Raw genomic sequence first — 104,090 nt, 5'->3', positions numbered from 1 at the left:
TTTTAAGAAGTAGTGGGAGACTGTGTGTAGGGGGGAGAATGATGAACATGTAGGTCGAGAGAGCTGGGTGAACGTAGGTCGTAGACGTAGAACAGGGCTTACACAGTTCACAGAGGTGGCATCACCTGAAGTGACGATGTCTAACCACTTTCAGGTGCTTCCAGCTTTAGAGCCGGAAGAGACTAGGGAGGCAAGTGGGTCCTTGGGCACCAAGGAGCCGCTTACTCCCAGGAGGAGGGAGGTTGAGGTAGTAGGGGATTTAATTATTAGAAGTGTAGATAGTGTGGAGAGTGATATCTGCAGGGGACCAAGGACATATAGGGAGGCTCTGTGCGTACCAAACCACTAGGCAAAGGATAACATACAGAACAACATGGTGTACCAGATAAGGTGAAATTGCCAGAAAGTGGAAAAGTACGGACAGGGGCGGGGGCTGCTTGTAGAAGGGGTATAAGACAAACATGAACAGCAAGGAATTTGAACTCTGGAGGTTACGGTGTGTCGCAGAGTTCCCAGATCGGTCTGTTGAAATAAATGGAATAAAAGGTTATTGGACAACTCATCCACGCCTCCGGGTGATCTCTTCTCATCTATGGACCCGGTGGAGTCGGCATACTCCAATAATTTGGGGGCTCGTCCGGGATGAGATAGAGGTCGGCATTCAGCAAATAGCAGACGAGACCTGAGTGGGCATGGAAGGCTGCAGGCGCCGCTAACAAAAGGTAAGCAGAGCCTGTTATATCAAAATCTGCATATTGGCTATACTAAATAAAGTAGTCCGAAGTGTCCATCAGGGCCATCAGTAAATTTAGGCAGTGGATGAGGTTAGGTAAAGGAACATTAAGGCTGGGTTGAAGTCCCAGGACGGTGGGTTAGAGTCCCACTGTGGTGTCCTTGGTGTGGCAGCCCCACTATTCGCTGACGAGCAAATAGAGACACTGGGTTAGGGTCGCAGTGAGCTGGGTTAGAGTCCGGGGTAATTCAGGACCCCCGAATGTTAGTTTGGCTAAAGGAATAAGGTTCTGCCTCTCTAAAACGGGTCCGAAGGTATAGAGCCCTCAAAGCACTGGGTTGGAGTCCATCCATCCATCGATCCATTATCTTCCGCTGAATCCGAGGTCTGATCATGGGGGCAGCAGTCTCAGCAGGGAAACGCAGACTTCCCTCTCCCCAGCCACTTAATCTAGCTCCTCCGGGGAAATTCTGAGGCGTTCCCAGGCCAGCCGAGAGACATAATCCCTCCAGCGTGTCCTGGGTCTTCCCCGGGGCCTTCTCCTAGTGGGACATGCCCGGAACACCTCACCAGGGAGGCGTCCAGGAGGCATCCTAATCAGATGCCCGAGCCACCTCATCTGGCTCCTCTCAATGTGGCGGAGCAGCGGCTCTACTCAGTCCCTCCCGAATGATGAGCTCCTCACTCTATCTCTAAAGGAGAGCCCAGCCACCCTGCGGAGAAAACTCATTTTAGCCGCTTGCAATCGCGATCTCGTTCTTTTGGTCACTACCCATAGTTCATGACCATAGGTGAGGGTAGGAATGCAGATCGACTGGTAAATCAAGAGCTTTGCCTTTTGGCTCAGCTCCTTCTTCACTATGACAGACCGATGCACTGCTCGCATCACTGCTGATGCTGCATCGAACCGCCTGTCGATCTCCCACTCCATCCTTCCCTCACTCGTGAACAAGACCTGGAAATACTTAAACTCCTCCACTTGGGGAAGGATCCCCTCCCCGACCCGGAGAGAGCACTCCATCCTTTTCTGGCTGAAGACCAGATTTCGACCTCAGATTTGGAGGTGCTGATTTTCATCCCAGCTGCTTCACACTCGGCTTTGAACTGCTCCAAGGAGAGCCAAAGGTCATAGTCCGATGAGGCTAACGGAACCACATCATCTGCAAAAAGCAGAGACCTAATCATAAGTTGGGCTAACTCCCATGCACCCTCCAGGACCCTGCCGAAAGTATAGAGCTGGTCCACTGTTCCACGGCCAGGGTGAAAACGACACTGCTCCTCCTGAATCCGAAGTTCGAGTATCCGACGGACCCTCCTTTCCAGCACCCCCAAATACACCTTACCAGGGAGGCTGAGTAGTGTGATCCCCCTATAGTTGGAATACACCCTCCGGTCCCCCTTCTTGAAGAGGGGGACCACCACCCCGGTCTGCCAATCCAGAGGCACCGCCCCCGATATCCATGCAATGCCGCAGATGTGTGTCAACCAAGACAGTCCGCAACATCCAGAGCCTTAAGGAACTCCGGGCGGATCTCATCCACCCCCGGGGCCCAGCCACCGAGGAGCTTTTTAACCAGATAGGTGAGTCCGCCCCCAAGTCCCAAACTTTGCTTCCTCATTGGAAGGCATGTCGGTGGGATTGAGGAGGTCTTCAAAGTATTCCTTCCACCGACCAACCCACAATGTCCCAAGCTGAGGTCAGCAGCGCACCCTCCCCACTATAAACAGTGTTGATGCTGCACCGCTTTCCCGCCCTGAGACGCCGGATGTTGGACCAGAATCTCCTTGAAGCCACCCGGAAGTCGTTCTCAATGGCCTCACCAATCTCCTCCCATAACCGAGTTTTTGCCGCAGTGACCGCCGAAGCCGCGTTCCGCTTAGCCTGCCGGTACCTATCAGCTGCCTCCGGAGTCCCACAGGCCAAAAAGGCCCGATAGGACTCCTTCTTCAGCTTGACAGCATCCCTCACCGTCGGTGTCCACCAGCGGGTTTGGGGATTGCCGCCGTGACAGGCACCGGCCACAGCTCCGGTGAGACGCCTCAACAATGGAGGAACGGAACATGGCCTATTCGGACTCAATGTCCCCCGCCTCCCCCGGGAAATGGGCGAAGTTCTGCCGGAGGTTGGCGTTGAAGCTTCTCCTGACAGGGGATTCCGCCAGGCTTTCCCAGCAGACCCTCACTATACGCTTGAGTCTACCAGGTCTGACCAGCTTCCCCCCCCACCAGCGGAGCCAACCCACCAACAGGTGGTGATCAGTTGACAGCTCCGGCCCTCTCCTTACCCGAGTGTCCAATACATGCGGCCACAAGTCCAATGACACGACCACAAAGTTGATCATCGAACTGTGGCCTAGGGTGTCCTGGTGCCAAGTGCACATATGGACACCCTTATGCTTGAGCATGGTGTTCATTATGGATAATCCGTGACGAGCACAGAAGTCCAATAACAAAACACCACTCGGGTTCAGATCGGGGGGGTCGTTCCTTCCAATCATGCCCCTCCAGTTCTCACTGTCATTGCCCATGTGAGCACTGAAGTCCCCCAGTAGACAACAAGAGAGTCCCCGGGAGGAGTGCTCTCCAATACCCCTTTCAAGGATTCCAAAAAGGGTGGGTATTCTGAAGTGCTATTTGGTGCATAGGCGCAAACAACAGTCAGGACCCGTCCCCCTACCCAAAGGCGAAGGGAGGCTACCCTGTCGTCCACCATGGTAAACCCCAATGTACAGGCCCCGAGCCAAGGGGCAATCATTATGGCCACACCTGTTCGGCACCTCTCCTCGTGAGCAACTCCAGAGTGGAAGAGGGTCCAACCCCCTTCGAGGAGACTGGTTCCAGAGCCCAAGCCGTGTGTCGAGGTGAGCCCAACTACATCTAGTCGGAACCTCACAGCCTCGCACACCAGCACAGGCTCCTTCCCCACCAGAAAGGTCACATTCCATGTCCCTAGAGCTAGCTTCTGCAGCCGAGGATCCGAACGCCAAGGTCCCCGCCTTCGGCTACTGCCTAACTCGCACTGCACCCGACCCCTTTGGCCCCTCCTACAGGTGGTGAGCCCATTGGAGGGGGGACCCACATGCCTTCTTCGAGCTGTGCCCGACCAGGCCCCATGGGTGTAGGTTTGGCCACCAGGCGCTCGCCATCAAGCCCCACCCCTAGGCAACTTAGCTCCTGGGATCATTGGAATACACAAACCCCTCCATCACGATAAGGTCTCGGCTCCAGGAGGGGCGGGTTGGAGTCCCGAGGTTAAAATCCTCAAAGCACCGGGTTGGAGTTCCGAGACCAAGGGTCTCAAAGCACCAAAAAGTGTAATATTGTTATTTTGTGTTATGTTGTGTTGCGTGTCAATCTATGTATTGGTGATGTGTGTTTTTCCAAAAAGTGTGAAAGTGTGTAGAAAGTGTGGTTGGATTAACCCTAGCCCCGAGTGTACGGTTTTGGAAAGAGAGAGCCAGAATGGATGGGGAATTCGATAGGGAAGTGGACGACGGGGGCCAGGCGCCCCCAGTCGAAAAAGGGGCATGGAAGCCCCTGTCAAGACAAATGCAAATCGTAGGAGTAGCGGTGTCAAATGCAGCAAAGGAGAAGGAGAGAGATAGGGTGGTAGCCACAGCAAAAGAGGATGTGTACTGTGGTTCGGGGCGCGGGATATCAGCTAGAAGATAGACAGTCCTTGGGCGAGTTACTGTGTTGGAAAGAAAGGGAGCACGCTAGTCACAGGGACGAGGCGGCTAAACAGAGGCGTCAGGCCGGGATAATGGGGAAAAGGAAGTGGAAAGGAGAGGAGAAGAGACAGGAACAGGAGAGAATGGCATGGTGTAAATTGGCCCTGTTTTAGCAGGGAACAGATCATTTACATCATGAGGGTCAGAGCAGAGGAGAGGGCCAGCCGGAACCCGAGAAGGGGGAACCGAGAGAGGGAGACAGGCCCCCTGCCTATACGTGTAAAAAGGTTGTCCCTTCTGCCCCGCCTGCCTATATGTGCCCTATGATCACAGTTACATCCGGGGAGATACACTTACAAGGGGGGCATCTGGCTGGGGGGGAGACCTCGACCCCCTCAGACGCCAGATTAGGTGTGAGATCGGAGACGGACTCGGACTTAGATACTGAGTGCAGGGAACCCAAGTGGAGACAGGCAAGCAGGGAGGAGATAAGGCAAAAGCAAAAAGTGGTGGGGGCGGAAGACGGGTCAGCGGGCAGGGACCAACACAGAGAAACTAGAGGACGGTCAAAAGGTGGAAATGTGGGGTCATGTTAAGGGGGTATGGAAGGACGACCCAGAGCACAGGGCCCTCGCAGACCAGGTAGAGGAGCGGTTTTCCAGAATGGAGGTGGCACTACAACGGGAAACCTCACGCTTAGAGGAAAGGGTGAGGGCTCAGGGCTTTGCCCTCGATGAAGAGGGAGAGAGCGAGGGGGCGTGTCATTACAAGGTCTCAAGGCCCCCAAAGCATCAACTACCTCTGCTAAGAGAGACGGGCCAGATGAGGGCTAAATATTGACCCTTCCCGATAGGAGACGTGCAGGCACTGGCTGATAAAATGAAGGAGGAGGACAGTGGATGGATAAGCTAGACAAGCTCACTCAGGGGACCATGTTGGCACTGGGAGATTTCCGGGCAGTGGCAGCCAGATGTCTGACTAAACACTCATTGCTGGAGGTAGAAGAGAGGGCAGGGACACTGACGCATCCTGATGATGTTACCTTTACAGCCGTAGTACTACGCATTGGGAACACCATGAGAGAAATGTTTCATCCTCCAACTGGAGCAGGTGTCCCAAAGCTGGCATGGGATGAAACCATGTACCCTAAGGAATACCTGGATAAGTGTTAGGAGGATTGGACGCGGCGAACCGGGTGCCACCTCGGACAGGAGGGGGTGCAGCGAGAGTGGTTCTGGCGGGCTGTAATGGAGGGGGTTCCAGAGGGGGTGCGGGCTGCGATCCTGAACAACCCAGACTTACCGGACTCCCACGTATGGGATAGGCATGTGATACACCACCTACAGTGGGCCAAGGACGAGGCAGGGAATGAGGAGAGTGACATTAAAAAGCTCCAAACCCAATTGCTGAAGTTGCAGGTGGGGGATGCTAGGCACAAGGCCAACGAGAATAAAAAGAGTGGGGCTGCTAAGCAGATGGTGGCAGAGGCGACCACAGGGGGCCCACACCCACAACCCATGCCAGACCAGTGGGGAGGAACGTACCTCGCTCTGCCCTGCCAATACAGCGGGTGGGCACCCAATTGGGGAAGAGGGCGAGGTGGTCTGGGTCAGGGGTTGAGAGGCCGAGGTTGGAGAAGGGGCACTCCGCAGAGAGAACAACCATGGGGAGGCGCCTGCTACCGGTGTGGGAACTTCGGGCACTGGGCCAAACATTGCCCAGCCCCCAGCCCGATGAGGGGCAGAGGCCGTGGGGGCCCCCCGTGAGGACATATGGTGGCCCCAAAACCACAAGCCGCACCCCAGACAGGAGGCCAATACCCGGCTCTGGATGGCGGGGAGTGGGAATATTTCACCCTCACTCAATGACACATCCCAAGAAAAAATGGACCACCCCGACAGTAAAGTCCTGGTGGCCTCCCTCCCAGATTCCATGTGGACCCAGAGCCCCACAGATGTAGGCCACGTTCACTACTCCCCCGTTGCGTTCGAACTCCGCCCCGGGAAATGGCCCCTATGGATCGGACAGTACCCCCACAAACTGGCAACAGAGGAAGGAATAGCAGAGACCATTGAAGGGTTAATCTCGGTCGGGGTGTTGGAACCCTCCTTCTCTGCCTGGAATACTCCCATTCTCCCAGTAGAAAAGGCAGGTACAGGGAAATATTGAATGGCGCATGATCTGCGCTCCATTAACAACCTCCTGCTGACCCCCACCGTCCCAGTCCCGAACCCCTATGTGGCTCTCATCAATCTGGCCTCAGAACCAAAGTGGTTCACTGGTATTAGCTTAGCCAATACTTTCTTTTCCCTACCTCTACCTCTTATTTTTTTTTAAAGGCTTTGCCCTTTCCAGGCCACAGTTGTAAATAAGAAACATGTTCTTAATCTGTCTTGCCTGGTTAAATAAAGGTGAATAAAAAAATAAAAATAAAACTCTGGCTGATCACTGCCGGGACATCTTCTCATTCACCTACAGTGGAGGTACACTCGTCTCCCGCAGGGCTTTGCCCTGTGTCTGGGGATTTTCAACCAGGTTCTCAAACAGGCCCTGGAAGGGTGCCCCCGACCAGATTGGTCCAGTACGTAGACGACCTCCTCATTGCCGCACCCTCCCCTGAGTCGGCTCTGGAAGCCACGCGGGCAGTATTGTGCCATCTAGCAGAGAAGGGGTTCAAGGTCAGCAGGGAAAAACTACAAGTTGCCCGCACGGTTGTTTAATTTCTTGGGAGGGTGCTCTCTGGGACAGGGACAGGGCTTTCCCCTGCCCATCGATCTGCCATCTTGCATCACCCCAAACCAGTGACAGTCAAGGACATGCTGTCATTCCTGGGGCTCACAGGGTACAGCCGCACGTACATCCCTGGTTACACAGGTCTCACACAGCCAGTTCGGGCCCTAGTGAAGGAACCTGGGCTGAGACGCCTGATTGCCCCCCTTAACTGGGACACTGCAGCAGAAGAGGCATTCATCTCTCTAAAGCAGCGCCTGGCGCAGGCCGCTGACCTTGCTCTGCCAGACTACTCCCTCCCCTTCTATCTTGATGTTTCTGGAACAGAGAATTTGGTGAGCAGCGTGCTGTTTCAGAAAAAAGGGGGAGATAGGAAGGTACTGATGTATGTCAGTGTAGACGCAACAGAGAAACGTCACCCAGCATGCACAGAACACGCAGCGGGGGTGGCAAAAATCATTCAAAAGACAGCACACATAGTGCTAGGGCATGCACTCCACATCCTGACGTCACACAGTGTGGTGGCATATGTGAACTTGCAGATGTTCACCATGACATCCCTCCGGCAACAGAGACTAGGCAAAATATTGGAGGCACCTCATTTGACATTTGTACACGAGGGGATAAACATGGCAGATCGATGGGGAATGGGGGAGTCTCACGAATGTGAATATAAAGTACTCAGAGAAGAGAAGGAAGCAGAGAAAATAGAGGGAACGGAGGACTGGTTCACTGATGGATGCTGCTTCAGGCATGAGACAAGGGGTCTGCAGGCAGGATATGCGGTAGTGGCATGGCAGGGTGATTACTTTGAGACCCTGAAGGCTGAGCAACTAGAAGGACCACAATCTGCCAAACAGGCTGAGGTGGTAGCTGTAATTGAGGCCCTAAAATTAGGGAAAGGCAAGGATGTGACCATTTACTTGGATTCAGCCTATGCAGTAGGGGCAGTTCATGTGGAATTGAGCCAGTGGGTGAGAGCAGGATTCCTAACAGCAGGAAACAAGCCCATTAAGGATGAGGCCGAGATGAGGGAACTAGTGGAGGCACTACAGCTGCCTAGGACAGTGGCAGTGGTCAAATGCAAAGGTCATGAGGGATCAGGGATTGTGGTGGCAAAAGGAAATGAGGCTGCAGATGAGGAGGCCAAAAGGGTTGTAGGCTATCAAACGGTGAGGCAAATGGTTAGTGTTGAGGAGGAAATCAAGCCAGAGCAGGAGCTCACGAGAGAGAGCAGGAGAAAGCATCACCAGAGGAGAAGACGGTGTGAGTGCAGAATGGAGCGCAGGAGGAACAGGGGTTATGGCAGAGTGCGGACAGAAGACCGGCGCTTCCCCCAGGAATCAGGCAGGGTGTGCTGGAGGAGGCACATGGCATAGGACATGTAGGTACGAGACAGAGTTAAAAAATCTGGAGGGGTGGTGGCACCCCTTCCTGAAGGACATGGTTCAGGTCTATGTCTGCCAGTGTACCGTATGCGTATTAGCCCTAGACCAATGGTGAAACCAGACAAGGGAAAGTTTCCGGCCTGTTCTCGGCCAGGACAGGATAGATTACACAGACATGGTGACTCCGGCGCGGGGATATCAGTATGTACTAATGTGTGTAGATGATTTCTCGGGATGGCCAGAAGCGCGGCCCATGCGGAAGGAGGATGGCTAATCAGTCATCAAGTTCCTGATAAACCAGTACATCCCACAACATGGGTTTCCGGACAGGGTGCGATCGGACAATGGCCATCCCCACTTCAAAAATAAGGATTTGCGTACAGTAAAGACTGCGCTAGGACTCAGACATTCCTTTGGTACAGTGTACCATCCCCAATCCCAGGGTAAGGTGGAGCGAATGAACCAGACAGTCAAACAAAAATTGGCAAAAATCTGTGCTCAGACCAAAATGAATTGGGTTGACGCGTTACCCCTCGCCCTTATGTCCATCAGATGCTCCATAAATCGGGGAACGGGGTTCACCCCCTTTGAGCTCCAGACAGGGAGGCAATTCCCTGGTCCCCACAGGGAACTGAAGTGGGGGCCAGAACAAAAGGGGATATGGGAATGCCAAAGTATATTATGATAGATTGCAAGTTCTCGTTTCAGATTTCTCCCGCCAGGTCCAAGAGGAGCAGTCACCAGCAGGCACCGGCAAGCCTCACATGGCGGAGTGGGTCTTCCCGAGGGTCATCAAGAGGAAATGGTCAGAGCCCCGGTGGACCGGCCCCTTCCAAATCACCGAGAGGACTTCCCACGCAGTGCGGTTGAAAGGGAAAGGAGACACGTGGTTCCACTGGAGCCAGTGCGCCACGACGCAGGAGCCAGGCAGATCTGTAGCTGAGATCCAGGAGGAGCTTGCCGGGAGAGCACAGAGTTCTGGTTCGGAGCAACCAGAACGAACTCAGGTCTTCACAAAGGGGCAGAATAATCCCCTGATCTGAGAGGATCGGCAGGGAAGTCTACCCCCATCCGGCAGAAGAAGCAGAAGGCCCCATCCGACATCATGCCACCGAGACCAGGATGGAGACAACTAAGATAAAAAGGGGGACTGTGGGGGGAGTTATATTGCATGTGATGATTGCTTTGTTTATGATTCTAGGATTCTGCACTGGCCAAACATCGGGGTCGCCTAGCTCACTGGACTGTCTGAGCTATTATGGAGGCCTGGAGCTTAAATAAGAACATAAGAACATAAGAACTATACAAACGAGAGGAGGCCATTCGGCCCATCAAGCTCGCTTGGGGAGAACTAAACTAATAGCTAATAACTAATAAATCTTATCTAGCTCTGATTTAAAGGAACCCAAGGATTCAGCTTGCACTACATTATCAGGAAGGCTATTCCATACTCTGACTACACGCTGCGTAAAGAAGTGCTTCCTTAAATCCAGCTTGAAATGTTCTCCCGCTAATTTCCACCTATGGCCACGAGTTCGTGTATTTAAACTAATGCTGAAGTAACTATTTGGTTGAACAGCATCCAAACCTGTTAGAATCTTATATACCTGGATCATGTCCCCCCTCAATCTCCTTTGCTTGAGACTGAACAGATTTAGCTCAAGTAACCGTTCCTCGTATGACATTCCTCTAAGACCAGGAATCATTTTTGTGGCCCTACGCTGCACCTTTTCTAAGGCCACAATGTCCTTTTTAAGATATGGTGACCAAACCTGCACACAATATTCTAGGTGAGGTCTCACCAAGGAATTGTATAATCTTAGCATTACCTCCCTTGACTTAAACTCCACACACCTGGAGATATACCCCAACATCCTATTGGCCTTTTTTATTGCTTCCCCACACTGGCGAGAATGGGACATGGAAGCATCAACATACACACCAAGGTCTTTCTCATGATCAGCTACCTTTATTTCAGTGACACCCATGAAATACCTGTACTTTATATTTCTGCTCCCTAGATGGAGTACCTTACATTTATCGACGTTAAATTTCATCTGCCAGGTATAGGCCCAGTTACTAATTAAATCAAGATCCCGCTGTAGCTGCTGAGCCACTAATTCAGTATCTGCTACACCACCCACCTTGGTGTCATCTGCAAATTTCACCAGTTTACTGTATATATTGGTATCCATATCATTTATGTAAATTAGGAACAATAGTGGTCCTAAAATCGAACCCTGCGGTACCCCACTATGAACGCAAGCCCACTGTGACATTGTGCCTCTTATAACTACTCGCTGTTTCCTATCTGTTAACCAGTTATCAATCCAGGTCGCTACGGTACCTAAAATACCAGTCGCTTTGAGTTTAAGTAGGAGCCTCTTGTGGGGGACAACATCAAAAGCCTTTTGGAAATCTAAGTAGATGACATCATAGGCCTTCTTATCATCAACTTCCTGAGTAGCTTCCTCAAAAAACTCCAACAGATTTGTTAAACAGGATCTACCTCTCCTAAATCCATGCTGGCTATCCCGCAAAATGTTATTGGAGTCCAGGTAATCTATCATTTTCTCTTTGATTAAAGCCTCCATAACTTTACCAGTTATACAAGTTAGACTGATTGGCCTATAGTTAGACAAATTACTTCTATCCCCTTTTTTGAAAATAGGCGTTATGAAGGCGTGCTTCCAATCAGAAGGTACCACACCTTCAGATAAGGATTTTTGAAACAGTAAAGTTAAGGGTCGGCAAATAATATCCCTCATCTCTTTTAACACTATAGGTAAGATGCCATCAGGGCCCTGTGATTTATTTATTTTGAGCTTAGCTAGGCTTTGCAAAACATCTGCTTCAGTTATATATATATTAGTTATAGACAATGCTGGATAGGTAATAACTGGTAAATTACTAAGGTCCTCAACAGTGAATACCCGTGCAAAACTATCATTGAACTCATTTGCTATATCAATGTCGTTTACTATTATAAGACCCTTACTATCCTGCAGATTAGTAATTTCAGGTTTTAGAGCTCTTTTAGAGTTAAAATACTGGAAGAAACTTTTAACGTCATCCTTAGCTTCCAATGCAACCATCCTTTCGACATTTCTTTTAGCTCGTCTAATATCATTTTTTAACTCAGCCTGTAGACTTAGATATTCCTGCTTAATTCTGTCATCATCAGTTATTTTCCATTGCTGGAACAAAGCCCTTTTCCTCCTTACTTTATGCTTTATTTCCCTAGTAAACCACCTAGGTTGCAATTTCCTAGATTTATTCTTGCTGGAAACAGGTATGAAGTCCTCTTGCACTTGCAATAATGTGCTTTTAAAAAATTCCCAGGCCTCTTCAACAGTTTTGTTATTTAACTCCATCCAGTTCACAGTTTCTAGTTTTAGTCTCATACACTTAAAGTCAGCCTTCCTAACATTATATATTTTTGATTTGGACTTAGCTCTTCGAACACTAAACTTAACCTCAAATTTGACCATGTTATGATCGCTACTGTCAAGTGGTTCTAAAACGTCTAATTTACCAATCCTGTCCTGGTTATTAGAGAGAACAAGATCAAGAATGGCATCTCCCCTGGTAGGGGTGTTAACAAACTGAGTAAAAAAACAATCCTGTACTAATTCCACCATTTCCAGTTCATTTTCTGAAGAGCCAGTGACAATGTCCCACTGCATTCCTGGTAGATTAAAATCACCCATAACTACCACATCATTTTTATTGCTCATAGTCCTAATCTCACTGTATAACAATCTGCTTTCCTCAGCAGCTATATTAGGTGTTCTGTAACAAACACCGACAATTAGGCTATTTGAGTTTTTAGCATCTAATTTTACCCATATTGCTTCCGTAGTTTTATTTATATCAGTAAGTTCCCTTGCCTGCAAGTTTTCCTTTACATATACTGCAACACCACCTCCCTTTTTTCCTATACGATCCTTACGGAACAACGTGTAACCATCCATATTATATTCTTGTCCATCCTTTTCACTCAACCACGTTTCAGTTATTCCTATAATATCATAAGAGTCCGATGAGATAAAAGCCTCTAAATCATGAATTTTATTCCTAATACTTCTGGCGTTTAAATACAGACAACAAAGGGTAGGCCTATTACGGTGCCCACTTACAATATGATTATTTGGGGCTTTCCGTTTCCCCCCACTGACATAGTTAACTAACCTCCCTGTCCCCCCAGTCCCTAGTTTAAACATTCCTCAACGACTCTACACATACGCCTCCCCAATACACTGGTTCCCCTCTGGTTCAGGTGCAACCCATCCGGCTTGAACAGGTCCCACCTGTTCCAGAAGGTCCTCCAATGCCCCATAAACCTAAACCCCTCTTTCCTACACCATCCTTTTAGCCACGCATTTAATTTCCTTATCTCAGCTAACTTAGCCTGACTTGCACGTGGCACGGGGAGTATTTCAGAGAATACCACCGTGGACGTTCTGCTTCTAAGCTTATTGGCGACTTCTATAAATTTATCCTGCAGAACAGCCCTTCTACCCTTGCCTATGTCGTTGGTGCCAACATGCACCACGACAACTGGATCCACCCCAGCTGGGGCCAAAAGCTTATCCACACGATCTGGAAGGTCTCCTACCTGGGCACCAGGCAGGCAAGACACCGTACGGGACCCTCTATCACGCGTGCACACATAACTGTCTACTCCCCTAATAATGGAATCCCCCACTACCACAACCTCCCTCTTCCTGGGGGGAGGGGGCTCCTCAGTGCCCAAGGGCCCACCTGCCTCCCCAGTCCGTTCCGGCTCTAAAGCTGGAAGAACCTGAAACCTGTTCGACACAGTCACCTCAGGTGATGCCGCCTCTGCAACGTGTGTACGCCCTTTCCTGCGTCTACGACCTACGGTCACCCAGCTCTCTCGACCTCTCTGCTCTTCATTCTCCCCCCTCCCGGCTAGTGGCGTACACACCTTCTCCCTAAAAGGCGTATTAACTTGCTCCTCTAACTCACTGTTGCATTGGATGAGAGCCAGTTGCTCCTCAAGGTCGCGAACCTTGACCATGAGCGAGTCCACTAGCTTACATCGCTCGCAGATGAAGTCCGACTGGACACTAACGTCCAGAAGGGCAAACATGTTGCAAACGCCACACTGAGCCGGCCCCATAATTAACTAACTCACTATGACCCGTACTCCCAGCCCAGTAAATTTATATAGCGTATTTAACTTTAAAGATTAATTAGCGTACCATTAAATGCAATAAAGTGCCGAGTACACTAAAATAAGTTACTTGGGTTGAAACGGAACTTAATTATTATTTTTATTTAAAATTTTAAATCCGATAAATTTACTACTACTTACCAAAAGAACTTCTGCCTGAACCAAGTATGAACTAAAAACAAAACGAAATCGAAATTGCTCTTGGGAGGTCGAAAAACCACAAAACCCCCCTCACAGCAGGCTACTGCCGGAGCGGGGAAAAAAGTGGAAAATGTCCTCCCGGCCCCGACTGGCGACCGAGCAAAGCTCAGGAGCAACTGTCCTTTTCTGGCGCTGAGTAACGTTACCGACGTTAGATATTATTAGCTATTTCGCCCCGCCGGTGTTTTTTATGGAGTTAAACGCGAACAGAAAACGCAGCTCACTGCCCGTAACAATCGCGCTGTTAATAAACAGACAGGACAGACAAGCACTCACGCCGACCAAAATAAGAACAATAAATAGAAATAACACAGCCACCCACTAAACAATTAAAGCACACAAACACTCAGAAAATACGTTCCAAACACCCCAAAAACAATCACAAACAATCCCAAAACAATCGCCGCAGCTCAACACCACTCTCTCGCAGTATCCCAGCAATCTCTCGCAGCAATCCCAGGATATATCCCAGGAGCTCGTTCACCTTTGATTTATGTGACGTAATTGACTGCAGGGGCAAAAACAGTTCATGGAGAGGACATGACGTGTATGTGTGCTATGACAATCTGGCAAACTTTGAGTGCCTGACCAGAGGGTGGATTAGAGGAACCTGGTTTAGCGACTGGGGATGGGTGAAAGGGTATACGGGAACGTCATGGACTCCTCACAGGATGAGGAGCGGGGCTCAGCGAGTGTGGGATGCGTTTGCATTCCAGCATGATTTCAGTGGTGACCAGAATCCCCTGACGCTGTCCATAGGCAACTGGACCGAGAGTCCATACTTGTTACAAGGTGGCTCCTTGTTCTATCTTGTGTTAGGGGTCGAACAGACCGGCAGAGATACAATGGGACTGCTCAAGGTAACCATGACAAATCCCCCAGTTAAGGAGACGACGTCCACTTCCCAATCCACCTCTAAACCGCCCTCCTAGGAGCGGGCCCCGAGAGTCATCACCATAGATTATACCAGATTAAATCCCCTAGACATTATGGAGCTAGCTACAGGGTATGAGGATCGCAACCTCTGGCTGGATTGGATAACCCAGACGGCTAAGGAACAGCAAATGGAGGGCTGTGTGGCCTGCACATCCGGTAGGCCACAGCTATACATTGAGCCCGCCCCCTTATATCCCTCTGAAACATGGGGATATGCTTGTATGTTGGCACTCACCAGAGATGCCACCCCCAAGAACTGCATTACCTTAGCCTCTATTTTTCCAGCAATAGACAATGAGACCAAGTCAGGTCCATTCTCGCCTCGAAAGGGGGAGGGAGCGTATGTTTGTTTCAATTTTACGGGGTCAGGCCGCCCGTTGGGAGAGATTCCCCAGGACTGGTATAACGCTACAGTCCCAAATGGGATAAGCAATGTCACCATTGGTAGTTTGGCGCGGTCTGGCCAGTATTTCTACTGTGGCCTACGTCTCCTGACCAGGGTACCCCCAGGGGGGCAAGGGGTGTGTGCGATGGTCCGGTTGGAGACATCCCTAGTTCTCATTGGTGAGTGGTCCGTCCAACTCAACACAACTCGATACGTAGGTGCTGGCATATCCTCTTCCGCCGGAGCACTCACAATTTCGACCCGACTGCAAATTCATCTACATACATCGATGCCATAGGGATCCCTTGGGGAGTACCCGACGAATTTAAATTGGCAGACCTGGTGGCTGTGGGATTTGAAAACATCACCATTATGGCAGCTCTATTTTCTATAACTCCCAACAAAAATGTAGACAGGATCAATTACGTACATTACAACATACTCTGCCTGTCCAATCTTACCAGGGGCGCCGTAGAGGGATTAGCAGAGCAATTGGGGCCAATGTCCCTCATGGCGGTTCAGAACCGTATGGCCCTGGACATGCTGCTGGCTGAGAGAGGAGGCGTGTGTGTCAGGTTCGGGGAGGTGTGTTGCACCTTCATTCCTAACAATACGGCCCCAGACGGATCGGTCACAAAGGCCCTGGATGGACTAAAAATGCAGTCCAAAACCATGCATGAGCACTCGGGCATAGACAGCATCTGGGATAACTGGATGGTCTCGATGTTCGGTCAGTGCAAAGGGTTAATGAGTTCTCTCTTGCTATCGTTGGCTACATTTACTGCCATATTGGTCACGTGTGGGTGCTGCTGCATCCCCTGCTTGTGAGCCCTGTCCGTACGACGGATCACGTCCAACATAGAGAAATGTGATCCAAGTCTACCACACATGATGCCCCTCCTCGCCCTTCTGGACGGGGAGGAGGAGCTCAGGGAAGAAGACTTCCACCATAAGTAGTGATCTCCTAGTGGAGATCAAAAGGGGGACTCTCAATTTCCCCAATCGAACAGGTGATCTCTTTTCAGAGATCAAAAGGGGGAATTGTGGAGAGTGATATCTGCAGGGGACCAAGACATATATAGAGAAAAGTTCTCCTGTTCAAGACTCTCTATTCTGTCCCTCAATTCACTGATTGTACTCCTATGCTGAGTACACAAAGACTGCCAACTTGCCAGTCTGCACTTAATTTCTCGTTGTCCTTCCAGCAAGGCCTGTAACACGTTAGCATGCTTCCGCTTGTTCTTGGAACATTTCGTGTTCCTTTCCCTGCATGCCTCCTCTAGCCACTCTAGAAGGTCTAACTTATCTGTGAGAGATCCGTATGATCCCTCCTTGCAATGCTTTGCAACATATTCGATGGCCCACTCCATCATTGTTGGTTCAGAGTATAAATTTAAACTCTCGCAGTATAAACCAACACAATATACCTACAGTGGTGGTTTACCTCAAGGACTCAAGGTTAAAATGTGGGGAACCCTGCTGGTGCTTTCTTACCAAAGCCCAGTTGCTCTACAAACACACCTCCTGTTTACCCTCTAGTACTAATAAACAGGTCAAACCAGGGGAATTCTCATGCCTAAGTCTTGAATTACTCCCTATTTCCTATATTATTTTACTGTTTGTCTCAGCAGACATCTGAAATCACAAACCAGTTATACTCACAAGTGTGATTCTTTCTGGGCCCTTCGGTTCACAGAAGAAGGTGGTAGGCCAGGAATTAAGTTCTTAGGTGAAGAAATATTCTCTCTTCTTGAGGAAAATATCAGCCAAAAAGGTTCCCAGGTCACTCTTGTAGTTGTTAGCCCCTTCTCCTGGCTGGCTCGCCAATAAGATGTAAGGAATCCACTTGCAGAGTCTCTGTAGTTTCAGTAAAAGGGTGGTTTATTGAACAATAAAAAAATAATATAATGTGATACAGTATAAACATATATTGGGTATTGAAAGGCAGCTCAAATACAAATTAAGGATTGTTTTTCAGCCTCCTTTATACCCTAAAAGACCCTCCCCAACAAGGTGCTGTCTGTAGGTGTTGTGAGGACTGTGAGGAACCTGAGGCAGAGATGGGGCAGGACAGGGTGGAGACTTTAAGATCATTGTAATTCAATTGTCTTCTTTATCACCCTAGTGGTGCCGACTGGAACCCCCATTCTCTCCCTGACTTCTCCCATGATCATAAATTGCTAACATTGTCTGTATCCAAATGATCAACCAAGAACATTGGGGCATCTTTACTACTTTTCCTTACAAAGCTGTAAGCACAACGTAGGGTGGGGATGCTGTAAAACATTTTGAGACAATGTAATGTTGTGATAACGCGCTATACAAAAATATATTTGTTGTTGTTGTTGTAGGCAGCAGGGGTTATAAATGGTGGTTATATCTGGTAGTTGGGCCCCAATGATTTTTCAAGCCATCCTTATCACCCTCTGCAGAGTTTGCCGGTCTGCTTTTGTGCAGCTTGTGATCAATACCGACAAGCAGGGAGGTTTGCTTTCTTCAGTTTCCTCAGATAGAGGATGCATTTTTGAGCTTTTACATTTACTGTGGTGGTATTGGTGCTCCAGCACGGCTCATTAGTGACTATCAGGCAAAAGAACTTGAAACTGCAGATCCCCTCCTCTGCCTCACCATTTATGTAGAGTGGGGTGTGGTTGTGTCATGCTGACTTACGAAAGTCCACTATTGAGTGACTATTACACTGTGCAACCAGCTCCTGTACTTCATTCCTACAGTACCAATCAAAAGTTTGTACACGCCAAGCCACCTACAAAACAGAGTGATAGAGTGTCTCATCACATGACCTGGCCACCTGACCAAAACCTAGTAGAGATGGTTTTGGAGGGGTTTGACTAGAGAGTGAAGGAAAATTAGTCAATGAGTGCTCAGAATATCCTTCAGGACACCTGGAAAAACATTTCAGGAAGCCACCTTATGAAACTGGAATAGAGGAGTCAGTAGGGTCAGCCAGTCCCTGGAGGAATTGGGGTTAAGGGCCTTGTTCAAGGGCCCAAGGGTGAGATCACTCTACCGACCGAGAGATTTTAACCATGTATTTGCTGATTCATCATTGTTCGTTATACAAAGAACTGTATTATCGTCTGCAAACTTGACAAAAAGATTACAGTCGCAGACAGGAGACCAGTCATGTATGCAAAAGGGTATAGAGAAATGAGCTAATCACACATCCTTGAGGAACGCTGGTGTAGCAGGATCAGTCCCTGTTTTGCCTGTTGCTTCCCTGTTTGGCCAGCAGGTGTTGTTAGCCATCCCATTCTTTTCCCTGCATTTCTCAAGGTGTAGCACCTCTTACAGGTGCTAAGCAGTAAGATGTTGTAAGCAGGTAAAACTGTATATTTTGATCTCAGAAACTCCAATTCTATATAAAAGCTAGACAAATTCAATACAAAATTGCTCATTTAAGGTTCATGTCCCGTTGTTGTCGCCATTTTGAAATATGTGTCTGCGTGAGTGTGCATGCGCAAGATTGGTGCTGTCTCAGGCAATCATTTCAGTCGCATTGTTCAAACAGGCCGGTCGTACGTACCAGAGCTGCGCTGTTTGTCGAACCGTTACAGATGGTGATACATGGTTATTTAGGTTCTTGCTCAATTCTCATTGTCTAAATGATTTATAACCCACTTATACTAATTTAAAATAGCGCTATAACAAAAAGAGCTAAATGTGTCCTAAATTCTTGGACGTTTCTACACGATAAGAAAAAACCCCTCTGCCTATCTAGCATGACAGTACATAGTCCGGGCACTTGCGGGTTTAATCTACCAAAGTTTTAAAAATATTTTTTGATGTATGTTGCTAAATATCGTTCACTATTCCTACGGCTATTAAATTAATAATAAACTAACAAAATACAACTGAATTGTTTTTATTCCTTAAATGTTATTGTTTAAAATTTATACTAATGTGTCTTACATCTTTTCAAGTTATAGTGCCTTATTCCTTTTGATTAACCAGACATAGATAAATTTTGCTAAATGTAGCTAAACAATCCGGGGGTGTCGTGTTAGAGATCGACTTTTATTTAAGGGATATACTGTATGATGAAATAAGTTTCTATGCATTAAATGTTTTATTCAAATAAAACAAGAATTAAATAAATAAAACAAATTCAACAAAAACTTTGAATCGCAAATGTAAACTGAGCCCAAAAACTAATCAGATGTGCAAATATCTGCCGTTATTAAAAAAGACAATAGCCAAATATATACAACAAATGTTTAAATATCAAATTATTATAAAGAAACAATAACCGCTTAAAAACAGGAGAGAACCCTGAACGAAATACATTTAAACTAGCTGAACATCACAATTTAATACAATGGCTCAGAACAAACACACATATATAACACAAAATAAATGACATCAGTTACATTCTCCATCCTGCCAAAAATCTTGGTATTCGCTGTCTATTTTTAGCCGCCCGCTCCCGCTAGCGGCAACTTTAAAACCACCCGATCTCGCGAGATTTCCGTGGTGTCCCGTGGGACCCGCGGGATCCCAGTCCCAATGCAGGGCTCTAAATGCACACCCTCTACTCGTGAGACGGGAAATCCGAGCAATTGTAGCTGATGATTGACATCAGAATGGACGAATTAGAAGACCGTTTTCGCGGAAGGGGACGGGTCCAGTCGTTCAGGGCCGTGATAGATCGGCAATCAACGTGAGCTTCGGAGTAAGACGTCGGTTTTTGCGTTTAGCTTGAACATCTCAGAAGTAAGTAAGTAAGAATTATATCTCATACACTGTGTAGAATTATTAGATATGCGACTTTCTGATGGTGTGTTACTATCTGTAATAATGAACAAACGCTGGAGTTCCATAACCCGACATGTCGGCTCGACTGGGTCAGTGTCAGACTTGTCCCAGTACTTTTCACTTTGCCTTTGTTTCAGATTGTTCTCCAAGGAGGGCGGTTTTGGACTCCGAAATAGACCCCCAATCTGTCCCGGAAGGTGTGCGTGAGCTCCGGGCACTGTGACCCTGCTCCCGGGTGCTTCTTTCCAGTCTCCGTAGCTCGCAGCGCAATCGCTTCGTTTACGTTTCAGTGCGACCAGTGCTGTGTTTATGTCTTTGTTTGACGAAGTCAGTGAATACCTGGACGACAGGAGCGCCGGATGGGAAAGGTAAGCCTCGATTAATAGTGAGTGGGATGCATATGTGTATCAAGATGGCGTCTTCCAGCCCTTCACATCGCCGCCTTGATAAACCATGACGCACTATGCACCATTTCGATAAATTTGTATTTCGGCTTGCCTGGCATTATTTAAGGCCCCAAACGCTTCATGTCCAATAACGCGTTGCTCGGATCGAGTTTTATTAGTCTCCGGTAGTTGATTGTCTTATCTTAAGCAGTCCCGTTGTCTGCCATAGGAATCTGTATAGTTAGCCTGCTCTTCGCTTTTACCGGGTACATACGTAGAGCTCGCCACCTGCCAGATGACGAATTCAGACTGGCCGCTGCTCCTCTTATAATATGGACCCCTCGTTCCCTAATCGGGTTAACACTTACTTTGTTTACCTTAATCCAGTCCGGCGAAGCCACACTTGCCGTAATGTACTTTAGATCAGGCTTTGAATGGTGAATTAGCAATTTCTTATTCCTCCCTTTTCCGAAGTTCCCGTATCCACCACATGTGTAGTCAGTCAACTGGGTGTCCGTAAGGTCGACTTTGGCGATGTGTCAGTAGGTTGCGGCCCTTTGGGACTGTAATTAAAAAAAAAGTCATTGCTGGCTGCCCCTTAAGTGTCAACCTGTCCTAATTTTGGTTGCATCTGGCTTTTACATTGATGGTTCTTTCCTGTCCTATTCCTTTTCCCAGAGCTGTTGCAGAGCTGTGGGAAGCTGTTTTGGGGAAACTTAGCCTACGAGTGCGGGACCTACAGCCTCGGTGGCGAGACTCTTTTCATGTCAGAGACCGAGTGCTGGTGCAGTTGTTTATGTCCTCCGCCCTGCTGCTCACAGGAGACACCAAAAAGCTCCAGCTCGAGTTCTTGTCTTGCTGATAGATCTCGCAAAAGGTCAAAATGTCTGTCAACGTGAACCGCAGTGTGTCAGACCAATTCTACCGGTATAAAATGCCCCGTCTGATTGCTAAGGTGAGTAGATGTGGTGTGTGTGTATGTGTGGCTGGCTGTTAATGATAGGTGTTTGGTGACCTTGCTGTTGGCAAGTTAAATCACACATAAGAAAAAAGTCATAATGACTGAGAGGTAAAATGTAAATATGCAGCTATATTTTTGTTGTGATCATGCCCTATGGTTATAGGGGACTATGTGATTGGCTAGCTGTGGGTGTACAATACCTCTAATGACTGCTAAGCACACCATTTTTGGAAGGGGGAGGTGATGGGCATGTGACATCAGAGATTCATGCTGGATTCCATTTACCTTGGAGATCAGATGTCCGGGCTGGGAATGACGTCACATCTATGTTAACCATTTTCCAGTTCAAGTCGTCAGGAAGCCATTTTGCAATACCAGTTATAACCAGGTCCGTTGTTGGATATTGTTATCAGTACCACTTCATAACACATCACGTGGTATTTTGCACATACAAACACCACAGCAACCTGTCAACAGAGTTTGACAGTAGTGTGTCTGTCTGGTTAAATCAGACACAAATAAGACAAATGCTAATGAAAGATATATAACTCCAGCTTTCACTTCTGTCCATGAAGGCTGTTGCCATCTTTAATTATGAAGTTGGTTTCACAAAGGTTCCTCTGACTTTCTGAGTGAGATCTCTGACTTCACTGGTAATACCCAGCCCTATTGGACGCTTTCACACTGAAGTTCCAGAACCTGGTTCGAGTCCACTTTTGTATGTTGCTTTCACACAGTACAACAGGAACTGGGATCTTTATTACTAAATAAGAATGGGAGACACAAAAAGGTCATAGGTTAAACTTTCCTAGTTTCAACTAGGGACTCAGAAATTCTGACTTCTCAGTTCAATTTGGATTGACCGTCAGGTCTGTTCCTTTATAGAGTGCTGTGTGCTGGAGGGTTCGTACTGAGTGTCCTGAAGTCACATGACCATGCACTGGGTGCTTGTGGGGAGAAAGACTTGGATTTCACAGGCAGGGTTAACATCTCGCCCCCCCATTTGCTCCCAGGTGGAGGGTAAAGGGAATGGCATTAAGACGGTCATAGTCAACATGGTCGACATCGCAAAGGCATTGAACAGGCCTCCAACATGTGAGGACTTCCTTTGTTTGTTCATCTTTCATAAGAAGATGTTATAACCGTCTGTGTAACTCCTGCCTGCTCCCCATGAATACTACAGTCACAGCTGAATATAAGCTAATGTGCATCTCATACCATGTCTTGGGACTTTAAATAAAGTATCGACTGTTATCTAATTTTGATCCAAAATGATCTAATGTTACTCCCTCTGAGCAGTGCTGCCCCATTTAGGACTGGCATTGTCCATCCTGGTGCCAAACTTTTTCAGGCAAAGTCTCCAACTATGCCGTTGCCTCTAGATCCCACCAAGTTCTTTGGCTGCGAGCTGGGTGCCCAGACTCAGTTTGACACAAAGAATGACCGTTACATCGTTAATGGGTCTCACGAGGCGAACAAGCTGCAGGACATGCTGGATGGATTTATCCGCAGATTTGTGCTGTGCTCAGAGTGCGACAATCCTGAAACTGATCTGGTAAGCGAGTATTTAAGCTCTTTTGGTATCCCCACCGCCCCCCCCCAATCCGGAACTTTCAGTTAACCTCAGGGTAATGCTGCATATAGATGGTCAGAAGACTGAGGGATATTTAAAAGGCCCTATTATGTGTTTTTCTGGTGTTGCCCTTTCCATTGGTGGGTAAATGTTTATGTGTGAGACTCTCACCACAGAAACCAGTCTTCTCTAATCTTCCTGAAACAGTGTAAAATAGCACACAGTAGCTCAGGTAACTTGTATTTATCAATAAGTACAACGAGCAACTGTCTCTATGCTGTCATGGTTGAAAAAGTGTTCATAAAGCTACTGAAACAAAGTAAAATAGCAAAGCACAAGCTTAATATAAAGTTATAATATAATGTTTTCCATCCTTTTAGTACTTTTATTTCAGTACTGAACAGCCTGTCCTCTCTGAAAATGCTGTGCTGCTGGTGTCCATGTGGTGATTTAGAGCGTTGTGGTGCAGTCTGTTGTTTACAGCACATACCTTGGGCTATGGTTGTGTAACAGTATGCAAAATTCAGTACACCTTGGTTTTGGCTTCATGGTTTGGTGTAATTTCATTACTGTAGGGAAAGTGATTTGTTCTGAGATTATTTATTAAAACCGCAAACACAATTGGGGAAAGTTGCAAACCAGAGGCAATGCATCCGTCAGCGTGTCTGAATTGGGGAAAAACTGAGATGCTTATTTGCACATTATTTTACATGTTTATTGTAATTTGTAAAATAAATCCTGTACTCTCTACTACTGAGTGTGCTTGCACACCCCAAACTTTGTATTTATTTATCCATCCATCCATGTATTGGTAAAAGTGCCTCTACATGCCACCGGGAGACAAACTTGGAAGACAGTTTCTGCTTCAGTCCAGTCGTATACACACTTGGATGATGTCTCAAATGTGTTAGCCCGTTGGGTATATTTCCAACAGCATATCAGAGCTTGGTACTTCAGAATAGACACATTGTCTTGGTTTCACCAGCTACATTCTCCAGTGCTGGTGTAAATTGGGAGACCAAAATGTTTCCAAACCATCAATTTATAACTCACTGTAACCAGCATTAGCTGTAACCAACTCACAGCCACAGTTGGCATAATTTTCTTTCTATGTAATATCTACTTGTGAAGTTAGGTTCTGCCTGTGTCAAATGTATTCTTGTTTTATTGTGTGAACTGAACTTTGACAGCCCTGCTGGGTTATGGGGGGGCAGGCACATGTATCAGGGTTGCCTACGGCGTCCTCATATATTGTGGTATCTTCCAAGAGGTCATCATTAATCCTAGGGATTGGTTTTGGCAGGTACCTCAACATTGGTAAGTGGGATGATCGTAAAGGAGTCCGATAGCACAAATTCGTCCTTATGACGTGTGAAGTCTTTTGGCTTTGGGTTCTAAAATGGGGGAGGCGTTCTGTTCCAGCATATCAACCCAAAGAAGCAGACCATAGCCATCTCCTGCAAGGCCTGTGGCTACCGTGGTATGCTGGACACAAGGCATAAGCTCTGCACATTCGTCCTGAAGAATCCACCTGGTGAGGAGATAAATGTTTCCAAGGGCTGGTTTTCTGCTGTAGGGGTTCCTGGCAAAAGTATGGGCTAAAATGTGGCCATAAATCCCCAACATGTCTACTGTAGCATAGGATATGGAAACTGAATGCATGAAGTGGTCAGATCAGCCTGTCCCTTTGGGAGCTCTATGCTGGCACTTAATTTGGGTCAGTGATTCATGCTCTGAACCTGTGTCACTTCCAGAGAGCGACACCGGATCTGTCAAAAAAGAGAAGGAGAAAAAGAACCGCAAGAAGGACCGGGAGAGCTCCAATGGTGGCGAAACAGGAAATAATGAGATTAATGCCCCAGATGTGGTGGTGAGTGTCTCTGTTACCTCATCATCTGAGTGGGGTGGGATGTTGATGTGGATTCATCAGGTCGTTCTGTGGGTGGGGTCACCAGCAGGATGGAGATGATGATGATGACTGGGCTGAAGAGACCACAGAGGAGGCACAGCGACGTAGGATGGAAGAGATCAGCAATCATGCCAAGAATCTGACCTTAAGTGATGATCTGGACAAGACTTTGGAGGAACGAGTCAATTTGTTCTACAGTTTTGTCAAGGTGGGAATGACGTGCAGCTTCTGCAAGATTAGATCCTCAGTGGTTGCCTATCATCAATGAGCGCTTCCACACAAAAAGAACTTTTCAGGAAGTAGAATCTTTTTCAGATCTCATTGCGCGAGGCTGGCCAGACAGGACTAGCGATCATAGACCGTCAAAGGCATATGATTTTTATTTTTTTGCAATCTTGGCATAATATGAATTAGGGCTGAAACAATTCCTCGAATAACTCGATTACAAACAATCCTCCATGCAAATTCTTTGCTTCGATGCTTCGTGTAATCCGCACGACTATGTACTGCTTAGTGATCACCGTGTTTCACTCGGAGGATTATTACTGTCGCACAGTGTGCTTCCGCTGCATTACGTGTAGCAGGTTTGATTTGATGGCACAATGGAGGAAGACAGGGAAAATAGCGAGGAAAGTCAGAGAAAGACGTAAAATGTCTAAAGTTTGGGACCATTTCAAACAAAAGAAAAGCGGAAATACTATACAGCGTGTCCATTGTAAATCCGAATTAGCTTACCACAATAGCACAACGTTAATGATTCAACATCTCAACAGAAAGCACCCAGTCTATGCATCCAGTCCACAGAGCGGAACCAGTACCTGGTAAGCGCGAGTGTTTCACTCATATCTGTGGCTAAAATAAACCTGCGATAGAAACGTATTTATGGGCATATGTGTGAATATAGAAAGTATGAGATGCAGCCCATATTTTTCCTCAATAAAGACGCTGATAACACAACAGCGGTGAAAATGATGCTGTCGTAGTTAACATGGAGCTGGAGCCTGTCTATACACAAAGACACAAAGAGAGAATGGAACATTCAGGTGGAGGGAAGGAAAACAACAGTGCTTGTAATCACTACTAAACCCTCACTGGTAAAAAGCTGGCGAGAGTCCTTAATCAAACCAGCTGCTCAACAAGCTGAAAGGTGAAGAAAAGCGATGTTTTCAGCTGCTCCCATCCACCGCCCTTGTCGTCCGCAGCAGCAAGGCTACAATAAAGCTGAACAAGTTAAAATATAAGCTGGTTGGATGCAGATAAACTGTTAGCTTAGTTTGACACAATATTTAAATTTGGCAAGTTGCGGCAGGCTGACGGCAGCCGTCACACTTTGTCGCAGTGATACCTGCAGCATGTAGGGGTGAGTCTAAAGGGGAGCATGGGGTGTACTCAACTAGATCTATTTCAAGGCTTTAGTAATATTATTGTGCAGATTTTGATTAATATGAATAATATTACATAATTATAAATAATATAAATATAACACAAAAATTACCTACCCCCCTCCCCCAACAGTCTTGGGCTAGTGAAACTCTGAGACGCTGAATTATCCAACCGCCACATGCTCCTTTAAAGGCTTACACACACACCCATTCTCTAACACACTTGAACACACACACTCTCACTTACACACACATGAACATGCACACAGCATTCCTACCTCATCCAGCAGATACAATCCTGTCTGAACGTTTTTTTTATGCCTCCTATAAATGTACAAGAACACAGAGTAAAGGCCATTTTAATTTATGCCTTAGTTTGATTACATGTATACCTTTTTTCAGTACATTTATTTGACATTTTATTTTTGCATTTAAGAAAGTTTCCTTTTAAAAAGCAAAACAAATATGTACATAAATGCACTAAAAGGGTTTAGTTCTTTTGTCAGTTGTTGTATAGAATTCAATCAAAAATGTTCCTAAAACAGAAACCCATGAGATTGCTCTTTAATAAAACAAAAGTATTTCTTATCCGATTTACTAAAATAATCAATAGCTGCAGCCCTAATAATTTGCAATATGCAATTAAGATCAATTTGAATCAGAAAATATTTTTTTTTCTTTAAATTTCAAGTTTTTGTTCATTCAGTATTGATTATCTTAAGCTCCCTTGGCACTATAGCTTTATTTCTCCCTCTTTTGGGAGCTGTTGCTCACTTCATCTCTCTGCCCTGACAGCAAAAGAAGGACAGTGGTACTATTGGTTCCGCTGATAAGGAAATCCTGGCAGAGGCTGAGCGCCTGGACGTGAAGGCAATGGGCCCACTGATCCTGAGCGAGCTGCTCTTTGATGAGAACATCCGTGACCAGATCAAGATGTACAAGCGCCACTTCTTGCGGGTGAATGTCACTTCCTGCTTAATTGATGGTCAATGTGCAGGTGGCCTTTTGGCCAGTTTGAAGTTTTAAATTAAATGTAGCACTCGTATCTAAAATGATGTACATGTGATGCAAATAGCACGTTTCAAACATACTGTCAAGGAGTTGTCTAGGACAAAGTGCAGCTAGGCTGAGCTTCCAGTGAACGCCCAAGTAAGCAGTATTGGGGCAAGAGCTACACAGCACCTTCCAGACAAAGTAAAAACCTAATCAGAAAATGCGACATTTAACAGCATTCAATGAACTTGGAATGACATGTTAATTTAGGTTCTCATTTTATCTGTGCCATATATGGGAATTTCTGCCTGAAGTTATGAACTTCTATGATATTTCTGGTGTAGCTTAGCATTCAGAAAGGGGTTAGTTGTTTGAAAGATGGGAATTTTTCAACTTCAGCTGGATTCTACTACTAGCCCCTTGCTGTAGTGAGATGAATTTACCTGCTACCCTCTTGTTGTCAGTTCTGTCATGACAACAAGAAGGCTCAGAAGTACCTGCTGGGTGGCTTCGAGTGTGTGGTAAAGCTGCACCAGGCCCAGCTGCTGCCACGCATTCCCATCCTGCTGAAAGACATGTATGATGCCGACCTGCTGGCTGAAGATGTCATCTTGGCCTGGGCCGAAAAGGTATTTGGCTCGGTGATATTCCTGCTCTTTGGTTCCAAATGACTGCCCTCCCCCAAAAAAAATGTTTTATACTGAACATGAAAATGTTTTGCTGCAGGTGTCCAAAAAGTACATCTCTAAGGAGCTTGCTAAAGAGATCCATGCCAAAGCAGCTCCCTTTATCAAGTGGCTGAAGGAGGCTGAGGAGGAGTCCGAGGGCAGTGAGCAGGAGGAAGATGTGGAGAATGTGGAGGTGTGTTTGAGCTTGCATCAGCATTGTGTGTGTGTGTGTGTGTGTGTGTGTGTGTGTGTGTGTGTGTGTTTATTGTTGGTAAGCTGGTGTCTGCAGATAGCCAGCAGATAGGACGGTAACCTCTCATAACCTGTCACCCTTCCTTCTAAGGTTGTTTACTCCTCCTCGGCCCGTGAGCTGAAGATGGAGACGGTGAAACCAGAGGAGCTGGACAAGGAGGATTATGACATTGACATTGATGCCATTTAGGCAACTTGATCAGAGCTGTGCAGAGCCCCCGCTTGTTTCAGTAGCACCCCTATTTTTTAATTGTCCTTTAGTGCCTAGGAATGCTGGAATGTAGTTGAGGGAGGAGGGTAGAGCGATTGTGCTTGCTGTTCTGTCTGCAGTGACTAAATGGGCTTGCTTCTCTGGATTCTGGCCTGTGATTTTTCTCCTCCGCAAAATAGTTTGTGGCACTTGAGACATACTCTAAGTTGTGTAAACAGAGTATATTTATATCATTGATCAGACATATGCTTGCTTGCACATTGTAATTTGCCAATAAGTTTATTCAATAAAACAAAACAAAGTGTTTGTATGCCTTGGTGTCATTAAAATGAAGATCTTAATTTAAGGTACTGAAGCTTCCTGAATTTATCATACTGAAGCTATAATGTTTTTCTGGATTTCCTTTGTTACTCATGCAGTACATCCACCTAGACATACAGCTCAGTGTTGCTTTGGGGGGGGGGGGATCACAACAAAAATGTTCAACTAAATGAGGCAAATTATAGCTGGATGTTCTTGATATGAAGCAAGAGTACTGGCAGCATCTGATCTTGGAAGGCCATGAGGACTGTAGGGTAATTGCATGCATCTGGATAACCATCTGCAGTGAGTTCATGCTTGTACAGTCCAGCCGCAGGGGTTGTTTACTGGGTTGCTCTCCGCTGAGATTCCTACGCCAATAAACTTAAACAAATTTTAGCATTGTAATGCTTATCTTTAGGCACCAGGTGGTGCTAATCATGAGGTTAAGCAAAAAAAATCGAAGGAGCAGTTTAAAACCCAAATCCGTAAATAGTCTTCCTCTGGTAGTGTGGGTTTCCTTCAGGTTTCTACTGCAGTCCATAAATGTATTAACGTGATGTCTCTAAATTGCACCAAGTGCGATTGGCTGTATAAGTGTGTAATCAATGACGGCTTGGTATCCAGGTGGTTTTACTTATTCATGAATGTTTAATTGTGCATGTGTACATGCATTGTTCCTTTATGTTGTTTTCTGTTGTGTTTCTACTATGGAATTGAGAACCAGTGAGAAGAGGAGTTGTATGCCATATATCTGTAATTGAACATTACTTACAAAAGTCAAGATGGGATATATGGAGCTCCTGAACGGGCCTTGACAGAAAGATGAGCTTCCTGGCTGCAGCATGAATCACCTGGGCCTTTGGCTGTGCAGTGTGCTTTCTTGACTGTAGAACTTACTGGAAGCTTCACAAAGATTCCTCTGTTGACAGGTGGTGAGTGTTAGGTGTGGGCTACAGCTTCCCTGTCATAAGCCCTGCCTCTGAGGACAATTTATGTTGTATGTTTAAAGGAACTTAAAAGATCTCTCTCCCAGGAGTCCTGCACTCAGGCCTGGGAAAAGACCAATGATGATCTGCACTGATTTGAGTGGAACCATTTCTCTAAGCAAGAAAAGAATAAATTTAATTCATTAGTTTTTAAAAACAAAACTTCCCAATCTTCCTTGGTTCAGTGTTTTGGTGGTGCATCCATTGATATCCTTGAGTTTTTGCTTTTTCTAAATGAATTTTAGTCTTAATTTTGCTGAAAACCATAGTCACGAAACTTCCCTTATGCAGAATCCACTGCATGATCATTAGCTATAGAATCACCCTTCTGTTATTTATAGAGCTGTCAAAATGTGTCAGTTGGACTCGACTACTCGATTAAAAATCCATCTTCAGATCAGATTCACTTTTATTGTTATGCAGAGTACATGTACACTGCCAATGAAATGAAGTCAGTAGTGTCTGATCAGAAATGCAAGAATAGCATGATTTACAGAGAGTACTGTAATAATGCTATATATTACCATACAGTGCAGGTGTGTAGAGCATGTACCAGGAGGATTACATAGGGTCTGCCATATATGGGAATATATAGCATAGGTATGTACAGATATACAAATATACAAGTATATACAGAACTAACAGGAGCTATATATACAGGTCCTTTTCAAAAAATTAGCATATTGTGAAAAAGTTCATTATTTTCTGTAATGTACTGATAAACATTAGACTTTCATATATTTTAGATTCATTACACACAACTGAAGTAGTTCAAGCCTTTTATTGTTTTAATATTGATGATTTTGGCATACAGCTCATGAAAAACCCAAAATTCCTGTCTCAAAAAATTAGCATATTTCATCCGACCAATAAAAGAAAAGTGTTTTTAATACCAAAAAAGTCAACCTTCAAATAATTATGTTCAGTTATGCACTCAATACTTGGTCGGGAATCCTTTTGCAGAAATTACTGCTTCAATGCGGCGTGGCATGGAGGCAATCAGCCTGTGGCACTGCTGAGGTGTTATGGAGGTCCAGGATGCTTCGATAGCGGCCTTAAGCTTATCCAGAGTGTTGGGTCTTGCGTCTCTCAACTTTCTCTTCACAATATCCCACAGATTCTCTATGGGGTTCAGGTCAGGAGAGTTGGCAGGCCAATTGAGCACAGTAATACCATGGTCAGTAAACCATTTACCAGTGGTTTTGGCACTGTGAGCAGGTGCCAGGTCGTGCTGAAAAATGAAATCTTCATCTCCATAAAGCTTTTCAGCAGGTGCTGCACCTTGTCCCTATAGGTGGCCTCATTGCTGCTTCTTATTAGCCCTGTTCCGTTATTTGAAATACATATTGTGTAATGTTTTAGTCAGTTTAATATTTTCTTGTAACTTGCTGAGTCCCTTTAAGTGTTCGCCTACGTGCTTGCGTATTCATCACATACAGTAACCACACTTAGGCATTAGAGCTAGTAGTGGAATGAGCTGCACACAAACACTAAATGTGCTCTTACTACAGCGTTTGCAAACATCTTGTGCCTTCAGTAGCATCTCGGGTATGTATTGTGTTATTTTATCTGCGAGCACCGATCCTTGTTTTGATATTTGTATATTGCACTGTTTATGTATGTACATGAAACACAACTCGCCTGTAAGTAATGGTAGCATTTTTGTACTTTCAGTTTTACACTTTCCCTGCTCAGTAAACCTGTGGACAAAGGAACACGCTGTCTTCAGAGTCTTGATGTGGGAAAGAGTTAGCTGGCTGTCTAGTTATATACAGGACGTGTAACGAGGGCAGCACAAGCCCTTACCATTCATTTGTTATTTGCGAACTTTATGATGGTGTTGGAAACCTACTGTATGTGGGGATGAGTGAAAAGGGAGCAGAAGAGAGGACTCAGAACATAGGCTTGTGGCATACCTATATTTAAAGTGAGAGTGGAGGAAGTGAGGGTGTCTACACTAACACCAAAACTGCAATGCAACTAAACTCACACACAGCGCACATATGTTTGGCCAGTGTCTACCCGCTGTACACAAATTACTTCTAAACAATGTAATACTGAAGTCGTTTGGCAAGATGTCTATGTGAGGTCAGTGTTGGATCTGCAGAATTTAGTTGCTTAATGCATGTGACTTCGCATATTACATTGTTTAGACATAACTTGTGATCAGATGTTTGTGTGCCCACAGGGAAAATATAACATGGAAGTGTGACGGACTCGCCAAATAATGCGAGGCTAACCATAAATCACTATAAGCTAGTTTTTTGGACCTCCTGCGTGCCACAGGCTGCCGTCATGGGTGTACTTGTTCCTGTAGTGCTGGGATATCAGCTGACCTCTCCCTGGCCCTTTCACAGAACACTGCCCAGCCTTCTCTGGTGGCCTCCCTATAAACAGGTATGTCAGAAAGAGGGGACACGTGAACCCTCCAAATTTCGGCAGACAAAATTTGGCACCAGGATGGACGGATGGACAGATGGATAAACAAACAAACAAACCGATATTGTGTTCCTTATTTTTCATTACAAATCCACTATTACTGAGACCAATTTGTTGCACATGCAGAGCAGAAGGACGAAACATACACCTAACTAAGATTGCAGTCCTGTGTCAGACAAGCTTTGCCCTAAACAGTGCTAGTCTTATTTTAAATGATGGAATCTATATAATTCTAAAATTATTTTTAAATCTTTCATCATTGCATTCTTTCTCAACGCTTCTATGAATAATGCACGTGTACCCATTGCAATGTCACAATATACAAATTTGGTTCCTCCATTTCAAACTCCTTCCAACGCCACTGTCCATAAGTATGGGTCTTCTGGATAGGACGGAGAGAAGCAGACTAGGATTTAATGAAGCTTCATAAACGCCACTTAGATTCATGCACATGGACCAATGAACAAGTTTTTTCTCACTGTCTAAACTGGTACAGTGATACACTTAGAAAGGGCTAAGATATCACACTAAAACTCCAAATGTAAACAAACGGTTGTCTGCATCTCCAAGAAGGAAAATGTATAATAATTTAATGCTTAGGGCAGTGATTCTCAAACTCGGTCCTCGGGACCCCCTGCCCTGCTTGTTTTCCAGCTATCCCTGCCCTACATACTGCTGATTACCTGGATCAGGTGTGTTCAGTCAGTCAGAAGCTGAAAGACAGCTGGGACTTGTGTGTGGGGCAGGGATAGCAGGAAAACAAGCAGGGCAGTGGGTCCTGAGGACCGAGTTTGAGAACCACTGGCTTAGGGTGACCAGATAATCCATGTTCTAGGGCTTCTAGCTAGAACAGTATTTGTAAACTACCATTTCAATCAAAAAGACCCGGATTTCACTTAAGCACAGAGTTCTTGCTCTGTGGTGATTGGTCCGTCTTCTGTAATCATGCATAGGTCACAATGCTACTGTGTAACAGCTTGATGAGTCTTTCAATCAAGGAAACAAACCAGTCAAAGCACAAGAACTGAACTATTTAGTCAAGCACATGAGCACTACAGTTTTAAAGTTGTTTGTAAAACCTGAAGAAGCTGAAAGTGTCTTCGCTGATAAAGATTATCTGGTCACCCTATTGACACCGCAATGTATGTACGTACAATCCACCTTCTACCATACTATATTTATCCCTCACTATGTATACGTATGTAATATGTACACACAGAATGTGTAAAAAATTAAGGAGGGATACGAATTACACAATTCACATTGGACTACAGGCATCGTTACGACATACGAATTAAATTTACGTTAAACGCATGTTTGAAAGTTTAAATCTTCACTAGTAACATAAATGGCCAGGATGCGGAGGAGAGCTAGTCGCAGGAGAATGTCAATTGTTATGAAGCTGACAGAACCTGGCTGAACATAAGGGCATGAGGGACGATGATAAGCATGCACTAAGCGAGCACTGTCTTGCAGGCTCTGCAATCGCCCTAGCAACAGCAAACAGCACCGCTCCTGCAGCAGCGCCAATGAGCTCTGGCAGCCGCCGTTTCGCTCACTTCCTCCAGGTGCTCTATAGCCAAGCGATCGGCCATCTTGGATCCAGCCATCAGATTTTTGTTTTACTCTGGAGCAACTGAGCCTGCAGCAGAGTGGACATGATAGGGAGACGGTGCGCGTCTAATTCTGCGGACCCCACAGCGGCAAAGAGGCGGATATATTCGGCTTTACACGAAGCATCCTCCCCATGCACGTTCCATATCCTTGCCTGAATGCCGTGCTGTTATTGCGGGCCTTTTAAGTGTTTTAGTCCTGTCATTAGGCCATGGGAGGAGGGGGGAATCCTGACAACTAACGGAGAGAAAAGGTTTGAGGTTTAAAGGTATAAACTGATTTAAGCGATTTTGCGGAATGAGTGGCCTTTGCGGAAACGCTGTGCACGCTAGCTAGGGCAGCTACGCTCAAGGATAATGTGAGGCTAGTGCGGCTCTTGGCTTGTGCACAGTCGATGTGCGACCGGGACTCCGCACATTAGGTTACCCTACTGAATTCTGGCTTTGGATCTCGGTTCAGACTCATAATCGAGCCCATGTTCTGCATCTGCAAGCCCAGAACTGCCTATCACCTTTCCAGCTAAGGTGCTGCACGATCAAATCTCTCCGGGGAACTGATAAAAATGTCAACGAGAACACCTTTGCCTACAGTCAATGAGCGAGAGACGGAAAATGTAAGTATATTCAAATGCTCTTTCCAGTAAAGTCTCACATTTTCTTTATGCGCAATATTGACAGCATGCTGTGTCACAGAATAACTGGCTCCATATGATCCACGCATACTGAGAGCTCATTTCTCCCCCAACGATGTCTGTTATCACTGTCAGCGGACGGACGGACAAAAACGTGTGTGAGGCTCCTTATCACCTTGCACCGATGTCAATTCCTTCTGTGTACGTAGATTTATGAGGCTGCTGTGCATCGGTTGCACGCCGCTCCCATCGGCCCAGGACTTATACTCCTGCCTTCAAAACTGTAGCACAGAAATGATGCCAAGTTGATCTGAGCGACAGAGAGCATCAGGGCTCTTTTTCGCGTGTAATACTGACGTACGAGACCTGCGGGATCTCTGGGCACGATTTAGTCGATGCTGATTCCTCTCTCTGCGTCAAACTGACTGTCACCGGAGGCCGTCCCGCGGATCCCATATTTAAAACAGCCCAAGTTGCATAGCGTTTCTTCCACATCAGTCAGAGACTGGATATGCATTACGATGACATAGCTTAAAGTGTATTTATAAATGTGCGTTTTAAATAGCGAGATTATGGATGAGGTGGGTCAGATGCACTGGCCAAATTTCGTCAAGCGGACACCAGTTCATCGTTGCATACTCTAATTAGGATATTATCGACCGCGTATTACCGTAATAAGTCTACAATACATTAGTTTTAATGCATTTAACATGCAGGTGTAATAGACGACTTTAAATCTCTTACTTTTTAAGTTTGGTAAACGTCTGCACGCTAAATATACGGTAATATTATAGCGTGTGATTGGTTCCTAATTTCAGCATTAGTGCCGGGATTTTGCGGCGATCACGTATCAGGGAAGCTTGCTGGAGAATATGCCATATATCCTAAGCATGTCGCTTGGCTTTGGGAAGCATCGGCACTGAGAAGTGCCAGTCGCTCGCTGTAATAAGGGAGACCGGCGATCCCACCCCTCCGAAACTGACAGGTAGCGGCTTTGACGCCTTTCTGAGCTTTCGGCGAAGGCGTACGGATCAATGAACCAGTCGCACAAAAGCCAGAAGCCAATCTGCTTCGATGCCATTCAGATCGCCAATGCGAAGATGAAGGGCACGCACTCAGTCAAGAGGCACCGCATCACTATAGTAAGTTCCTTATAATAATCATAATAATAATAATACTAACAACATTTTAAATATGTCTGCCTGAGGGTTATACCTCTGTGCTTTTCCAAGGGCAATTTTTTTAACTTGATTTGGAAATATTTTGCTTTGTACAAATATTTTGAGCGTGGGAATAGTTTTACCATGTGTGTTCTATCACGTTTTTATGTATATAGGAAAAATATATTGTATAAACCGATTCTATGCTTTTTACGGGCGCTAATTGGAACTAATTTCGAAATGTGCCAAATAAAGTCACGATCCGTAAACTTGCCTATAAACTATAGAAAACTAGTTGGTAATTTCGGGGCATAGAGTAAGGCACTTCCATTTTTATATAAACCACATTTAATGATCCAGGAAGGACGTGTGGGTAGATCTCAGTAAGTGTATCCATAATTCAGTTATCGTATTTATCTGCTTAATGGTTGAACGACACAGTGATATGAGGGGAAACGATGTGCATCAGAAGAGATTATATCTAGAAATCATACTTCTGATTGGATTTAGTAAAACAGAATAGGAGCTTTTTGCATTGATGAAAACACACACACACACACACAGCACAAACATTTTAACCAGTTCAGTCGTTCCATGGTGAAAAAAAACCCCACCTTATTTATTTATTAATTGTCAGTGGGCTATACCGCATGGCTGTCCACGTAATACCCTGCGAGACTGGAGTGGGAGGCCGTTATTTGTGAAGATGTCCTCCGTTTGCACTTACACTTGGAAAAAGAAGCACATGGGCATATTTTTGCAACAAATTGCAAAAAAAAGATTTAATAATCACTGCTGCTTAATGGGAAAAGTGATTTAAAACCCAAATTTCAAGTGACATAATGATCTTTCAGCCTGTCTTTGTCTTTAATATGATGAAACCTTTAAGGTAAATTTAAATACATTTTATTTTGGAAGTCAAATTACAGTCTTTAAGCAAGGGGGACTGTCAACCATAATTTGACAGTACGTTTGAAAATGCTGAGACACGCAGTGAATTAATTTGTGATTTAATAAGCGGACTGTGTAATATATAGGAAAATGGTGCTTCCTACTTGGTTGTGGATATTACAGGAACATTATTGGTAAAGAGATTGAGTTTATCATTAAACAGATATGTGCGTTGATTGTTAATTTGGGTGGAGGCTGAAGTGGGGGGGGGGGGGGGGGGGCTATGTAGGAGTGTTAAAGGCAGCAGTCTGTAGCTGTGGGGTCCGGCAGTCTGGGACGTCTCTGCCCCACATGCAGAATGTGCATGCTGAAATGAGGCACAAATAATCCATATAGACGTAATCCTTATAGGGCTGTGCTTGTCTTTATAGCAGTGATCTCCAACCTTTTAGACAGTAAGAGCTACTTTTAAAAGGAAATGATCAGGGGAGCTACTTAACCATGATGGTGACTTTTGCAGATGGGGGGGGGGGGGGGGGGTAAAGGTGATGGTTTTGTCATGATCGACTAGGAATGTCTTGAAAATCAGCATGTCGATCACAATTGACCGGTTGGTGTCAACTTCTTTACAGCAATGCTGTTTGTAAAACATCAAATCATTGTGATTCAAGGAAAATTTTATATCCATCTGCAGTTAATGACATTGCACATCTAAACAAATGTGGTCAGTTCTAATGAATGTTATACACAGGATATGACATGAATTTAACTAGCAATAATGGATGTTTGTGACCTTGGTGTCCTGGAAATAAAAGTAATTGATTTACTTTGTGTATTTTTGATTCTGTTTGAATCAAAATCTGGTTTGAATATGGCAGTGTCTTCCTGCTTGTGCTGTTATCTGGCAAGAACATACATGGATTCATTTTACTTGCATGTGGAATTTTTTTATCTAATGTTTATAACCTAACTTTGTTTTGAATGGTAACCATTTATTCACCGATATCTATTTCCAAAGTCCTTAAAATGCCAGTTTGTGTGCTCCTCATGGAGAATTTGGGCATTTCCCCAGCATTACGGTAGAGTGTCTTCTCAGACAATGAAGGCAGCTTCTCCCAGACTGCGAGTGTGCTCAGAGCTCCCCGGCTAGGCTTTTGTTGCCCTCACGCTTCTCGCATTCCCTTCCTCAGCACACCTCACATGGCGATGGACGAACTGAGGTCGTAGCGTTCTCGGGCCGCTCCGGTGCTCGCAGCCGCAACTCCACCTCCTCGGCCGATGAGCAGCCACACGTCGGCAACTATCGACTGCTCAAGACCATCGGCAAAGGCAATTTTGCCAAGGTCAAGTTGGCGCGGCACATACTCACTGGCAGAGAGGTGAGGGGGCACAGCCTGGGTCTGGGGAGGTGAGGCTTTGGGCCCGCAGGTGTCCTAAGCATTTCATTTGCTAAGAGTCTTTGCTGCCCAAGTGGCACCCCCTACTGTGTCTAGATTTTGCTGGTTTCAATTTGCAGGAGTATAATTAATTTAATGGCTTTAAATTGCTTTGTGGCATCCAGGATTTGATAGATGCTTATACTTGAATGAAGCTCAAAACACTTTCCTCTAATTGATGTATTGGTCTTTGCCCATTCTTGAGATTAAAAAAGTCTGTGTAGCCATCTCTGTGCTGCAAGATGCTTGTCACACAGTAATACAGCTTTTCTCACTGCATGCAGGTTGCAATCAAAATCATCGATAAGACGCAGCTGAATCCCACCAGCCTTCAGAAGGTGAGCCACCCTGCTCTGCATGGCTGGGGATGTTCATGCGAGATTTTCTGAGTTGCACATTCTTGGAGTACTGGCCTGGATACTGGAACCTTCCACCCAGCAGCAGTTATGCGTGATATTAATGGTTTCGCTTTCTTAGTCCTTAGTCTTTTTGGGGTGGGGGATGGAAGGTGTCATAATCTGGGCAGTCCTTTTGAGTATGTCACGCAAGTTCCTTCTCTTAAGGTCACATGATCAGGAGAAAGTCAAAATGGGGTATAAACTTCTTTGCTGCAGTCATGTTTAATGAGTATGTTCTTTATATCTCTACGGCTATTCTATCATCTAGCACCGTTAGCTTTTTGCTGTCGTTCAAGGACAGCAGTGCCACTGAGTCTGAGTTCACATTCTGCTCTCATATATCCCATAAACTCCAAATGACAGCATTTGTCTAATTTAGAGTTTGGTTTTAGAGTGGTAGAGTTTATGGAATTTCTTCAAGGAGAGGTACACATGAAGGCTGTGGCTTATAGTGTTTTGGAGTTTTTCCACTGGCATACAGGAACCAGGCCGAGCAGTACTGCGAAGATACACTAGTTATAGAGCAGTTAAAGCAAGCTTCAATTTTATACCACAGAAGGGTCTGCTCTGTAAAGGTGTTGCTGGGTTTGCAGAGCGAATGTGATGTGAAACCACAGACACATATTTACTGTTCACTCAGCGTACATCATGTTTTTCTATGTGCTAATTTCTGGTAGCATATCTGTCAGATTTACTGTGTTCTGTTGATTGAAAAAATGGAAATAGATGACTAGAGTTTTGAAATCAAACAAAGAATCAATTTTTAAAAAGACAAGCAAAGAAAAGAGTTTTTTTAAGTCAGCACAATCACTAGTTCTCGCTAAATAATAAAGCGACCAGTCTAGGTTGCTGTTGCTGTAGACAATCTGATTTACCATAAAATGGCAGGATGAACAGATTGGACAGGGCCAGAAAATATAATGAGGTGCACACATCCTCGAAAATGCATGCACAGATGTGCGAGGTACAAATTGAGCAGGTGGCATGGATCAGTCTTTGACACACCAGAAGAGATTTTGCTGAAAGCACCGGTTGCCAAGTCTGCATTAGTCTCATTTTTTTTCTTTTTTCTCATTCTGCCCATATCACAGGTAGCATCAAACATGAGACTCTTCCAAGTCCTTCTGTTAACTTGGAAAAGAAGAATCTATATTTATTAATATGAATGCAGTGCATAAACAGTCAATGCAAGCTCATATGAATGAACCATGTGTTTGACCTTAATTTTGGTTTTATTTGACATTCTTAACTTGTACAGGGTGCAGGGTAGTATGGAGTGGAATTTGTGCCACCTTGAAATGCAAAAACAACTTTGTTAATGCGTGGAAGAACACAAAATGCAGTCACTGTCCAGTGACGGCTCTCTAGCCAGTGGGGGCGTGGTCACAGAAACTGGGCTGGGACAATCGCTAGATTTAATCGATGAGGTGACAGCCACTATACGACAGGCTACGGCCACAACCACTACAACCCAGCTGTGCCCAGCTGCCTCACTTCAGAACGTCTATTACAGGAATATTTAGGCACAAAATATCCTTCCTGCTCCAGCAGGTAGAAAGTGATCTTGATGCTGTCGTGTCTATTGGTTTATTATTCCGTGCATGCCAAAGTCGTGTTTGCATTTCAGTGTAGGCCATAGGGTTGGTTGGCCTGTCCTTCTCTGTCCTCCTTGGCCAAAGGGTTGGCTAGTTGTCTGTGGACTTTAACACTGTATGACAGGAGTGAGGCTTTGCCCATTGTCCTAGTTGATCGTACCACTAAGGTTGATGAGGCATGAACTCCAAAACCTCCTCGTCACCTCTTAATCCCCAGGAGACAGCTGCCAACGCTAGAGGAAAGGGGTAACCTTGTCCTCTAGACAGCCTCCGATTCACTCCACTCTTCATTCTTCAGCCGTTCACCTTCATATGTTCTTCTTCATCTGACTGTACCCTCACCTGGACCAATGGGTAATAAGTTAGCTGAGGTCACCGTGTGGCAGGGGGGCCTCCGTCTGTGAAGACTCCCTCCTCACTGGAGTCTTGCTTACAGGCACACTAGCTGTTGATGTCTGCGTCACTCACAGCGCTAGAAATCGAAGGTGACAGAACTGCTGTTGCTGAGGTTGTCAGTGAAGCTTTGTTGGCTCGTGCACTCAGGTCAGAGTCCCATGGCCGATTCATCTGTCACTGCACCACACAGTGTAAGGTGACGCGACAGAAAAGGCCTAAACTGCCAAAAACACCCTCCAGCTACAGAAGGTGCTTCTGTGGCTCCTTGGTCTAGTTTCAGTCAAGTTCACATAGTACCATTTCTGTTTCTCTTTGGTATTATTTGGTCCTTTACTTACATTTTGTTTAATTTGTGGTTATTTTTTCGGGCCCAGCTGAGCTGTGCTTTAGCTTTCTGTATGTGTCTGTGTTCCTGTCTCTCTTTAAGCTCAGCCCAGATGAATGATGCATCTTGAGGGGGAGGGGGGGAATCGCTGGTTATATAAGCAACTGCTGCCAGCACAGGCCATTATGTAAGCAGCAGGCCGTAGGCGTTAGGTGGCTAACGGCTCTGTCGGCCATCACTAGATGCCGGACGGCCAGGTAGCGAGCTCATGTGCCAGATGGGTTCCCGGATGGATAGAACACCAGCGGGCAGACGGCTTGCTTTGTAGTCCCTCCCAGGTGGCCATTGGTTCCCCCTCCTCACTATGTGCTACTGCCAGGAACACTGACGCCGGATGTAAGTGTAGATCAGGATGTGACCCGACACTCACCATTTGAGGATTCTGAGCAACGTGCTTGCTCTCTCTCTCTCTGTCTGGCGGTACACGCGCATCTCACAGCCACCCACATGCACCCGGCCTTCAGGGAGCTTGGTGGGCTGCAGCAGTTGTGCAGGAGGGGCTGTTGTGCCCCCCCTCCCTTCCTTCCTGAGCTGTTTGCTGCCTTTCACGGCATGACTATTTTTACCCATGTTGCCGTGACCTGAGTCTTATGTAAGTGGTCAGTGTGGCCCGGAGCCCCACCATGTCCATTTCCACTCTCAGAGATGCTCCTTAATAGATGTGGCTTCCAACTGGCTTCACAGGGAGCGGGTGGAGCTCCAGAGGCAGTGGGGAGCAAATTTCTGTGTGGAGAGACTCTAGCTGCATGTATGTGCTCAGGCATACCAGGCATGTGTGTGTGCATGGGGGTGTCTCTCATTAGGCTTTGTATGTGTGTGTGCTTCAGAGTGAAGCTGGTGGTTTCCGAAGCAGAGTCATGGCTTTCCCCAGAGAGACTGTTGTTGTCAGGATGCTCACCCTTTGCTCACCCCCCCCATCCCTCGTCATGCCCGTGCTCTCCACTCTCTTGATTCACCCCGGGAGTCACCGGCTCAGATGTTGTGCTTTCAGGTGTCACTAATGCCACCATTGTCACATCTTTTTTAGTTCATGTGCCCCACCACCCCTTGCATGCATGATTTGTTGCCATGGTGACCTGCTCCCCCCCAATCTCACACCCTGACCCCAGCCTCCTCAGCTGAAGCTGACATGCAAGTCTGTCAATGAGTCACGAGTCACACTCTCTCTTTCCGGGCTGTGTGGGCTGCAGCCATTTCCGTTGCTCCTCCATCCTCCCATCCATCTATATATCTGTCCTGCGTCCATCTGATGAAAATCGACTGTCTCGCTGGGGGCTGGGCAGCTTGTGCTGCCTGTCCTCACATGGTCAGGCCTATCGTGTGCTGCTTCTGGTGCCTCCCTCTGGTGTTCGCTTGTGATTGGCTGGCACTGTTGCTCCCAACCTCTGCCACCATCCCATTGGCAGGCAGGTTTCCCAGATTCCCTGGACTTTTTCTTTTTTCAGTCTTTGAAAGAGTCTGTGATTGTGTCTCTGACATCGATGGCTCGTTGTCCCCCTTCCAGAGTTTTTGCCGCCACACCCTCTGACCCCACAAGCATAATAGTTCAAATTCAGCTACAATTAGCTAGAAGAGGGCTGTCTGAATGACAGCACAGCATTCCTTGGATAGCCTCATCACCTGTTCCGTCCGCCTAATCCTCCCTCGTCTCATACTCACCACCTTGTTCAATTTTATAGAAGTATTGGTGGGATCACTGGGAAATGTATTTATTAATAATTGTGTTTTTGCCGGAATATTCAGAGTCCTTGATGTGATATGTAGGTCTGAAACTACACTTATTAATTTATTGCATATTCCACTTGTATAACAATTTGCTGAATCTTTCCCCACTAAATAGATGGTTGCCTGTATTTCTATGTGTATGTTTAATGTCCGTGTTGGAAGGTGTCATTGATTTTAATAATATTTTTTATGTCTTAATATTTATTTTCTTTTTCTGATTTGCACACCAACCAGCATTTTCCGTGTCAGTAAGATGTGTATCAGATGACTATACTGGCATGTTCCTTTTGCACAATAAAAAAGAAAACAAAGAACGAATGTTCATATTTACAGTGTGTATACACAGGAATAGCAGCAATTAAGAAGCATATTTACAAATCAATTTTAAACTCTGTTCCTTCACATAGAATATACCAATTCTGGGCTTGGCATTGGGCTCGGTGACATGATTAAATTCCCCCACAATAAATTTAGCTGGGCCAGTTGGGATCAGGGTGAGGTCGCCCAAGATACATTTTGCTAAAGATAGTTTTATTTAATTTTTTTGTGTTCTGCATTTGGATTTTTGAGTCGATGCCTTAAAATTGTTTTGTGTAGGTGGTAAGATAAACTGGACTAGCTGAAATTAGCAGAGCTGAATTTCCTGCAGCAGTTTGTGTAGGTCTTGTAGGCAAAGGTAACTTTTGAGCAGTTAAACTTGTTAGTGATTACAAGGTGGGCTGAGGGGTCTAAACTGGATTTTCCCACTAAGGTTCCAATTGCATGCTGGTTGCCTCAGGTTTGGTGTGACGGCAGCTTCCGTTTCCCCTTCTGAGGTACCTGCTACTCTTCTGGCTGACGGGGTGTGGGACATCAAAGGCACTTCAGGTGATTCAGTTCCTGCAGACAGTAGTAGTGGCTAGCAGACCTCTGTAGTGAAAAACTGCACAGAACACAGGAGTGTTTCTTGGAGCTGTTAGCTCCCAGATACTGTGCATGTGTAGTGGGTTTACATGCACTTGTGCAGTTACAGCAGAGGTTCCTGCTGGTGCCTGTGCTCTGTAATCGAGGTCAGATTGATCAAAGTGCCACTCTAGGAGCAGCCATCGATCTTTGTCTGGTCATTTTGCCGTGATTGGGACTTTTTTTTCTTTGGCATGCCCGTGTCAATCACAAGGTCTGCTTATGCCCTTCTGGTTTTATCTTCGTTACAGCAGTAAGGTCGCATTTTTCCACCTAGCCTTTGTAATAGCTAGTCTGTCTGCCAGCTACCATCACAGGACCTATGGGCATCTGTTTTACGGACCGTAAGGCCACCCCTTAACTCAGCTGCTAATATGAGATTCCTGCCTCATGACTTTCTACTAGACCAGAAATGTAACTGGGACTCTGTGACCCAGTGCTTCTTGGCTCTTTCTTAGATGTATCTGTGGCAAGCTTGCAGCTTTGGATTCTGTGTGTCCCATCGACAGCAGGCTTGGCAAGCGCACCAGGGAGCAAGCTGTCCGCCTTGCAGGAGGAGCAACAAGGACTCTGTTAAGGAGCATTCCTTAAAGGACAGGCAGCCCGCTTTGTTCCCAGTGTCTTTGAGCTGTCTTTTGAGTGACAGTGTGTCATAAATCCTCACTTGATTTGTATTGCTTCTTTATCATAGTGCAGCCAGTCTTATGTTCCTGTTTTGTCATAGTCAGAGATATATGATGTGGTGTGGTGCAAGGGCTATGAGGAGAGTCACAGGATGATATTTTCACTGTGGTCTGGGCTTATCAATGAATCCAACCTTAAATGTTATAAAGGGTTTTGTACTGCAGTGACTCTTGTTTAGTATCTGTATTGTTCTATATGACATTCAGCCCTGGAGTGACAGTAAGGATCATGCCTTAGAAATTTTATAGAGTTTATTCTTAAAAACCTCTTTGTTGTTAGTGTCAATGTAATGTCCATACAGAAGATAGATGTTAGTTAAGTTTCCACATTTTTAGTTTTCCCTAATGGCCCTTTTTGCTTAACATAGAATATGGTATTTGCCACTAGGGGCAGACTTCTATACATTCATTGAGCTTGCCAAAATGGCTGAAACTAGCCATGGAAAGGAGATGGGTTTAGCTGGAGACGCCTGTAGAGTGGAGTTCCACCGGAAATGCGTCACCTCCACAGGAAACATGAGATCTCTATGTCACTGTGAATAAATCCTAACCCTAAACAGAGCTCCACTTTACGTCCTTAAAGATCATGTGTTTCCGGTGGAACTCTACTCTACCACTCTATAGGCGTCTGCAGCTAGACTCTCTTGATGGAAAATGGTTAAATAATTAGTGAACCAGTCGAATAAGCCACGAAATAAGACTCTGCGACTAAGCTACTTCTTTGCAGTGTCAGATTCTAACAAGCCACGTATGACTTTGCCATTAGTTTGTGCAACATGTGCATGTGCAAGGAACACAAAGATGATGAAATCAGCAAACACACCAAGGAAGCGCACTAGTGATCCATAGCTCTGCTCACTGTATTTTTCAATTAACATATATTTGCATGTTGTCAACCTGGAAAAAGTAGGGAATGAAAAGTCACATTGGAAAGTGAAAAATTTAATTTTTTAATTTTTCACATTTGACTCATACATGGGTATAAAATTAAAATGCAGATGGTGCTCTTTCATTTTAACTTTCAGTTTGGCAAGATTTTTGCACGTAGACTTTGACTAAATGGCAAAATGGAGATTGTATTTTTATTTTTTTATTTTATTTTTTTGCAGAAAATATCTCCCATACATACTGTAGACAGAGTGTCAACCAGCAAAAGTCAGTCTTTTGATAGTCTAATTTCACGCCACAATTTAGACCACTTTCTGTTTTTGCTGCTGGTATTTCCATCCCCTGCATAACTAATAAAATGTGTTGTTATATGTAATTGTCTCCCTTGTCATTTTCCTTATTAAGGCTGTAGTAGGTTAACGTTGCAAGTTTCACCATCACAGTTGGTTGCGCTTAGCTCTCTTGGGCTACTGCGCAATGATGAGCTATAACTGTAATTAATATTCGAGTTTCTTAAAAAGATAAATTTGTCATATTATAAAAGATGAAATGCCTTTTTAAAAGGAGTTTCCCACCCCTAGATTCAAGGGTGCTTGCTCAGGCTAGGTCTACTGCAATGCAGCTCCATGTGCTTGAACATTGTCTGTCTCTGTGATTTTCGCATATTATTAATAACGGTGTCTCTGTTGATAACATTGTGGAAGCAGGGATCCTCTTATTGGATCCCTTGATTGCTGTGCTGTTCAGTGTGGAGTGATGCGTATTTTTTTTGTTAGACCTTTATATCTACTGCTGGTGCACTAGGTGAAGCCCTTTTGAAGCATGAGGGGTACTGTTACCAGCTCCCGTTCTTGTTGCCATGATAGATTCCTTGTATAACTGCCTTGTGTTGTGCCATTTCTCCTGCTTTGGATGAGAGTTTCCACCGAAGCCAGCAGGCAGAGCTCAAGGGGGCTTTAATCAGCTTCCGGAAAGCAGTCATCGCTCAGATGATGGTGCTGGTAGAAGGCCTCCGGTTTCCTGTGGCTTCAGGGTTACTTTGCAGCTCCTCCTGGCTAGGGATTGGAGCCCTCCTGGATGAGGATATGAATGTGGGAGGACACCCGGAAAAGAGCTGTGAATTGGAGTGCCATTCAATCCTAACGGATGCACCCATATGCAAAGTGTTGGTCGTTTGCTTTGCTGTGACCTCTCCACACATTTCTTTGTCTGCTGTGTAGCTGAGACAAAGTCTCAAAATGAAAACAAATGAACATTTCAGTATCTTTTGGGAAATGTGAGAATTAGAGTTTGCACTTGTCCCGTATATTGTGTGGTCGCCCTATATTGAAAATTAAAGTACTATGTTTGGTTTTGAACTGATATAGAACACAATTTGCTCCCAACAATGCAAATTTTATCCTTGTGGCCCTAGGAAGGTGGGGAGTGGCCACCCTTATTTTTTAATATTGAAAGTGGAAACCTTGCTGGGGATTGATAGTTTGATTAACAAAGGGAGGTGTCTCTGGTTAGCCAGACACAACGACACAGTGAGGGAAAAACCACGGTATTCTGAAAAGTCTGATTAATGCAATTTAATCCTTGAGTTGCCAGGAGCTGGCATTTAGGGAACACATTAACAATGACAACTCTGACAGCAAAGGGAGGTATAAATGTGCTTTCCCACCATGATGATATCTTCTTGTGTGTTTGTGTTGCATTGTAATGTACAGCAGAACAGTAATGTAAAGCATAACCTGTTCATGTAATGTATTCATTAAAATAACAGATAAACTCATAAAAAGCTACCTGATGCGTAAATATTTAAGTGGTAACTAAATGACAGCAAAGCATAGTTTTTATTTAAAAAGTACAGGAGAATAAATCTGGAATGGGAGACGTATTATAATAAAGAGAGAGGTGCAGAGTAGGAGTGTAACGGTATATGTATTTGTACTGAAAGATTTCGGTACGGGTCTTTTGTTTGGTACACACATGTACCGAATGAATGCAGCAAATGCACATGTGTGTGTGTTTTCCCCGAGCAACTTTCAGAAATGGGTAAATGAAGCAGCACCATGACGTATGCGCATGTATGTCTTCATACTGTATTAAGCTAGAAGTTGTTGATGTAAAATCAAATACGGGTATTTTTTTAAATGCTGCACTATATTCGATATTTATTTAGTTATGATTTGTAATTTTTGAGAATATTTGTGCTGCACAGTTGTAATATGAAGCTGGAAGCTGCTAATGTGAATACAGTACAGATCAGGTGTAGTTAATTTTCTAAATGTGCACCTTTTTTTATTTGCATGAAAGAATATTTGTTTTGATTCACTTTTACATTGATATGTTTTTACCCGGGTTCACTGCGTCACCAACAGCAAAAAACGTCATATCTGTGGGACGACTCATGGCATTAAAAATGGAGGCGTTAGTAGCTCACGCACTTTGCTCTGGAGGACAACAAACAGTGAATCAGCTGTACATGAGCAGGTCGAAAAGGAGAAAAAAAGTCAGGAGGCTGGCTTTGCAGTTATTGCTGGAACTGCTGCACCAAGAGATGTGTGGGTACGAGCCTGCCGGTGCAGGCTGATGATGTCGGCGCCTGCGTATAAGCAAAAAGCCACATGAATTCTGATCTGAGCGTTCACATTCAGGTCGTATGGCCGCGAATCGGATATGTATCCGATTTAGTACCACATATGAAAGTGACACAAATCCGATTTGAAAAGATCAGATTTGCGTGTCCACACAGCCCTGAAAAGATCAGGTCTGAGTCACATTAAGGCAAAAAATCCAATTTGAGTCACTTCAGCATGGCAGTGTGAACGTAGCCTTAGACACATACAGAAATACAGGTAGCCCCCTAATTGTTTGGGAAAGATTTAGCAAATTATCATACAAGTGGAATGTGCAATAAATGACTAAGTATACCTTCAGACCTACATATCACAAGCATTCAGGTAATAACATATTTATTAACTTTCAAATTGCCAGGTAATCCATCCAGTACTTCTATACATTGTACAGACGTGGCCAAAAGTTTTGAGAATAACACAAGTGTTCAATTAAATTTAATTTATATAGCGCTTTTAACAGCAGTCATTGTCACAAAGCACTTTACATATAACCGGCCCAAACCCCACCAAGTAAGCCTGAGGTGACAGTGGCAAGGACGAAACCTTGAGAGGAACCTAGACTCAGAAGGGGACCCCATCCTCCTCTGGGCAACTGGGGAGGATGAAACTGTATTTACATTGACATTAATTTCAGTCCATATAATTTCAGTCCCAGTTGGTTTCATGTAATTATCTCCAAGGAGTCCAGGTGAGGGTTCAAGCATTGTAGTGTCGGCTCGGGATCAGCTTGGAAAAGAGAAGATGGAGTTATTGCCCTACACATAACCTCCGGCAGTACTAAAGTAACTATGGCAGCCTGGCTAAAAGAGAGACCTGGAAGGAAGCACAGACATGAAGGTTTGCAGGGGTTTTGGCGTCAAGCCAAAATACCGCCAACAGCTTAAGTGATCGGCGAGAGTGGCAGGACTACAGCACCAATCCCCCCTTTCACTGCAATGGGGCAACACACTAAAGGGTTAATATGCACTATGGCATGTAATATGCATACAACATATTAATTAACAACTCTTACAGAGAAAGTTATTCTGAAAATCTAAGGGGGGTGCATCGCCCCTCAGAGTCCCATGATCAAGGCCTCCATAGTGGAGGATGAAGGATTTCAGTTAGTTTGCCGCATAGACTCTCGTTGCGGACTCCCAAGTTGGCACTGCTTTGTTGACGTCTTATTGGCTGTGTTATATGATGTTACTAATAAAAATATTCGCAGGATCTTTAGAAGTTACCTAATCAACATCAGTTTCACTACAAATCTCTGGTTATTGGTGATAGACAGAAAACATATCAGTTATTGTTATTGGTCAAAATGCGCACTTTGATGCACCCCTAGTATTAAAAAAAGGTTGGGATACATGAGGGAGCCTTGGGTGAGATGTAATCTTGTCAACTCTTATCAAATATAGAAATGAAAATCTTGTCATTCTAATACTCGGGCTCAGGCTGCTGGGAAGGCTTCTGAAGACTACGTTCTCCGCGACACCAGCTCTGGCTAAGCCAACTGATAAAGATGAACTGGTGATTCCAAGGGAAGTTGCCATTGAAAATAAATCCATTATATGAACGTGCCCGACTAGCCATTTTAGAGTTTGTCATCTTGTATTCTGCATCCGTACCCCCCTTCCTGTTCATATTCCTGTCCTCTGCACGGCACATATCTGCGCTCACGGAGGGGGACCTCCTTATGACACCTTTGTATTTGTAAGCTGGGAGTAGGGCTGTTTATACCACTCCTCAAAAATGCGGTCTCTCATCTACATGATGTACATATCTGTGGCTTTATCTGGCATTTCGGTTGGGTATGCAGGGTTATGCATTTGGAACAGGGACATCATCAGGAAAATCACCAGGACACTGCAGCCCTCAGGCCTTTTGTTCTGTGAATGCAGAATTTGAGATGCAGTTGCCATCTTATGTTCTCAGGAAACTGCCTCAGTGCTTTTTCACACATTTTAACTGGAGCAGCTTTCTGGTGGACTGCTGAAGCTGGTGGAGGAGGGGCATCACACACACACACACACACACACACACACCAAAGCTGTTACATAGCTTTATCATGCTCTCTGTCGTAACAATAGGCTGATTACTTCTGTTGTCTGAAAGGCAAAATACCTCTCACTGTATGGCTGCTCCATTGAAGTTACCCTGTGTTTTCTAAGATCGCCCCAGTTTCATCCTGTGGGTCGCATTCAGGCAAAATTCAGGGATCATGGCTTATCTTCACTGAGTCTTTAACTAGGCTTGGGTGGTATTGCAGTAATATGGGGTCTCACCTTATTTAGGGTATACTATGATATTTTTGGAATATAGTATTATTTTGTAATCTTGACAATAAAATTAGCCCCTAACACTTGGTGAATTTTAATATGGGGGTCCTTGCTTGGTAAATTTTATAGCGGAGACACCATAACAGTGTTGAAAATGCAGAAAAAAGTCCAATAACCGAGGTATAATGTCTTGAAAGTAAGAAAAACGGGATACTGCCTAAGTTAGCTGAACCTGTTTTTGAGGCATGTATGTATGTATATATATGTCCACTCTTTTCTGCTTTTAGTAATGTTAATATGCCTGGGTTGAGCAGCTGGTTAACCTTGGACCCCCAGAGTTTTTTCTCCTCTTTACTTGGGAGATTTCGGTTCCTCTCCTCCATTGTCTTCTGACTTTCTTCATTTAATTTCTTTCCTTCCTTTTTCCCATTATGTCTCTCTCTCTCTAATGATGTGTTATGTATCGCAACACATCCATGTAAAGAGCTTTGGGACAACTCTGTTGTGAAATTGAATTTAATTTAAATGAATTGAATTTAATTGTATGTTTTTTTTTTTTTTTTACCCTTTTTGACCGATATCTTAATCCCACATTAAGCCATCATTTTATTTTCATTTACTCTGCGTACATACATAACTGTAGCTATGTACTACTATGTAACACTGTTACGATACCTGGCAGATGCCAATATTTTTTTTTTTTATATAGGCATTCATTCTAAAACAAGCCGATCTTTGCTAGGGGAGTGACTATGGATCATCAGCTTACCCATGTCTTCGCTACCCACCCATCAAAAACTTTCACTGTTGCCAAGGGCAGGGCAGTGTATCGAATTTTCACCGTATATTGATATATTTTCAAAATGAGATATAGGATAATACAATTCTGCTTATATTGATATACCATTTATTGTGTGTTAAAACCAATAGTACTTCTTCCTGGCTGTAAACAACACATGAACTTCGGTCCAGGAATTTATAGTGGAGTTGATGGAGACAGAATAATTGATGTTTGTTTCTTTTGATTTTAAAACATTATTGAACGGCTCACAGGATAAAAATATTGTAACTTGCAATATTTGTTTTATTTTGTTGAAAGGACCGGCTTTGTATTTACAGTTGTAAAACACTGCATTTCATTTTCCCAAATGTTTTTAATAGACCTTCAACAGCAAAAGGATGCTTAAAATAAGACCATAAACTACTTCATTTGAAAGAACTGTCTCCTGCTTTCTCCTGTACAGTTGTATGCATATACAGATGATTGCACACTTCCCTTTGAACCAGTGATAGTATCGTTTTTGTTCAGTCATGCTGGTGATTACTGTATGTATTGTAATCTGGGCTCATTTTACATTAAAAACAAACTTTATGCTTTAATTGCTGCTTTTAAAATGTGCCCCAAAATTTTGTAGTTGCTCCCATTTTTAGACAGTGCGGGCAAAGGTTGCCCCCCAAATATTTTTTAAATTTCCTGTACTGCCCCACTGTTTCTTATGCTCACAAGGCTCTTGCAGGTTTAACTGCTTTACATGCAACTAGATCTTTCAGTTATGACTGTGATGTAGAAGTGATTGAAATAACATCCATGTGTCTAAAACTGTTTCTGAGGTTGCTAGGGCTTTTTTTTTTAATCCACACAAGGATGCTTGTGATCAGGCTCTAATCTGCATTACCTTCTCTTCCACAGCTTTTCAGGGAAGTGCGCATAATGAAGATTTTAAATCATCCAAATATCGGTAAGCATCTTTTTTTGACTTCCATTTCAGTAATGGTTCTCTGCTTGCGCCTGTTCTGTGATTAATGCTGCTGTGACACTCTGTTCCGAGAAGCAGACTGCGTGCTTATAAGTGTACCTTTTTTAGTCTATGCATAGGGGTTATGGAGTTCAGTTTTTCCAATTGTGAATCCTTCTCCTTTCTTAAACTTATTCTCTGGAGAATTTCCCACCTTCTATTTTTAGTCGCTGAGCTGAGCTTACTTGCCGATGCCACATAGACACCTCGCCCCCGAGGGGGCTTCTGTGTGACATGCAGTCCTCTGTGCCAAGCTCGTCACTTCCGGCCAGCCACACGACGGCAGGGGATGCCCTGGCTCTTCAGCCCCTGATGATGTACAGGTCTGCTGAAAGCTGCGTGTTCGTCTCTGCTCTCCTGTTACCCTGGAAGGTCTGCGTTTAATTCCATTACCAAGTGGCCTATATTTTTCTTTTTTTATCCTTCCTTTGTTCATCCTGGCTGAATATATGGAAGTAAGGTCACAGTTAGAGAACCAAAAGACATTTGTTCTCAATTATGCAAATAACTTGAGAGCTGTCGGTGCAGATAGAAATGCTAAACGGCAGATCACAGAGTAATGGGCTCCCAGTTTCTAATGGTGTTTCATGTCCTGAACACTGAAGATACTTCACATATCTCTTGTTCTTCTACAGTTGTGGTCAGAAGTACACCTGCACGATATCAGGAAAATGTGCGATAACGTTATTCAGTATTGCGATGACGATATGACTTGCGATAAATACTTAAGTGCGTATACAGTTCCTATGTTTCTGCTTTAATAGGTTCTACTAACACAAACCACAAACATTAAAGAACCTAAGTCCATTGAACAAAGTCATAAAATAAATTCTGAGCATGTTTTTATTGAACATAGATTACCTAACCAATTAAACAGAACATTAATACAAGACATAAAATTTGTAATATAGTTTTCTCTGGTTCCTTTTAAAATCTTCTCTCCTAAGCAAAAATATCTATGGGAAAACAAACAAATAAATTATAATTAAATATAAATAAAACATGACAATTTATATCCTATTACAGTAATCAAACCACTTCACTGTGCTCAACAAGGTGCACTGATTTATGAAGAGGAAAACTGAAACAGATTAAGGCCACTAAATCAAGAAAAATTAAGACGAAATCATTATAAAAAAATATTCCCCAATGGATAATTTACTACTATAGTTATTCCCTTAGGGCAAGTTCTCGGCCAAGAAAACCAGCATATTAACTTTGCTAGGTTTCAAACAGGCTCTCTGACATGTTACAACATTCTCTGATGTGCTAAAGAGCCTCTCAAAGGGTGAGCTAATGGCAGGTATACAAAGATATTTCTGCGCTAGTTTGCTTAGCTTTGGGTAGGTGACCTGGTGGAGTTTCCACCAAGACAATGGTCGGGGACAGCAAGTAGCTGTTCAGTTCAGCTTCAACAGCTTGTTCCAGCTGCATGGAAGATGGAGTGGGAGTGCAGCCTGGATTTGTTTTCAGCAAACTGCCCAATGATCGCTTTGCCTTCTTGTCACTGGGTGGATCCATGCTTTGGGCCTCGGTGTTGTCAGGAAGTGTTTCCTCCTAAAACAGAAAGGCAGTTTACAATACAATGAAAAATAGGTATGTTCCATCCACATTCAGATAATGCAACATCTGATTACAGTATGCAGGCATGTCATAAAATGTGTAACCTAATTACTTTCTGTGCTGTTTCTTTCATTTCTGACATCACCCTGGTCTTCATGTCTTTGACTTTTTCTTTGTTAATGTAGTTGCCCTTGAACCTGGGGTCAATGAAAGATGCAATGTCCAGTAGTTCTTGTGTTGCTGGGTCATCATACTTTGTAATCATATAATCCAAGATTTTTGCTTTTATAGTCTTGGTTAAATCAGAGTCATCTTCCCTTGCTGCAAGAACTGATGTCTTCAAAATATGAAGTACAGGTTTAACATATGAAACACTTACATAGCTTTCCCCGGAAAGAGCATCAGTGAATTCTTGCAGAGAGCGTAACGCCAAGGTTATAGACTCAAGTACATCTAGGTCCTGCCATGAGGGAACCAGATGCCGTGTTTTACGCTCTGCCAAGAGGACATCAGATAGGGCCTGCTGTTGCTCCAAGACCCTCTCCGTATTGTTATTAGTTGTTATTATTATGTTAATTACAAAAATGAGATCACTCAGTCATGTCCAGTTTATCGACAGTAGGTTAGTTTCATAGCTGACTGTGCAATGGGGAAAACAAATAATTGCCATGTTTACAAGTGCATATTGCATGTGCTATTTTTTATTCAGATTAATAATATTCAGACAGTTGCCTAAATGTCATCAGATGCTCGTAAAAAGACCTGTTCAAGAAAGAGCCTTTTTCAGATGTTCAAACTGAATGACGCACTTGCATGGCCCAGACAAAATAAACCAGTTACTCTAACACAGAGATGACTCGTTATTTCTGAGTAATGCAAAAGTCTAATTAAAAACGAACTAATTGCTCGCGAATGCTACATCACTACTAAAACAAAGAGCTTGAGACAGCGATTGGGTCAAAATTATACATACAGGCTCAAACATATACATACATTCACCTAAATCTTTTAATAAGTGTTGCTGAAGGTTATAGAATGTCTTAACTTGACAAGGCCAAGGCCAATTGACTTCTTGTTAGTGATCATGACTAGTAGCTGGTAGTTTCTCTTTCTCAGCATAAATTGGATTTGTTTGACAGCAGTCATTGGATTCACCAGAACTCAGATGAGAAAGTCCTAGGAACTCAGTGAAGGTCTAAGAAGGAGAATTGTATATTTACAGAAGTTCGGAAAGTCTTTTGGACCTATTTCTAAATAACTGCAGATTCCAAGGTCATCAGTCCAAACAATTGTACATAAGTAGAAGTTATTTTGATGTGTCACCACTTTGCCATGGTCTGGAAGAAAACCCAAACTGTCTCCCTCAGATGAAAGGAAATTGGTTAGGATGTTCAGGAACAATCTAGGAACCGCCAGGGCTCAAGGCTGCCATGAACTGGAAACTGCTGGAACACCAGTGTCAGTGTCCACAGTGAATTTTACATCGCCATGGACTGAGAGAGGGCCGCCCAAGAGAGAAGCCCCTGCTCCAAAGTTGACACCTTCAAGCTCAACTGAACTTTGCAGCTGCCAACATGGACAAGCCAGATGCCTTCTGGAGAAAGGTTTTATGATCAGATGAGACAAAGATTGAGCTATTTAGCTCTGGCTGGGCCATTCCAAAACTTTTTTGAAAAACTAATTTTCTTCTGGTGAAGCCATTCTCTTATTGATTTGGATGTATGCTTGGAGTCATAGTAGTGCTGAAAGGTGAAATTCTTCTTTCAATTCACAATTTGCTCCACCTTGACTAAAACCCCAGTTCTATATGCAGACAAACAACCCCAAAGCTTGATGCTACCACCACCATGCTTCACTGTGGGTATGGTGTTCTTTTGGAGATGCACATGGTTTTGGCACCAAACATCCATCCATCCATTTTCCAAACTGCTTATCCTACTGGGTCGCGGGGGGTCTGGAGCCTATCCCGGAAACAATGGGCACGAGGCAAGGAACAACCCAGGATGGGGGGCCAGCCCATCGCAGGGCACACAGACACACCATTCACTCACACATGCATTCCTACAGGCAATTTAGTAACTCCAATTAGCTTCAGCATGTTTTTGGACTGTGGGAGGAAACCAGAGTACCCGGAGGAAACCCCACGACGAGATGAGGAGAACATGCAAACTCCACACACATGTGACCCAGGCGGAGACTCGAACCCGGTGTAAGGCAACAGTGCTAACCACTGCACCACAATCTCACCCCGGCACCAAACATACCTTTTGGAATTGTGGGCTAAATGTTTATTCGTTTTCATCAGTCCATAACACATTTTTCCACATGCTTTTGGGAAACGATGTACTTTTTTCAAAATGTAGTCAGACCTGGATGCTTTTCTTTTTAAGAAAAGGCTTCAATCTTGTGATCTGACCCCATAGTCCAGACATAGGGAGAATACAGGAGATTGTAGTTAGATGTAGTACACACCCAGTACTTGGCAGAAATCCATGCATTCATATTGCTTCAGTATTGCAGTAGGCCTCTTGGCAGCCTCCCTAACCAGTTTTTGTCTTGTCGTTTCGTCAATTTTGGAGGGACGTCCAGTTCTTGGTAACGTCACTGTTGTCCCATATTTTCTCCACTTCTTCACGTCTTCATTGAGTTCCATGATAGATCTTATGCCGTGTAAATTTTTTGTGCCCTTCCCCTGACTGATATCTTTCAATAATGAGATCCCTTTAATGCTTTGTAAGCTCTCTGCGAACCATGGCTCTTACTTTAGGATGCAACTGAATCGGGAAAATCCTACTAGGACAGCTGAACTTTATTTGGGGTTAATCAGAGCCACTTTGATGGCAGATGTGTACCCCAAAAGACTTCTGTAATAAAATCAAAAGGTGCTTCAACAAAGTATTTAAGGGAGTGCAACCACTGCAACTTATGCAACCAGTTTATTGCATGTTTTTTTTTTTATTAATTTTTTTTAATTTTTCATATTTTTTCCCTCGACAGATTTTTTTTTGTTTTTCAGTTGAATTTCACAGGTTATAAGTTACGTTAAAGGAGGGAAAAGTTTTGAAATTATCTATCATGGTCTCATTCTTTTACATCACAAAAGCCTGGCATTTTACCAGGGGTGTGTACACTTTTTATATCCACTTTATTTGAGACATGTTTCTCATGCGTTTTTGATAATATTGGAGAATCGCAATGTACTTGGAAACTTGAGGTCCATACTCTCTGGGCATTGGGGATCGCTGGAGGGCCTCTGTAAATCAAACGTGAACCCAACACAATCAGTGAATCTGGAACACTGAACGGCTCCCACACTGATGACAGCTGGCTCCTTAGCTGTACTTCTCTTTCAAATGCGTTAGCCCTATTGATGTGTGTCAAGAGCGAACCCAGTAACAATTGGGATCAGTCATTGCTTGAATCCTCTCTGGGGTTCCCGGGCCTCTCGCCCGTAGATAATCTGCTGAATATTGTCTTGTGGCTGTCTCTCTGAGTTCCTTGGGGCACTTTCTGAGTGGTAAACAAGCCTGTGAATGACGTTACTTTAATGCACCAGCATTACCCATGAATCCTTGTATGGGCTTGTTGACACATCAGCCTCAAGGCTGTCCCGGTTGTGATGCTACGGACAGATGTGCATGGCAGGTGTCAGGACAGTAGATCCTGCTGTTCTGCAGGTTTAAAGCCCTGCTGTTGATGGCCCTTTCTGACATTCTGTTTGGGTGTGGTGATAGGCTTTACCCCCCATAACCTTATTAGTGTGTAATAGGGATGTATAGATGCATCGATTATTAACGTGGCATGACCTGTAAAGTCAGTTTTTAGGAGTAAAATAAACACACTTCTGTTTCCAAGTTGCATACTCTTGCATTCAATTGTTGCAGATAGACACACAAAGTAGCCGTACCGGCATGCAAATTTCTGAAACACAGGATGGCACGGAAAGGCTCATTAATATTCATAAACAACGCGCTACCAGATGATCTTTGCAATATGATGCTTTTTGGAAATGTACCCCTGTTTTGTAGCACAGAATACTCTCACTGTTGGTTAAGATAATCTGAGGACTAGGATGCTTTTAGGAAATGCCATTGTGTGGTAGCACAAGAAAGTAATTGTTTTTTCAAAATACAGTAGCAATGGTGAAAAACCTTAGATAGCATACTAGCTAGATAATTAAAAAATAATGTTAGGCTTTGACATGTACGACATAATGGTTTACATAATGGCGTCTACTAATATTTTTCAAAGAATAAGATATCGGTACCAGTCCAGTGTGTTAATCTTGGCCTGTAATCAAACTTCAAAGTTCAAAGTATTCGAAGTCAGCAGTACCAAACTATCCCCCCACCCCCAAATCAGGTACTTCTTTAATGTGCCTGATTTTTATTTTTTTCTGTGCAGTTGTAGTTTGGCATTCTCTCCCTGTTGTAATAATAGCAGTAAAAAAGAATGTTCTGAGATTGTACTTTTTTTGTAACAGTGTAATTATTAATGTGTAATTAAGTTCCCATGGTAGTGTTTGTGATTTAAATAATAGATTTCCAATGCATTGGATTGTTCCCCCAATGCTTGTTGAATCAAATAGACTTGGGGGCAACTATTTACACCCCTAGTGTGTAAGAACTGTGCTTCGTCTCAAAATCACAGTCCTGTTTCATGTGACTCGATGATCTTAAGGCTGATTAAATGTATGATGGAATAGTGATGCTTTATTTTTGTCAGAGAGGAGGAAATCAGCAGTGTGTGGTGCGCCTGGAGTCGGGGGTTTTAGGCCCTTACGCAATCATATAGTCGTAATGAGTGTTACTGTGAAACGCATCCAGTTTGTAAATTGAAAAGTGGAGGGCTGTCGCAGCCTAAAATGCTCATTGTGTCATCACGTGCACCTTCAAGGTTTGCTGAGCAGTGGCTGAGTAGCTTCCTTTTTCATAAGCATATTGCTTTGGGGAGTGTCTGGGATTGTCTCAGACTGTGTGTGTGTGAAAAGCCTATTTTCTCAATCTCTTGCGGAGTTTGAGACCGACTGCTGCTGCCTGTAGAGTTAACTGTCCGTGCCCCCCTCCCTCTGCGCCTCTTCTCTCCCACAGTTAAGCTGTTCGAGGTCATAGAGACAGAAAAGACGCTGTACCTGGTGATGGAATACGCCAGTGGAGGTGAGGTGACACTGCCATCTCCACGTGGTGCGAGATCGGAGATGTGATAGGGTAGCGGGCGTGGGGGAGGGACACTTCTCAGTCTGGTTATGATTTGAGCCGGAGGACAGATGAGTCATGCTGCACATTGCTAACATGCAGTCAATGACCCCGATATGGGATACATGAGTGGGGGGGAGGGGGGGTTACGTGGGACAGAGGTGTTTATATAGAAATGTGACATATTTGTGAAACCCCATTGAACTTTTATGACCCAATATATCCAGTATTATAGCGCTGGAATTCATGTTTATGTACCACCAGTTGATGTAATTGATTGGACTGCAAACTGTATACGACTATACATATAGTCTATCCTATAGAAGTCATTTTGACACTCCTAGTGCAGAAGGCATTCTCTTTGCTTTTACTTTTGCTTATTTGTAGGTATGAGAAAGGTGTAACTATTGAAGAGACCATGAACTGCAGCTCCAATGAGGAGCTTCTGGCAACCCAAACACAATAAGCAACCTCAAACAGGAGCTTCTGTACGCCCACAAGCACATACCGCAGCCCCAATCAGGAGCTTCTGGCAGCTCACAAACATAGCTGCAGGTCCAATCAGGAGCTTCTGGTAGCACAAGAAGACCCTGACTGCAGGTCTAGCAGTGGGTCTATAGTGACATAAAAAATTTTCCCAGAATCTGACCCACTTACTTCCATAACTAGTCTTCCTCTTGCTCTTCTCCATTTACTCCATACTGCACTCTGTACCAGCAGCAGTTTTGCTTGTTCTGCTGCAGATAGTCCACCTCTAGTTAATATCTTCCCCTTCGGCAGTCATGTGTTAAAGATAAGGCATCATCGGACAGCAGGATAATGGCTGCTGGTCATTTGGGGAGCTTTTTAAGCAGAAACAAGTCATGACCACATGGAGACGTTATCTTGAAATTCAAGGGAATCTGGCATAAAGGCTTCGCTTGCAGAGATGTAGAGGAGCCGGGTCACCCGTGGTATTCCCTTCCAGGCTCATTATTCTCAAGCAGAGAGGGCATCACGTGTCTCCCGACAGTGGCTTGAAGGTGACACTGGTACACTCAGGGGAAGCAGCACATGGTGTGACTCTCTCCTTGCTGTGGCTTTCAGCTCCGCTACTCTCTGTCTTTGCAGGCGAGGTCTTCGACTACCTTGTCGCACACGGGAGGCTGAAGGAAAAGGAGGCCAGAGCTAAATTTAGACAGGTACTGCAGTGTGCTCATTTCAGGCCATCCCTAGCCTTGTGTCAGAGTTCTGTTTCCATGTATCCCTGGTCCATACCTCACTTCCTTCACCCTAAGGGCACAGAGACCTTCATGTGTCAAGGCTGGGGTGAAGCCTCTCCTGCCTGGTGAGGGGGGTATGTATATAGTCAGTCTGCTCACCAGTGGAAGAATGGAATCCGTGATGTTATTCTCCAGCATGGAACCTCCGCCCTCTGCTCTCCCACTGTTGAGAATCATGCCCCTCCCATGTTCATTAACTTTATATAGTAATTCCTGGGCAGTGCTTGGGTTCTCGCGGGCTGCTTTTACCCAACTGGTGTTAGAATAGTCGCAGCTCAAGTCATGGCCCAGACGCTGCACTGTACTGTCAGGCAAGTCCCTATAGTACTATACCTTCATGGCTGAAGATGGGACACCCACAGACTGCAGCTGTCAGCTTGTGTTTGCTGAATCATTCCGCTCTATACTTCTTGGGTGTTAACTGAGATTAACTAGAATTAACTGAGTGTTAACTAGAATATCTGCCTGTTCTGCCAGGATATGCTACATTTGGCTGCTTTGGTGTGATGCAGCTCTATACAGTATCTAGAAAGCTTGTGTACTCCATCTGAAAAGGTCATATAAGCCAAATCTAAAAGGATTGGCTCATCAGGAGGTGTCTGTGGTCCTGGTCCTGCAGTGGTGTGGTAGAGCATGTCGTTTTCTGAGGTCTGCAGGCCCTGTATATTAATCGTTAAAAATGTCTGGGTCAGTAGATGTAGGGGCTTTGGAAAAAAAAATCCACGGCCCAGGGACATGCTGAGCATGGGCAGAAAGGCTTGCACTTGCAGCTGTAAGGAGATGAAATTGCCCCCCCCTCACTCTATTCCTCCAGGATTCAGGGTACAGCACGTAAGCACATAAGGAGTGACCATGTGTCCTTTGTGCTTGTGGCAGGAACAGGCCAGGGACGGGGCCCCACAGCTCCCTCTGCGGTTTTCGGGAAGTGCGGTGGGTCGGTCAATGTGGCCATAATGTCCCCCCGACACCCCCCTGCCCCAGCCCATGCAGGCTTTATCAGAAAATCAACTCAGAGATCTTGGTCAGCTTCACCCCAGAAGTCATTCTCGGCACCTCTGTTGACCCAGTTGTGGATTCGCTGAGTTTGCTGTGTCTTTGTACCCTTGAACCCAAAATTACAACAGAAATACACAGCTGGTTTAAAATGTATGTGTAAATGTTATAAGTTGGATTGTGAAAAAATTTGCATGCAATAATTACAACTTCTAATATTTGTTTCCTCTCATAACAGTTAATTGTAGTTAATGGTTAATAGTTTGTTGTACTGATTAATGAGGATTGTGGTATAGCTTGAGCCCCCTGTTGCTAACCTTCACCATGGCATCTCCTCAGATAGTGTCTGCAGTGCAGTATTGCCACCAGAAGCACATCGTGCATAGGGACTTGAAGGTAAGAAGAGTTGCGCGCATGTGTGTGTGCGCATACGTGTGTGGAGGTCTTCCTGGGGGTGATTTGTGAATAGATAAAAACACACGCTGCATATGGCAGAAATGGTGGATTTTAGTATATTATCTCTTTTTCATTCATGATTTAGTTAAGCTTTTAAAGGATATTTGGATAGCTGACATTCAACAATGTACACATTTATTTTAGGATATGCATTATGGTATTGTTTCTCAACTTGGTCCTCAGGTACTCTCAGACAGGCTATATTTTTGCTTCCCCCCCCCAAAAACATGGAATGTGTGGGGGCCCTGTGGATCAGCTTGAGATACTCTGCGTTATGGTATATTCATCAAAAATTGCTGACGATCCCCTCCTTGCAGGCTGAGAACCTGCTGCTGGATGGGGACATGAACATCAAAATCGCCGACTTCGGCTTCAGCAATGAGTTCACGCTGGGCAGCAAGCTGGACACCTTCTGCGGCAGCCCCCCCTATGCCGCCCCTGAGCTTTTCCAGGGCAAGAAGTATGACGGGCCCGAGGTGGATGTCTGGAGCCTGGGGGTCATCCTCTACACGCTGGTCAGCGGCTCACTGCCCTTTGATGGCCAGAACCTCAAGGTCTGTAGAACTATCAGGAACTACCAACATCCTACCTGGTTAGTGCAGGGAAATGAGGCTTGGCCCATCTTGTCCCATCTGTTTAGCACAGGGAAATGGGGCCCGGCCCATCGCGTCCTGTTTGGTTAGTATGGGGAAATGGGGCCCGGCCCATCGCTTCCCGTTTGGTTAGTATGGGGAAATGGGGCCCGGCCCATCGCGTCCCGTTTGGTTAGTATGGGGAAATGGGGCCCGGCCCATCGCATCCCGTTTGGTTAGTATGGGGAAATGGGGCCCGGCCCATCGCGTCCTGTTTGGTTAGTATGGGGAAATGGGGCCCGGCCCTTTCGCGTCCCGTTTGGTTAGCACAGGGAAATGGGGCCCGGCCCATCGCGTCCTGTTTGGTTAGTATGGGGAAATGGGGCCCGGCCCTTTCGCGTCCCGTTTGGTTAGTATGGGGAAATGGGGCCCGGCCCATCGCGTCCCGCTTGGTTAGTATGGGGAAATGAGACCCGGCCCATCGCGTCCTGTTTGGTTAGTATGGGGAAATGGGGCCCGGCCCTTTCGCGTCCCGTTTGGTTAGCACAGGGAAATGGGGCCCGGCCCATCGCGTCCTGTTTGGTTAGTATGGGGAAATGGGGCCCGGCCCTTTCGCGTCCCGTTTGGTTAGTATGGGGAAATGGGGCCCGGCCCATCGCGTCCCGCTTGGTTAGTATGGGGAAATGAGACCCGGCCCATCGCGTCCTGTTTGGTTAGTATGGGGAAATGGGACCCAGCCCATCGCATCCCGTTTGGTTAGTATGGGGAAATGAGACCCGGCCCATCGCGTTCCGTTTGGTTAGTATGGGGAAATGAGACCCGGCCCATCGTGTCCCGTTTGGTTAGTATGGGGAAATGAGACCCGGCCCATCGCGTCCTGTTTGGTTAGTATGGGGAAATGAGACCCGGCCCATCGCTTCCCGCTTGGTTAGTATGGGGAAATGGGGCCCGGCCCATCGCGTCCTGTTTGGTTAGTATGGGGAAATGGGGCCCGGCCCATCGCGTCCTGTTTGGTTAGTTTGGGGAAATGAGACCCGGCCCATCGCGTCCTGTTTGGTTAGTATGGGGAAATGAGACCCGGCCCATCGCGTCCTGTTTGGTTAGTATGGGGAAATGGGGCCCGGCCCATCGCGTCCCGTTTGGTTAGTATGGGGAAATGGGACCCGGCCCATTGCGTCCCGTTTGGTTAGTATGGGGAAATGGGGCCCGGCCCTTTCGCGTCCCGTTTGGTTAGTATGGGGAAATGGGGCCCGGCCCTTTCGCGTCCCGTTTGGTTAGTATGGGGAAATGGGGCCCGGCCCATCGCGTCCCGTTTGGTTAGTTTGGGGAAATGAGACCCGGCCCATCGCGTCCCGTTTGGTTAGTATGGGGAAATGGGGCCCGGCCCTTTCGCGTCCCGTTTGGTTAGTATGGGGAAATGGGGCCCGGCCCTTTCGCGTCCCGTTTGGTTAGTATGGGGAAATGGGGCCCGGCCCATCGCGTCCCGTTTGGTTAGTTTGGGGAAATGAGACCCGGCCCATCGCGTCCCGTTTGGTTAGTTTGGGGAAATGAGACCCGGCCCATCGCGTCCCGTTTGGTTAGTTTGGGGAAATGAGACCCGGCCCATCGCGTCCCGTTTGGTTAGTATGGGGAAATGGGGCCCGGCCCATCGCGTCCTGTTTGGTTAGTATGGGGAAATGGGGCCCGGCCCATCGCTTCCCGTTTGGTTAGTATGGGGAAATGGGGCCCGGCCCATCGCGTCCCGTTTGGTTAGTATGGGGAAATGGGGCCCGGCCCATCGCATCCCGTTTGGTTAGTATGGGGAAATGGGGCCCGGCCCATCGCGTCCCGTTTGGTTAGTTTGGGGAAATGAGACCCGGCCCATCGCATCCCGTTTGGTTAGTATGGGGAAATGGGGCCCGGCCCATCGCGTCCCGTTTGGTTAGTTTGGGGAAATGAGACCCGGCCCATCGCATCCCGTTTGGTTAGTATGGGGAAATTAGACCCGGCCCATCGCGTCCCGTTTGGTTAGTATGGGGAAATGGGGCCCGGCCCATCGCGTCCCGTTTGGTTAGTATGGGGAAATGGGGCCCGGCCCATCGCGTCCCGTTTGGTTAGTATGGGGAAATGGGGCCCGGCCCATCGCATCCCGTTTGGTTAGTATGGGGAAATGGGGCCCGGCCCTTTCGCGTCCCGTTTGGTTAGTATGGGGAAATGGGGCCCGGCCCATCGCGTCCCGTTTGGTTAGTATGGGGAAATGGGGCCCGGCCCATCGCGTCCCGTTTGGTTAGTATGGGGAAATGGGGCCCGGCCCATCGCGTCCCGTTTGGTTAGTATGGGGAAATGGGGCCCGGCCCATCGCGTCCCGTTTGGTTAGTTTGGGGAAATGGGGCCCGGCCCTTTCGCGTCCCGTTTGGTTAGTATGGGGAAATGGGGCCCGGCCCATCGCGTCCCGTTTGGTTAGTATGGGGAAATGGGGCCCGGCCCATCGCGTCCTGTTTGGTTAGTATGGGGAAATGGGGCCCGGCCCATCGCGTCCCGTTTGGTTAGTATGGGGAAATGGGGCCCGGCCCATCGCGTCCCGTTTGGTTAGTATGGGGAAATGGGGCCCGGCCCATCGCGTCCCGTTTGGTTAGTTTGGGGAAATGGGGCCCGGCCCTTTCGCGTCCCGTTTGGTTAGTATGGGGAAATGGGGCCCGGCCCATCGCGTCCCGTTTGGTTAGTATGGGGAAATGGGGCCCGGCCCATGGCGTCCCGTTTGGTTAGTTTGGGGAAATGGGGCCCAGCCCATCGCGTCCCGTTTGGTTAGTATGGGGAAATGAGATCTGACCCATCGCGTCCCGTTTGGTTAGTATTGGGAAATGAGGTCTGACCCATCGCGTCCCGTTTGGTTAGTATTGGGAAATGAGGTCTGACCCATCGCGTCCCGTTTGGTTAGTATTGGGAAATGAGGTCTGACCCATCGCGTCCCGTTTGGTTAGTATTGGGAAATGAGGTCTGACCCATCGCGTCCCGTTTGGTTAGTACGAGGAAATGTGTTTCTTCCCATTTCGTCCCAGTGGGTTTTTTCCGTTTGCTCCTTAATACCCGTTCTGGAATTCGAAATACTCATTTATCTCTGTCTGTTTGTTTGCCCTGCTCCCTTCTGCCCCCTACAGGAGCTGCGTGAGCGTGTGCTGAGGGGAAAGTACAGGATTCCTTTCTACATGTCCACGGACTGTGAGAACCTGCTAAAACGCTTTCTGGTGCTAAACCCTGTCAAGAGAGGCACGCTCGAGGTGAGAGCAAATGCCGACGAGAATGTTCTGTTCAGTTTTCACTGTCCCTTTCTGGCATTGCTCACTAAGACACTAGAGCCCTCGTAACGCCAGTTCTGTTTGCACAAGTTTCCATATCCTGTTGCTGCTGTAATATGTTTAAAACAAAAAACATCACTGCTATGCCTCTGATCAGAAGGTCACTGGTTCAAATATCATGGTCATGATTCCACCTTTCGGGCTTTGAGCAAGGCCTTAGCTCCTAATTGCTCCAAGCACTAGTTGACCCTACTTTCTCAATTGTACCTCACTTTAAATGAAAGCACCTGCTAAATAGATAAATGCAAATGTAAGAAACCAAGATGGAGTGGTTATTATGAGAACTGGGACAACAAAAAATACAATTCAGCAAATGCCTCTGGACCCAACCTAAGCCCCAGCTATGTAGAAACAGAGGTGTAGCCACACTAACAACAGAGAAATATGCATGAAAATGTACCAGAGGTGTTCAAGGTGCTCTCTGGTCAGGGGCTTAAAAGGGGTCTCCGGTCAGGGGGTTAAAAGGGGTTCTCCGGTCAGGGGGTTAAAAGGGGCTCTCCAGTCAGGAGGCTAAAAATGGTTCTCCGGTCAGGGGGTTAAAAGGGGCTGTCCGGTCAGGGGGTTAAAAGGGGCTCTCTGGTCAGGAGGCTAAAAATGGTTCTCCGGTCAGGGGGTTAAAAGGGGTTCTCCGGTCAGAGGATTAAAAGGGGTTCTCGGTCAGAGGATTAAAAGGGGTTCTCGGTCAGGGGATTAAAAGGGGCTCTCCGGTCAGGGGATTAAAAGGGGCTCTCCGGTCAGGGGATTAAAAGGGGCTCTCCGGTCAGGGGGTTAAAAGGGGCTCTCCGGTCAGGGGGTTAAAAGGGGCTCTTCGGTCAGGGGATTAAAAGGGGCTGTCCGGTCAGGTGGTTAAAAGGGGTGGTTTCCAAGTGGAGGCCGATGGCTAACTATGTATTCATAAGCTTTGTGAATTTCAGTTTAGGTTCAAGTATCAATACTTCACATAATTACCATCTGAACCAGTCAGCGAGAGTGAAGGAGTGGCCACACGGTACAGTGTAGGGTAGCATCACACATTCCCTATGAGTCAGGTTCCTTTTTTCTGGGAATGTTGATGATACTGCAAATTTATGAACTGTACAGGTGATATTTTAGTTTAGTATCTGCATTTGTTGATGGATGTGACTAGGGTAAGCAGGTATGCGATGGTTGGATGGATGGATGGATGGATGGATGGATGGATGGATGGATGAATGTTTACAACTGATTTAATCATGGGTGCTGACCAGATGATCTTCTCGCCAGAAGAGCCCCTCTGACTGCTTCAGGTGAAGTGAAGTGATGTTGTGTTGCTTGTTTTCTTTCAGCAAATCATGAAGGACCGGTGGATCAATGCCGGCTTTGAGGAGGATGAACTGAAGCCATTCATGGAGCCAGAGCTGGACATCTCTGACCAGAAGAGGATAGGTACTGAACTAGCTTTTATTGTCCATCTGTTACCCAGGCCTGTGTTTTGCAGTGGTTGGCTGGGGAATTTTTCCTCACTGAAGACTGCCAGTATAAAGAGTGTGCCAGCTGTGCGTTTTGACCCTGTCTCTGTGACATACCTGCATGAACCGAGGATGTTTAGCCAGCAGCACCACGTCCTGGTGTGACGTTACACCAGCCAGCACTTTAAGAATCTTTCTGGGCATGAAAGGGGGCTATTTACTGGGACTTTTTTTAAAGAAGCGACCCTCTTGTGAATATTGACAGGAGCCTACACATCCAGCTGACTGGGGCTGGGGAATTCTGTAGCAGGACATCCAACAAAAACCGCAGCTGGTCTATTGACTGATGGAAAGATTTAAAGCCAATGAAAATCTGTATAATCACATAACTCACTGCTAAATGGATGTGAGATGCCCCTGTATTAAAACATAGTGGAGACTTTGTAGAAGTGAAACCCCATGGTGGAAATCTGCAATTTTCTGAGTGCCTCCGCTCATCCAGGGAGATTTGCAGGATGGCTTGGATGCAGTCTCTCCCGAACACATTTGGTCCATGACATTACTGTGTGAGAGAATGGCAGGGCCACTCGCACAAATCACTGTTAGCTTCCTGTGAATCCTGAGTAATGAAAGCCGAATGAGAATACTGTGCTGCAATGCCCCCTTTCCTTGTCTTTGACTTGGTGCCTCCCTCCTGCTCTTTGGGTACACAGACATCATGGTGGGGCTGGGCTACACCCGCGAGGAGATCCATGACTCGCTGGCACGTATGGTCTATGATGAGATCACTGCCACCTACCTGCTGCTGGGGAGAAAGTCTTCAGAGGTGAGGGAAATGCTCTGCAGATGAGACAGCTATCCGGGGGATGCCGGTGTTCATAATGTCGATGTTAGTCATGCCAATTAGAGGCACAGTAATTACTGCTATTATTTTTACTGGTATTATTCATTTTTTTGGTTATGTTCAAACCTCATCCCTTTAAGCCACTGATGTTACAGATGTCCACTCACATGCTGTCACCCCCATTTAGCCGGATGCCGCAGACTCTGGCACCAACAGCCACCTCTCAGTCCCCAAACCCAGACCCAACAGTGAGATCAACGGCGGCCAGTCCCCCTCTCACCTGAAGGTGCAGAGAAGTACCTCCAGCCAGAAGCAGAGACGCTACAGTGACCAGGGTGAGATGGGTGAGGCAAAAGAGAAACTATGGGGGGCCGGTCAGGGATGAAATATACCAACTGGGGTGAGACACTGGGGACTGCTGGTGAATCAGTGAATGATGTTCAAATGCTGACTGTGACCCACCCTCGCCCACTCTCCCCCCTCCAGCTGGCCCCCCTGTCACCTCGGCAGTAGGCTACACCAAGCGGAGCCCCACGAGCCCAGCTGAGAGTGACCTCAAAGAGGATGTTGTGCCGCAGCCACGGAAGTCCAGCACGGCCGGAGGGCGTGGCCTGGCCCCCCCGAGCCCCATGCTGGGCAATGCTACCAACCCCAACAAGGCCGACATTCCAGACCGCAAGAAGGGCTCCACTGCTCCCAGTGTGAGTGCCCCCCCAACTGCATCACCGTGGCATCATCACGGCTGTTCAAGCAGCATCACTTATGGCTCAAAGGGAAATTCATCATGGCAGCACGGAGTTAAAGTAAATAATCAGTGCTTAGACTCATCTGATAAGTCAGTTGCTACTGATAAGAGTGGAAAATATCAAGAGGGAAAATATAAAGATGGATTATAACAGTGAGGTTTCATTAGTGAGTAATTCTCAGAGGTCTCTGAGATTTCGCACATTCCAGACATTATCCAGTGAAATTATAAAGTAAAGAATTACTGTGAAGCAGGGGCACCGAAGGTGAGAGTTTTTGAACATGAATAACTGGTTAAATAACTGAAACATGTTATGTACTGTTTTATGACATAGTGGCCACCTTGAAGGGTGTTTGTCGCAAAGCATGTGTGTCATATTCATATCTGTAAGATATGTGTTTTGTTCCGTCGATGTGTTTTTGAGTTGTGTGGGCTGCTGTCTGGCTCAGTCAGGTCTTTTTCTGTCAGTTTCACCAGGAACCTGGCCAGTACTTGTTCCCATGACGGTGTTCAGCATTTGGAAGGAGATGCTAAGAGATACACTTGGTCACATGGCGCTGCCACATGTTTAATTCCCCTGCCTGTCAGAAATGGCCGCCATGAGGTTGTGACATCACCAGTAGTTGCCTTTATGTGCTCTTGGGGTTGCCGCTCTGATCGGCAGATGCCGTTTCTCACTTCAGGGTAATGCCGTATCTGCCGGGATGACGAGGCGGAACACGTATGTGTGCAGTGAGAGGACACCTGCTGACAGGCACACCGTTATTCAGAACGGCAAAGAGAACAGGTGAGCATCACCAGCGCCTTCGCTGCTGTCTTGGTTGTCAGAAGTCCCAGTGAGGAGAGAGTATTTTACGTCCCGTCGGTTTTAGTCGCATTTCACCATTATACATTCTAGGCCCTTCTGGCACTAACAGGACTCCAGGACTCTGCCAAAGCCTGGCTGTATTATCGTTGCTGTTGCTCGGCACCTGTTCTTGCCCCCTGACAGAAACCCTTGCTGAGGGTTACTGTCGTCAGACCTTTAGCTTGGCGTTACCATTTCATGCCCCACTATCCCCTGCTTGCCATGATTTTAGCTCTGACTTCAGGTCTCCTTCTCTTTGATGGCATTTTCTTCACACTTCTGATGCTTTTGACCATCTCTAGTGGGCTCCTCCTGGACTCCGACTCTTCTCAGTGTTACATTGTGATTTTGTGGCGTGAGTCTTTTATGTCTGTAGAAGGTCGCCTCGTTCTTGAGGTCCACCCATTCTGGCCGCACTGCATTGCTGCCCGCCCATAGCGGAGTGGACCATTTCCAGCCAAAGTAAGACGCTGGGGGGCATACATCAGTAAATACCCCCCCCCCCCACCCACCCGCTTTTAATTTTGTGCTGCTGTCCAACTGACTGTCCACAAGAAACACCTCCACATTTCCAAGAATTCTTCCTCCTAGTGTTGACGATTATGACAAAATCTCTACAACCATAAAACCAAATGTTAATATGCCTCCAGCTAGGATGTTGATCTCTGGGTCTATGGTTCTCAATGCTGATCCTCTGATCAGCTGTGAACCACCCAAGCTCACTGAGATGCATAGGGATAGCCGCAGGGATCTGTAGTACCCGGGGTGAACTTCTCCAGGCTGGTGAGAAGGCTGTCCTCCTGGCATTGCAGGCATTGCTTCCATTTAGGAGTAAGGTATCATCCCAACTGACTGGAAAATGGGACTTGTAGTCCCTATCTGGAAAGGGAAGGGTGGCCGCCTGGATTGGATAGGGGGATAACACTGCTTTCGGTGCCAGGTAAGCTCCTTCCTAGAGTTACCCTTAACGGGATCCGTGATCACTTTGCTTGCCTGTCAGTGATTGGAGCAGTCTGAATTTATGCCTAAGAAGTCTACCATCGACCGTATCCTTGCATTGATGGTTCTCATCAAGCACAAGCACGAATATCAACAGAGGTTCTTTGCAACCTTCGATTTTTGTAAAGGGTTTGATCGAGTTGCCCTGTGGGGCATCCTGAGATTTCGCGGGTTCCCTCCGAAGTTGCTGGATGTCATGGCCGGCCTGTTCTTTACACTGGTACTGTGAGTGCTGTGCAGAGTGGATGGAGAACCTCTGCGTTCTTCCCAGTTGATTGTGTGGTTCGCCCGTAGTGTGTTCTTGCTCCTACTCTGATCAATGCTTGTATGGACTGGGTGTTGGGCAGGGTTGCGGGGTCCAGCAGTTGTGGGGCATCTATTGGTGAAGAAAGATTTACTGATCTTGACTTTGCAGACGATACCGTGATCTTAGTGGAGTCAATGGAGGCTCTGATCGGAGCTCTTGAGAAACTGAGCGAAGAGTCTGAGTGTCTCGGATTGCAGCTGTCCTGGATAAAGACCAAGATCCAGGCATTTAATGACTTCTTGGGCACAGTAGTTTGTCTGTCTATGGGGAGAATGTTGACTTTGTCGAGAGATTTACCTTCCTCGGCAACATCATTCATGTTTCTGAACCATTTATAAATAAATATATTGCTGGGCCCTGATGGCATCTTACCTATAGTTTTGAAATGGATGAAGGCTTATTAGCCAACCTTTAGCTTCATTATTCCAGAAATCCTTATCTGCTGATATGGTACCTTCTGATTGGAAGCATGCTAATATAACGCCCATATTCAAAAAAGGGGATAAAAGTAATACAGCAAACTATAGGCCAATCAATTTAACATGCATAATTGGAAAAGTAATGGAAGCTGTAATCCAAGTGAAAATGGTAGATTATCTGGATTCAAATAACATTCTGAGGGATAGCTAACATGGATTTAGGAGCGGTAGATCCTGTTTAACTAATCTACTTGGTTGTACAGGTTACCTTAGCAGAATCTGTTTAGCCTCCAGCAAAGGAGACTAAAGGGGGGACATGATCCAGGTATATAAGATTCTAACAGGTCTGGATCCTGTTCAGCGAAATAGCTATTTCAATATTAGTTTTAAATACTATAGCTTGTGGCCATAAGTAGAAATTTGCGGGAGAACATAAATGAATAAAATGAATTTGAGAAATCACTTAGAAATTTACAAAAGAGAGGATGCCATTCAGCCCATCAAGCTCGTTTGGGTAGAACTTAACTAATAGCTCAGAGTTGATTTAAAGGAACCCAGGGTTTTAGCTTGCACTACACTAACAGGAAGACTATTCCATACTCTAACTACACACTGTGTAAAGAAGTGTTTTCTCAAATTCAGTTTAAAATGTTTTCCCGCTAATTTCCACCTATGGCCACGAGTTCTAGTATTTAAACTAATATTGAAATAGCCATTTGGCTGAACAGCATCCATACCTGTTAGAATCTTATATACCTGGATCATGTCCCCCCTTAGTCTCCTTTGCTCGAGGCTAAACAGATTCAGCTCAGCTACCCTCTCCTCATAAGACATTCCTCTAAAACCAGGAATCATTCTTGTAGCCCTACGTTGCACCTTTTCCAAGGCAGCAATGTCCATTTTACGGTATGGTGACCAAACTTGCACACGATATTCTAGGTGGGGTGTCACCAAGGATTTGTATAATCGTAGCATTACCTCCCTTGACTTAAACTCCACACACCTAGAGATATACTCCAACATCCTATTGGCCTTTTTTATTGCTTCCCCACACTGGCGAGACTGGGACATGGAAGCATCAACATACACACCGAGGTCTTTCTCATAATCAGCTACCTTTATTTCAGGGGAACCCATAAAATATCTGAAATCTATATTTCTGCTTCCTGCATGGATTGCCTTACATTTATCTACTTTTAGTTTAATCTGCCAGGTATCAGCCCAGTCGCTAATTAAATCAAGATCCCATTGTAGCCTATGTGCTGCTAGATTAGTATCTGCTACACCACCCACCTTGGTGTCGTCTGCAAATTTAACCAGTTTACTGTATGTATTGGTGTCAGTGTCATTAATGTAAATGAGGAATAGTAGTGGTCCGAAAATCGAACCCTGTGGTACCCCACTATGAACGCAGGCCAACTGTGACAATGTGCCTGTAATAACTACCCATTACTTCCTGTCTGTTAACCTGTTTTCGATCCAAGCTGCTACAGTTCTTAAAACCCCACAGCTTTGAGCTTCTTTATGCAGCGTGAAGTTAGTATGGAATAATCTTCCTGTTAGTGTAGCACAAGCTACAACCCTGGATTCCTTTTAAGTCAGAGCTAGATAAGATTTAAACAACTTTGACCTATTAGTTAAATTCTCCCCAGACAAGCTTGATGGGCCGAATGGCCTCTTCTTGTTTGTAAATTTCTTATGTTCTTATGGTGACTCTTCCTATGAAGTCAGCAGACGGATTGGAAGAGCATGGGGGGTCATGAGGTCACTGGAAAGGGGTGCATGGCACTCCTAATATCTTTGCAAAAGGTCCAACTTTTTAGAATCCTAGTGCTCCTTGTCTTGCTGTATGGCTGTCAGACATGGATGCTATCCAGTGAGCTGAGCCGAAGACTGGACTCCTTTGGTACTGTGTTTCTTCAGAAAATCCTTTTGTACCTCTGGTTTGACTTTGTGTCGAATGAGCAGTTGCTAGAGGAGTCCTGAATGAGACACGTTATCTGCATTGTGAGGGACCATCAAGTATGGTACTACAGCCATGTGGTACGTTTCCTTGAGGGTGATCCGGCTTGCAGGATCCTCATTTCTGAGGATAGAGCACCTAAAAATCACATTCCTCCCCTACTGTAGTATTCAGATTTGAAACAGAGTATTATTTACATTTTAGTAAAGTTCATGGATTCAATACAAAAGAACATCATACTAGTAAAAATAGCAAATGGAAACATTAAATGACATGACGGCCGCATAGGCACGAGCCTGTAAGGTTGCAGGTTCGCATTCAGTCCCCAGGTCTATGTGTGTAGTCTGTGTCTGTGTGTCTGTGTGCATGCGCATGTTGGCATGTTCCCTGCAGGTTTCCTCCAGTTACTCGTTGAAAACATGCAGTTAAGTGAACTGTCACCTATAAATTGTCCAGGGTGTGATTGTGTCACATGCCTCCTGTGATTCACTTCCAATCCACTATGTGATTTTGTGTGTCAGACTGAGTCCTGGAATGAAATTACAGTGCAAGGTGTCCCTTTGCCTTTCTGGGAAAAGCTCCAGGCTCTTTGCGACCTGGAACTTGTTAGGGAAGGTGATATTTAGAAAGAACAATGCTGGATTCCTGCACAGATTGGGCATTGGGAAGTTGGGGAATTTTCCAGGTGGGCTGGTCTTGTGAGGGCCAGTGTTTCTTCCCCAATCCTGACATTTTATGGCTGTTATACCAAGGGTGCCTAATCTGTCAGTCGATCACAGAAGATGATTAGTCGATAATGCTTTATGTCACTGGTGGCCAACCGGTTGATTGCGAGCTGCAAAATATACCAAAGGGCCCTCCAGCCCCTTTTACCAGCCCAAGCTCTCCATTTACAGACATATTGTTTAACATAGACCTACCTCAGAGGCCCTCTGAGCGAGCACTTGGGTAACCTCGTGAAACAGCAAGCAGCAAAAGCCGACACACAGCACTCATGGTATAACTGATGTAACATGGTCTGTGTGTTAGGCCAGTGAGTTTCTCCACTGATCTATTTACCGTACCATTCACTAGTTTTAGAACACACTACATTTCAGTATTCTTGGTTGATCTTCAAGCAATTCACTCATTACCCTGTAAGTACTATTTGAAGGGGAAGGGAGATGAAGGAGAGGTGAATGTGATGACAGAACCTGACCTTAACCATACTTAGGTCATTTGGGATGAAATGGATAGAAAGGTCAAAACCAGGCAACTAGCTAGTGCAGCTTATTTGTGGGCAATGCTAGTGTGAACTTTCAGAAAATTATTCTATGTCTTTAATAGAATACATAGTTTGTTCAGCTGTCATCACTATAAAAGGTGACTATTTTAGTTTTAAGATTTAGTTTTTTGTTGTCTGATGTTCTGCGACACTGGCTTACACTGCAGTAAAATGTACGACACTCCAGATGATGTCAAACTTTGACTGGGGATGTGTGTGACACTTCACTGAACAGTCAGGTGGGGGTCTCCATTTGTTATATGAAGAATGACCTGTGCTTTGTCAATCTGCAGTTATGTCTCTAATGTTCATTCACTGTTATGCCTCATCATGGTTGGTCAAAGGAAGAGCCAGACATTAGCGAAGTATGAAAGTTAAATAATCTGTGAAATGTCAGTATAACAGACTGGAAGTATGTTCTGTGTTACAATGTCTTTGTCAGGACACTGCACTAAAGAAGGCATAATATGCTAATTAACGATAAATTACCCTGAAAATTTGTGATGTTGCCCAACTAGATATGAATAATAATTAAGCAACAACATATGAGAAGGAGTGCAGTTGTACTCCCAGTATATCTGTGATGTGAAGAAGGAGGTGCCGCCTATTAATGTTGCTTGCTTATGGCGTTATGAGCCCTGAGTGTGCATCAGTCAGAATGCATCAGTCCGTTGTTCCACCAGCCTTTATTAACAACAGCAACTTGCTTTCGTGGGAATATACGTGTGATTCTGCAACAACCAAATTGAACTCCCGGTAAACATCACACACCGCCAAATAACAGCAATTATCTCATTCCGGAATGATAAATTAACAGCCTTTTATATTTAAACAATATTTAAACGAGTTAGCACAATAGCTCTGCAGCCGACTTAACATGGGCTAACTGCACTAAGAACGCAATGTTATGCCGTCCTTCATAAAAAAGGTATTTAAACATACTTAAAATGCAGAACTTGAATCATAAACATAATAAAGGATTACAGTAAAGGGAACAAACGTTAACCAAATACAAACGTACGGCTCCTGAACTGAACAAACTGCACTAAGTATGACAACGAGCTACAGATACCGCAGGGGGATAAAACTCAAAACTACAGTTCCTACACGGTCCGCAAGGTGGCACTCACCACCCACCACTCCCTCCAACAGTCGTCTTTATTCTTCATGACATGTGATTCGGTCATAACCACAAGGCCGCGAGTAACATTTATAAGGTAACAGTAATAAGAGACAGCATATTTTGTTTGTTTATTTGAACATTTACAGGTCTTAAAAAAAATATATGTATATATAGTTCCTGTAACATCAGTGTAAGTAGGACGGGATATCACGTCCAAACCTTTTGCATACTCAGAAAATTCAGCCCATAACCAATATAGTTTTAATATCATCAGTGCTGGCAGTGAAACAACTTTATATTCTGCGGAAAACTAAAGATTTGCTAGCCAGATTTGCTAGTAAATTACAACCATGCTGCAAGTCTAATAAATAAAATATTGTGGTGCAAGAGTGGCAAAGAAATCAAGAGGCGGGCAGCAAAGTTCAATTATTAGCAGACTCTTTTATTCCACGATCCTTTAAAGGACACCGGTAAAGCAACGCACAAGAATAAAGAATAAACTCAGTTACACAGAGATGGGGAGCCTTCAAAGAGACAAAATTGGATACAGACAGTAGAGACTAACTCGTTGCGCTCTTATTCTGGAAATTTTTGTTTTCGATTCAGCAGCTTATAAAAACTTAAAATCTGAAACAGATCAAAAGAAAGCCAACAACAGCCAAAACAGATTACTTATGAACCTTTTAATTTACTCTCACTTCTGCTTACGTATCATTTTTGAAACCAGTAGGAACACGAGCCAGTTCTCAAAAGGCACTGAGCAAGAACCAGCCCAGCACTGGCTCCTTGTTGGTGGAAATGAGGCATATGAAATAGTTTCTAGATACACCTGTAAAGTGGAGTGATACATCTGAGCGCAGTTATGCTCTGTTTACTGTATTGATAGAACGCCTATTGTCCAATCAAATTTTTTGGTTGGAACTTTTGTATAATAATCTAATAATAACCTAATAATAATGACCAGCTCATGTACCATTAAAGCTCTAAAAGACATGGGCTTTTGTCTTATAAAATCACATAAATCATATTCTACATTCATCTCCTGTTGCCTTAGCAGTATGTTTGGGATCATTCTGTTGCAGGATAAAGCACCATCTAGTGAGTTTTGAGGCATTTACTGGCACTTGTGCAAGTAAAATGTCTCTATACACCTCAGAATTCATTCTGTTACTGCCGTCAGCAGTTACATCGTCAATGAAGATAAGTGTGCCAGTACCTGTGGCAGCCATACATGCGCAAGCCATAACACTCCCACCGCCATGTTTAACAGATGAGGTCTTTTGCTTTGGATCCGGGGCAGTTCCTTTTCATCTCCACACTTTCCTCTAGCCATCCCTCTGATAATGATTTATCTTGGTTTTGTCTGTCTGTAAGACTTCTTTCCAGAATTCTGAAGGCTCTTTTAAAAACTTTTTTTTTGCTAATTATTATCTGGCTGTCCTGTTTTAATGGCTAACTATCGGTTTGAAGTGTACCCTCTGTATTTCTGTTGAAGTCTTCTGCAGAAATTATTCTCTGAGACACACCTGCCTCCTGAAGACTGTTTCTGGTCTGTTGGACAAGTGATTTTTCTGTACCTCATCCATCCGTGTCCCTTCTTCTTAATGATATTCCAGACTTTTGATTTTAGTAATACTACATTTTGACTGATGTCTATAATGGTATTCTTGCTTTTCAGCTTCATAGTAACATTTTTGACTTTCATTGGCATTGCTCTTCTTCTTATGGTGAACAATGGCAAGTACAGACTTCAAATGGTAGAATCAAGCCTAGGGATCTTATCCCTGCACTAATGAAGCAATGAAACACACCCGAGTAATTACAAACACCTCTGAAGCCAACTGTACAAATAAGAGGAGGACTGTGTATATAAAGTGTTGCAATTTCTTCATGGTGAAACTGGAATGTATGCAAATAACTTTATGTTAAAATCTCGAATGTGCACTTTAATCATGTATGAATTGTTAAATTTGAAACTGGAGTTGTTTACGGGGAGAGGCGCTGGGCAGGGGTGGGCATACTTATTGCCCCCTGGATGGGCGCCTGTACATTGGGGTTTAACGCAGTGGACGAGACGGCACCCTCCCTTTGCCTTCAGGAGGGGGGACGGGTTCTGACTGCCGAGCGGCAGTTCAGAATACCCACCCTTTATGGAGTACTTGGAAGGGGTGTTGGAGATTACTCCACATGGGGACTCTCTTGTTCTACTGGGGGACTTCAATGCTCACGTGGGCAATGACAGTGAGACCTGGAGTGGCGTGATTGGGAGGAACGGTCTGAACCCAAGTGGTGCTTTGTTATTGGACTTCTGTGGTCGTCATGGATTGTCCATAGTGGACACCATGTTCAAGCATAAGGGTGTCCAAGGGTGTGCACTTGGCACCAGGACACCCTAGGCCGCAGTTCAATGATCAACTTTGTAGTCATGTCATCGGACATGCGGCCCTATGTCTTGGATACTCGGGTGAAGAGAGGGGCGGAGCTGACAATTGATCACTACCTGGTGGTGGGTTGGCTCTGTTGGTGGGGGAGGAAGATGGCCGGGCCTGGCAGGCCCAAGCGTATAGTGAGGGTCTGCTGGGAACGTCTGGTGGAATCTCCTGTCAGGAGGAGCTTCAACTCCCACCTCCAGCAGAGCTTCTCCCATGTCCCAGGGGAGGCGGGGGACATTGAGTGCGAATGGGACTTCTGGACAGCTTCGAAGAGATTCTGGTAGCTCAGGGTGGGAAAGCGGTGCAACATCAACACTGCTTATGGTGAGGATAAGACACTGCTGACCTCAACTCGGGATGTTTTGGGTCTGTGGAGGCAATACTTCGAAGACCTCCTCAATCCCACTCACATGCCTTCCAATGAGGAAGCAGAGTCTGGGGACTTGGGTGTGGACTCCCCTATCTCTGGGGTGGAGGTCGTTGAGGTAGTTAAAAAGCTCCTCAGTGGCCGGGCCCCGGGGTTGGATGAGATCCGTTAGGCTCTGGATGCTTTAGGGCTGTCTTGGTTGACACGCATCTGCAGCATCGCGTGGACATCGGGGGCTGTGCCTCTGTGCTCCAACTATAGGTGGATCACAATTCTGTTCATAGCTTTTATGGACAGAATTTCTAGACCGGGGCATTGAGGGTGTCCAGTTTGGTGGCCTCAGTATTAGTTCTCTGCTTTTTGCAGATGATGTGGTTCTGTTAGTCTCATCAGACCATGACCTTTGGCTCTCACTGAAGCAGTTTGCAGCCGAGTGTGAAGCGACTTGGTTGAGAATCAGCACCTCAAATCCGAGACCATGGTCCTCAGCTAGAAAAGGGTTGAATGCTCTCTTTGAGCCAAAAGGCAAAGCTCTCGATTTCCCAGTCGATCTACGTTCCTACCCTCACCTATGGTCATGAGCTATGAGTAGTGACGGAAAGAACGAGATCGCGAGTACAAGCGGCCGAAATGAGTTTCCTCCGCAGGGTGGCTGGGCTCTCCCTTAGAGATAGGGTGAGGAACTCAGTCATTCGGGAGGGACTCAGAGTAGAGCCGCTGCTCCTCCGCATTGAGAGGAGCCAGATGAGGTGGCTCGGGCATCTGATTAGGATACCTCCCGGACACCTCCCTGGTGAGGTGTTCCAGGTGTGTCCCACTGGGAGGCGGCCCCGGGGAAGACCCAGGTAGAGTCCTGCATTGGGACTGGGATCCCATAGGACCCAATGGAAATCTCGCGGGAGTGGGCGGTTTTAAGGTTGCCATGGGCAGGAGCAGGAGGCTAAAAATAGACAGCGGGTCCCAAGTTTTTTGGCAGGATGGAGAATGTAACTGATGTCATTTATTTTGTGTTATATTATTATTTATTTTATGTTCGTGTTTGCTCTGTTGTATTAAGTTATTATAAGATGTTCAGCTAGTTTAAATGTATTTCTTTGAAATAAGGTTCAGGGTTCTCTCTTGTTTTTAAGCTGCTCTTGTTTGTTTATAATAATTTGATATTTAAACATTTGTTGTATAGATTTGGCTATTGTTTTTTAATAGCTGCAGATATTTGCACATCTGATTTGTTTTTGGGTTCAGTTTACATTTATTTGTGATTCAAAGTTGAGAGATTTTTGTTGAATTTTGTTTTATTATTCAGTTCTTATTCTATTGGAATAAAACATTGAATGTGTATAGACTTATTTCATCATACAGTATATCTGTTAATGGATCTGCGGGTGCGGGCGGGATTAAAAGAACAGTCCCACGAAGGGCTCTAGACCCAGGACACCCTGGAGCGACTATTTTTTTCGACTGGCCTGGGAACGCCTCGGGATCCCCCCAGAGGAGCTGGGTGAAGTGGCTGGGGAGAGGGAAGTCTGGGTTTTCCTGCTGAGACTGCTGCCCCTGCGACCCGACCTCGGATAAGCGGATGATGGATGGATGGATGGATGGATGTAGTCAGTGGAACTCAGGTCTAATTTTAGTCAGTTTTTTAGTCATAATTTTCTCAGACAGGTTCATGATACATGATTTTGTTGAAGGATATTCTCCTGGCTGTATAAATTCCCTTCAGAATTAAGCCTACCTTATACATAACCATACCCTATGATGCTTAATCATCTAGGCTGGGTTTGTGTTACTGACTTACCGTACTTCTGACGGGTGTCTGTGACACATTGGCGACTCCATGAGGTTGTGTTGTGAACATGTGATGCATAGCGATCGGACGCTAATTTGCCAGTGTCGATTGCACACTTATTTATCTCCGATCTGGGGGTTTTGTCTGCATTTGTGGAAAATTGCATTTTGTGGAAAATTGGGTATAAAGTTGTGTGGTTTGAACATAGCATTAATTATATTGGAAGCTGGCATTTGTGCAGACATCCACCAAGTGGGAAAAACAAATCATTCAATGAGAAAGATGCATGGAGACTCTGAGAGCTGGTACTCTCTCTCAGATTTCTGTAATGATTGGTTAAAAAGAATAAGAATCAATGCTATCTAAATGCAATCTAGATTGTCTGCCCAAACAATTTTGTCTTGTTTTTACTCCTTAGAGCATAACGAACAGAGATTTCCCTGTGATTTTCATTATGAAATGTTTTTCATTTAAGTTGTAGTTAAAAATTAGTCATGAAATAAAAGATCATCAACGAAAACCTATGGTCAAAATTCAAAAAATTGCATGTTTCGGATTCAGTCCCAGCTAAATGTTCCCCCATGACATGTGCTACTTGCTCCCTTAACTCATGTCATATTCTGTTTACTGATCACAAGGACAAAACACTATCTAGTAACATACAGTATAGTGCTGGTGAGCGGTCAGTTTTGGAGTTTGGCAGCAAATATAATATTTTTTAGATAGGAAAGTGAACTAGCATTGGAATGAAACCCAGCATGTGTACGTTCAAATAGTGATGTAGATGACATGGAAACCCTGTTCTCCTATGACAACCAAGCTCTTTGCTTATAATGCAGCCAAGCTGTGACCTTTCAGATTGTGATTATAGTTTGGTGTGGCATTCCTGGCCTGTAGTGTGCTCCCCATCTCAGCCTCTCTTACCAGCCCTGTTTGATTCCCCCCCAGTGCCGTGGTACCAGCCAGCCAGCGGACAACAGTGGCCTCCACAAACAGCATCAGTGGCACCACGCCCCCGGACCGGCTACGCTTCCCACGGGGCACAGCCAGCAGGAGCACCTTCCACGGCGGGCAGCTGCGGGAACGCCGCACTGCCACCTACAACGGCCCCCCGGTATCGCCCACACTGTCGCACGATGCCGCACCGCTCTCGCAGTCACGCAGCCGTGGCTCCTCCAACCTCTTCACCAAGCTCACTTCCAAGCTTACCCGCAGGTAGGCCGGTCAGCTGTCCCCACCCACTCGCACCCACCGTTTCTGCCTGTTTCCGTGGGTTTCGGGAGCTTGGTTTAGGCTTTGCTGGTTTTGATTCCGGTTCCCCCGTAGTCTGAGGTGAAGGCTTCTCCATGAGGGATAACCTGTGCTAACCTGACTTTCCTGCTTCTGATAGTGTCCAACAAAATATCATCAAACAGAACCATTTATCGGGGAACTGCTCTCTGTGTTAAATGTACTCAACTCTGGCACACCCTGCTGCGCCCCCTGCTGGCACTGCTTTCCATCATGTCCCCAACTGACAGTGATTTCCTGATCGGCTGCGCTGGGTTGCCCCTTTTCCACACTCGGCTCTGAGTTCCAGTGCTGCTGTTCTACACACACAGTCCAATCTGTCTGCACATGCGAAGGTGTCTTCCAGGTGCTCACATTATAAACTGAGTGGGAATTACATTTGTAATCCAGCTACAATGGATATAAGAAAGTGTTTTTGTGATGTAAAAAAATAGGCCACGATAAATAAATAATTTCAGGGCTTTTCCCACCTTTAATGTGACCTATAATATGTCCAATTCTTTGAAAAAACAAATCTGTTAGGGGGAAAAATGTAAAAAATTAAAAACGTACAATAAGTTGGTTGCATAAGGGTGCACACCATTAAACTAATACTTTGTTGAAGTACCTTTTAATCTAATTGCAGCACTCAATCTTTTTGGGCAGGAGTCTTACAGCATGCCACATCTTGACTTGCTAATATTTTCCCACTGTTCCTTGCAAAAGTGCTTCCAAATCAGTCAGATTGCAAGGGCATCTCTTGTGCACAGTCCTCTTCAGGTCACCCCACAGATTTTCAATTGGATTTAGGTCTAGGCTCTGGCTGGGCCATTCCAAAGCTTTTATTTTCTTTTACCAAAGCCATTCTATTGTTGATGTGGATGTATGCTTGGGGTCATTGTTCTGCTGAAAGGTAAAATTCCTCTTTCAAGAAGATTTTGGGCCAAAATTGACAGTTTTTTTTAACTGTTCACAATTTGCTTCACCTTGACTAAAGTGTCAGTTCCATCTGAAGACAAACAACCTCAAAGCAGGATGCTGCCACCACCATGCTTCACTGTGGGTATGGTGTTCTTTTGGAGAGATGCACAGTTGCTTTGGCGCCAAACATACCTTTTGGAATTGTGGTCAAAAAGTTCAACCTTGGTTTCATCACACTATAATACAGTTTCCCACATGCTTTTGGGAAACCTTTCTTCAGAATTTGGCCGGACCTCGATGTTTTTCTTTGTACGATAAGGCTTCCGTTTTGCAACATTACTCCATAGTCCAGACATATGGAGAATTTATGAGATTGTAGTCAGATGTAGTACATGCCCTGCACTTACCAGAAATTCATGCAGCTCCTTCAGTATTGCAGTCGGCCTCTTGTCAGCCTCCATGACCAGTTTTTGTTTTGTCTTTTCATCAATTTTGGAGTAGCATCCAGTTCTCGGTAACTTCACTGTTGTCCCATATTTTCTCCACTTCTTGATGACTTCACTGTGTTCCATGTTATATCTAATGGAATTTTTTGTACCCTTCTCCTGACTGATATGTTTCAACCATGAGATCCCTTTGATGATTTGTAAGCTCTCTGTGAACCATGGCATAGATAGATGGATAGATAGATAGATAGATGGATAGATGTATACATGCATGCATAGATGCATAGATACATGCATTCATAGATATATGCATACTTTATTAATCCTGGAGGAAATGTAGGCTTCCAGTAGCTCGAAAAAATAAATGGTAGTGATTGTATGCACAGACAATGAGTACCACCATGCATTATATATATGATAAAATAAATAATACAAATATATAATTGAAAGTATGTGTATATATATGTATGTATATATGTGTATATATATGTGTGTGTGTGTGTATATATATATATATATATATATATATATATATATATATATATATATATATATATATATATATAATTCTTACACTTTAACATGAAACTATATACGTCTGTGTGCATATATATATTGCACACAATAAATATCTGGAATATGTATGAAATATACATAAAGTATTGAATAATAAGATATAATTTTATGTGTATAAATATATACTCTAATACACATAAAGTATGTTAACTATACATTAGAAATGCAGAGGAAAGCAGCCTCATGCCTAAAAGTCCAATTTGCTCTTCTGTCTCTGACTGTACAGCTGTATGGCCTGGGGGACAAAAGACTTCCACAGTCTGTCTTTCTGAAGACTGTGCCGTGCAGGGGTGACTGACATTGTCCATGATGTTCAGAAGTTTGTTTAGGGTCCTTGTCTCTGCCACTGATGTGACAGAGTCCAGCTCTGTACCAACCACAGAGCCAGCTATCCTCACCAGCCTGTCCAGTTGCTTGGCATCTCTCTTTCTGATACTGTGTCCCCAACAGACCACAGCATAGAAGAGGATGCTGGTGATGACTGGTAGAACATTACAGTTTCCTGCAGATGTTGAAACACCCCAGCCTCCTTAGGAAATACAGCTGGCCTTGGCCTTTCTTGTAGAGTGTTTGCTGACCAGCCCAGTTTGTCCTCCAGCTGCAGCCCCAGGTACTTGTAGGTCCTGACTACTTCCACGTCGACCCCCCGACCATTAACAGAGGGGGCCTGGACCTTCTGAAGTCCACCACCATCTCTCTTGTTTTGGAGGTGTTCAGCTGCAGATGGTTTGACCTACACCATTTCACGAAGTCCTCCACCAGGTTCCTGAAACCCCCCTCCTGACCATCCCTAATACACCCCACAGCTGCCATGTCATCTGAGAACTTCTGCATGTGGCATGGCTCCAAGTTGTAAGTGAAGTCAGTTATGTATATGGTGAACAGGACAGGGGACACTCCTGGGGTGCACCTGTGCTGGTGACTACAGTCTCAGAGGAGCAATCCCTAAGCCTGACAAACTATGGTCTCCCTATAAAGGGGTGTTAGACTCCAGTCTTAGAGGGCCGGAGCCCTGCACACTTTTGGGTGTCCCCTCATTTAACACCTTGTATGCATCCATAAGATCAGCATACAATATGTCTATTGTCCTGTTTTTTTCTTGTGGGACAGTCCACAAACCAATAAAAAGCAGACAGAGTTTGGTGACATAGTTGAAGTCCCCGGGAATTGCAATGAATGCGTCTGGTTGTTGTGTTTGAAGCCTCACGATAGTGGAGTGGATGACATCACATGCTGTGTCAGCGAGCCCCAGTGGGGGGGATGTAAACACAGACAACAATGTCGTGTGTGCAATATGGATGGACACTCGCCACCAGCAGTTCTATATCACAGTAGCAGATAGTTTCTTTAACAGTCACATGTCCTAGGTTACAACACTTTGTGTTGTTAAAGGGTGCAAGACCCCTACCTTTGCGTTTTCCACCGAGTTGGGGCCGAGGCTCGGTAGATCCACATTAGCGTCTGGTATGTTGCTTGTTAGCCATGTTACCAAAAAACACAGTAAGCTACACTCTCTGTAAACCTTGGTGTTCCTGACCAGGATGAAACTGAATAAATGTCAGGAAAATCCTACTAGGATTGGGGTTAATCAGAGTCACTTTACTTGATGGCAGGTGCGTACCCAAAAAGATTGAATTCTACAATATAATCAAAAGGTGCATCAACAACATATTAGTTTAAGGGTGTGCACAGTTATGCAACCAGCTTATTGTGCGTTATTTATTTTTGATATTTTCCCCCAACAGATCTGTTTGGTTTTCAGTTGGGTTACAAGGTCACTTTAGATCGATCTGTCTGTCTGTATATCTGTATATTTCTGTCTGTCTGTCTTTCTATATGTCTATGTAATATATTTTTAGAATATTTCTAACTTTTTTTCTTATGGACATCCATACTCAGTCCAGACTGTTTTGTCTCATACCCATCTCATCACCTAAGAGTCAGATTTTTTCCTATTGGCTGAAACAGCTGGGTTTCCCACAGCATGCCACAGTCTCCCCTGGACCCCCTGACTGTGATTGTAGGCCTTCATCTCAGGAAGGCTTCCTATATCAACTGACTCACTCATTTTTTTAAACTGTTTCAAACTCCATCCGCCTGTCATTTTTGATGCTGCGTGTTTCCATCTGCTCATTCATCACCGCAATCTGACTATTCATTCCTTTCATACATTTTCACATTTTCTTTTTATAGAAACACGACATTCAGGTTTACCAAAAGGTAGGATCCTGGGTTGAATTCTCAAAGCTATAGTAACATGATTCCCTAAGCTTCCTTTAAATGACAGCATTAAAAAGAGTGGTAGTTTAACCAGTATAACAGGAACTGGTATTTGTTCTTCGCACGTTGTCTGAGGTTACAATGAAGTGTAACTAGAAATGCCTACGCACTGTGAATGAGAGAGCCTGCTGTGATTACTTCCTGTCAGTTGACAGGTGAACAGCCAATAAACAGCCGCCATACTAATCACCCATGCATGCCTTTCCACAATGCTGGGTCTGAGCACTGTCAGTTACTGTTTGATTTTCTGTACAAAGTTCTGATCGGATAATTTCAGGTAAGTGTTGTGTTAGTTTTTTTTTCTGGCGTAGGCAAACCTCAGTAGTTTTAGTATAGCTGGTAACTCTGCCTCTTTATCAGCTTGATGTATGTGCTGACCCACAGGTTGTAAAATTTGTGGAGAGTGCAGTCACCCAGTGAGTCATGTGTGACTGATTCTCACGGCGTGGCTCTGCTGCTTCCAGACGGTAGTGTGACCAGGTCTGTTTGTAGCCGTTTGACATTGTGAAGGGGTGCCAGCTGCTGGCACAGCTGTTCGCACAGTCTGCTTGGCCCTGGGCTTTGATTACCTCGGCAATGTAGTAGAAGGTCACATTTTAATAGCCCTTGGCTTCCCTGAGAAAAAGGCTGCTGTAGCAGTTTCCTGTAGCCCCTGACATAATGGCTGGTCAGCAGTCAGTGGATGTTCTACAGCAGGAATGATGGGCGTACCCACACTGCCCCGCTGTCCTCAGACTCTACTTCTTCTTAGCTGAAAAATATGTGTGTGTGTGTGCATGTGTGTGTCTGTGAAGGAAATCTCTGTCGGCTTGGGCCATGACGTCATAGCCTGTTGGTTGTGTGATCCAGGCCTCCATACTGAGCTCTGAATATGGTCAGGAAGAGATGTGTGGAATGAAAAGGGCTTTGTTACAGGACCACGCTCAGGTATCGACCCAGCATCCTAGACCACTTGCCCTCTCCTCCTCATTGCCCATTACAATCTATGAACCCAAATTTTGCCAACCCTGTTTTCCCTCTATTAGACTCCCTCTTGTTATATGTGCCGGCTTGTGATCCTGGTGGAGCCCAAGGAACAGCCCTTGTTTAAAACGGCAGTACCCTCTGCAAACATTTAGGTGATCTCACTTCCTGTACTTTGTCTGTCCCTCACTGTCACCATCCATGTGTTTCCTGGTGCATTTGCAACTGTGCTGTCATTGGATGTCAGCTGATTTCTTCTTTGAATGGAGGAGTCACTAGCTATTTATTATTAAACTTAAATCACAGTGTTAGCTGGGAGCTGTGTGTCTTTAGGGATCTGATATGCCTCCACCGTTACTTCCAAAAAGATCATGTCTATATTCCAGCTGTGATTCTCCGAACCAGGGTTCCATGGTTGCAGTGGCTGTCTGAGCACCTTCCACACGGGGCCACGTGCATTTCTGGTTGGCCCCCCAGAGCCACACCCGCACACCTGGGTTCATGCCACCGTCACTTCCTCCGTAGTTCTTGTTCTTGCTTAGGCCTTCTAATGTCTGAGGATTCTCTCCACCCCCAGTAGTGGAACACGTTCTTCTTCTTTCTGAAACAGTCCCAGACACTTTATTCATAGTGCGTGGTGTTCGGCCTGGTTGTGCCGGTCATCGTGGACCATCCCCTGATCTTAGCCTTGGCTGACACCAGTTTGTGGATTCATGTGTTCTGGACCTCCCCTTCTGCCCGCTGTGTCTCGCCTGTGCACTTTAACTCTCCACTCTTCCTCTCCCCAGGGTCACTATTGACCCATCCAAACGGCAGACCTCCAACAAATCAGGGCCTACCTGCCCCCCCGGCCCGGGAACCAAGACCCTTAGTAAGTCCACTCCACCCACCTGTCCCTCCATTTTTAACATTGGTTTTTTTGTCCTCATGTCTTGCATCGAGATTTGCTTTCTGTTGTTGTTTTTTCTTCTTTCTTTTGGTCATACCAATAAACTCGTCACTTCTTTCAGAATTCATCTCTTGCAGATTCACGAGCAGAAGATATAGAAAGTTGTAGAAAATCGGAGATGGAAAACTAGAGTAAGGGAACCCATTCTTGCACCAGCGCCGACGACATCCGTTGAATTTTGGCTGGGGTTGTGTTTCCAGCCCCCCCAGATAGATGTCAGGCACACATCTATGGCCTCTATGACATCTGCATGAACCCCTACCGTCACAGACCAAGGCCCACTGTCAGAGCCCTGGCACCTCTCGGTCACATGGCCTTGTTAGCGGGCCTGAAGTCCGGTTCTGTCAAACATAGAACCACATACTAGGCAAGTGCACCAAGAACACAGTGCAGTGCACTATAGCTGAATGGGCCCCCCTCCCCCTGTGACTGGCAGACTCCGCCAAGTGGCTGAACGGAAGTCACACATCTGGTAATTTTTAGGTGGGATGGCTATGGATGATGTTGGGATTTGTTCTCCATGAAGAGGCCCTTTTTTTTCTGCATGCTTCCTCTATACAGACGACATGTCCCAAGTCAACACGTCACCTTCTTTGCCCTCTGTGACTGGCCGTGTGCTCCACCGGGTACTTTTTATTGTCACAAACGGTCACATGATCCGCTAAGGGATGGATTCATCTTCCGGGGTCATCATGCCACGGAGGTGCTGCTTTGAGTCTCTCCAGTGAATCCTTTCAGTGTCCCTGGCATGCCTGCTCACGCTCTGGCCAGGTGGCCCTGCTGATGGTGCTGGAGATCCCTCTGGCTCATACGGAGCCAGTGGATAACATGGGTTTTGTTAATGTGGCCAAGCTGCATACCCAGATCCCTTCCTGGCACCTGGCATGCATCGCAAAACCTTCTGGGAAATGTAGTCAATGCATGTATGTGATATAGTTTTGGTTCCCACCAATTCTGGTGTCCACTTTCTCCCAAACATGGTCAGGCTCTTCCTTACTGGTGCCTCGGCCATAGCTTTAATGTGGACATGTCTCCACCCCGACCCCCACCTCGACACTCCACAGACTGCATGAGATGCATACAGAGTTGCTACTGAAGGTTTTGCATGAATATCAAGTTATGTCACGTGTGTGGTGTGGGTGAGTTTGCGTACATATTTCTCTTTCTGTGCGTGCAAGTGCGTTCATTTACATGTATCACGTGTATGTATATGTGTGCTGGTGAGATGGCTGTTTTCTGTACACACATTGTTCTTATGCTGTTTCTCTTCAGTTAAAGAAGCAAGAAAGAGTGGTGGCCAGCTATGCTGACCAGTGCAATCATGGTGCCCAGTACAGCCTTTTTGAATCTGCCATGTGCCAGACAATGCCATGTGGAGGCATTACAGGTCAGATGAGGGAGGGGCCTTATTCCCCATCACTCAGAAACCTGTTACTTCCTGCATAATTTGAGGCACCAAATTTAGGCCCCCATGATGTGGACATGAGCAGCCTTGGGGGACAGACTGGCTGGTAGCTTTCTTGGTTTTCTAACTCTGTAAACTGCCTGTCTGCTTCTTCTCTCTACTGTTGAAATGTCTTCTGCCTTTACTGTAATTTAAGCTTTTGTGTTCTCTCTCTCTCTCTCTCTCCCTCCCTCTCTCCCTCCCTCCCTCCCTCCTCCTGGGCTCTGTCATCCCCCATCCCCCATCCCTGTGCCTGTCCCCTGCGTGCTTTCATCTTCTCTCAATGAAGAGTCCCAGCCGAGTTTGAGAGAAGCAGCAGATTTGAGGGCTCAAGGTGAGGATAGGTGCTCAAATCCTAGGTTTCTGCACCCTGTACAACCTTCCTGTCCCATCATCCTCTGCTGCTGGAGCAGATGTGTCAAGGCTCTTCTGGGGGGTTCAGGCCTCTCCGGAAGCCTTCCCCAGAGCTGGTGTAGTTATTGCCGTTCAACACTGTTTGATTCTTCTATAAATCATTGTGTGTGAACAGACAGATTTAAAGAACACCAGAAAATATTAAAAAGGCTTGCAGCTATGGTACCTGTATATTATGTACTGGTTGTTTAATAGATGTGGTCAGTCTCATACCTAATCAGTTTCTCAGTCTGTATCTAAATGCAGCTGCGTGTCTTTGAGGTAATATGGAACTTTCTGTGGTAACAATGAGACCCCATTTTAAACCATTAAGCTGCAAGGGTGTCACGAAACCATGTTTCTGTCTGCTGCAAGTACAAAATATAAGTATTGAAACTGTGCGTATATGTGTGTTTTAATGAAGCCAGCCGCATTTGTGGGCTCCTTTTTAGCTTAGCTAGCAGTGCTGGTCCACTACCACCTTTTCTGTATCACTGAGTATTGTATTTATGGTTTCACCACTGGGGGCAGCATTCTATAGCAGCGACTATGATAAGACTGAGATGACGTCTGTATTTTACTGACCCCTAGTGGTAAACACCGTTAATAAAATTTAATTGGTAGCAATTTCAAATTCTGCCAGCTCTCTTTCAAGAGAAGGGGCCACTTTCCTGCTATTAGCCTTATTCTTTACATGGATCAGTTCCCTGTAGCCTTATTCTGCCAGCTCTGGGTGTGTGACTCCAGTCTCCCCTCCCCTTTTAGGTTGGGTCTGACTGTACGAGTTACCTGCGATTTGTGTTTGCATGCAAAACCCAACTGTGGGGTTGCCTGCCTTCTGCATGTCTGAGTAGAATGAGATGCATGTTTTGATCACAACACACAGTAAAATTACTAACTTTAGCATGGATTTCTGAATCACTGTGCCTTTTCCAAGTTGCAACATGAATGAATGGGACCCAGTTTTTTCATGGTTTCATGTAACCATATGGTAAAATTACAGTGCATTTCATGTTTTTGATCCTAACACATTGCCTAGTTAATCACACACAGTATGCATCTGTACTGGTAGCTGCATACACACACACATAAAGACACACAGACACCTCTATTTTCTCTGATTTTTCTCTGTGGTTCTTCCCAATCCATTTCAGTCGCAATGTATCTGGGGATCAAAAAGACGAAAACAAAGACGGCAAGCCTCGCTCCCTGCGATTCACCTGGAGTATGAAGACCACCAGTGCCATGGAGCCCGGCGACATCATGCGCGAGATCCGCAAGGTGCTGGACGCCAACAACTGCGATTACGAGCAGCGCGAGCGATTCCTGTTGCTCTGCGTCCATGGCGATGGCCACGCCCACGTCGACACTCTGGTCCAGTGGGAGATGGAGGTGTGCAAACTGCCCCGCCTCTCGCTTAACGGTGTGCGCTTCAAGCGGATATCAGGGAACTCCATCGCTTTCAAGAACATCGCTTCCAAAATTGCCAATGAATTGAAACTATGAAAATGAAACAAAAAAGAGACAAATGATTATGGAAAAAAATTAGCTATACATCCTCCAAGTAGCAGTTTTCTCCAGGACATTCACAAATTATGTATTGAAAATATTGTATACAATAATGTGTTAGGCAATAATTTCTTTCAGCGTCAAAATGGTATTATTACTATTGCTATTGTGGTTGTTATGATTGTAGTTGTTGCCTTTGAGTTGTTGAACTGCTGAGTAAGATGAAGTGTGAAGGAATGAGCCGCTTTTTGTAAGTGCACTATGGTGAGAGACGGCCATGGCCTCATGGGCTCGCCCCCGTCCTAGTGTGTGGTGACTGTGCAGGGTTGGTTAAAGAAGCCCGTCAACTGATGTCAAATGAGGTCATAGAGGCAAAGCAAGGCCACTCAGCCTGACCTGTAAGGAAGGACCTCCCGGACATTACTGGATGCAGGGAGGAGCAGGCAGATGCTGCACATAATTAAAATTATTTCATACATCATTGGACAGGGATTTGTGTCCCCCTCCTGTATTATAGAATGTGGATTACCAATAACTTTGGGGCTGCACTGTCATACTCACAGTTGTGCACCATAGGCCTGAGCTGTGTGGCCTCCTTGTCCTCTGGAGGTGAGTGGGATTTAGTGTCTTGGTTGATATGAGTATTATGAGTATCACTGGTGGGGATGTTTTGTTTATTTTTGGGACCCTCTCAGTAAAATAATGGTAACGCCACTGCACCCTGCTAGGCCTGCCAGGATGGTCGGGCTGAACCAGGCACACTCTGCCCTCCTGCGTCACACTGTGTTTGTATGTCCCCCCTCTCAGGCCTCCCCAAAAGCTGCCAGCGTCATTTCCACTGTAAATAATGTTTCTGCCCTATGCCACGGCTGCTCCTGTTATTTTCTCTCTCCTTTTATAAGAACTGCAGAATAAATGTAACCTGTCACCAGAGAAGGGTAAGCCCTGTTGCAGCCTTAAAAGCAGCAGGTTTCAGTGTCTGTGAGATCAGCAGGAGGAGAAGGTCAACAGCGGCACGGTATTCTGCTCTCCCATAACAACAGCTCCGCGGGCAGCATGGTGCGCTGGTTTAATCCGCCTTGATGGAGCTGCTAGCCAAATTAATGGTAACATTTAAATCCAGTAATAGTGAAGGCGCTAATTAAAATTATTTTTGTTCATGTTAAGATTTATGGTTGAATATATTATATAATGGTATGAAGATTAATAAAAATGTATATGTATGTAGGTCTTATTTTTTTCATTAATAAAATTTTTCTTATTTTAAGAAAAAATGATTGAATAATGAATCATATTCAGCTCGAACACAGTTAATTACACTGGAAATATTTTATGTAGGGTTATTGCTGCATTTTATTAGTTAAAATGCAACTGGCATTTGTTTCTCCTGTTTCCACTCTTACAGGGATTCTTTATCTAAAACACAAATTTAGCTGAACAGCATGAAAGAAAAAAGGAAGCCCTGAGTTAATATGAGCTGATCAAGGCCAGTTTAGCCAAAGGCGGACTGGAAGCATGATACCCCAGCCTGGCCTGCCATTATCCCCCAGTGCATACTGGGGCACTCTCACCCCTCACAGTGGCACCTTTAAACTGCTCTGTTACAATGGTAGGCATCATTTACCAGAAGGCAGGGTTCAGTCAGCATGAAAGCAATGTGTCGCATGGGCCGTTAGTGCCTTAAGGTGCCTGCAGAAAGTCAACATTCAGGAACTCACATTGCATGAGGTCATAAGGTTAACAAAGAGCTCAAGCTTTAAGCACACACTTGTAACATATTTTCTGCCAGTCTGTCTGCCTAAATGCTTCATGAAAATTCTGTGTGTATACACCAGTGGTTCTCAAACTCGGTCCTCGGGACCCACTGCCCTGCTTCTTTTCCAGCTATTCCTGCCCCACACACAAGTCCCAGCTGTCTTTCAGCTTCTGATTACCTGGATCAGGTGTGTTCAGTCAGTCAGCAGGGTGTAGGGTTGGGTAATTGTACTCTAATCCATCTAGAAGTATATGTGGTTAAAATGCAGACGTGTATTGTTACTGCAAGAATACGACTTATAAAAGCACCTTTTTGGCTTTGAGGCTTGATTGGCTGATCCTCTTCTTCTGTCATTGAGTCTGGTGCTTATCCTGGGATGACTGTTCTGGTTTTATACTTCATAGCCTTGTTTGAAATCGGCCCACACTATGATCTTTAAAGACTGGGACTGGGGAATTTCGCTGGGCTCCCACAGGTTATGCAATTTCTAGAATATAATGGAATGTAAATAATCTATTACAGACTCATTGTTTTCTTTGTAGATGTTTTAGTTGCCATTCATCAAAAGTATAATAGTTTCCATGCAGTATTATGTTTTATCAGGTTATTTCACACATTTCCCGTACTGCGTGAGCGGTTGTTATTGGTTACTTAATTTTTCAGTGTCCAACACCTGGCAGTGACTCTAGTCAAGATGTGCCGTGTTCTGTGCCTGCTAACGAAGGCAAACGTGCCAAGAACATGTACATTTCAAGAGCTTTGACTACAAAATGATGATGTCAAATGCTGGGTGTTAAGAGTAGATAACAGAAAAGCTCATTGTGAAATTTGTGAAACTGCTATTTATCTATCAAATATTGGTGAGGGCACGTAAACGATAGTTTATGGGTTTCAAATGCCATGGCTGGTTTTTGTTTGTTGAGCACAAAAACCAGGTATTTCAGTTCATTGTAGGTCGTGGAAATTCAGCTTTTTAGTCAGTGAAAGTCAGGGAATATCACTATTGATTTCTGCTTTGGGATACTGTGTTTTTCATAGTTCATAGTTACATATGTATGGAAGTTTGCCATGTGTAACTGTTCTCAAAACCAGAGGCAGGCAGTAGTGTTACTTTGCTTTTTGTTGGGCACCGTCGTCTTCATCTTTTATCCCTTTTCTCTGTCTTTGGTTTTGTTTGCTTCCCACAAGATGCTGCCACTGTGCTACATTTTAAGTAAGACAAACAGCAAGTGCTCGCAAATGGTTCTTACTGAGATTTTCTTGTGCTGACATAGCTATCCGATAAACTGAACATAAAGTTTTCATAGTGACTTGTTTTGTAAGTAAAGACTGGGGAATATGACGCCATTTTTATTTAATGCTCATATTGTTACCAATTGTGTCATGAGCAATTAACCTGATTGTATGTCTCGCCCTCGAAGCGTAACATCCATGGTGTGCAAAGACGCGAAGCCTCACAAATGCACCACCTTGGATGTGATGGGTTAAGGAGTGGCATGTGGCTCTGTGGGCGATGGGAAGCTTGTGGGCTTGAATCCCGTGGCTGACAGTGATGTCACCATTGAGCCCTTAGGCAAGGCCTTTAACCCCAGTTATTCCAGGGACACTGGCTCACCCTGCTGTTCGATCCTCACTCGTGTGTCATTTTGGACAAAAGCATCTACTAAATACAATGTAAATGTAATGGTAATGGTTACCTGCATTTCACTCAGTCTGCCTGTACTGCTGTCCCCAGTCACCACAGACTGACACAAGTGAGGGACACCCAGCCCACAGAACGCAGCTGCGATTAGAGGGGGCGCCAGGCAAGTCAATGGAGATTTCATTAGATTTAGTCGAAAGGATCAGCAGGCATGTTTGACTCATGCTGCAGTTGTACTTTATATTTCACTAAGTTGTAATATAATCAACAGAAGCAATGTGGAGCTCTGTTATTGGCCAATGTCTCCCGGTGCCTTACTTATATATGTGCAGGTAGTTATAAAACCACAGAACTGCTTTTCTGATATAATCTTGTATCATTTTATTTGATTCAAAATGTTTATTTTTTATTTTACAGGATATATTGACTGTATGTGCCTTTCCCTACTTATTGACCGTTTAGGAACATGTATCCTATGAATAAGGAAGATGAATCATAAAGTGAAAATAAACATGCATTATGGCTTAAGATATTCCAGAGGTGACTGTTTATAAAAAGACAGTCTACGTAGCCATGTGAGAATAAATACTTTTTTTACCCATTCAGGGAATAATTTCCCTGTCTTAAAGGTGTCCAAAACCATGACAGGACGTCTGGTATGGAGATATTCTCTGATCTATTGCCCAGCCGGCCCTTATTCCTGTAACACCAGTGTTTAGGCAGGTATGAGGATCTTCAGAGCTTTCAGGCCATAAGCCACCTTTAAATAAGCTGCCACCACTGAGCTGGTTTATACTTCAATTACAAGGCAACATAACACACTTAGCATCCCAAAGTTTACTGTATTGCACTCAGTGGTGCCTGCAGAAAATTTTGATTGGTGTAGGCCAGGGCTCTTCGAATCTGGACCTCGATTCCAAATACAGGTTTTGTTTTCAGTTTTCCCAGGTAGTTTAATAATTACTGGTTCTGATTGGTCAGAGGCTTCACACTTGGCTCACAGGTAAAGGAAGGCTGGAAAACCAGCAGTGCTTGGACCTCGAGGACTGATTTGAGTAATAGGGGCGTAGGCATTAGGGTGCCGTTACATTTATGGGGGTGCCTATGATAAACCTTAATGACCTGGAGGTAGGACAGGGGCAGACAAACTAAGCCACTGGGGGGGGGGCACTACCAGCAGATCCATGGGCCAGATTTGACCCTTTGGGGGCAATCATTCTGAAAAGTGCAGTTTAAAAAAATGCATTGGATTGATGTGGGACTTCCATTAAGAGGTGGCACCATATTTTCCACCCCTGGTTGCTGCGTTGTACTTATTAGATGTAGTGATGGCATTTGACTGTCCTCAAATTATGAAGCATAAATAGTACCTACTTCAGGGAGAGATGCTTCTGATGTTGAGAACATGGACAAGTTTTTGAAAAGTGCAGAAAACATACTTGATCCTCATCTAGCAGGCCAAGAGTAATGATGTGTTGTTGGTAAGGGACAATTAGTATGACAACTCTATATACCTTTTAGTTCTTTATACTGGTTCTAGGACATTTACTGGGTCAGGATGTTTAATTGCTTAATTACTAGGACTAACTGAACAGCTTCTCACCATGCATTTCTTATTTACTATTGTAAAGTTCTGAATCAATTTTTACAACAGCAGGGCTGGTGTCTTCATGCTAACTTTCAAAGCAAAGGAGGTAGTATTTGCCAAAAATTTCATAGGAACTTCCAAATTTTGTACAAGCTATTTTCCTTGTAAATTAAGATTAGAGTGAACATATTGGTTTAGATATGAACAACTTCATTACCACTACTTTAACTGGGTCTCAGCCATTACAAAATTATTAGCTTGCATTCAAGAACAGCAAGAGAAGTCCATGGACTGAAGAGCTTTATTTCAGGTGTTAAGAGCCATCCTCAACGCTGCAAGATGTTTGATACAAAAATCCTCAATCACACTGATGGAAGACTCAACCTACTTGAGTGCTGCTAACTTAGAGTGATTTCCTTGATGTAGTTAAGATCTTAGAGCAAAGTTGGGAGTGGAAGGTACAGGGCAGGTCAACAAGAGCTCAGGGAGCAAGTGTTCATTTCTGGTCAGGCATGAGGTCGTCGATAGACTCATCATTCTCCAGACGCTTCTCCATCTCCACAAGCAGCTTCACACCATCGACCACCATCTGCACAAGCTCCACCTCAGAGAAGCCTAGGCGGTCAGCATTAGATATATCAAAGATGCCACCAACTGCAGCAGTGTCAACACCACCTGGAAATGGGGAGAAAACCAGTCATTTTCCTCTCCAGGGTTTTCCTTCAGTTAGTTAAAAGCACAAGATACAGAGCCACTTGGGTAAATCCCCTCAATGGAAGCAATTTAGTTCTGAAAAATGCAGCCCTTGACTCAAAGCCCAAGTTGCAGGAACCCCAGCTACTCGCCTGTTCCACGCTTCTGGAGCCTTAGCCTCTTGAGAATATCCCCGAACTTGTCATTTTTGCTGAGTTTTGGCAGCTTGACATGGACACCTGCACGCAGGCCGGTGCCAAGGTTGGAGGGGCACGTCAGCACATAGCCCAGATGCTCATTCCACATGAACTCGTGGCCCTTCTCCTTGAAAAGACCCTCGATCTGAAGGCAGCAAGTGAACAACTCAGCCTGTTTTACTTAAGACCATCTAGTGGTACCATCCAGACGATTTTACCTTTGTGAGGCCAGTGCAGAAACGGTTGAAGACCTCCCTCATGTTGCCTCCCTTCTGCATGGAGATAATACGCAGATGGTCCTCCTCATTAACCCAGACCAGGAAGGTCTTGTTGTCATTGTGCCTGGGTGGGAATGATTTTCCCTTTAAGCACATTCAGTCTGGTCATGCCTTTCTACATTGCATTAGGTAGTCATATTGAGCACGAAGCTTCAGCACCTCAGTCTTGGGACACTTGCCTAATTCAGTATATGGCAAGTTTGGCTCCCAAGTCCATTGACAATTTTTACTATACTTACCACTTTAGAAACCAGTGGTTTTATGGAAGACCATTTCAAGTAGTAATAAATTAACCCAAATTAGTTCGAAAGTAGTTCAGTGTTTGTCAATGAACCAGCTCATTGCATTTAGCAACTCTTAAAATAAACATTTGTGTTTAGTATCCCTTTATAAGAGAAGTGCAGTTGCAATTAATAGCAAATCAGAAGTCAAACGAAAAACCTACACCTCAAAATGTTTACTTACATCTGCACAGATCTTGACTGCTTTCAATGGACTTAAGAATTCAATTAATTTGCAACATTTTACCGAATTAAGCAAGCGTACCAAGATTGAGCATTGCAAGCCCTTTGTCAGTTGATATCCTCAGTTCCGTCAGGCCACTTACCAGATTCCCCTAGCATCAGGCCAGTCTCGGGCCATCCCAGAAGCCAGCAGCAAGGGAGAGACTGGCTTGTCAAACAGGAAGTGGTCATCAATCAACTGCTGCTGTTCTTCATCAGTCATGTTCTTCAGAGCGTAATATTTGCCTTTTAGGTCACCTTCCAAGGAACTTAAGCCTAGAGAAATGCATCATCTTGATGATCAACCACCGTTTACAAATGAGTTGCAGTTTCCCCATAGCACCACTAGAGGACAGTATCCATGCATAAGGTGAAACACTTACTATTAATGGAAAGTTCTTCAATACCACGTCTCTCCCCACGACTGCAGTGGGGGGGCAGGCAAAACCCACGGATGCTCCTGCCAGTGCGGACTCTAGAGCTCAGGACGTAGTTAGGATCCAGATCGTCTCCACCCTGGGGAAAACCACTGTGTTAAGAGCTAGCTTTCTGCCCACACAATTCACTAAAAGTAACACTAGCGACAGACACCTGCAAGTTCTCTGGGTTCAGGTCAGTCTTGTGCACGTCTGTAGGCTTGTATCCCCCGTGCCGGTCCTCAATAACTGGGTCCAGGAGCTCCCTGAAGACATCATACGTCTCCTCATCTCCCGCAACACAGCCCACGGTCATGATGAAAGGGTGTCCTAAAAGGAACAGTCGTTTCATGCTACTCAATCTGCTTTACAGCAATATTTTATTGGAGTGCGTGTTGCTTGTAACATTGTACGAGTACCTTCCCTATCTGCATTTCACCAGCGGGATTTCGAAGAGTACAGAACCGCATCCATCAGTACCTAACTCGGCACTGAAACTGGCTATGCTTGTATACCTATAGTCATGATACAGTTCCAGGAAAACAAACAGCAACCTAGCTGATCAAGATCTACCTCTCACCTTGATGTAGGGAATGAGTCTTTCCTGTTAAGGTGGTCCTGTTCTATCAAATCTGGTTAGCGCCAATTTATGCATTTTCTCCACGTAATCAGTTTTGCATCCACTGCAGCAATGCAGTGCACCTGAACTGCTGTGAGTCAGCAAAATATGGAAAGAGGGTATTTGTAACAATCGATATTAATTTCTCCCCTGACCTTTGCAAAGGGAAAGGAGTGTCAAACTTGTAATCCATTAGCTATGAATATTAATGTCATTTACACAACTAAATCCACACTGCCTTTAAACCTTCGTAGATTACATATTTTGTAAACAAGGCAATAATCGTCCAGTTCGGATTGCTACACCAGATGCGGTATCAGCATTACCCTCTGACAAGGTCAGTACAAGAGCGCCAAGAAGCCCGCAGCGTTACAGACATTAAGCCGCAGCATGAGAGCATGCGGCGGCACAACAGATGGCTTGGAGGGGGCGGGGGAGGAGATGCAGCGCCTTACCTGGGTTATCAACCCCAGTTTGAATGACATCATCCAGCGTGAATCCGCTGGAAGTCTGTTTCTCCCGAAGTGTTTCGTACATCTCCAGAGTCAGCACCTTGGCCATGTGATTATTATGCTGGCTGAGGTCTGGGAACTCCTGCTCCGCGGAGAACTTCATCTTCATCAGGTTGTGGGTGTTGCTAAAAGGCATGATTGCTTTTACCTACGTTCAAAACGAAGGCGAAACATTCAGATCAGAGACCCGATCCAAGGTGTCACCATATCCCACAGCATGCGTTTTGACGGTGAACGGCATTGTTTCCCCAATATTCTCGTTTCACTGGTTTTAATTTAGTGTATCAGCAGACGTAATTGAAATTCGTTATTTAGCTGCAATTTCGTTGCAGATCTCAGTCGATCACTTGACGCACATGAAAATCGGATATAAGATGGAGGCACAATAGTCCATTGTGATAAGCCTTGCAATGGAAACTGCGTACTGCGCAGGAATCGATAGTGGCATAGGAGACCTTGCGGGAAGAATACATGGCAAGGTCGTTCAGGATACAGAATGCGATTCCTCATACGTGCATTTCTATTATCCAAAGCACTTAAGGCCAGCAAACCAACAGCTAATTTGGTCATTTCGTACAGTTTTGAAAATTTGTTATGGTTTAATCAAAGGAACACAGAAAATACATAAATTTACTGCTGCGTTGATAAAAGTTACATAAGCGAAGGTCTTCAGCAGTTAAGAGGCTTGCAGTCGTGCATAAAGATTGTCTTTGTTTAGCTAAAGATCGTCATGCATCGTTGAGAATAAATGTTCTGCGCTTTCAAAGACCATTAAAAAAACCGCAGTTTGAGCTCGAATTAGTGCAACATAACCAACATTAATTACGCGCGCACATACACATACAACAAAAAAAAAACGCATTACCTTCTGAAGCGTTTATTCTTTGGGTAACGACAAGGAGTTTTTTTCCGACCAAGAAACAAGCGCACCAAGGATAAATCAGGTGTCCAAAATTAAGCCTTTTGCTTCTGTTTTATATACGCCAAGAACTTAACTGTGATTGGTTGCTATTTGCAGTCCATTCATTCTATTGGACGGATGCTGCGAGCCATCATATATACCGCACTTAGCAATTTTTTATTTGCTGCTGATCAGAATTGTACATTACATGTCCTAGTCGACAGATCTTCTTAAGACCATCATATGAACATGCAGCATGTTCAATAGTTAGTGGTTACATAATCTAAATATGATCTGTACTGATAAAAAATACATACATGTATGCACCCATAGCCATTTAATTATTGTAAGTTTTTTGTTTTCTTTACTGAACATCGCAATTCTTAACATTTGAAAAGTTTGTCTTAGTTTAATATTTAAAAATCTGCATTCTGTAGTTACTGTTTGTGGGAGTAATGTCAACAATACATTAAATACATTCATAATTGGATATTTATTAATGTTTATGATTAATAAATGATGTTATATTCATAGTCCAACCATAGTTAAATCCATAGTAAGGGTGTTATAGCTATTTTCACATTTGTGTAAAATATCAGATCAATAGGCTTCCCCTGTTTGCAATATATCTGTTTTATTTAGTTTGAAGTAAACCTGGGGCAGCACTCTGGAACAGCAGGTAGCCTCACACCAGGGTTCCAAATTTGAGTCCCACCTGTTTGGTGTGTGTGGCGGTTGCCAGTCCCCACTGTTTCCTGTGGACTTTCTCTGGGTATTCTGGTGTTCTTATATAGTCCAACAAGATGCACTTAGGCTTATTGGCATCTCTAAGTTAGCTTGTGATTATGAGTGTGTGCGGCCTGTGCTGCACTGTATCCTCCAGGGTTGGGTCAGGTCTTGTTCTCCATGTTGCCTAGGGTGGGATTCCACCCCCTTGTGACCATGCTCAGGAAAAATGTCCGGATCACATACAGAGGACTAGATGCCATCCAGGGGAAGCCCTATTGCCTTATAGTACGGTATGTGTTCATAAATCCTCCCTGTGTTTCAGAGACCATTTTTCAGTAAGGTTGTGTGTAGATAGCTTGCAGAGGTAAATTTCCCATTATCATTTGAATGGACAAGCAGGTATAGAAAATGGATGGATGGAACCAGTTATCTGTAATGTAAATGTTAATTTAATGTATCCACTTGAAATGCACCAGACCCATTGATCATGCTTGCTGATAAGCCGTTACTTCAGCTTAGAAGGAAATGAAATACCTTGTATCTAGCTGTCCTTGCATTTAAATGTGACCTCACTGTGTTGCAGAGGTGGCAGAATCTTCACCTGCACGTTGTTCTGTGAGTTGCCTCTTTTCTGTTTACTGAGTATTTTGCTCCAATGTGAGAAGGAACTCGAATGTAAATTTTGGTCTGAGGAGCATCATGGAATTATTCCCTTATATATAGCATGGTATCATTCAGTACCAGCAGGTATTCAGAGGTATCAGTACTCTGCAGATCGGTGAGTACAGGCCCACTTCAAGCACTGTATGCTGTGATGTATGTGATGCATGTAGATCTCACAATCACCACAATGACCTTGCCAGTGTTATGTACACATTAGTTAATTTGTGTACATAGCTATGGTTTGAGTGTCCCTGCCTTGAGGTGCATTTTTGTGTCTGTGAGTCGGGCTGATGATAATGATGATGTTTGTGTGTGTGTATGTGAGTGGGTATACCTATCCTTATGGGGACACAATGTCCCCATACCGTGATAAATATCCATTTTTTTCCCTTATGGGAACCGATTCCCTGGTCCCCATCAGGGAAAACTCTATTTTATAAAAATCAGTGACTGCTATGAAAAAACTAAAAATGCAAAAACTCCTGTATTTTGCTTGGTTACTTATGGTTACGGGTAGGACAGGGTGGGGCTGAAGGCTGTTATAGTTAGTGTTAACATTTTCCCATAGAAGTAAAAGAGTGGGCCCCATAAGGATAGGCATACCCTACATGTGTGTGCGTGTGTGTTTGTATGTGTGTGTGTGTGTGTCTGTGTGTATGACAGAGGGGAAGAACTCCTGCAGGTGACTCAGCATTTCTAGTGAAGGACTCTGAATTATTCAAAAGGAAGCAGCCATGTCCATGTGGGGGGGTCTAATCTGTCAGAGAGAGATGCAGTATCGCTACGCATGTGTCCTGCAAGCTCCATCGGCCGTTTTATTAGATGAAGCTTGCAGCTGTCTCTGTGTGCTCCCTGGCCACTTTCTCCTTGCTCACCAGCAATTCCGTCATATAAAAACCATATAATTATATAGATATATAAAAGGTATATTATCTACCTATCAGGGACACAAATGCATAGGACCTTGTTTGTCCTGCTGGTGTATGCTGGAGCCACATGCTTTAATTCCTACCGAAAACAATTTACACTTGTGTAAAAGTGTCAAAAATGTTTAAAAAATAACAACATCAGTTAATATATAATCCTGGGTTGCTGAAAATGACCGGAAACAAATTACAGCAATCATTGACGTAGAGGGGAACCCTAGGAGAATGGCATGCGCGTCTCAGCTGGTGTTGTGTGCTGTAAGGGTCAAACGTCACACTGAACTAAAATCAGAGGACAGTGTGTGCTGCCTCTGGAGGCTTGCTGCTGATGTTTCACTTCCCTGAAGCTAACATCCAGCTGCATGGACACAGTGTAAATCTTTACAAAGTGTGTGTTGCTCCTTCTATTATCAGGATAGGAAATGTGATGTCTGTAACTGTTATGTGACTAACACAACATGATGACGACTGCAGGGTGAGTCTGTGGCTGTGCTGGCTAATGAGGCACTATTGTTGGAAGTGGAGTGCGGAGCGGCATGTGAGAATACCATAGTGATCGGTTTGAGTCGTTCCTGTACTGAAGGGGGAACACCTTGGAGCCCCGTTGGGTCCCTGTTCCTAGGATTATCATTCAATTTTGTAGCTCAGGATGCCTCATCTATAAGCATTATCATCATCATCATCATTGTCATTGTCATCCTCACCATGGTAAGTGTCATTGCCATTATCGTCATAACTTTGATAACTCTTTCCATTGTCACCATGACAGCCCTGTGGATCAAGTATTACACAGGCCTGTGGTTTTCCTAGCACATGCAACAGTATCATTTGTGTGGCTGATATAATCTTCAAGTCCACTGCTTGACACGTGATTTACTTCAAGGGAGATTAATGAGGCACAGTGAAGAGAACCTCTTCAAGCTGTCCGCTCAGGCCATGCCTAAATACCTCAGGTGTGATTTGTTTTGTGTTATAAGTATAACTGGCTGTACCAACAATGGTGGTGTTTATTTTTTAATCCCATGTTGCTTTATGAGAATTGACTTGTGTTGAATAATGGCTTCCCTCTCAATGACAGTACTCTGTTCCCTACAGGTTTAGGTGGTTGGGGGAGTGAGGGACGCTGATATTATCTATAAAGGATTAAACTGTAACATTTTGATTTGTGAAGCAGTTGTGGCAATGGAGGAAAGAAAGTCATTCAGGCAGAGATACACACACATGATGGGGCTGCTTTCAGATGCGCGTGTGTGTGTGTGAAGAGAAGTCGGCACAGGACAAGCTACCTTAGGCCCCCTGGGAGGAAACTGCAGTGTTCTCACAAGGTCAGAAACATAATGTTTCTTGAAATGAAAGCAAGAATTCAGCCATGGCTTTGTGGTGTGTGTTCCTGTGCTTGGGGGAGGAATTTTATTGCCACACCCCCCCCCGACATCTACCTCTTCATGGTACAGTCATGTCATGCACGTTGATAATCAGTCAACTAACTGATGCCTTTGAGCTCTTTCACTGACTCTGCTATTACTGGTTCTACTGGGCCCTTTGAACCTGAACACAGGAGCTTTGTAGCAGGTAGCTGTGGACTTCCTGTCCTGGTCTGTGCTTAGTTGCTTATGATTGAGAAAGTCTTGATCATCCCAGGGGGATGGGGGGGGGGAGGTATTTGCGCTGGTCTGCTGAGAAAGGCAGGCTTCTGCTGGGCTCATGCAGAGGGAAACATTGCTCCAGCTGACCTCCTGTCGAAAGCAACCACTAAAGCCTAATTAAATGGCACATTTTATCTGGAGGATACAGACTGTCCTGCTGCATGCTGGGAATCGGTCTTATGCATCAGACCGTATGAAATGCAGGAGGCCTTTAACAGCACTGATGAGTATCACACCTCCAGGGGTGACCATCTACTGGACAAGCTGTTGGAAGATGGATAGGTGGATCTAGTTACTAAGTTTAGCTTAATTATTGCATCCAGCAAGTTTCTCCCCTGTGCTCCTCATCAGCATTATGGATGGAATATAAACGTTTGTACTGGCCATACTGACATGATATTTCACATCAGGGTGCCCATTGCATGTTTTTTGAGGCTGTTTCTTGCAATGTCCTGCTGTACGTCCTGGAATCCACCAGCCCCTCCCACACCGTTAAAGCATCACTAACCCCCCCCCCCCACCTCCCCAAGTCACCTTCAGCTGTCTGCTGTGTAGGTCCGCCTGTGACCATCTGAGGCCGAAGAGCTATTTTTACCCTACGTGACTTAATTGGTTTCTGTTCCTGGGCCTGAAATGGAGCCATCCCACAGCCTACATTCAGAGCTGCCTGCCCTGTCGCAGGACTGTGGGCCAAGTCCCGTTCCTTGAGCTGGGCAGACTGGCAGATATAGCCTACCCATCCTCAGATGCACCTGCACACTCTGTCGCAGGAAAGCAGGCTGAGTCCTGTTTTGGAAGCTGGGCAGGCTGGCAGATAAAGCCCCTCCCTCCCAGACTGAACTGCTATCCTTCCGGCGTGATTTGCAT

At 45.0% G+C, this 104,090-nt stretch overlaps 3 protein-coding genes across 24 annotated transcripts; 2 read left to right on the top strand and 1 right to left on the bottom strand.

Moving 5' to 3' along the window:
• Positions 1-19,822: 19,822 nt before the first annotated feature.
• Positions 19,823-28,658, top strand: LOC125723795 (eukaryotic translation initiation factor 5-like). 3 transcript variants are annotated; one of them, XM_049000580.1, is made up of 12 exons: positions 19,823-19,975; positions 20,155-20,385; positions 21,082-21,358; positions 22,378-22,459; positions 22,747-22,919; positions 24,360-24,471; positions 24,692-24,807; positions 24,896-25,054; positions 27,024-27,185; positions 27,686-27,850; positions 27,948-28,082; positions 28,233-28,658. In XM_049000580.1, exons 3-12 carry the CDS (start codon positions 21,287-21,289, stop codon positions 28,329-28,331), a joined length of 1,275 nt encoding a protein of 424 aa, XP_048856537.1. In that variant the 5' UTR covers positions 19,823-19,975; positions 20,155-20,385; positions 21,082-21,286; the 3' UTR covers positions 28,332-28,658. The 3 variants fall into 3 exon arrangements, with proteins under 3 accessions (XP_048856537.1, XP_048856535.1, XP_048856536.1); XM_049000578.1 differs by having other exon boundaries at positions 24,893-25,054; XM_049000579.1 differs by having other exon boundaries at positions 19,843-19,979; positions 24,893-25,054.
• Positions 28,659-33,548: 4,890 nt separating this feature from the next.
• On the top strand, positions 33,549-91,377 carry LOC125723786 (MAP/microtubule affinity-regulating kinase 3-like). 20 transcript variants are annotated; one of them, XR_007386970.1, is made up of 20 exons: positions 33,574-34,307; positions 35,411-35,467; positions 37,567-37,755; positions 38,097-38,150; positions 51,400-51,448; positions 58,159-58,224; positions 59,374-59,444; positions 60,858-60,914; positions 61,292-61,528; positions 64,684-64,803; positions 66,186-66,285; positions 67,022-67,134; positions 67,340-67,496; positions 67,639-67,955; positions 68,581-68,684; positions 80,353-80,619; positions 86,648-86,730; positions 86,870-86,939; positions 88,542-88,586; positions 89,800-89,894. XR_007386970.1 is itself a non-coding variant. In XM_049000546.1 (20 exons), the coding sequence occupies exons 1-18, from the start codon at positions 34,257-34,259 to the stop codon at positions 86,936-86,938; spliced, it is 2,145 nt and encodes a 714-aa protein (XP_048856503.1). In that variant the 5' UTR covers positions 33,574-34,256; the 3' UTR covers position 86,939; positions 88,542-88,586; positions 89,800-89,894. The 20 variants fall into 20 exon arrangements, 19 of the variants coding, with proteins under 19 accessions (XP_048856488.1, XP_048856503.1, XP_048856505.1 ...); XM_049000546.1 differs by having other exon boundaries at positions 86,886-86,939; XM_049000548.1 differs by lacking the exon at positions 88,542-88,586 and having other exon boundaries at positions 86,886-86,939; positions 89,800-89,939.
• Positions 91,378-95,423: 4,046 nt separating this feature from the next.
• LOC125723798 (creatine kinase B-type-like) lies at positions 95,424-99,338 on the bottom strand. The gene is made up of 8 exons (XM_049000587.1): positions 99,224-99,338; positions 98,302-98,506; positions 97,403-97,557; positions 97,195-97,327; positions 96,916-97,087; positions 96,249-96,372; positions 95,986-96,175; positions 95,424-95,815 (listed from the first exon to the last, which is right to left on the bottom strand). The coding sequence occupies exons 2-8, from the start codon at positions 98,492-98,494 to the stop codon at positions 95,637-95,639; spliced, it is 1,146 nt and encodes a 381-aa protein (XP_048856544.1). The 5' UTR covers positions 98,495-98,506; positions 99,224-99,338; the 3' UTR covers positions 95,424-95,636.
• Between the last annotated feature and the right edge of the window lie 4,752 nt (positions 99,339-104,090).

This window comes from Brienomyrus brachyistius, unplaced genomic scaffold, assembly GCF_023856365.1.
Source record: "Brienomyrus brachyistius isolate T26 unplaced genomic scaffold, BBRACH_0.4 scaffold51, whole genome shotgun sequence".
NCBI classification, from domain to species: domain Eukaryota; kingdom Metazoa; phylum Chordata; class Actinopteri; order Osteoglossiformes; family Mormyridae; genus Brienomyrus; species Brienomyrus brachyistius.
Note: the sequence above shows the minus strand (reverse complement) of the source record. Positions and strands in the feature narration are given on the sequence as shown.

Excerpts from the sequence above, each read along its gene's own strand:
- LOC125723795 (XM_049000578.1), top strand. The coding sequence starts at position 21,287 with ATGTCTGTCAACGTGAACCGCAGTGTGTCAGACCAATTCTACCGGTAT. Across the intron at positions 27,186-27,685 it reads ACAAGCGCCACTTCTTGCGG|TTCTGTCATGACAACAAGAA; the intron begins GTGAATGTCACT and ends TCTTGTTGTCAG. Across the intron at positions 27,851-27,947 it reads TCTTGGCCTGGGCCGAAAAG|GTGTCCAAAAAGTACATCTC; the intron begins GTATTTGGCTCG and ends GTTTTGCTGCAG.
- LOC125723798 (XM_049000587.1), bottom strand. The coding sequence starts at position 98,494 with ATGCCTTTTAGCAACACCCACAACCTGATGAAGATGAAGTTCTCCGCG. Across the intron at positions 97,558-98,301 it reads AACTGGGGTTGATAACCCAG|GACACCCTTTCATCATGACC; the intron begins GTAAGGCGCTGC and ends TGTTCCTTTTAG. Across the intron at positions 96,176-96,248 it reads TCTGCACTGGCCTCACAAAG|ATCGAGGGTCTTTTCAAGGA; the intron begins GTAAAATCGTCT and ends TGCTGCCTTCAG.
- LOC125723786 (XM_049000531.1), top strand. The coding sequence starts at position 34,257 with ATGTCAACGAGAACACCTTTGCCTACAGTCAATGAGCGAGAGACGGAA. Across the intron at positions 58,225-59,373 it reads GATGGAATACGCCAGTGGAG|GCGAGGTCTTCGACTACCTT; the intron begins GTGAGGTGACAC and ends CTGTCTTTGCAG. Across the intron at positions 80,620-88,541 it reads ACTTCCAAGCTTACCCGCAG|AGTCCCAGCCGAGTTTGAGA; the intron begins GTAGGCCGGTCA and ends CTCTCAATGAAG.